Source organism: Triplophysa dalaica, chromosome 4 (assembly GCF_015846415.1).
Source record: "Triplophysa dalaica isolate WHDGS20190420 chromosome 4, ASM1584641v1, whole genome shotgun sequence".
Classification (NCBI taxonomy): domain Eukaryota; kingdom Metazoa; phylum Chordata; class Actinopteri; order Cypriniformes; family Nemacheilidae; genus Triplophysa; species Triplophysa dalaica.
Genome location: NC_079545.1, coordinates 7,313,405 through 7,457,583, shown reverse-complemented (window position 1 = coordinate 7,457,583; position 144,179 = coordinate 7,313,405). Strand labels below are relative to the sequence as shown.

At 37.5% G+C, this 144,179-nt stretch overlaps 6 protein-coding genes across 8 annotated transcripts; 1 reads left to right on the top strand and 5 right to left on the bottom strand.

Annotated features, from left to right (window-relative positions):
• Positions 1–9,382: 9,382 nt before the first annotated feature.
• On the bottom strand, positions 9,383–14,018 carry cdca5 (cell division cycle associated 5). The gene is made up of 6 exons (XM_056745364.1): positions 13,821–14,018; positions 13,618–13,724; positions 13,328–13,407; positions 12,815–12,877; positions 12,231–12,734; positions 9,383–9,685 (listed from the first exon to the last, which is right to left on the bottom strand). Exons 2-6 carry the CDS (start codon positions 13,670–13,672, stop codon positions 9,605–9,607), a joined length of 783 nt encoding a protein of 260 aa, XP_056601342.1. The 5' UTR covers positions 13,673–13,724; positions 13,821–14,018; the 3' UTR covers positions 9,383–9,604.
• Positions 14,019–15,320: 1,302 nt separating this feature from the next.
• rwdd2b (RWD domain containing 2B) lies at positions 15,321–18,002 on the bottom strand. 2 transcript variants are annotated; one of them, XM_056745363.1, is made up of 5 exons: positions 17,713–18,002; positions 17,330–17,559; positions 17,185–17,252; positions 16,517–16,882; positions 15,321–16,287 (listed from the first exon to the last, which is right to left on the bottom strand). In XM_056745363.1, exons 2-5 carry the CDS (start codon positions 17,522–17,524, stop codon positions 16,047–16,049), a joined length of 870 nt encoding a protein of 289 aa, XP_056601341.1. In that variant the 5' UTR covers positions 17,525–17,559; positions 17,713–18,002; the 3' UTR covers positions 15,321–16,046. The 2 variants fall into 2 exon arrangements, with proteins under 2 accessions (XP_056601341.1, XP_056601340.1); XM_056745362.1 differs by having other exon boundaries at positions 17,717–18,002.
• A 234-nt stretch (positions 18,003–18,236) lies between these two features.
• zfpl1 (zinc finger protein-like 1) lies at positions 18,237–26,189 on the top strand. Its single transcript, XM_056745361.1, has 8 exons — positions 18,237–18,374; positions 18,717–18,833; positions 18,941–19,052; positions 19,157–19,350; positions 20,986–21,061; positions 23,017–23,187; positions 23,925–24,048; positions 24,161–26,189. The coding sequence occupies exons 2-8, from the start codon at positions 18,732–18,734 to the stop codon at positions 24,345–24,347; spliced, it is 966 nt and encodes a 321-aa protein (XP_056601339.1). The 5' UTR covers positions 18,237–18,374; positions 18,717–18,731; the 3' UTR covers positions 24,348–26,189.
• A 3,274-nt stretch (positions 26,190–29,463) lies between these two features.
• LOC130419019 (serine/threonine-protein kinase PAK 3) lies at positions 29,464–59,167 on the bottom strand. Of its 2 annotated transcripts, none has more exons than XM_056745358.1 (16): positions 58,979–59,167; positions 44,818–45,008; positions 42,363–42,463; positions 41,941–42,094; positions 41,515–41,552; positions 40,063–40,125; positions 37,925–38,071; positions 37,493–37,667; positions 36,776–36,839; positions 35,604–35,652; positions 34,297–34,409; positions 33,548–33,665; positions 33,354–33,453; positions 32,977–33,173; positions 32,684–32,821; positions 29,464–32,601 (listed from the first exon to the last, which is right to left on the bottom strand). In XM_056745358.1, the coding sequence occupies exons 2-16, from the start codon at positions 44,984–44,986 to the stop codon at positions 32,512–32,514; spliced, it is 1,716 nt and encodes a 571-aa protein (XP_056601336.1). In that variant the 5' UTR covers positions 44,987–45,008; positions 58,979–59,167; the 3' UTR covers positions 29,464–32,511. The 2 variants fall into 2 exon arrangements, with proteins under 2 accessions (XP_056601336.1, XP_056601337.1); XM_056745359.1 differs by having other exon boundaries at positions 37,925–38,068.
• A 16,612-nt stretch (positions 59,168–75,779) lies between these two features.
• LOC130419018 (calpain-5-like) lies at positions 75,780–85,443 on the bottom strand. Its single transcript, XM_056745357.1, has 13 exons — positions 85,331–85,443; positions 83,600–83,789; positions 82,902–83,033; positions 82,489–82,697; positions 81,676–81,868; positions 80,261–80,451; positions 79,990–80,067; positions 79,617–79,812; positions 79,265–79,387; positions 78,443–78,645; positions 78,027–78,148; positions 77,326–77,462; positions 75,780–77,055 (listed from the first exon to the last, which is right to left on the bottom strand). The coding sequence occupies exons 2-13, from the start codon at positions 83,762–83,764 to the stop codon at positions 76,873–76,875; spliced, it is 1,932 nt and encodes a 643-aa protein (XP_056601335.1). The 5' UTR covers positions 83,765–83,789; positions 85,331–85,443; the 3' UTR covers positions 75,780–76,872.
• A 1,043-nt stretch (positions 85,444–86,486) lies between these two features.
• On the bottom strand, positions 86,487–124,810 carry LOC130419020 (neuronal migration protein doublecortin-like). Its single transcript, XM_056745360.1, has 7 exons — positions 124,679–124,810; positions 116,069–116,497; positions 113,186–113,520; positions 95,125–95,227; positions 93,485–93,574; positions 91,330–91,427; positions 86,487–90,139 (listed from the first exon to the last, which is right to left on the bottom strand). The coding sequence occupies exons 2-7, from the start codon at positions 116,457–116,459 to the stop codon at positions 90,083–90,085; spliced, it is 1,074 nt and encodes a 357-aa protein (XP_056601338.1). The 5' UTR covers positions 116,460–116,497; positions 124,679–124,810; the 3' UTR covers positions 86,487–90,082.
• Positions 124,811–144,179: the final 19,369 nt, after the last annotated feature.

The following is a 144,179-nucleotide window of genomic DNA, read 5'->3' as shown; positions in this document are numbered from 1 at the left end:
CGGGGCCTCGGACAGGGAGTACCAAAGAGGGAAATGGGTGGTGTCCAGGGTGGCGAACAGGTCTACCTGAGCCCGCCTGAACTGAACCCAATGAGCTGGACTGCACGAGGGTGGAGTCGCCACTCTCCGCGAGGTGTCGACTGATGAGAGAGCACATCGGCTGTCTGGTTCAGGTCGACTGGGATATGGGCAGCTTGCAGGGAGTGGACTCCACCTGCTGACTCCACAGGAGGAGGCGTCGGGCGAGTCGTGTTTACACCCCTGAGCAAATGTCACCCTGGTGTTGATATACGGTACCGGCACTTGTGCCGTCCAACGGGAACAGCACATGCTTGTCCTGCATGAGAGGTTGTAGCATCTTCAGTGCAAGTAGTACAGCCAACAACTCTAGGCAATTGATATGCCAGCACAGGCGGGGGCCGTCTATCGTCCCGACACTGCCCGCCCCAACCCTGCAGGGAGGCGCCTAGTGACTTGCTCCGTCATTGAAGACCAAGGGGTTAGGGTGTGTCGGCAAAGAGGCGTAATGCCTGCTGCCAGTGTGCGACGCTCTCCAGGGAACTCGACTCTGCGGTGCATTGCAACCGAATTCTCACGGTGGGCCGGGAAAGCATGACTGACATTTCGACATCCGCTTCTTCCTGAGCTCGACCCCCAGAGGAGCTGCAAGAAATCATTGGAGTCAGATGCCAGTAAGTCACCCTCCGATGCTGCAAGGGACATCTCATCATCATCACGCAGTGTTTTCGAATACGTAGCTGAGGAACAAGACGATGGGACTGTCTCTTGGGGAATGGTCAGACGAGCGAGACAAGGTGTGAACGGTCCGCGAGCCAGTGACTGACGGATTTAACACTCACAGTAATCCTCATATCACCCTTGCTGCTTGCCATAGCGGGTGGATGGGCAGCTGTCACAGAAAAGGAAGCAGACGAGGTGGTGGCTGATTCCCGCGGGAACACAGCCACCCATAATGCAACGTCTGAATCGTGAAACGCCCGCAGTGACGGCAGAACGTATCCACAATGGCTGCCCCAGCATGCTGGAAACCCAACACTTGAGGTAGCCATCGTATCCGTCCCCCTCCTCGATGAGAGTATTGCGCTTGAGAAATTTGCTCTTTTAGAGAAAAAAACTCTTCTGGTACTGCCGAACGCCCAGGGCAAGTCGCCGCAGGAAGGGACATACCGCTGCACCATGTCGTAAGATTCCAGCAGTAATTCGGCATAGAGTTTGAAGTCTGGAAGTCGATCATGTGTGAAGGCTCCGAAGAACAGAAGGTGAATGAATGCAGCACGCCGTCTCCCTTTTTTACCCGGATATCTGGGGGAGTCCAGCATGTAAATTTAATTTGCCAATTTCATTGGACTTTTCTAAACTAGTCGAAGTTAATAGGTTCTCATGGGCAAACCCATCAGTTGGTCTGACACAATGTCAAGAGACCGACAGAAAGGGAACCTCTGAATAACTCCCCTTTCAGACAGCCAGAGACTTGGCTGTGTGTCGCCAATCTCTAGGTATAAGATCCTTTCAAGGCGTAACTAGCTTTGGTTGTCCTCTTAAAGTTTGAACGTACCCTCCAGTAACTGACTAGACATGGATGACTTGAGCTCCACTGCTTTACCACTATTGCAAAAGTCGCTCATCATTTGCATAAAGTTGAATAATTCTCAACTTTTGTTGCTGGAACGCCCAGTTTCTGTCGCCAACGGTCACTGTCGCCAGAGCTCGGCAGTTCTCCTTTGAAATGAATGAGATCGCGTCGCTCTGCTGCTGCTTGTTTCTGGCGGTCTGAACAGTGTGTAACATGGAAAAGACACTTTTTATTGCATGTTGCGGCGTCCCATCGCGTTTAGTTAAGAGGGCACAGTGTAATAGTAACAGGCATATGTTACTTTTGAAAAAAAGGCCCATTCTCCCCTGTCTGTTAAAATGTTTAAATTACATATCTCATACATTAGCATTAAACTTATTATGACCACACCATACCTGTGTTCCTCATGTTCCTCTGGTTGCTGTGTGGTGTGACAGTGATGATGATGACCATAAGATGGGTGCCGAACATGACAATGAGAATGATGCTGAGCCATTGGTTCTGGTTTCTTCTTAAAAATATATTTTAATGTCCCTTAAATTCCTTTCGTAGTCCTGAAATGATCCAGATGGGTGGTACTGTGTAAATTAAAGTGTTAGTGCATTTCTCTGTCACAAAGCTTGCTTTATACATATTGTACGGTTCAGCTGACTTTTATAAACATTTAAATACACATTGAAAATTTTCCCTAACGTGTCAAATATGTTTACCAACATTACCAACTGTAGTGCAATAAATCAAGCACTAAAGATAAAGAAAGCTTAGTCAAAATAAAATGGTATCAATTCCATAACTACGTCAGCTAGCACGGACTAACAAAGATTAATAAATGCTGTATAATTCAAGATCAAATAATTTTTTTAATAATTGAAAAGATATAAATGCACAATATAACATGTACAAACAACCAGTATTGGTATGAACTAATATTTTAAAATATAATTATTAAAAATGTATTGTTCATTTTTAGTCTATGCCAGCTAATTCCAACTAATTACCAACGGTTAATAAAGGGTTAGCAATACCATCAAACTACTTTAACTGTTATTAATACAAAAATTGTAATATACTTGTTTAACATTTAATTACTTATCTACCAATATATTATGACCAAATATGTTGCAATATCTTACCCTTATCATCAAAACAGCCAAAAAAGAAAGAAAATAAAGCGAGTCTTATTTAAGAACTTTAAAATAAATTGCTCTTCTGTGTAATATCAATTCAAAGTGCAATTTCAATTTAAAATCAGACACTAATGCACTAATAACTCCATATGCAATATCAAACGAATGCTGAACGGTGGACGGGTTCAAGAGAAATGAGGAGAGCTCTGGTATGATCAACTTTTCTATCCATTTTTGTCCTGCCCCTTTATCTGACATAGCTGATTTTCCGACACACATCACCAGAGTTAGCACAAAATGTCAATAAATGTAATTGTCTAAAGGGCCCAAGGCATTTTGCTAAACTATGGCCACATCTATCAGCTGAAAGAACAAAGAGAAACTTTATTTTCCACTGGTGTCTGCCATTTTTGCAATAATTTATTTATGTTATATTATTAATTTAAATTTGTAGGTGCTTATGAATCTTATATAAAAGCATTTGGTATTATCACTAAATGACAGTACTGAGTAACAAACCATCTGGATTCTCCATCCTTTGATTTGACCTCATACGTCGTTATTTTGTCTTTGTCAAATATGTGAAGACATTAATTTGACATAAACTCTTAACCAGATGGTGGTGAAAGGTTTCCTCTGCTTAAGAGGTCGAGTTCTGTCATCACTATTGAAGTGTCATGTGTTATGTTTATGTAACGGGGATGTTAATTCACTCTGAGAATGGAATTATTGAGAATCAATTTGAATTTACAAGTGCAGCATAATCCATGTTCAGAGGCACATGTTTGCCCTTACCATCACCATGTCACTATTCATCAATATTAATCATCTTTATTTCTGGTGCACTGGTTTCATAAACTTTATAAATGTCAATCAAGCCTCACGAAACAATATATTTGTAATATGGCTTTTGTAGTATGGCTTGAGAATATTATTTATAGAAGAGTTTTATTACAATCAAACGATCTGAAACCTTTGAGCCATGTAATTAAACATATGAATGTCTTATATTAAATGAACAATATTTGCAAAGTAAGTCCAAATATCAATATGTAAGATGTGGCAACAATCCCACGTAAAACTGTCTGCTATGTTTGCATGTTTCAATGAGTTCCTTCCATTCTAAAAAATCATTGTAAATTATGTAACACTCTTGAAGCAACAACTATAATCAATGTTAAATCAATCTAAATTTAACCTCCAGAAAAGAACACATGGACACAGTCCCAACCACAAGTTGGGTCCTACACACAAGGACATCCATTTCCTGTCAACTTCCTGTCATTATATAAAACTAAAATGCATGCAAGGACATTTGTTGAATTCATTGCCAATATGTCTTCCAAAGAAACCCCCCCTCATTGATAAGTTTTGTTCTGCTGCACTCTGCAGTCATATTAAAACGTAGTTATATGGATGGATTTTTACCCTTTCCTGTAGAAGTAATTCCATATAATGTTAAGATAAAGTGATTTCTTTGTCCAAAAAAGTGTATTTTAGTACACTGTTGGACTTTTGAATGTTAATCTTTTTTTATCTTTTTTTATCTGATTTATCACTATTTATAACATACAGCGTTAGATGATGTTCTCAGGAATTTAGCACAAGAGGTTTGTTCGAACCCAACACATTAGACTAAGAGTTCTAAGAGTTAGAATAGCTTTAGAAAGCAATAGTTCAATGTATATAAAGGCACTGTATATCATGTGTAAGCCCCAAAGATTCAAGAACATTCAACAATTCAACATTGTTTAAAAGTCAGATCACAGAACTCTAAAGGGAGGTTCTATTTTAAGCAACCATTTTTCATTTTAAACATGTGGCGTTAATGTTTCTGGAACCTAATAAAACTGTTCAAATAAATTCAAATAAAGATTTATAAAGAAAACTCTTGCCATATTGAAATAAAGATCAATAATCAATAAAAAGATAATCGTGGCTGACAGTAATGATCTTTTTAAAAGCACATTGTAAAGAAATGTTTCTAAAACGTTTGTTCCAAGGCCGATTGCTGGGGCCCGTTTCAATAAGGAGGTTAAAGGGGTCATATGGCGCGAATATATGTTTTTCCGTGTCTTTGGTGTTTTATAAATTGCCCATTCATGTATTAGACATGTAAAATTGCAACAATTAAAGATGCAATCTATCTAAAAGTAAATGGTCACCCTGACCTGCCTGAAACGCCTCGTGTAACTGCACCCCCACAAATCTACGTCAGTTCGTGGTATGATTTGACTAAGACCGCCTAAATGTATACGCAAGTGAGGTGGGCGTAATTGTCAGTACAATTGCTTTGGAACCTGAAGTTCCAAATATGTAAGAGACATTACATTCCGTCACACACTTGCAGTATTCGACCAATCACTACGCACTGGTTAACTGGACAATCATAGCACACCTCGCTTTTCAAAGCGATGAAGTTTGTAAAAAATCTGCACAATTCAGAGAGGCGGGCAAAAAGGAGATACAAACATGCAGGGTGTGTGGAAAAAACCATAAATCGAATACACATTGCATTACAACTCAAACAAACGATAATATTAGTTTTAGCCGTGTCATATGAGCCCTTTAAAATGTGAACTCTTGGGTTGATTTACACAGATTTTTTGGTTTCAGAACAGCTGATTTGAGTTAGTTCAATCAACATTATGTGTCTAATCAATATTGTTTAAGCTTGTATTTATTATTTGACTGAGGGAGCTTTGATTATTTAAAACGCTACTGTTATGCAATATAAAATATACTTTAAATTTGGTCAACTACAGTGTTGGGTGTAACTACTAACTAAGTAATTAGTCACTGTAATTTAATTTTCCCTTGAAAAAGTAAAGTAAGGGATTACTCTTTGTAATTTAATTACAGTTACTTCTGATGTAATTTAAGTAAATACTTTGTGTAATATATGTGTGTGCAATAGTGGAATTGACATCAAAACTGTGATTTAATGTATAATTCTCACAATTGTAATACTTTTAATAATAAAGTTAATAATACTACTTTATGTAGCTTTATTTTATTTATTTGAATTAATTAAGAGTCGTTTCATGGCTATCCTCTCTGCTGGTTCAAATCCTAAGTCTATGGCAGATCCTTCAGGGTGTGATTGGGGTGCTCGCTGTCTACTGCTTACCACATGATCACTGGGGTCCCTCAGGTATCGGGGCTTGGACCACTGATTTTTTCCATCTTCACGACATCCTTGGGACCCATCATACTGGCACATGGGTTCACTGTTATGCTGACGACACCCAGTTCTACATCTCGTTTCACCCAGACGATACCACTATAGCAGCTCGCATTACAGCCTGCCTAGTGGACATCTCAGCTTGGATGAAAGAGCATCACCTCCAGCTAAACCCAGCAAAGACAGAACTACTCGTGTTTCTGGCACAACCCACGGTGCAACACAATCTCACCATCCAACTTGGCAATATCTCAATCAATACTTCCAAAACAGCCAGGAACCTCTGAGTCATATTTGATGAACAGCTGTCCTTCAATGATCACATTGCAAAGACAACGCGGTCATGCCGATATGCCTTATTCAACATTAGAAAGGTTAGACCCTATCTCACTGAGCATGCGGCACAACTCCTTGTCCAGGCCCTGGTAATCTCAAGGTTGGACTACTGCAATGCTCTCCTTGCTGGTCTTCCTGCAAAGGCTATCAAACCGCCCCAGCTGGTTCAGAACGTAGCAGCACTCCTAATCTTCCAACAGGCCAAAAGGGCTCATGTGATACCGCTTTTCATCTCTCTCCACTTGCTGCCGGTTGAAGCCCGTATCAGATTCAAGTCACTAATGCTTGCCTACAGGACTATCACTTGAACTGCACCGGCATACTTTCACACCCTCCTACACCCCATCAAGATCCCTGCGTTCAGCAAACGAGTGGCGTCTTGTACTGCCTTCCCTTAAGGGCAGTAAATCGCTTTCCCGTTCATTCACAACTTTCCTGGTGGAACATTCTTCCTAACTCGGCCACCACTATGTAGTGAAATTATAAACATTGCTGAGTAAAATAACATAACATAATGAAAAAGAACTGGGGTCCGTTTCAATAAGGAGGTTCCAACAATACAGAGTAAAAATGTGAGCTCTGAGTTTTATTTACACAGAGATGCGAAACTTTGAGTTTTTGGATTCAGAACTGCTTATTTTAGTTAGTTCTATCAACTCTGGGAAGGCTTACCTTGCGCTTGCACCACAACTACAACCAGCCATGATTAAGGGAGCTCCGATTTTATACAAATTGCCGGTTCATGCCCTGCTTGGAGTAGTGTGGGAAGGAATGGCTTCCCATAAAAACACTTTATTAAATAATTTCTTATCCAACACAGAAAACTTATATTTGTGAGAAAACATAAGGGAAAGAATATGCTCTGATGTAATACACTGCCTACGGGGGCTGATGTTATTGATGTAAGGATGGATGAGATATATTTTGATATATCTAATTCACTGTAAAGAACAATGGTACAGCTTTGATAAAAAAGCACAAGGAAATGAAAAAAATTCCCTGGGGTCCTAAATTGCTCTCCTGAAATCAAAGTAAATACATATGAATTAATCCAGCCTTTCCACATACAGGATCCTCTATAAAAACTCGTGGCATTTTAGTAACTGTGATGATCTCCACACAGTTTGTTGATGACGCCACACAGGTGGAGAAGTAACGACGTGTACTAATAAATACGTTCAGGTTGAATTAATGTCAAATTCTTGCTGTAAAAACATACATTGCATTTAAGGACTACTTTTGTTATCCTATTTTTGTTATCTGTTGTTTTATTTAATGATATTTAATTCAATTGTGAGTCATTCTACGTCATTCCGCCAAGGGATTCCCCAGGGTCCTAGCGCACGCAGGGTATGGGCACTTTTATAAAACTGCGCTTCAATTTCCTTGACAAACTAAAAGATGTCCAATTAAATTTGTATATATTTCCAGTGATGGATATGGAATGCACTGCATGTTGCTTGCTTACTTTGATAAAAAGCTTGATGCATGTTAGTCCAGATGTCATAAAAATAAGGAATGATGCTTCTAGCCACAACTCTAGACCATCAGTTCCAACCACGCAACTTTACGATGCTGCTTGCGATTGATCGCTGGAACGATATGGTTTTGGGAAACACTTAAATCGTTAAACAATGCTGGAACGACGGAACTTGCGACCATAGTTGGCTAACGATGCTTTTGGGAAACGTACCCCAGGTTAGGTTCACAGAGTAAATTGCCATGGTTACTGACTCAGAGTATGAATTACCGCTCTTTTAGAAATGGGCTTGATTTACCCCGCTTTCTCGGGTTTGACATACCTTTCATTCTGAAATGGAGAACCCCATAGTTCACCTCTTTTCAGGGTTAATATAATAAAAGCTTCCACTAAACCTCCATTCTGAAACAGGCCCCTGGTCATATTGGGATTGTTATGATGTGGTCTTAGTGAATTTGTAATCATATGGACTACCTCTTACAGATTTAGGAGAATTTTATTGCCGAACAATTAGGAGTCTTAAATAACTCTTTATTCAGACATCTCTGTTTTCTGGTTTCGATCGTGTAGCGGGACCGGGTTGGACCTGCACGGTTTTCGGTGAGGGGGCTTTCTGGGTTGTGGATGGTGGGCTCTTCCTCTTCCTCGTGGATATTAGCTGGGTGGCTTTTGGTCGGGATCACTGAGTGCAGCTATGACACGTCAGAGGGGATCTGGCCCTCCCAGCTGAGACTGGTTTCTCCCGAGGATTTTTTTCTCTATTAATCAATCATTGGACTTTGGGTTCCTCGCCCCAGCAGGGCAGTGTTGGCATTTATTTATTAATTAGATATCATTTATTAGAATGATCTTCCTTGTTCTATAAACACCATGCACTGTGCTGTGTTTTACCTTTTCTATTTTTCCTGTTTGCCCCTGTAAAGCTGCTTTGGAACAATGCATATTGTGAAAAGCGCTATATAAATAAACTTGAATTGAATCATTGATTAAGGGCTCACTCTAGTGGTTGGATTTGGTAAAACCAGTTTTGGTAAAAACTCCTGCACAAAACCCCAACACAATGCTGTATTTCAGTAGTATAGTGAAACCCATAATAATCCAAATGCATTTGTTATATATCTGGTGAATCACAAATTAAATATAAAAGTGGTTATACATAAAATGTCACAGATTTAAGCAGATTGAATTAATGTAAGTGAATAATGTACCAACTAATAATTAATTTAATAATTTAGTCATTTGGCAGACGCTTTTATCCCCCCTGGAGCAACGTGGAGTAAAGTGACTTGCTCAAGGACACACTGGTGGTGGCTGCTGGGATCGAACCAGCAACCTTTGATTTACCAGTTCAGTGGTTTAACCCACTAGACCACCATCCCCATAACTAATTTGCTTCATAATGCACTTTCAAACTAGTTCACAGACTGTGAAATATCCATTTATTAAATGAATTCGTCTCTACAGATATTTGGCAGTAGAGGAAAAACATATTGAGGAAATATAGGAAAAAGATGAAACAAACATCAAAGAACAGCAGAAGGATTTTGTAAAAAGTCCCGCTAAAGTTGTGGGCAAAGAAGACCTAGTCATCTATTAAAAAATATACCATGCAAAACCACCTTCAATGTTGTTTTTGTTTGTTTCTGAAAATGAATGAACAATTCCGTTATATTTTATTTCTGGTTGTAGCATTGAAAAATGACCTTATATAGTACAAGAACAACAAATATAGATCTGTTTGATCTCACAAAACGTTCTCATTATACTGGTTTTTGATTATTTAATCAAGACAGGGAGAATCAGGAGTACTGAACAATAATTAAGCAATATATGTTCTCAAGTAAGATGTTAAAAAGTCCTGAATGAATGTAGCTTCTCACTTGTTATTCCACAACAAGTTCAAAATTCTCAGCCTCGTCAAACTCAGCATTCATCTTTGCAGCAAGATGATCCAACTCTGACATCTGATGAAAAAGAAAGAATAAGTGTAAATATCCTTAAAAAACAATATGTAAACAATTAATGTTAGAACAGTATAACAGTATACAAGGAATAATGTGCTGTGTTAGGGGCCATTGACACAGAACGTGTTTTTCCATTCAAATTGCGCTACTTTTCCTTTGTTTTTCTACGCAAACACGCGATTGACGGACGTTTGTGAATGCTCCATGCTCGTGTCTTTTGCAGCACATCGCACAGGAGCGCCACGTTTTAAAGCAGCCGTGTCAAGGTAAAATAATTTAAATTTTAACACACAGCGCTGCTCGACTATTTTACATGTACCCTCATAATGCTATTATAATAGGATTTTGGCAATACTGCAATTACACTTTACCTCAGGTAAAGGCAATCATTTGATCTAAATAATGTGATTTAGCTCATGGACTCAGTCAGCATAATTGAAGTAACATATGTGGCATATATGCTGCTAAATGCATTTATGCTGCTCTGACCAAAGTGTGCGCATGTGCTTCCTTAACGTACCTTAGCGCAAATTCATGGCAAACATCACAGTCTGAATTTGCACCGTTAACACTACATGTACTTAGCAGTCTCTGCTCCTTATCTTCATACAGAAACAGCTTGAATGCAGTGACAACGTACAAAAACGCTCCAGAGTCATTTTCATCATATTTCTGTATTTAATTCAGCGCAGAATAACGAAGCACATCCGGAGGAAGGCGATTAGCATTTGACGCAAATATACTTAATTTGTTGTTTGTACCAATCATGTTTACAAGTCTCGGAGGTCCAAGCCAAGTCTCAAGTCTCGTCAAAGTCAAATCTTAAGTCTCTGAGGTGGAATCCAAGTCACATCTCCAGTCTCTGTTCGATTTATAGCAATAGTTCTCTCAGAGAGTTATTGTAGCTCACAGTGTTAAAACAAATTAACTCTACAGAATGTCTTGTCAATTTATTTAAAACGGTCTAATAAAGCACAAAAAACTTTTACTGAAATCATTCATTTAGTGCACGTTTACACGATGAAAATGGAAAAGTTTCTTTTGCGTTTTTGAAAAGTTTCACGTACACACGACAACGTTATCAAAACAATCCCATTTACACAGATCCGCAAAAATGACTAAAACGCTGCCACGCCAGTGGTTGGCCACATTTCTTTGTAAAGAAAAATTGTCTTTTTTTGTCAAAGTTGTCCCACCATCTACTCGTCCTCCCGGGTCTGATCCAAAAGTGTTGTTTAAAAACCCTTCGTCACCGTGAATGAGTGTTAAGAGTAAATCTTTAGTAAATCTACACTTTGCTGGAGAAGCGTTAACAAACTATTGCGCAGCACAAAAAAACCCATGTAATCCGCCATTGTTGTATTTGTTTCTTCTTCTTTGTTGTGTTTGGGTATACACGCGCATACCACAACCCCACACCTAATACGCATGCGCACGATGTCGCTTTCTCATTCTTGCGTACTGCATTCTTGCATTCATTTACACGGAAAAGAGAACGCCGTAGTTTTCAAAAACGGTGTTTAAAAGTTTGCATTTTCGGTCCCCAAAAACGCTGTTCCTGTGTTAGGGGACAGACAAATCACATAAATTGTTTTGCGCTTTCACTTGAAAACAGTCTCGTGTAAACGGCCCCTTAATTTGATACAGAATCATTCAAACTATTACAATAGATCCAAAACATAACCCTTTAAATAAAAGAAAACATTTATCGAAAATTCAGGACATAACATTTTTGTCATTTAGCTCCATCGTTATAGCATAGATCTGAATTAATCAATTTATACTAAAATATTAATATTAAATATTAATGAGAAATAAAGTATGCAAGGAGTATTTTCATTTAAAATTGTGAAAATTCAATTCATATTATGTAGTATTTCTGTGCTCAATACACGCCCCAGCAATGGTACAGGTTTCTGAACGTTTTTATTGAATATATAAAACTGTTACGTAAAAAAAATTCTTAGTCCCTTATTGGACAATTCTCCCGTAAAAGCCCACGCGGCAGCTAGGAGAGCAGGAGAAAGAGCATGTGCAGACGTCACTTTCACTTGAGCATGAGAGAGAGAGAGCATACGTTCGCGAAGTTCAGGTGTTTGTTTGTTCACTGCATTTGGGTGATGACGTTTCGAGACCCTCACATTCTATGCTGAACTTTTTTAAAAAACATTCCTGAGCGCTGCGTCTCAAATTTTTAGAAGCAAAGACGCCTTTTGTGTGAATGGCCCCTTATGCTGTCGTTGCAGTATGTTAAGGTTTTTCAAATTTACATAAATGGATTAATATGCAACAAATGTAAATAAGCTATAAGAACAGTAAAATGGAATAAGCTGATTTGATTCACATAGTTTATTAATTTAGCTAATAATGTAGTTTACATTCCAGCCTATAGGAATTTGCAAGTAAACAAAGTGATCCAAACTGAATCAAAAAGGAAAACAGAAAAAAATCAATTATCTTTTGTGATACTAGCAGCACAAAATATTTTTTGTTTAAATAGCTTTTGAGTTTTAGATTACCACCTCATTTGCTCATTGGCACTCACCTTTATCTGTTGGACTCGCTTTCGCCTCGTCTTCTTCACCAGACAGACACCAGGGATGTTTAGGTCTACTTCAGAAGGGTTGGTAGCGCTATCATCAGCCGCAGAGATGTTAAAAGAACCCACAATTAATGACATGGAGCCCTGAAGTGCTGATCTAGACCCTTCTGTTTTACGAATAACCTCTGGCGTCTGAAGCCTTTCGAATCCAAACATGGTCTGCCGGCTGTTGGGAGAGGAGGATGAGGCAGGCTGGGATTTGGGGCTTTCAAATGACTTGTCCCCCACACTCAGGCGAGTGTACGAACGGCGAACCTTCTTGGACCAAACAAGGTCCTCCGCGGATTCTCTAGGCTGGGATGATGGAGATGAAGGGGGCAGTACAGGAGAGAGGATTGCTGTCTTGGGTGCAGCTGATGTATTTGGGGATGATGTAAATGTTTTGGACGTCTTCGTTAAAACTTCTGACAACCTTTCCACATTTTCCTTGTTACTGTCAGATGGTGCCTAGAGGAACATTTCCAAATAAGCAAAGGAAGGCTGTGGTACATGATCAATATTCTGTATTTTTAATTTGTCAGATATACCTGTGTTTTTCTGGGTGCAATTTTCCTAACAGTGATTGACCGTTTAACAGCCACTGGTGGGGCCTTAAAAATTAAGAGACATCGTATTAGATATCCAGCACAATGTTTATTTTTCATTGATTCTTTAGATGCAGGACAATACAATAACCACTATTTTTTTACAGAATTTTACAAAAATCTTAAGACACGTTTAACCTTTAAAACACTTAAATGTACATATGATTTAAGCTTAGAATAAAACCGAAATATACCTGTATTTTTTAAGTATTCACAGCAGTATTAGTGCTTTGGGTTTTATGTCCATTTCACATTCTCAGACACAACCTCGGGAAGTCAAAGTCACCCAGACACAACAGCAACAAATGCCTCATATCACTCTAAATTTAATTTATTCAATTAATTGGATATGGATAACAACAAAATGTTCACAAAAGGTCACTAGAAACTATTTCAAGTTTTTTTTTTTTTGATTTCTGTCTGTTAGATTCACTTTCTAGGTAACGTTAAACTTACCAAAACTTTTGAGGGGAGGTTTTCGTCATTTGCTGACAACCTGGAAGACCGTCTTCTAGGGGGACTCCCTCCGTTGGACTCTATGAAAAATAAACAAACAACAGACGTTGCGTTTGTGCAAAGAAAACATGCAACCAAATAAAAAACATAAGAAATGTATAAGAAATCTTTGAATTTTACAATGATAACCCTAGCTAATCATGCCTTCCCATCGATCGTTTACTCTCTAACAAGGAGCAAACTGTACATAACGTTAATAAACTCTAATGAATCAGTTTATTAACACTCACTTCTGATAGGATCGCTGCTTTTTCGGGACGTTAATCGTGGGGTTTTGTTGCTCATTTTGCAACAAGTTACAGTTCCAGAGAGTACCAGATTCCTGCTAGCCAGTGAGCTAAGACAACGAATAAAAAACAATCACATACACAACAATCACAGCGAAAACAACACTGCACGGAATCCGTCAAAAGTACATTTTTGTTTTACTTACATTTCACAGTATTAAATAGGATAATGTCAAAAGTAAGACAAATTATTCCGTCTTATTGAAACACACGAATCTGCGCTGCTTTCAAATTCGCCCGCCTTTCCATGTAGAAAGCGCAGAAAACATGACTGGCGTGGCGTGCGTAAGGGGTGGAGCCATACCAGCCACAACGGTACAAGACTTTTATATCAGAGATTTAAATATCATATGCGTAAAGATTTGCTATTTACGTACGAATGAAAGCCGATTCAAACAATCGACGAAAAAAAAATTAAGAAACGTATTAAACATAATTATCGATTGCAGAGAAAATCACGTGACATTGAGCTTCCGCCTATCTTCCTTTCCCCACGTGTTTGCGCCTCCTAATGGTCACACGAGGACGCTGACGAGCTCATTAATTCTTTCGAAGCTCTCACTTACCTCAAGGGTAAATCTTCACATTTAAACAGTAATAACACATTATAATGTTTGTGTGTTTTACTTTGTTTTACAAATAACTTTCACGTCACTTGACTAATGTCTCATAGTCTCAAATTATATGCCGTTTTTTATACTAATGTAAGTAAAAGGATTTGAATGTAATGACATGTATTAATGATGCCTGTCCATTTCTTGAGCAGATTTTAATTTGATGTATTTTTATGTAGTAAAATGTATGTGACATCTTGATGGGCAAGATTGGCCAAGCAGGACTGGGAAGTTTCCAGAAAGTCCATGTTTAGGGAAAGACGTAAACTGAGGAGAGAGCCCTGCCAACCTGAGCCCCAGCACCTGAAAGTCCTCATTTAATATGTCTGTCATGTCCTCTCTAGTCAAAAAATGTCCATCTCAAAATATTAGGCATGCACAGTTCTGACCCAGGAGTGAGACCCCAAGACCCCAACAATCTCTCAGGCCTCGGTCAAGTGGGTTTAGCAGTAACCCAGAAGTGAAAAGCCACCAGGAGTATGACAAGCTGCTAAGAAATCCTAACAATCGCTGTGGATTAAATAGAGTAACCTGTCACAATTCAAGGTCTGATCAGCCCTGGCTGGGTCACACAGGCGAGGGTATGTTTGCAACACCCCAAGATCACGATTACAATACTGATGATGTTTTGAAAGATGTATCTTTAACCAAGTGTAGTACACACATAAGCACATCCAAACTTTGTTGTGATTTTTCTTTTAAAAATGTGATAATAAACTACCTCTCCCTCCACACCCGTAAAATACACTGAGGTGATCCATGCTAATATGATTCTGTTTCTTTAAAAAAGGTTTGTCTGATCAACAACACAGCCAAAAAAAGTTTTCCCCCCAAATAAAAATGCGTCTATTATTCTTTTAGATTAAAGGTTACAAAAAATATAACATTTCACCAAAAATACACAAAACAGCACATTTTAATCCTGAAAAATGTTAAGAAACATTCAATTACATTGATTATTAAATTTCTTACAGTATCAAAATACCATGCTTCACAAATGGCACAAACAATGAGGCACATTTATTTAATGTGTTCGTTGGCTAAAAAAGCAAAATTTTAATGGAGAAGTCCACCTTGATTGCCTAAATATAGAACAATAGAACAACATACAGTGTGCTTGTCTCTAATTAAAACAATAATTGTAGTGCTGAAGTTCTCCTGAACCCCCCCAAAAATCATAAATTAATGTAATAACTTTATTGGCATGGATGTCAGTGCGGCATACCATTTTGTTCCCCTTTCTGGAGAAAAACAGCCAACAACGAAAGCAACAAGCAAACAACCTTTGGTTTGAAAAGTAAGTCACTTGTTTTGTTGGCTCACATATAAAAGTATTTTATCACTTGCAACAGCATGCTGTCATTCAATATTCAGGGCCGGGATTATTTGCATAGTATTGTTAGATGTCAGCATTCATTTAATCAATCCTTAGTTTAAAGAAGCATTAAAATAGTTACCATGAAATGGCACTATGTGAGAAATGTAGTCCTGAAGTTAGAACATGTACGCAAGTCAGACTCATATTTTGTTGACTAAAAATGATGGTATTAGAATGATTCTTGACTAAACACACAATTATTTCTCCCATTATAATTTGTGTAATTTATAGGCTAAACATTTTTATAAAGGTAATTAAACATTAATTGTTGAGCCCAAAAATGAAGGCTACAATAATGTTCCCCATATTCTAGAAAGTCATGAGAAACCTTTTAATTTACTGCACGTCCTTTCAGAATGTCCACGCACATACATAAACTGTTATCTTCCTTCGATCCCAAAATACATTTGAAAGATATCAGCACACCCTTTGTCATTGAGAAACTGAAAAAGCTGTCCAAGGTCCATGTGATTTCCTCTGTTTCCATGAGGGTCAAAAATCGCTTCATTAAAGCTAGTAAACTTGCGGAAGGAGTCGATTCTGTCCTCTGTCCAAGTGTCATCCAGAGGGAAATCTTCTCTGTGACGAATCATAATTCTTTTCCATGTTAACACTTTCAACCTAGTGAAAAAAAAGGTTAATGTTTAAAAATGAAAATGCATGCATATAACAATGACTGCAGATGAAGGCCTGATGTCAAAAGCAATTGGTACTTGCCATGGTTGCAAGCTAAGTCATACAGTATGAAAAGATGGTCATGAAATAATAAAATGTTAAATGATGTTTCACCCTTATTTCATGACATCAAATGTTTGATAGGTTCTCATAAATTTTCGATGTCAATCTATACCTGGACCAAAACTCTTCGCAGGCAGACTGCAGGCCTTCCACACACACAATTCCAGGCTTTCCAGGCATACTGAACCCAGAGAGGTTTAGTTCCTTTGACCATTCCAAAATGTTCTTCCTCTTGGTCTTGTTGTAAATGTGATGACTGTAGATCCAGAGTCTGGAAAAGGACTCTTTTGACAGTGTCAAGACACTTTCTTTCTTGGACTCACTCAGAGGGATACCTCTAGTGACGTATTTTTGTGCATTGTCTTTTATCCACTGTACAGCAGACAGAACACAAACATCCCCACAGCAGTTTTCAGACAGGTAAGCGCTGAGATCACAGTGAAGCTGTGTTTGCTGCGCTCTAGTGAGCTCATGACATCTGGAAGGGGGAAAAATTACATTAACATTCATTCATTTAGAAGTCTCTTCTATCCAAAGCAACTCACAAGCAAGAAAGCATTTGTGACATATTCAAGTATCTGTAAAATTGCAGGTCACAACCAGTCTACATACATAAATAGAACAGAGTATTGAATATATAATCACAGTACTAACAGTGCATAATAGGATTATACCAGTCGAATAAATGCCCTTGTATTCCATAAAGGAAGGTTTCTTTCAAGTATTTCGACAATGCACAGTATGAGAGTGCTTTCAGCGCAATATAAAATAAGTACATACCTGACAGTAATTTCTGGCAACACTCGTGGGTAATCAGTTGGGTAAGTGCAGGACAATGTAATGTTCACCTGACAAAGACAACAAATGAGCTTAGATAGGCAAACTATTATTGAACATTAATGTAAAATGTATTTCTTATACTTACTTCAGGGTTCTCCACCTTTAACATAACAGAAAATTGGGGTCTTGTGCTTGGAGGGGTGTAAGCTGAGCCCTCAACGAAAGCGCCGAGCTCTGCGTGAGAGAGTTTGTCCACTTGAAACTCTTCTTCACTTGGAAACATACTTAATAGTAGTTCTATTTCTGCGAACTGAGCCTCGGCGTCCTCTGAGCAAGCCATACTTCTAGCTTTCTTCTTCCAAACTCCACACCAGACTGTCAAACCATAGAAACAGAGATAGTGAATAGGTATTAAAGTTTTTAATACTGTTTTGGGCCAGATACAATGCTTGTAACACTACTTTTCCAATTTTTGCTTTTCAAGTACATTCACACGTTTCTCATGAATAGAAGTAAACCATTACATACGTACAAATGTCAACCAAAAGGGAAAACTACATCCAAATTCGTAAGATGACGTTGATTTAAAGATTTGGCTTTCTGATCCAACAGTACAACAGCTCTCCTTTAATAAGTGGGAACTAGTGGAAAACTTCTTGATAGCACACCCACATCGCGGGGACGTCCGTAAACCTCTTGTCCAATGTTCATACAAAGCTGCTCTCTAATACTTGTGGCTTTATTACTGGAATATTATATTGATATGAGTTAAGCTTGTCAAAAACAAAATCCCACATTCAACAAGCTTCTCTGTCAAGAACAGCATGAAGACAAAACGGAAACATGAGTTTCAAAATAAAAGCCTTGATGTCGAAATCATTTTTAAAGTTACATTTTCACATATATATGAAAGAATGTACATATACAAATACATTTATTTGATCTATATAGGATTTGTATATATGCGTTTAATACATTTAAAATAATATATTTATTTTGATTTAGAATTGCTGCTGGTGTGGCGTATAGTGAGTGATGTCATTGCCATGCGACGGTAGCGGAAGGGACGTGGCAAAAATAGTAAATTCCAAAGCAACGCTAACAAAATATAGAGAAAAAGATCCGTTTTGACTTGATGTTCACATTTACATCTTTGTGTGGTCATCCAGTATTTCTAGCGTTCGTGTCAGGTAAATACAGTATTGGTTCGCAAATGTGTTGAGTGAATACAGGAAGTGTGTTTTGTACATTTAAATCTATTGAACAGCTGACGTTAATCCGCGTAGACTGTCACTGTCAGTTTAAAAAGTCTGCTTTATTTGTACGTTTACTTTGACTTCAAAAATGTGCCTGTTGTTTAAGTCAGTTAGCCGAATAGGGAGTTGATGTTAAAGGGGGTCAGCTAGCAAGTTCAGTGTAAAGCAGGTGTAACGTTACTGTAAGATTAGCATGTGTTTTACACTATTACAAGTAGATTTAGGCTACATGAGTTTATATATGAGTTCCTTATGTGAAAATGCATGAATGTTTAGTTTGACAGCAGGACGATGGGTTTGTGCAAGTGTCCCAAAAGGAAGGTGACGAACCTGTTCTGCTTTGAACATAGAGTCAACGTGTGTGAACATTGCCTTGTGTCCAATCATAATAAGGTAAGTGTCTACATTTTTTATTTATTAACTAATAGGCACAAGGTTTTGTGTTTATTGACAATTGGCTAAATCTTTTTTGTGTGTGTTTGTCACTTGTGTTTGTACAGTGTATTGTCCAGTCATACCTACAGTGGCTACAGGACAGTGATTACAATCCCAACTGCAGTCTGTGCAGTCAGCCCCTAGATTCTCAGGATACTGTACGGCTGGTTTGTTATGGTAAGGAGCTACAGAAATTATGCCTTACAGTGAACTTCAGGAGTTAAGAAAAAACAAATATGTTTGAAATATTACTCACAAATTCATTTCCTTTAACATTTTAGATTTGTTTCACTGGTCATGTCTAAATGAGCTGGCATCCCGCCAGCCCCTTTACACAGCGCCTGCTGGGTACCAGTGCCCGACATGCCAGGGTCCTGTTTTTCCACCCCCGAACCTGGCTAGTCCTGTAGCCGACACTTTAAGGGAACAGCTGTCCTCTGTCAACTGGGCAAGAGCAGGACTGGGCCTTCCAATGGTGAGGGCAGTAGCTCCTCACTGCAGATCTCTATTGCATTGTGATTTGTCGACACTTGAACCAGTCTTTTTGATTGGTAGACAGATTTCTGCAGCATTTTGCATCGTGTTGTTGCTGTACCATTTCCGCATTGAGACTAAAGTTATTCTTTCGGCGGAAAAAAGAACTTGCTGAAGAAGACAAACTTTATTTACTAATGTTTTTTTAACAACATGTTTTATTAGATATAGGGTACTTTTTATAATGTTTTATTACATTTAGGTTTAGGGAAGGTTTAACATAACTGTGATCATTACTTACAGGCGTACACTTAATTATGATTAAAATGATAAGAGCAAACGTTGGCCCCCACGGGTTGTAACCATAGACCGTATAAAACATGGACGTAGTGTCTGTGACATCACCCGTAGGTTTCTGAGGAGCTGTTTTGAAGCTTTAAGTGGGCGGAGCCGGCTGTCACCATCTTAGCAGGAGCTGAGGCGCCTGGTTGCTGAAACCACCTGTCAATCAAGGCCACGCGCAGAATTTGCACAATTTCAAGGCTTAATATAAGTTAAACGGATGCAAAAATCCCCCTCCTCACAGTTGTCATGAAGTGTAAAAATGCCTATATAGTCCAAAATATTTTTTGTATAAGTCTGTAAACATGTTTTTTCGGCTGTAAAGTTGCCCATTTTAACATGGGATTCAAAGAGATTCGGCTCTCTTTTGAAAGCCAGTCTCTAGCGGCCAGTTGGTGAATTGCAGTTTAAGGCACTTCCGTGTTGGCTACACGAGAGAGATCGGAAGATTGCCCCTTGGATGTAGCTTAACTCTCCAAATTGCAGTCAAGTATATAAAGTGGGAGGAGTTGGATCTGGATCCAACCTTGCCCCTGGATCTTGTACTCTGCCATCAGGGGCATCTTGGTGAGGGTGGAACCTTTGATGGTACAGATATCTAGAACTTGATAATATTAATGAATTTTAAAACTTGCTTACCCATGATTTAAAGATGTGTTTTGAACTCAGTGGTTGGTTGATGTGGGCTTCAACCATATCTCTTCTGGCACTAGTCGGGAGGGACGCTATATGCATTTTTTCACAAAGTTTTTTAAAGGATGAGCTTTCATGACTTGATTATGATTGGCCAATCGTGACATTCCAAGATATTATATTCCCAGATAACAACCGCTCTTTACTATTAACATGGTAACCCAGATTCAGTGAATATTTTTGACATGCTCAGTTTACACAAAAAATAATATAAATATGTTTTAATAACCTACATGACATGATATTTCAAATGATTATACCTAGTTGCCTGTTCCTGGCATTTGAACATTGTGTCTTGCCTTAAAAAGAAATTAAACAGTTTTTTCTTGCAGAAGCTCTGCATTTGTAAGAAATATGGTAATAAAGTATATCAAATCAATATTTTATTTTCAATAACATACTTAGGAGGTAATAAGTGGTATAATGCACAGACGGCTGGCTGTTATCGCAAAATAAATCCCTTTGGTGGTTATCCTAATCACAATGTCTGGGTTTATTCTTGCGATAACAACCGGCTGCCTGTAAATCATTCCCATTTTTGTAAGATGGATGTTGTCACAGATTTTAACAAGAGTTTGTGATATTCATTATTTCTTTCTAGATTGAGGATCCTCCAGAACGAGAAGAGCCCACAATAGATGATGTTTCACGTTATTCTGAATGGTCATCTTTTGAGAGTAAGCCTGTTAATATTCTACAATATCAGTGATTATTTTTAATAATATCAAACATCGTTTGCACTGTAAACTAAAAACTAGGTAAAACGAATGTCTACAGCATTGTATGTACACTGCCCGTCCAAAAAAAAGTCACAAACTCTAATATTTCGCTGGACCACCTTTAGCTTTGACTACGCCATGCATTCGCTGTGGCATCGTATCGATAAGCTTCTTCAATGTCCTGAACTTACCTATGTCCAGAGTTGCAATCCAATCCAAGATCTTGTACTGATGATGGGGGAGTCTGACCGCTGCGCAAAGTCTTCTCAAGCACATCACTAGATTCTCAATAGGGTTAAGGTGTGGACTCTGTGGTGGCCAATCCATGTGTGAAAATGATGTATCATGCTCCTGAACCACTCTTTTCACTGAGCCCAATGAATCCTGGCATCTTGGAACATGCCTGTGCAATAAGGGAAGAAAAAAATTCATTAATGGAATAACCTGGTCATTCAGTAAATTCAGGTAGTCAGGTGACCTCATTCATTGGTCACATAATGTTGCGAACCTAGACCTCCAATCCAATGTGAGGCTCTTACCTATTTGCTTTGTTAAATCCAGGTGGTGACTTTTTTGGACGGGCAGTGTAAAATACCTTAAAAACATGTACTCAAAATAAGATGTAGTCTGTACCCATGTCAGTGGCATGTGTTCTCAATAGTTTTTATTAGCTGAACCCCTGTGACCTTAAAGTACTTTATAAATAAAAATATTTATTTTTAATGAATAGGAATACAATTAAAGAAATTGGTAATGGTACAAGTATTGTACCATGTTTTAATCAACATTGCTTATACTGTAGTAACAAAGCTTACCATGTTGGAAGAGGTGGGCCGTGGGGGGCTAACTATATACATATTTTTTACCCAAAGAGCCGTTTTTCCAGATTTGGTTAATTCATTTTATTAAAAGAGCCATTGCAAAACTATCATTTTATATATATATATAACATCTTTCAATGACTTAAATACTAATAACTTGATTTATGTCCACAGACCATAAATCAGTCTCAATTATGGTTCCTTAGGGAATCAATTGTTCTTTTACTATGATAAGATAACATGTCCACAGACAACGCAAAAACAGTGAAACACATTAAGTGCATGCATACATCTGGGACTCCAAAAAATTATTCCATTACTTATAAACAACTTATGCTAAACGTTTACATTGTGCATCCATTCAATTAAACTTTATTATAAATAACATACAACGATTAAAAAATTCCACGTTCCTATAGTACTGATACTCACAAAATACTGCATAGGTTATGTATCTTCTGACTTTGCATTAGATATGTTCGACTTCTTGAAATGTTGCAGACTGATCGGCGAATGTCTGACATTAGAAAGCGGTCGCTGTATGACATCAAAGTGTCGGGAGAGCAGAGCTTTTTGATGTCACTTTGATGTCAATCGCGACCGGTTTGCGCAACCTGCGCAATGCATCATGAAAGAGACATAACTAGTGTCTTGCTAATAGCTTTGTAGTTTGGTTCGTACGGGGTCAAGAAGACACTTAGATACCGGCATTGGAACTCCTCTGTTAACCTTGACAGCTGTATGTATGAACTTCATATGGTTCCTATGCAAGAAAGACGGCTTACATGTATATGAGGAGCTAAACACAGCGCATCCATTCATCCATTGTGGAGCCAGGCCGAAGTGGGTTTATTACTTTCCCCCCATTTAATACATCTGATTGGCAAATAATAGTAAGCAAATTATTAGTATAAATGAAACGTGGGTAATAAATACGTTTGAAAAGTATATGTCGTGTGTCATCAATAACCCAAAAATTGACCATGGCAATAAGTGTCAGTAAATCATAAAACAAAACATTGATAGGTGCACTCTTAACTTGCAGATACTTTGTATGTAATAAATATTTAAATATTTCTGTCTATGCTTCAGCCCCTGCAGTGGATATGGCAATCTCAGACCCCTCCTCCACCAGTCTACCACCCCATCAGGATAAAGAGCTCATCCACAACATTCACAATAATGGAGAACTGTGTGCACAGAGCCACTCTGTCATTAATATGAGTACCACATCCACTACTGACACAATCTCCATTAACACAGGTATACACTAACACTGACATATCATTTTGTTATGTAATTATTGAAATAATCAAAGTTCTTAATATCATGCTATTTAATAAATTCAGGATAACTATAGGATGATAGTGGTTTAAATTCACATATACATTGGCTGTGTTTAGAAAGAATTATTAGTTTGTTGCCTCTTTGTGTACTAGTGTATACTGTATAGTTTCGAAATAGCATGCAAAACTGCAGTATGTAGTTGGGCATCAATATTCAGACACACAACAATGTAGTATACTATTGGCTGAGACACTGCGACACTTTTTAGATGCACATAAGATGCCAAATAAACCTGTGTGACATTTTTGTAAAAAGGTTTTAACTTTGGCAGTACAATCAAATATGGACCAATAACAAAATGTTAAAATTTTCAGAAGACTTCTGGTTCACTTTTAACTGGAAATTAAAAGTCACCCTTGGTGTGTTCTGGTTCCGCACTGTACATTTTGTCTTATGTACGTCATCCCGTTGCATACAGAAAATTGGCATGCTCTGCGTAGTTTACATGATGCAATTATAGAAGAAGTAGTATTTATCTCATTTTTCTTATGTAACAGAATGTGTTAGCCTCAGCCTTGAATGTGATTTGGTTTACTTTGAGTTAATGCTAACAAAGTGCTAGTTTACTTTGTGACTCAATGTAATCAAGAATTCAACCGAATTCCTTTCTTTGAACTCTCTAATCATTGATTTCTTGCTATTTGTCATCTTAGCTACATCCCCAAGGAAGGTATATGACACACGCGACTCAGGCCACGCTTCAGTGATGCAGATTGACTTTGATGATGATAAGTACCGCAGACGACCTGCCCTTAGCTGGTTTGCACAGGTCCTAAAGTGAGTAATCCCTGTTGCCTGTTTGAGTTGAACAGATCATTATATACCATTGTACTGGTTAATAGTAAAATTTTTGTTAGGCATGTTTACTGATACGCCTTTGTTCTTATAGAAATCGTACAGGCCCTAAGAGAAAGGCACTTACGCTGAAACAGCGAATCTTCATGCTGTTGTTAGTTGGAGTGATTGGATTCTTTACCCTCATCATCATCATGGCAAAATTGGGCCGGGCCTCTGCTGAGTCTGACCCAAACCTGAATCCCATGTTAAATCCCAACATCCGGGTAGGCAACATGTGATGGAACACCTCTCTGCTTGGACTCAATTTGTAATTGACTCAGCCTGTATTTTGGCACTGTTGAAAAAATGACCTGAAAGTGCTGGAGAATGAACGCACCTCAGGATGCTGGGACCAGCAGGAAGATGCCTCTGTGGAATAATGTGACTTTTAGAGATGGTCAGAAAGCTGGAGCAAATGCCGTTGCACAACAAATTGACCATGTGGGATGATACAGGCTTTATAAGACTTGCAGTGTGCTTCGTTCAGTTCGGGCATCGTTCCTTTTAAATTTGTGTCCCCTTTTTGAAACTGGGAAAAAGAATTTGAAGTGGGTGTGTGTGGCTGTTTCTGCAATCTGTCCTTAAATTATTTATAATAATATGCATATGGTTTCTTTGGGATAACTCCGAGTGAATCAGTATAGGCAGTGTTATTCCATGTGAGGCTTTGGTTATTTGGTTGCTTGAGTTTATAGTATGATTGCTGATTCAGTTACTAAATCCCCACTACTTGTAAAAAGTACTCTGCATATTTATATTTGTGGGCAACTGACTATGTTCAGATTGTAAAACTTACTGAAGCATTAAGATTTGGTTACTCTCTTAAAAAATTGTAAATCTGACTACTAGAAAAATGTTGACGTATGCCTAATGCTTTGGCCCTTTTACACAGGTTCCATATATAGGTCATACTGAAAATATATATTTTTTGCACTGTGACGTTCAATAATTATTGTATTATTACTGTCAAACGTTATTTAACGTTTTGGTCAAAAATAAATGTCTAGAATTAAAATATGCATATTTTTTGGGCAGTGCAACAAATAATACTTTGATGTAAACTGAAATACCAGTAGTGTACAGTTTAAAAAAAATGACCTCATCATATTTACACAGGCTATTGAAAATTATGCTAGCTTATGCTTGTTTAACATGAAAACGTCACGATGCAAAAAATACTAAAGACCTTTTTTCTGATGGCATCGTTCATTAATTATAAAATACAGTTTTTGTCGGATTTCTTGACAGATGACACCGAAGAATATATTATATTGATGGATTTGTTTATTTAAATGACATTCTAAAATATCCAAACCTGCCTTTCCTAACTAAAGAGTGCTCATATAAGATTTTTCCTACATGGTTTTAATCTGTTTCAGAGAAAGTGATCAACTAACTTTACTGCGATCCATTTGCGTTCTACATTACTAAAATTATCTCCAGTTGTTAAACACTTTTAACTTTGTCACTTCTTTGTAATATACACAATAACATATATCTAATTCCTACATGTTTTGGTTTCACAATAACAATTCTTTCCAGGGGTAATAGGGTTGTTATCCAATAGAATTTACTGAGCTGGCAACAACAAGTGAAGACAGGGAGCGATATGTCAGTGGGTGAATAGTAGGAGAAAATCTGCCATGGGCATATGGAGGAGGTAATATGCCATGTGAAGATCATGCCAGGGGAATGTTCCTTCACAGGCATCTCCATAACAGGGAGAAATAGGAACACATAGATTCTGTGTTATGGACATTAGCAATATGATGCAACCATTTCAACATGTTTTACTGGAGGGTATCTTTAGGTATGGCCATGTGGTGACAGTAAAAATCTGTGGACCTGATTAATATATTTAAATATAATGTGATTATAACTGCACATTGTATTAAATAAAATGTCAATTATAGAACCGCTCTCTGAAACATAATTTGAAGTGTCATTTTATTTCTTTACATAAACGAATCTAATCCTAAATCATGCTTCCTTTTGGTCCTACTGTGTCATTTTTTCTGATGTTAGCTGTGATACCAAAGCTCCAATGCTTGTGTAAAAAAAATAAAGCGATTTTGAGTGAAGCTTCGGATCATCTCATAATACTAACCTATGAATAGTTTGGTTCCAAAATGAGATAACTAAATTAATTAAAATCAATTTAATTAATTAAAAAATTCTAAATCATGTTTTCATTGTGATTTTGATTATTATTATGGCTTAAATCACAGCAAACCAACTGCAGTTTGGTTGATATTAATTTGAATGACCAATACATTTTTTTTTTAAATGGAGTTATCTCATATTGGAACCAAGCTCTTTATATATAATATAAAAATAATGCAAAAAAAAAAATTTGCAACACAGGCCCCGTCCTCTTTGGTCGTTATTACAGCTACAGATTTACTATACTTGTAAGAAAAGTCCATGTGTTGTTGTGCATGCACCTGCATTTATTTACTTCCTCTATTCATGAGTTTGACTGGTTTACAAACAGGAAAAATGTCCACATCCACAATACAAGATGTTATGTTTATTGTTTTGAGTTAGGAGTATGCGAAACAGAATGTTGTCATTAACATACGGATTTATTAATTTGCTAATCTACCCATGCATTCATTAATTATTGATTCTCAAATTAATGTGTTGGTTCATTGTGAAAGATTTAGCAACAAAAGTCTTTCCCATACTTTCACCAGCAAAGTTCATCGATCTCTGATTCAAAAAGCTTTGAGTAATGAGCCTTTTTATTATTGTGGAATTTTGTTGAAAGCTTCAGTTGTTCAGAAAGCTCCCCTTCACAAACATTTTTTTAATTTACATAAGGTGAAAATGGTTGGATATATGATAATAAGTCAACTGTGCCAATGCATGACTTGAGATGCTGACATGGTGCTGCTTTTGACATTATCATCCTAATCTAATAGATAAACTTGAAAAGATCCAAAAATGCTAAAGAGAAATGCAGCCAAGAGCAGGTCATTTTTAATACTGCATTTTAGGATGGGACATAATCCTGATTTTTAGAGGTAGTATTTAAATAAAATGAATTCAGTGGCAAATTGGGAGTTACAGTATATATAGGTTCTTCGACTACATGGAGGAAGTGTCAGGTTTTGAATGGCCGCATACTTTCAGTGATCACTATAACACACAAACAGCTGAACAATGACCCTTTTTAGATAAAATGCAAGTATTTATCCCAATTGTCAAGCTTATAGCTTTAGTTCTGGCAGGTCACGATCTCAACATTCTCCATTTTGTGTTACACTTAAAATGTCATTAAGAACCAATGACATCTGTCTGTTATCGCTGTGCTTTTATTCATGTCGGCTGCATGGATGGGCAGGAAATATTTGTCCAGAAAATAACCGTACCACCAATCTAATCTGTACGCTAACTGTCAATCATTTTTTGACAATAATGATCCTCCTGACAGAAATACTCTTCTTGCCACTTCTCCTGAAACATCCATTTTGTCTCAAAGTGCACACCAGTAATTTTTTATAAAAGCTACCTCAATTTCCTAATTTAGCGAAGGCTAATCCTTGCATAATCTAACCCCAGTCTGTGAATTAAAGACCAAAATATTTAACCACACAGAGAAACCATTTTAAAACAATAAAACATTCATATGCACTGTGCAAGATAAGCAGGTGCAAAAAACGCCACCGCCGTTTGAAAACACCAAAACCTGTAAAACTTTGCATTGAAGCCCATTCATGCCAGTGTCTTCCAAATGCATTGCTGTACACTTGGTCAAATAACTGCATGTTTTTACATTTTAACAAAATGATATGTTAAAATTAAACACAATCTTATATTCACATTACTACAAGACTAAATGCTGCTATAAATGTAGTCAACATAGTAATTGTTGTCCACAATGTTATAATATTTAGCAAAACGTATGCAAATACTATTTTAGTAGGTTGAAAGCATGGATTTGATTGGATCTACCGAGCGCTCCATGAACCACCTGACCACATGGTGGAGAGATCAAGGGGCGTAACTTTCATATTCAACAACAGTTCCTGTAGTGTGTCAACCTGGAATAGCTACAGCAGGGCTTCTTTTATGAATTTAAAGCTAAAAAATGTTTTATGTGTTTTATGGCCAGAAATATGTCTGCCCACGCTGCCATCCTAAAAGCTCACCAGTGCCATCTTGCACAACTAAACATTTTCACGTTTAGGATTTTTACATTCATTTTTGTATTGTTGTACGTATATTGGTGGATTATATACATGGGTGGTAGACCCCGACGTCATATACTTCCTTGTGTCAGGAGCTGCTCAGGGGGGGCTCTGTAATGAACTTCCCTTGGTCACCAAAGGTCTCGCACATCAGTGTTTTTTTTTTAACTCTGTTTCCCACTATGCCCTTCACCATATTTGATAGCAGTCGTCAGCATGGTAAATCTCGCAAAGTTTATTTTATGTATGTACATTTTTAATATTTTAATTAGTCTTATATTACCTTTGCATCAAATTACAAAAAAAAGTTAACGCTAGTTATACAGTGTCTATGGAAGTCACAGTAAATTTGACATGATTCTCTCTTTTGAGTGCTGCTATCAGACTCTCTCTTTTTTTATTTTGTTGAAAGTAGTGAAAATACTGTCATTGAGATTTTCTTTTGAGATTTTAGTAAATAAGAGTGCAAAAGGTTTATTTGTGGTAGTCTTCCATTCACCGCTATAGAAGGTTACCCAACTAAAATGGCTGCTGACAAACGTGAAAATGGTCCATTGTTTGCCCTGAATGCATTTCTGAACTGTATTTATTTTTGCCTGTTGATTGTTTTCTGCTTGCCTTGTACCTTGTTTTCCTGGATGTTACTCTGTGAATGTACGCCTTCTGCCCTGACCCTTGCCTGTCTCTTTCACTACGTTTGTCGGATTACCTATGTTTGTCCGCCCTGTTGACACGCTTATTGTTTGACTGCTTGTTGATCCAAATTTAAAACACACCTGAGGGTGTTTTACACTTAATGTATACCTTTATAAACTAAAAGTGGGTCAATTAGTCCCAAATTAATACTACTAGTACATTAATATTAATATGCTTCTATTCTATACTTGCATTTTTTTTAAGTACTTATAAAAATGAAATTGAAACATACTTATTTTCATGTAAGGAAGGGTAACATCCAGGGTAAAAAAGTCTAGTACTTTTAAATTGTTTTGTTTGTCATCTAAAAATCTTGCTAACATTACAAATGGAACTGAGAGAACAATAAACATTTTAAAATTAAGAATATGTGTTAGTCAACAATAAGTGGTGTGCAAATGCAATGAACTGGCATTGCAGACAGTAATGTGATTTTGACCATTGGATCTAAACAAACAGCATCGTGTCCTGTTTTTTCTTTGTTTTTATTATATTTTTTATATTTCAGTCCAGTTCCCAAACTGTAGCTTTTTCTTTGATTTTACACTCAAGACACAGCCATGCACAACTTAGAATTCAAAAAGTCTATTGCTTCAACCACAATTTAAAATATCTTATCCAAAACAATAGTTCTCCACCTCTCTGGAACATTTTTTCATACTCTTCTAATCCTTTCGTTTTTCTTTCAAAGAGCGACGATAGGACTGGCTAAGATGTGCACAGGTCCACATCAGCAGTTTTCAAATGTCATAAGAATAATAATTTAAAAAGAAACCGTTTGTAAGCATTTACAGTCTTTGTTCCATTCTCAAATTAGACACCAATAGAGGGATTTCATCACAGCACGTGTACAGGTTTCACACATTCAGAAGAAAAGGGAATTTACAAGAGACGAGAGGAATCCTGGAGTGAGTCATTGCGCTTTCCACATCCGTTACGTTTTACATGTGCTCATAGTTCACTTCGGGTCCAAGACCTGACTGAATACGAAGGGTCTTTCGATGAGAAAGTCCATGGGCTATAAATAAATTTGCATTGTGTACAAGAATGTGTTCCTCCTTGCATCTGCTCCAGTATTTCAGGGTAGGTTGCAGTAGTCGCTCAGTAATGGGTGCATTAGCCTGGCAATGGTGATGTCTCTGTTACAGTCATGAGATCTGTGAGATATGCATCACCATCTCCATCATACTTCTGATTTGTTGTATTACTTGGGACAAGGGTGCACAATATTTACAAATATATATCAAAGAGCAGCCTGAATATTACTGTTGTAAGGTTTTCATTAAAAAAGAACAAAAAACATAACAATGTACATTAAATATCATCTTCAAATGTTTGTAATGCTAACTTATCAAAGGTAACCAGAGCTGGAGGAAAGTAATTCAGTTATGTCATGCATGAAACTGGTTTCGCCTATAAAACAACACTCCCATTTGCCTGCTTTGATACTAGCCGTAGGTTGGGTTGTGAAATCCATTGTGGTATACACGCCGGCAGTAGCTCTATTTAGATATTGCTGTCCATGCCTTTAGATGCCTACGGTTGTCTGCTAAACTACTGTTCTACATCTACTTGTGTACATGTCTGTTTATGTTGGTGCAGTCTAATGTAATATCCTGAATTTTCACAGTGATTTGAAAAACAGACTAAAAGCAGGCCAAGGTTATCGTAACTACGCACAAACATAGCACAACTTCCACACCAAACACTCATTTATAAAGAAATATACAAAGTTGACATACGGTAATCTATCAGACACCTACATCCTCTATGAGGGCATACACAAAGACTCCTGTATTGTATGAATCCCTATTCGTAAACCATGAGAGATTTTAAGGATGACCTCAGCAAAAATCAAACATTTTTAAATTGTGAACAATGTTTAAAAGGCATTAGAAATAGCACCCCATCAATGTGTGTTGCACCCCATGAGGTGCTCAAATGGTAGGGTTGGATTTACAGACCGTTCTCTTAAGGGCAATTCACACAGGACAAATGGTTGCAATAAAAAAATAACGTCTAATAAGAGCGTAATACAAAGTTGAATACAATGGTTGGCCATTGCATTGCTAGTTCATTCCCCATTTTACGTACTGTGCTGATAAATGTGTGACAACAAGTTCAACTATCTCTCAGCAAGAGTTGTTTCGTTCTCGGGCATGTAGCTGACTTTAGAGAAAACGAATCACAGAAACCAGTTTTTTTAACAATGCCCTCTTAAGTACACAGCAAATGTGCCGTGTTGCATTAGAAATGTTTTCTGCCATATTTTAGTACCCAACTAGAGGGCCTTTAAAATGAGAAAATACAGATGCAGTGACGAGACCAACAACAAAGCTGTAACCTATGTGAACAGTTTTTTACCATGCAAAAATTGTCAACCAGTCACTGGTCTCTGAATGATTGTAAAGATTCGCACAATGTGTGGTTAACAAATGATGAAAAACCAGCAAGGATTTCCTACTCTATAATGCCCTAGAGATAACACAAAAGCCAACTCTACTTTTGGCTCTTCATGGGTTGGTTTCGGCATTTTGCATTGGGTCTTAAAATGCATAGTATAACATAGATGCTGTGTCCTATGGCAAAGGCATTGCACAAGAAAACAGTCTGTCAACCCATTGTGATAGAGAGAGAGAAAGAGAGAAAGGGTGGATTTGAGCAAATATGTCATCCTTCAAATTATTACATCTGTGTTAAAACAGTAACAAACTGAAAATCCATTTCTATGTGTATGAAACTCACAGAATCTACCGAATGTCACATTTACGCCCCCCAAAAGAAAAAATATATATGTTGCCTATTGCAAACGTTAATGGGCCTAAAAGAAAGAATAAATAAATAAATAAATATCTTTTGGTGTTGGGGTGAAACGTGACCATGTTTTCGCGAGATTTACACTTGCAGTGATTTTGCTCTCCATCTTTCTCTCTCTGATTTGCACTCACACACAGTGTATGAAGGAAAAGTTTGCTGTGAACAGCTGCAGTAGACAGTCATGCGGATGTTTTAAGGAGATCCAGAGATTTGCAGGTGCCCATCTTTGGACATTTATTACAGGGAAACCCTGCTAAACCCGAAGATGGTCATTCGTAATCCAAGTCAGTTCAGAATAGTTAAATAAGAGAATAGGTTGGTTGATTTTAGAGGTCTACTGTAATCCACATCTTTTATTCCAGAGAGAAGGACCAAAGGTGTGGTTTCCAATTTGTCGGTCTCCTCTCCAGGTGCACTGAGGTGTGGTTGCATGCTGATGCGACAGTTCCAAACATCTGAGGGTCCAGGCAGCAGGGACAACTCCATGCCAGAGACCTTGAAGAGCTCCCCTTAGAAGGGCAGGTGCATGTGTAAGCATGTGCTTCTGTTCGTGTCCAAATTCAGATATTGTGTTTTTGTGCCATCACACATATACACACATCAGCTCTGGCGCCTTAAGCAGCGTGTGTGCGTGTGTCTTTGTGATTGCGTATGTTTGCATGTGTTGGAACGTCCTAGGTGGTGTTGATGGAACATCCTAACGGCTGCTGTTCTTGATGGCTTCTTTAGCGGCTACAATCAGTGGACTCAAGCTGGAGAGAGGCTTGGCAAGCTTCAGGAACGAGTGCTGGAAAGAGAAACGATGTTTAATAGCCACTTATAATCTCTATAATCTTTCACACTTTTAAAATTACCCAGATGTTTGTTACCTGTAGCAATTCTTTAGCCGACCCTCTTCGATCCACATCCATCTCAAGACAGCGGTTAAGAAAGTCTCTGAACACTGATGATAGCCGCTCAGGATTTTGCAGTTCTGGAGTGCCGTTAGTTGCGATTAAATACAGGGCCTACCATAAAACGAAATGTTTAATGCAGTGTTACTATCACGTAAAGAATCTTAACAGTGGACATGTATTTAAAAAGCCAATGTTGGGCGTTTAAAGGCATAAATTCACTACAGTTTTAGAAATGTGATATCTTAAGCAGTTCTAAGGGTTCCTACCCTGAGTGGGTTCTCATTCAGGTATGGTGGTTCTCCTTCTACCATTTCAATGGCCATGATGCCCAAGGACCAAATGTCCACTTTGGGACCGTAGGCTTTCCGGGTCACGACCTCCGGAGCCATCCAATAGGGTGTGCCTACCATGGTGCTACGTTTGTTTTGCTCTGGAGTGATCTGAGCACAGAACCCAAAATCCGCTATAGACAGAAAGAGCGATAGAAAGAGTGATAGAAAAGAGGGTTATGATGTTGGACTATGTTCAATAGATAGTATTGCTGGGCATTTGAGTGGTGGTTGCCTGCATGCGCAAAATATTTATAACATAAACTTAAAAAAAAAAAATTAGACTAATAAAATAAATCACTTTTGTAACTCACTTAGTTTCACTGATCCGTCCATGCCCAGCAAGATGTTGTCACTCTTAATATCTCTGTGAATCACTTGATTAGAATGAAGGAAGTCTAGAGCCTGTAGACACTATTAAAGAATACATATACAAAAGAGTAAGGTAAACATGTGTATTGTGTGTGTATTTACGTCACGCAATTTGTGCACGTCTGCTTGTATGTACCTCTCTGCACACTGCGGCAATCTGTCCTTCGTCCATGCAGGTCTCAGTTACCACATCAGTAAGTGAACCACCAGCCAAGTATTCCATCACCACCCACAGCTCATCTCCTACCAGATAACTTTAAATAAAAATATGAAGATGATTTCACATATGTCGGTTCTTATTTAGTGCTCTGATATTGCAACCCAAGCTCACTGGAAATACATACCACTGCCTACATTTCTGCATAACCTGAAATACGTAGCTCAAGGTACAAAGGTACGTATGGAGTGGCTCAGAGATGGCATATTTTTATAGGCTGAACTTGGTTGTCGCTTTTAGCAACTTGTCAGCGCCCGTCATTTTAAAGACACAATAAAGCTTAAAAAAATGACATAGATTAAAACATGAAAATATTTTGAGGTTTTGTTAGCCACAGACCTTTTTTCAGGCGATTTTCCAAAAACCCATTAAAAAGACCCACAGTCTTATAATGCTATCTTGCTTCTGGGGTTTGCATAGAAAAATTTGTCATCTCTGCGGTATACCGTTTGCAATGAGCCTTGGTTTGCTTTATTTTATTGGTAGTTTTAATGATTTGAATATTTGAATGGCTTTTCAATTTTAATTTACGGATGTTTATCTATTGCACAGCTTTAAAGCGTTTTAACTATTAAATGTTCTAAACAAATATAGTATATCAAATTGAACCATATTATATATATTCAACATAAGGGGAAGAAATTTCACACTTCAGCTGAAGGTTGTACCTGTCCAGGTAGTTCACTATGTTGGGGTTTTTGTTTTCCCTCATCACAAGAATCTCATTAATAATGAGTTCTTTCTTTGGCTGCTGCTGCAGGTTCATCTGTTTGATGGCCACCTGAACACAGAAAGGAGGATGGTTGGTCAACAAAATGCATGATCAGTTCTCCCCAAATGTATTTAATCTGCAGTGCACAAACCATTGATTGTAATGCATGCATACCAACACTTTATTTTTGTGTACGGTTGAACCATTTGACATCTTAATCAATAAATAAAAATTTGATAGGCATGAATGGACATCTATGTATGCACATACAACCTTGATGGGAATATTTCAATTATTTTTTTAAGTTAATAGTAATTTTTTTAAAATGGTGAATTATTAATGTATTCCTGGGGTCATAGCATTTGACATATACCTGATACCTAAGAATGAAACATGTCAAATTATCTCACTTATTAAAGGGATAGTTTTTTAATTTTAAAGAACAATTCTATCAATAATTACTCAATCTCTAGTTGTTACAATATATAATATTAATATTTGGACAAATGCAAACAGTTCTTGGACCCAAGTGACTACCATAGGAAAAATGACAATGGTAATCAAAAGCGCCCCAGAACGGTTTGCAATCCTACATTTTTCAAAATATCTTCTTTTGTGTTTAACAGTTAATTATGTTTTTAATATTTTTTGGTAGTCAATGGGGTCCAAGAAATGTTTGGTTATTTTATAAATATTATACATTTGGTAAGCATTTTTCAAATATCGTTCTCTGTGTCCATTCGAACAAAGAAATTTATACAGATTTAGAGCAACTGGAAGGGCAGTAAATGATCACAATTTTTTAATTTTGGGGTAAACTATTCCTTTAAAGAGAAACTTCTGTGTGATTTCATCTCCTGTCACGTCTTCTTGCACAATTTGAACAAAATGACTCCTTAAATGGTGGTTGCACCAAACACATTTATCTCGACTCACATGACTCCCCAAATTATTTATAATATTCAGAACAATGCTGTTCCATTTTTTTTCATTTACTAATAAATAGATCTAATCTAAGATTGTGTCAAACTACGTAGTTATTATATTGAGATTTTCACATTTTCAAATCAAGTTATTACGGTTTCAACACAATGAATTTTTTGCAATTATCCAAAAATTCTCTCAAAATGATTTCAGACTTCCTCCTCAGAAAAGAGAATGTATGCAAGTGATTTTACAATGTATTTTGAAATTTTAACCCTTTTAAATTGAATTAAACAATAGGGACACAAAAATGATTAACCCATATGTAAACATGCTTACCTCTTGTCCTGTGGCAATGTCTATAGCGGTGTATACTGTCCCAGATGCCCTGAAAATACACATCAGAGAAGCTGGTAAAAACTTGATTAAAATCCCTCGAACATGTACATTATGCAAATGCATAAGGTCAAAGTTCAGCAATAAGAAATGACATATATAGGGGGCTATCTACTTGTCTCTTATCTTGTCAGGGCACCAGTCCACAGATCAGGGTGCATGAATAATAGAGCAAGAGCAAGGGTTTAACTGGATCAGGTTATAGCTAAATGAAAACAATCTTGGACTGATTCTAACACAGTTTTACTTTATACAGTAACCATCAGAAGCAAGTAAGCAGAAATCTGTCCTTCGTCCATGTTCGTCCAATACTGTAACTACACATTTGTCAAATTGTTATGACCAAACTGAGGTCTTTTAGACCAGTGGCTTTCAAACTGTGGAAAGCGTACCACTAGTGGTACTTGAAGAGACCCCTAGTGGTACGTGACACAACTCAAATGTTTAATACATATTAGATAAATACAGAATACATATCACCCTATGTGGAATTTCAATATAGTTATATGAATTATTGTTAATTTATCATTGGTCGGTGAATCTCAGGCACATGACAGGGAGCTCAAAGACAGAGCGGGAGCAGACAGACGCTTGTGAGTCTCTCCCTATCTCATCCGATGAGCTGAGTTTAAATTAAGATTCTCATGTATTTCTGCAATTATACATTTTAATCATAATTGACTTATTGCCTCACATTCTAATAATTCAAGTGATATTTCAGGCAAAATTCAAAATCTCCCCATGTTTTACTCAAGTTCAAGGCATCCTAAGTGAATATGACTTTCTTCTGGAAGAACAATGCAGTCGTTGTTATAATCCCGAGTATCATTTTACTTCCAAGCGGTAAAATGGGAGTGGATGGTTATTGACTTTTCAATGGTAATTCGCTTCTTTGACATTTCTTTCTTTCGTCCTCGCCTTTTCTCCTATCAAATCTTTCTCTCCATCTGTTTTATCCTACTATTATTGCTATCGCCTCTTGTAAATCGCTTTGGAATAAAGCGTCTGCTAAATGCCTAAATGTAATCAAAATGTTATTTTCTTGTTTCCTTTTCGACTTTGTAAGGTGCATCAAGGTGTGTGTGTGCATAGAGGAAGACCATGGATATACATACCCTTGCCCTATTTTCTCAAAACGTGTATATTTCTTCTTGGGATCTCCAACACTAACAATGCTTCCTAGAAGAAAACAGAGAGCCCTGTTATACTATATGCACGAACGAGCGAACAGATTCATACAGGTGACCGCAGAATAATGAGAGATGCTTAGATTTTGGCTCACAGTCTAAATAACTGTTAATCCTTGTGAATGACACAGACATGGATCTGCACATGTCAGTCGTGACTCCTGAGAATGACTGGCAATGCAGGAACAGTAATCTCTGGCATTTGTAAGAACTGTAATCTCTGTTTTGGTACTTAGTGCTGTCTCTAATCTCCATCACATGTGTGGAGTCAAATGGAAAAAAGACTGAGATGATTCACAGAGTACACTCAGAAAATAACAGAGCTACATTCACAGTAAAAGAAAACCAAAGCAAAAAAAAGGTGAAAAGGAATGTGTACAGGAATCCTGTCCATTTTTGTTTGTGTAAAAAAAAAAAATTGATGTACACAAATACTTAAGACGCTGTTATCATATCTAACATATTGTAGTGTATTAAGTGTACAATACACGATAAAGATAATACGATAAAGTACTTTCTGGGAGGGGGTCCCGAGGACTGAATTTGGGGGCCGCTGATTTGGGGGATTGTAATCCCTTCTACACAATGTACTTGTGTATAATTGATAAAATCCTAAAGCTAAATACAAAATGCATGTCCACATACTTAATTTTTCCAGTATTTCTTCATCGGTCATCTTGGATTTTTTCCTTTGTCGGTCAGTGTTACGATACAGTGTGCTGGACGTGTTCTCTGGCTGGACCTGGGACTCTGGAGGGGTTGTTACCTCTTTGACAGGAGCAAGAGGTGCAGCCGGCTCAATAACAGAACGTGTAAAGATCTAGAAGCACATAGATATAAGGAAAATAGTAAGAGATTCATTGACCATGTCTGTTGTAGAAGAACAACAAAGCAAAACATATAACTTCAAAAGATTTAAAGTTAAAACATGACTCTTTCAAGCATACAAAACAGAAATCCCCCAACTGTAAAAAAACTTAATAAGTAAACAAATAAAACAGAAAATAAATATATAGAATGGAAAAGATATGATGATGTAATGTGCCTCAGCGATCTACAAAATCAAATCATACTAACAGATTTGGTGTGTTCTGGTCGTGGAGCAATGATAGGTGGAACCTCATCTTCTTCCTCATCATCTTCCTCCTCGTCTTCCTCTTCCTCGTCTTCCTCTTCAGACACCGGTGGTGCAATAGGAGGTTCAGATGCTGTCTTAGCACTCTGCTGCACACACACATGCAAAGAATGCAAAGAGGGCTCTTCAACATCACACATGTCTAAAAGGCAACGTTTTCCACTTATTATGTCCGTTCAGTCTGTTTTTATTCAAAAAATGTTTTATAATGTTTACATGGAGATGACGAATAAATCGAACATGTGTCCTCTGGTATGACAGCAAAATGTATAAAACAAGCATTGTTTTATATTATTATATGTACAATATAATTTGGCATAAGAGAGATTTATGTTCTTTGTTATTTTTTTACCCAAATTTTACACAATTCAAGTTGCCATGTGCGTGTATTGTTTTATTCCAGCTGCAAACATTTAAACCTCTAGAGGGCAGTACAATATTTTAAGAATATCTGTATGGTTTGGATTGTTATTCTTACTGACAGATGTAACATTACTAAAACATAATAGCTAATGGAAAACATCCTTATATTTTATGACCAAAAGAAAAAGCGAGTGTGATGTAATAAAAGCATTGGGCATTTAAATCTCAAAGGTTACATTGACATTTACAAACATCCAACCACTCACCGATTCTGATACGTAAATAAGACTTTTTGTTTTCATACAAACAAAAAATAGTTCTGCAATCCTTCTATTTACAGAATTGTTCACTTAATTCTAAATGACTAAAAGTCATTTTTAAGATCTTATAACGCTGCTTCCATGTAATTGGAATCTTCCCACGATGGAACCGATTCTGATTTAGATTTGGTTGTCATTGTGGCAGTTTAGTTCCTACAAAGATATCAAATCTTGTTTTGGATCAATGGCCACCTTTAAACAAATGTATTTATGTAGCACGCATTCCCAGTGTGCTAAAAATACAGGGCTAAATCTTGTACAAAATCAGCAGCCTTATTTGTGTAAAGGTCACACTCACAAGATTAAGCATCACATGCATTTTGATATTTGTCTTTGCCAGTTAGAAACCGGCAATGAGCCCACAAAGTAATCTACACCTAAAATATAAGAGATTGGGTTTTTGGAGGTGTATAGCACCTGGAGTGGCACTGTTCATATGGCTGTCTACTTCATGTTTTAATGGTGAACTTCAGTACAGGAAGAATCTGATAAGGAAAGCAAGTCCAGCAAGAAAATCTCAACAGACATGACTAACACCTTGAAATATGGGTGGGATGACTGTCAATTAAAACCTATGTTGCCATTCAAATTTCCCTCTCTTAAAGACCCCAAGAATTTAATGTTATGTCTCTTGGCTTTGAGACCAAAAATCACAGTACATCTATATTGTAGTGGACAGCAAGTGTACACCGTTTGTGGGGTCAACTGGTTGCAAATGTCAAGTCATAGTTTTGTTAGATCTTCCATGGGATCTTTAAACATAACATGTTGATGTATTCTGAACTACTTCAAGAACTACTTTATGATTAAAAATCATTAGGATATTACGTAAATATCATGTTCCATGAAGATATTTTATACATTTCCTACTGTAAATATATAAAAACTTTCTTTTTGTGAGTGGATGGCCTGCCACAGTGCCTCAGATTAACAACTTCCAAGGCGACTTTCTCAATATTTTGCTTTTTTTGCACCCTCCGATTCCAACATTGTTAACAGTTGTTGTTCTGCCAGATAGTGTCATATCCTAACAAACCATATATCAATAGAAAGCTTATTTCTCCAGCTTTCAGATGATGCAAAAATCACAACTGTGTTGAGGCTCATTCAAGCCAAACGTGTGTAAAATCAAGATTTTATCAATTCCTGTTTGGAAAATCCAAGAAGAGATTTTTGAGAAAATTGTTTACTATGTGATCTGCAGCAATGCAGAACTATAAGTTTTAGTTTCATTGTTGCTATAGTATATATATATATATATATATATATATATATATATATACACTGAATTGTTTATGTAAAAAACTAGAGTCTTGCGGGAACATTTAAGGAAGTAGCCTTGCCAAATAATATGATGCTTCTTCAGTGCAGTATAGTTAAAAAGTGTAAAGTTTTACCTTGTCAAATAACGCGCTGCAGGTTCTAAGGCTGACAGGTGGCCCGGAAGACAGGAGGCGATTCTGAATAATGATAAGGTTGAGAATGGGAGAATATTTTACTTGACACAATAAAACACTATTTAAAGACTACAAATGGATTGCAGAGAGCAATGGTTTGCATGAAAAGGTGTGAGGAAGGAAAACAGAGGTAAAAGGTGGTTCTGAGTATGGATCTATATGTGAGAAAAATCAATAAGGAGAAATATGTAACTGTTTGGAGGGATATTAGCTGTTTATATATCATATTCATAAACTTGGATCATCTGTTCAAACAGTCTGTCAAGTTTGTCTGTTAAGTGCCATGTAAAGAACAAGCTTTTCCTCTGAAAATACCTAAACAACAACATGCATTTATATATGAAGCAATGTTGCATAGGATTTTGAGTAACCTGAATGTCTTTTGTCTTGTTCTGTTGAGAGATTCATTTATTTTAAACCAAAACTTCAGAAAATTAAGCTTAATCTTCGCAGCTTCCAGTGTCATTCAGCCATGTTACAGTAGACAACCTTTTAACCTATGGCATGACTTTTAGTTCATGGAAACTCAACATCCAGAGAACTCCAGAGAACCTAAGTCAGCTGCTGAGTAAAATGGAAAAAGGGATCTCTTTACGTTTGCACTATAAACAATATGCCTGAACATAACAATATCCACCTTCATTTATTGCAAGAAGCATGTCAATCATTTCTTTGTGATCTTTGATGACGACATGCGGTTTCTAAACACTACAACACCAGCAAGTGGTTGTCAGCCGGTTAAACAATCTAGCTAAGACTAAATGGTGTAGTAGATGGTTCATACTGTTTTTAAACCCCACGTTTCATCATCCACATTACAACGTGAAAACAGCTTTTAGAAAAGCTCCATTTTCATTAACAAAACGTCATCTCAGTGTGGACGAAAAAAGATGCGCTTCAGTGTGGATAGGTTTGTTTACAAGCATTCATACAAATATCTTTCTCTGTGTTCATCAGGACAAACATTGTGTACAGATTTGGAACTCCAGAGTGTGTAAATGAGGACAGAATTTTTATTTTTGGGTGAACTGTACCTTTAAGACCTTTTTACAGTTTTTCTTTTAGCAGTTGTGTTTACTGTTACTTGAACTTTAAACAAAATCATTGACTAAATGAATGGCCAAAGAAAATATAATTTAAAGGATCGTTAATACTATAAATTAACTGATCTCTGTTGTTGAAAGTCACCACTGTAAAACTTATGAAAATGGGTCCTTTTATTGATAGACAAACATGATCAGATGGGCTTTGAAATTTTTATAGCATGTCTGGTATCTTATTCATGGGGATATGGAAATACTGAAAGGTGCTTTGAATCTTGATTCATTTTATTCATGAAGGTGAACTGCACATTTTTGTTAAATCGGAAAGAATAAGAAAAAACAAACTCACCAGAGTATTTGTTGCAATGTAGCCATGAGCAGATTTATCTGAAAGCATGAAATAGCAATTCTGTTAGAGCATAAATAGAATAAAAATGTTGACTTTTTATTCTTTAAGAAAAATGTAGTTAAAGGAATTGGTTAAAAGCAATGTCCTTTTCTCTTCAATTCATTCTTTATTTTTTTAGGGTCAAGTAAAATTTTCTTGACTAAGGAACTTTTATGCATTTATAAACAATTTATTATTACAAACATTGTATGAGTAAGTAAGAGACACAAATAAAATGGCTTCAAACCCAAGACTAAAAAAAGATAAAAATCATCAATTAGACACAATTTAAAATAAGAACAATTCACCCATCAAACTTATTTATGATATTTAAGATGAAAAAATTTGGCCTAAATTGAAATGCATGTGTACGTGGGCGTGTATCACCTCCTGATGTAAAGCTCATGTATTTCTGGTTGTTGACGGTCTCTTTGGAGTCATAGAACTTGAGAACATCTATAACAGCCTGGGGATTTTTCTTCTGTTCAAGCTTAGTAATATTAGACGTTTGCAATAACCTGGCCCACTGTTCTGGAATACCCTGTGTTCGTAAAAACACAAAAAGTACAGATACAGTAAGTATATCAAAATATTTTGCCGCAAACAAATTAGTAATATCAAATGCATACAATGTTCTAGTATTGGCCAATGTTCAGCACATTATCCATATGGTCTCAAATACACATGACTAATATCTAATGTCCAAGCAAGCACAACAGGCACACCAACTGTCATAAAAACACACAATAATAGATATCCATTCCAAACACACACATTCTCAACCCCGTGAGATGTTTGGGTGAACTCACAGTGAACTCTCCAGTAACTGCGTCAAAGCCGACGTGGATGGTGTGCTCGAAATCAGAAGGTAGGGATATCTCAGGACGCTCTTTCTCCTTCTTCTTATTGGCTGTGAAGTAAAGAAACGCACATACTTTTGATGGTCTGATGGAAACCCTTGCCGTGCTTTCAGATACATGTAATGATCTTGAAAACATTACTGGGGTGCGCCAGTGTAACAGAAACCTGATTATGACAGTAAGGGAGTCTAGCTTCTCATTCTAGCTTTTTTAAATGCAAAAAGGCACCTTTGTAAATGCCTTGATATGAAAACAATGAATATTTATTGGGTCGTATAGCAGATGTGGTCTGGAAACCTCATGGGAAAGTCCAGTCAAGTAAATTTGAAATTCATGAGCCAGGTTGTTAATTCACCAGCTGATTATTACACAGCTATCAGCGTCTGCCTTTTAGACCTCCGAAATGCATATAAAGTATGCTAATTCATATTATGTACTATTAAATTTGCTTCAAACAGCGTGTGCAAGACACATCACAAAAAATATTGAAGCGCAGAATACCCATTTTGACTCATTTTTGGACCTGACTGTAGTTTTTGGACCTGCAGTGATGAATCTAAACTTTACTGTGAATTAAGACTGTACTGAAACTGTAGAAGCATCATTCATGTATAAGAGAATACTTCCATGTTTCTAAAGCAAACAGTGACATCAGTGGTGTAGTCAGGGCCATACAGACGTATGCGCCTTATGCTTACTTTATCCACAGCGCTGTTTCTGTATAACAACTTCTAAATATTTACATTATAATAGGAGCATATTGGATTTTTATTATTAAAGGAGCGTATTCCTAGTAGCATTGTTAACCACCACACAAACCATGCAAATGCATATGGCCCTGCAAGCTTGGGGGTCCCCAAGTGGCTACGAGCGGTGAAATCATTTGATGCTTGATTGAGACACTCAGATATACGCAATGAAGCGCACATATTAAAGCATCGCTCAAAAACGAAAGAAAGCAAATGAAAATAAATCTAATACTCATTTTACGAATATAGCAAAACTATGCTATGAAAAGAATAATTAAAATAAGAATTTTGCACCGTTGGCTTTCTTATACTGTAGCTATAAGCATTCTGTATTATCTATATAAAACAAAGGACACATTTTCATCCCAAAACCCAGAAGGTATATTCTTATAACAAACTGCATAGAATTGTATGCTGTTATGTGGTTCAACTTAAAATAAATCCAATTTATATTTGTATGTATATATGTGTCATTAATTCCATGTACTCAATAATGCTGTGGAATTCAAACAAAAAATGTTTGGCAATGTTTGGGGGGCCTCAGGTCTTGACTTTGCTTGGGCCCCCAAAATTGTAAACACGCCCTTGCGAACCCTTGCGTACCCTCCATATATCCACTTACTTTCCCTTTAACTGTATCACCCTTTTCTTTATTTTGTTTTTAAACTCACGATTCTTTCATACAATGAGTGAATTTCTTAAAATATACACAATATTACCTGCGGCCCCGTCTGCTCTAGTACACCACTCTTTTGTTACTACATGGTACACCACTGAGTGGCACACAGCTTGAAAACACACAATTAGGTGTATAAGCAGTTATTTACTATATTATTACTTATTGTCATGTTCAAAGCCATTGAACCATGATATGTGGATGCAAGCAACAGATTATGTAGGCCAGGGGTGCAGTTCTGGAGGCCCCCTCACTGTTGTGTTTGGCTTCAACACCCCTTGAGGTTAAAAGACAAAGATATAACTACAAACACTGAAAACATGGAAGATTTCTTTAATACAAAAACAAGTGATCATAATATTTCGAGGAATGCCTTTACGTTTTTGTAAGGGGGGCAGTTGAGAAGAGAATCTATGATGATGTGTTTTGCTCCATGCACCCTCAGGGCTGAGCGGCGGAAAGAATAACCACAGCTCATGTTACAGTACATGACCCTGAGAATCAAGGATGGGTTCTTATATTGTTGATACTGGTGTGCATGCGCGTGTACGCATCTAATGGATTCTTTTGTGTTGTAGTGATAAGTAGATGATGTCTTTGACTTTGAATAAAACATGGACAGTTTTGTATCAGTCTACCAGTCCAACATACAGTAGCTCTTGGCCCAACAAAATTACTTGGACTCTCTTTGTTAACCCGTACTTTAATCTTGTGTGGATGTTTTTCTGTTGGATTCTGTTTTACCCGTTCAACCCTGTGGATAATCATTTGGGATTTTTGCTCTACTCCTTGGATGTTTTGTCTCGTTTACCCGGATTCGTTAAATTATATCATTGACATTTCAGTTTTCTTTGTGGCATCCTTATTCGTTTGATGGAAGTGTAACATGTGTAAAATATTCATGGACCTTGTGACTACAAATAGATATAAGATAGCACTGGATCATGTAATGCTTAAGTCACATTGAAGGGATACTTACTTTTGTCTCCCCCTGGGAAAATGGACCTGAGACGGGCTTTTTTGTTTTTCTCTTCTGGAGCCATTGGAAGTGGTTTAGAACTGTGCACTGAAGAAGGGTCACGGGAACTACTGTTCATTCTCAAGGGGGGGGCAGGTGGTTTCTCTTCAATATCGACACTATCGGACATCTTTAGCTGCACTCACTATGACCTGCAAAGAGAGAGAGAATCAATGTAAGGTGACGGTCTTACAAGGTCTATGAAATGATTTACAAAAGTCTTGTGTGGAGCCACATTCACCTGTGCAAAGCCCAGACCCGAATCCCATTGAACATCTCTGTGATGATTAGACTGAACTTCTTGAACTCTGCCACATACATGAACTCATGCATGGAAGCAAAACTTGTGGTGTTTTTCTAATATAGTACTGGATTTTCAAATATAGAATGAAACATTTAGTTGGTTACAGGTCTTAGGTATTTTTCTGATACAATGTGGACTTTGGGCCTCATGTATGAGTTTGAGTACTTGAACACCTGCAAGCACACCACATATTTTATCAGGAACTGCACATACACCACACATACTTTTGTAGACGTGTCTAATTTATTGCACAAATTCATGGACACTGGGTTGCTCATTATTACACTAAACCATGAGCTCATTATTACATTTAGTCGTGTGCCAGAGTAAAACTAAAACTTATGGTAAATCGTGTGTCGTCCGAAAGCCCCGGAAAGATGTTCGGAAAAGTGTAGGTTAAAGCGCACATCATGATATATTTGTTTTTCTTTTGAAAATTCTAAGAGGCGCTCGACACAATTCAATTCTTATAAAGTATACCGGAAACATAACTCAGGCCGTTGTTAAAACCTTATAAGGTGAGCCAATAACATAACTGTGGAGAGGCTAGGTGGGCCTGATTGAAATATAATAGTGGCAAAGAAGAAGGGGACAGCCTCACAAAAAGATGATTTCATGTGAAACAGGACTAGTGAACAATGTGAAATACAACTTGAGATTTCTGTATAAAGTATGGAGTCAGATGTGTGTTTGTTAGATCACTTCAGATGAACTCTGAATATCTCACTTTGTTGGCTCGAGCAAATCAAATTTGAGCTTTAAAGAAGTTAAAGAAGTTTGGCATCTGGAACTCTTTTCTGTTCGATTTCTTGTTTGAACTCTGCACCCATGCTCAGACATCAAGTCATCACTCTTATGTTATTCTATATGATAAATATAAATAATATAAAACATTGTAATATTAACAGTTTGTTTTCTAAATTTTGCTATGTCACACCATAGGACACATACAATTTTTTTGTCAACTACCCACATACATTTTTTTTTTCATTTCTCATATCTGAAACATTTATCCATTTAAAAATAGCAGCTAGTATAATGTATGCACTGGAGAGTCAAACAGTGTATTCAGAACAAAGCCAGAATGTTTACAATGAGGCTTTTTAACACATTTGCTCTTCCTGTGAATTTGTTATGCATAAACCCAAGCACACACACAGACACACACACACTCCCTCTGTGCATCAGGAAACAGTAGATTCGTGTCACTTTATGATACTGCCCATAACCTCATGTAAATAAGGCACTGCTTCTCAGTTTCTGTGTTGCGAAAAATGTTGTGACACATAATATTCTTATTTTTCTTTTCAATAATCGCATCAAACTAACAAAAAGTTGTCCTGCCCTGCCACAGAGTCACAGACAGTATTCGTCATGTTGGTTAGAGGGTATTATTTTAACACTAAAAAAACCTTAAGATCTACCGATTAAACAAGGAACTTTGCATATGGTTAGAAACTACTGAACATAACATTCATCAGAAGGAAACACAAATACACACAACCCACACAAATAAACACAGACGCCATGTCACCTTTCTGGTGCAATCAATTGTAATTAGACTGTGACCCTCTAGCATGGATTTTTGCCATTATGCAACCATTATGTACCATGCATGACATCCAAAATCCTGTCATTGCGTCTTCTTACAGTATTACGGCTAGTACCAAACATGTGGCACACACATACATACACTCTTCCATGTAAACAAATGTTCTATTTGCCCACTGCTTTTCAATATTTTGATCTTGTCTTCTAGTAGAGAAACTGAAGAATTCAACAATAGTAATGTGCAAATGGATGGTAATGTAATGTCAACATGACAGCGCCCATGTGGGGATTATCCATTTCCTAGTGGAATAAAAATGATGTTCCTATAAACTCACATTTTATACACACAAAATTACAATTCACATAATTTAGTAAAAACTGTTATTTATTTCCTTATGTATAAAAGTTTTGGTAACACTTTAGGATAGGGATTCTCACTATTAAAGTTCCTTATTAGATGTCTATTTGTAGCATATTGGCTGTTTATTAGTACTTATAAAGCACATATTCAACATGACCATATTCTACTTCCCTAATCCTACATAATACATAAACCTAACAACTACCTTACTTACTATTAATAAGCTACAAATTAGTAGTTTACAGAGGCAAAAGTCATAGTTAATGGTTTATTTATACCGAGACTTGGACCTTAAAATAAAGTGTGACCAAAGTTTGAATTATCTTAAAATGAATGCACCGTTCAGCATGGATCTAAAACAACTTTTCCAATGGGGTATTATTTTTGGAAAAAAGTTATTTCCTTGTAAACAAAACAAGATATGAAAATAGTTTTTGCATTGCAGTGGTTTAGCTAACAAGCAAATTCAGGACAAAGCCTACAATCATTTTGGTTCATGTTTAGGCATGGTGTCTAAGTAATACCATGTTTATATTGTCAGTAATGCTTTTTAGGGTTATTAAAGTGTTGCCTGACTCCTGTCACCAATGGCTGCTTGGAATAGAGCCAGTAGATAGTGTCTTGTTAACCATATATGCATAAATGTCACCTTTAACATATACCAATACACTAGTGTATTTCAGTTTGGAGAGGAAAGATGTGTTTATATAAAGGGTTCTTTTCTCTCCAAACTTAAATAAATACACAAGTGCTACTTACAGAAATTGTGTATGTATTTATTTGATATTGGCTTGATTTTTTTATTTTGGTTGGTGCCGCTGAAAAGCTCTAAACTAGCGTCTCAAAATAACAACATTATTCATCTGTTTGCGGTTAATTCTGTCTGCTGTGAGAATCTAGGTGTGGCACGGACTCTTCAACTGTCGTTTTTCTGGCCCAACCGGAACTCCAAAAGAACGAGACAGAGAGAGCAATAAACCACCTCTAACACCTCTAATTTTCTCCTAGACATTTCAGCAACTGCTTAAGCCATTGCTGCTAGTTATAATGTGCTATGTCTATGTAACACGGCATGGACACATCTTTCAGAATGGCAATGGCAGATTCAGAATCCAAAGACTTTCAGCAGCACCAACATAAATGTATTGAGGCCCAAATAGAACTTCCGTTGGACCTGCAAAAGAATAAGTAGTAGAGTAGTTTTATGTGATTTAATACTTTTAATTTAAATCAAATATTAATAAATTATATTATAACAAACACAGATCGAAAGTTAACTTCGGGCCAGGCGCATAAGTCCAATAAAACCATCTAAAAGTGATATCACACTCCCAATACTGTTATGGCTGGTCATCAGCACACTGTGTCTATTGGTTGTGAGAAATTAATTAATTAATTAATATTTATTTTGGTTGAATAAGAGTTTATTATATTATGAAAACATGCAGGCTTCAAAGCTCAAAACGCCGGTATCAAAATCAGCTTCTATTTTTAAGAGTGCATAGTTTTTAGGATGAGCATCAAGTTCAAATAAGTTCGACTTTTCAGAAAGATTTTGAGACCTCTGCATTCTGCACAGTCCTCTGCACTTCATCGAAATATTGTGGGAAAAGCAGAGGCTTACTTTGGCACATACTAATCCTCACATCCTCTGAGAAGTGAAGGCTTTATAAAATATCTCTCAGTATGGTCAGAATAGATGTTTTTAGATCAGCTATGTGTCTGCTTACATGTCTTTTCTCTTGACTAAGAATTAACTAATTTGAACAAACTTTCTTTGTTATGTGTGAATCATGTTATGTTTTACCATTTAAAAATGCATGACATTAAGATGTTAAATATAACTGCTCGGGGGGAACCGACCCAGGCTTTCCTGAGGCAAACACTTAATAAATTATTGAGGTACGCTTCAAAGACTAAATTAAATGTCAACCATACAGATGCTAGTAAGAGTTTAGGTAAACCAGTAGTTTACAATTACCTGTAACTAACTATTACAATTTACAGGTTTGTTACAATACACAAAAAACTGCCATCAATAGTGCTGCCAGTAAAATACTTTTTTCTTGTCACTCAGCAGGACTTTTATTGTGAAACCAACACGACTTTCAAAACAAAGACCGCGTGTCTATGTACATTCATATATTTATGACCTGATATCAAAACAAGTCGTAAATATTTTACCAACACCTTACCTCACCCCAAACCTTAAATCACAGCCGCAAAGACTGATTTTGCTAAAAACCCAAGTTTCATGATTTGGCAAAGCAAGGATAAAAGGCGGCCTAAACCTGTCCCTAAACCTAACGTCACAGGGGAAAAATCAAATAGGAAATAGGAATTCACATAAATGAGCCACCTTGTTAAATAGTGACAAATTCCCCTTCTGCTTGCGTTGATATATTTATACATATTTAAGATATTGCATATTAAAATACTTTGGATTGAAAGTCATGCTGGGTGACACAGAATTTTTTTTTGATAACTGACACGGAAAAAACTTTGACACAAATTAATAGATTACAGTTTGTGACAATGTCTTAATTCCCTTGAGACTCTGCTATCTCTAAAGTACCTTCGATCACCATGTACATTGATGGTTTTGAGCCCTATTTCTAAAGGACATGGTTCGGAACTATTGAATATAAACACTATTGAATACCATTCAACATTATATAGCTACCATCAAACTTCCATGATATTTTTATCTGAAACCAGGAGGTGCATAATGGTACTACAGAACAATGAATGTTTTTTATAAATTTTTATTTAGATTCTAAATTTATTTAAGGAAAGCGTATAAACTCAAATTTGAGCCTTATCTGTTAACAAATAGTATTTTGTAGCTGATGAACTCTTTCTCCCAACTCTTATCATCAGTAATAGAGAGTCATTACGCAGATTTAGACGACTAGCCTACATTGACGTGCAAATGAAGCAGCATTGGTCTTTCTCGTTCCAAGAGTGGGGAGACTTAAAGATGGCTGCTGTAGTTTTTCCTTATCCTCCACTGTAGCATTTAAAACTCTGACCTATTTAAAGAGTGCAGTAAAGAGATATGAGTGAAAATCCCTGGATCTCCCATTACATTCCTCCCCTGTTCATCTCTCTTTGAGAGCAAAATATGCAATAAACACGGCATACTTCCCCCTCATTGTTTTGGCTGTTGTTTACATTAAAATGATTGTGCCCCATATATAATCTTCTTGTAGTAGAAATAGCTGCTGAGATTATGAATTGTTATGGATATATTAATAATTTTATAATACTTTATAACTACAATGTTTAAATAATTGGAAAATAAATTTATATTTGATTGTGTTGCAGTGACCAAGGAAGAATTTTTATAACATTTTTTCTTTAATTTTTGTGGTTTTAGTATGTGTAATTAAAAGATCATATAAAAACTATTTTAAAAAGTAGCAATAAAAAAGGCGATTTTAGGTTTCGGTTGTCGGCCAAGTGCACCCTGAATTTTCAGTATCGGTTTCGGCCCAGAATTTTAATGTCGGTGCATCACTGGTATATTCAATATTCTTTATTCTTTCAGAGCTTGTTACAATGTATTTTCATATTATCTTTCCTGTAAATGACACATTCAGAACTGCTTTAGACTTTGGGCATAAATATATCTGTTTAAAAGCAGCTATTGCGAACCCCTTGGCTATTTGGGAAACGTTTAAAGTAAGAGTGTACCTAAGCCCTTTAAATGCTTTCTGTGTTGGTAGCCTACTAGGCTTCAGAACAAAGATTTTAATAAATAGCAGAACACAACACAACACAACATAACACATCTGTATCACAAAATACCAGGCGTCATTAAGAGTGTCAGAGTAAGAAAGATGAATTTGATAAACACAGCTATTACATGGCAGGAATGTACTGTATTTTATCATGAAAGGTATAACGTGTCACTTGGCACAACTTTTTTTCTTGTCACTCCTTAAGACCAACCAAACCCTAAAATCACAACTAATTAAACTCATTTTGCCAAAACGCACACATTTTATGGCCCTAACCCAGCCCCTAAACCAAATGTCACAGGGTCAAAGACAAATCATCAATACATTTATACATTTTCTGCCACCTATCCAGAATCGGGCTTGGATGGCAGCAGACTGGTAGAGTAGAGTAGTCCATATGACATATAAGAGCAGTGTCAAACACCTGTTCATGCAATAGCATGCCAGAGCTCAATCTGTGGAGTCTTTTACATGCCATCACATTTATTGTCATCTCAGATTTTGAGCTTTAACATTTCGATTTGACAAGAAATTAAAATCACTGTATCTATAAAGATACATCACATAGCATCCCAAACAGACTCTCATTTTGATTACCATTTATCTAAAGGTCAGCTAGGAATTATGAAAATCACCCAGTTTCTTTCCTCCTTAACTAGGAAAAAATTGAAAAATCATCTTAATAGAAAGATCAGAAATATCAGTAGGTGCAATGGTTGAAGTGCATACGGCACTTAACAAATATGAAAAGACACAATAATACACAAAATTCATGAGATAAGATCTAAACTTGACCCATACATTGCTTACACCAAAATAGGCTTTGTTATATTCTGTGTTACAGGTGTATATATGGTCTTGTGAATATAGTCATGGTTAAAAGGCCATATTAGATACAACATGAGTTCTATGGGCCAATAGCATGCCCTTGACCACTTGCTTTTATAAAAGGCCTACAACACGATAATGTTTAGGACACCCATATAGCCTTTCTAGACAATAGTCCCTGGAAAGCAGACCTACCTATAGTTGAGGTGAATAATTGGCCTCTATTCATAGAACAAAGTCCCCCTGTGTGCAGGTGTGTTGTTCATATTTTGATTTTATTTAATTTTTTAGCAAAGCTGGGGGATGATCACTTCACAATCACATCATGGACAAAAGTTATATGTTCATAATCTTTGCTAATAACAGTACAGGGAAGTCCACAAGTATTCCTGCAGGTACTTAGTTCATGTATTGCTCAAAGAGAATTTATGCTTTCTTTATTTACTCATCTTCATGTTATTTTAAACGTATGTCTCCCATAGAACACAAAAAAGCTGTTAGTTTAAGTAGTAAACCTCAATTTCATTAGATAGACTAACTATTGGTTGGACCTGAAATTGCCTCATCAAGCTTAATACTCAGACATCAGAGTATTTTAAAATAGAAAATCAGCATTCAGGGATGCAAACTTTTCAGTGTTTATTCGATGGATATGTTTAAGCATTAAGACTTTTCCACTTGTATTTAAATCTATTCACACTGATCAACCCCATTACACATAATGGTTATCCTAAAAAGTCGTTCAAATAAAACTGTGGGAAACTTGTACTGTTTTACCAATGCGATGTGACAAAAAGCCACTATTAGCAGTCCAGTGAAGTCATTAATATTACAAAGAATGAAATCAAAAAGAAGTAATAAATACATTCTGTGTTGCCACAATTGGAATAAAAATCCGAGGCACTTTGAGCCATGCTATTACTGTCCCAATTTAACCTCATATTAATGAATTTTAGTTTTGCCAGAACCTCTTCCCATACAATGGCTATATGTTCCTTAACTGACACAAAGGCAGTGATTTTTTAAAACTTCTATGTCATGATAAATTAAAAACAACTATTTTGGTGACGAGAACAACAAGTAAATATAAGATATCTGGGCCACAATGGAGATTATGAAAAAAACAAAATCTGTGGTCTGTGGATTTTTCTTCACCAAAATGAGGTAGCAGGGATTAACACCTCCATACAGGTAAAACACTTTTTAAGTGTGGTGACCATAGTGTTGATATTAACCCATAATGGATACTGTTATTAGAGTTGAACTTAAACAAACCATCAAGCATTAACTGAATAATTCAACCAGCACTGCTTGTGCTACAGGCATGAATGAATTCTGAATAACGCTTCTTCATCAAAAAGAAAAGTGACTTACAATTTTTCACCTCTTTTTAAATTCACCTTTTACTTCAAAGATTTTAAGTAGAGTTTTATAGTATAACCAATAACTATAGCAACTATGGCAATATTATACTTAATATTCAAATCAGAGGTCCAGAACCAACTAAAAAATAATAAATGTTCAGTTAAAGCGAAATTGTTCAAAAAATGAATGCCAAGTGGTAAATGTTTCAAAGGTGAAATACGGACATAAAAATTAAATGTAGCCTGGCAGACAGTATTGATGGCTGAGGTCAGTTTTGTGTGTGCATATGATTCCCTGCTGATATGGCTGTAATACCGACCAACACTACACCCACAAATGAGTCTGCTGATGCATCAGCCTTAGGCTAATGAAAGCCTTCCTCTTCAAACATGCTGTTATTGTTATCTACCACACACTCACTCTGATGGACCAAAAATGAAGCATATCAAAAAAATTGGCATACATATAAACTCTTGCACACACAAAGTAACAGATGGAACATGATCCTTCATTAACCCCATACTGGCCATACTTAAGCTAACATTTCTCGTCTCACTGATCTCGATGTGAACCCAACAGATTACACATAACAGACACACACATGCCTGTATCTCCCACTTTGAAGTTTGAGTTTAATGTTTTATGTCTTTAAATACGCAAGTGTTTTAAGAGAGTACTAAAAGTTCAAAAGGCCAAATGTTTCAGCTGAGGAAACATGGTGTGTGCTTATGTTGTGTGACTAAGCATGTCGGAGTGTCATAGGCCTAATATTTTTCAGTCAAACATACATACAGCCACACAATCATACATGGTTAAGGTTAGAACTGACTATAAGGGGAATAAATCAATGAAAAGCTCTAGGGTACTTTATGATAAACAGGTAGAGTATGTTGGGGTGTCTGAAAGTAAGACACACACACAAACACTGCAGGCAATTGCCAGATGGCACTCAATCATCTATGCTAATCCAGAATAGGGACCGGGGCTCTACTTGCACCTTACAATGGCACACAGACACACATGTCCTAAATGTGTCAATATGACTGTAGAAAAAGGGGGAGAGAGGATAACTGTTTTTTTTGCTTGTGTGTGTGTTTTTCTGTTCGCATGTGTGTGTGTGTGTGTGTGTGTGTGTAATCATGCAAGTCATTATTTTGTCGCCTTAGAATAAGGTTCTATCTGAAATTTTGGTCAAAATTGAGTTACTCACATATCCTTGACAATTTATTTAAATTATGGCATGTTTGTTTTTTATAATGTGTACTTTTAGGGATTTTTTAAGAAAACAAAAAGGTTCTATAAGGTTCTATCAGGAATCAGGAAGCAGCAACCTTCCGATCTCTCTTGCGAAGCCAACATGGAAGCGACTTAAACAGCAATTAATCGACTGGCCGCTAGAGACTGGCTCCAAAAGAGAGCAGAATCTCATTGAGTACCATGTTAAAACTTTACAGCATAAAAAAAATTTTTACAGCCTGGTACAAAATAACGATTTGAGTCTATATAGCTAATTTTACCCTTCATGACAACTGTGAGGTCGGTGAATCATTTTTATATCTCACCCATTTAACATATATTAACCCTTAAAATTCTGCAACTGAATTTGGCCACTTGAGTGACAAGTGGTTTCAGCAACCAGGCTCCAGCCACGTCCCACTTCTTTGTCTATTTTTGATTATCTGGGAGTGATGCACTGCTAAGATGGCGATGATCGGCTCCGCCCACTTTAAGCTTCAAAACAGCGCATTAGAAACCTAAGAGTGACTTTGTCCCTATTTCATATTTATATATTTATATTTGAAGAAATCTCAAGGAAGAGCAGCTCAAAGAACAGTATTTTTTCATTTTCATTTTGTTTTAGGTTTTGTTGAGGGGATTTTTTTTTTTTATAGACACAACTCAGTAACGCTATTTTACTAATTCCTTTGTTAAAATACACTCTCATAATGCGATTAATGCCTCTTATTTTAATTTTACAATATTATGCCAAATAGTCGAGAATGTCAAAAGTCTTCATTACAACAATTAACATTATCATGTTATTTCAGCCAAAGTCATCTCTTGAAAGTAATTTTACCTGTCCCACCTTCTGTAGATTAAACATTTAGAAACAACAATAAGCACCGCCTTTTATGCTTAACTTGAACAAGAAAAAAAGCATCCTAAAATATGAAATAAGTGTCATAAATACATATAAATATAAATGTATTTTTTTTACACATTATTACAACACTAATTGAAAGCATTATAACAAAAATATATTTTTTAAGTAAATTGTTTGTGTCGCTTAAAAATAGATTGGTTGAATAAATGTTTTGCAGATAGAACCTTATACTGTAGTTTTAAGGGATTTTTCAGAATTAGAATGTTCTATCTGCTTTTGACTTGTTCCAAAAATCCCCATTTACAAATTTCAGAAAATGTTGATATTGTACATTTAGAATACATTAAGGGTCTCCTTTCACAAATGAAAGAGATTTGTTCCTCATGTAATTTTTGCTACATGACGTACAAAAACGTTGAAGCTCAATATCGCAAAACTACTCGGAACGCAGATAAAACCTTAGAATTCCAAGGCAACGATTTGCATAGATGATTTCGGGTGTGAATCGTTACCCTATTATTGATTTTGCATTTGTATGTACAAGCATATGGACTCCTCGTAACCTAAATGTGCCTGCATCCTTACTAGAATGTAGAGATCTCTTTTTCTCTTACAGTCTCAAACTCAATCCGTAGATCTTATTAACATCACTGTACCATAGAAAAAGCGATGAGAGGAATTTGAGCCAGTGTGTTCCATAATTACATTTACACTTGGCACTTTGGCTGTTTAAATCATGCCGAAGGACTTAGACATCATTCTAAACTTCCTAATAAGAATATTTTCTATTACCTTCAATCCTTTCCGTAGAAGAAAATAGACAGAAAACAAAAAAGAGAAGATCATAAGGCAACACAGAACATCTGAAAATGCTATGGATTGCAATGATTCCTATATACTATAACAATGACAAAAGTACAGAGGACCAGGGATGCCGCCAGAAATTCTGGGCCCAATGGAAACCAAAATTTCTGGGCCCCTACAAATAGGAAAATAAAAAGGGGGTCTGCTCTTCTGGGCCCTAAATCAGCCTGGGCCCTTAGAATCGTCCTAACCTTCTACCCCTTTACGGCGCCCATGCAGAGGACTGATAGAACATTGTAATGTAGACATGTAACTTCATGTGAAAAAGTATCAAATGAGCACAGCCTTTACCGGGGTACCCTGATTATCTATCATATAATATTATATTATATAATCATGTAACTACGTCTCCTTGCCTGACTGATTACAAAGTAAACTTCACCATAAAATTTAATGAAATTTATTTTTTACTTGGAAACTGTCTGCAAAAGAACTGAAAAGAGCCTAGAACAGAGCCTTGATGAACACCCACACCTAGTTACCTTTGTGATAAAATCGCAATCTTTGTGTTCATTTTTGCAGCAGTTTAAACCTAATCTGTGAAGTTAAGGCTAGAGACACTTTGCATGCACATAAACCCATACAGGCTTGTAAAGAGACAGAAGCAAAAAATTCTATAACCAGTTCGTAACAGTTGCCACCCCCTACCACTCTCAACTGAACCACACATCAGACATATATGCAAATACGCTCATGCCCCAGCTGCTGAAGCACTCCAGAGTCATACTATGAAGTTTTACCAAGATACATCCTTCTGTTTGGAAAACAGTCACACTTAACCCACAAGTCTCAAATCACTCACGCTACATAATCTGCATCTATCATAAGATTCTAACAATCCAAAAATGAAAGCTTTGCAAACGAAAGACACTTACAGACACATCAAGATGTGGACAAACAATTATGCCTTTATCCTAGACAAATCAACAATTATCATGAAAAATGACAATAAAACATGCTTTGTTTTGATCTAAACCAATGATATACAAGAGGTAGCATTATGTCAAGTATTGTTCATAAAAAATCAGTATTTTACACATTCATGTGGAGCCTAAAATTGCTCAATCATTCACTGTCCACTTTATAGCAACTAGAACATAATTATTTTAATTTGAAACTGCTCATGTTTTATAATATGACCTACATGTTACGTCTGAAAAACCACTAAATCGGATCAGATTTTGTCCGAGATACATTTCCAAAAATCGAACTTCAGTTTGAACTATCATTTAATTGAAATAACTGATTTACTGTGACTTTGCTTGTCCTATGTAAAACAAACTGCAGTTCAGTCATATACATCAATTTATATTCAGTACACAATTATTTTGAGCACAATTTACATGAGTGGTTATATTATTGTGTATTTGCATAATTTTATGGATGTATGTGTAACATTGACACTGTAATTTAAAATGCTGATGCTTGACATACAGTATACGTTTATATATATACAATAAATTCACATAAAAAAATAGGACCGAAAATCAGGGATTGTGATGCAGTGCTCTGGCAGTCAATGTAAGATTATGACTCAGGTCAACAGGGCCATTGTCTCTGGTTGTCACAGTGTTATTACTGCTAAGTATGTTAAACAATAATTGTCACAAAATATAAATATTGTTATTTTATATCTAAAAACCAATAAGAATATTTGTCATATATTAGTTGAGAAATGTAAAGTTGTAATTACAATATGTGAAGCTAAAATGGTATGTTTTCATTATTGTCAAAACTTTTGTGGTTTAAATGGGCGGATAGAGAAACAAGAGAAACAAGAGAAAAAGAAGGTAGAAGAATACTCAGATCAGTAGCAAACACACATGTGTAGTGTAAACAGATGGAACCCACATACATAAACCCATGTATTGTTCTCCCTCCCTTAATGACTGTTTCCTTGAAGAGGTGTGTTGAGGCATGCTAGGGATACATACAGTAAATAATATGTCAATAGTATCAGTCAATAAAGGCTTCTAGATTAAGCATAACAGTGTATGTATACAAAATTACCACATCTTCATGCCATAACCAAGAAATAAATACCAGGGATAACCAAAATTAGATGTATCCCAGCTCTTTACCCTGTACGTTTAGCTGTCAGGATTTCATTGTGTACAAGCCCCCAAACGTCATTATATACTCCACCCCTCACAGACTCCACGTACACCCCATCCCACAGGACACATATGCAAATGAATTAAATCCCACCTTTCTTCTTGTCAAAAACATCAGTTGTTCTTTGTTCATGCCACTCTATATCTAATAACAGTTCTATAAAAAGATGGGTGTTAGCTATAGCTCAGACTCCTAAAGTGTATGTGTCTGCATGGCCTGTTATTCGTCTGCAAAAGCTTGGTAGAGTTAAAAATCAATCATTCAGAAGCGTTCCCTATAAAAGGCCCAAAACAGACATGTGCAGTCAAACAAAAGATTGTATCCCAACACCAGTGCCATAAATCTGCCCTTCTAATCAGGCTTCCGTCCATCCATTCATCCATTCATCCTCCATCTCTGCATCTATCCAGCTGTAGCACCGATGAAACAAGGACCAAGATTCATCCGTCAAAATGGACACAGACACAAATGCAGCTTTGAATCTCGGTGCCCCGATATAGCAGTGCTTTTTGTTACAGATTGCTCTGCAGCTGCACTTATTCTACCACCACAGACCCACAACAAACATTTTTTTGTGATATCAATAGAGTTGTTTTTGTGGATGTGCCGCTTTAATGGGGCAGAGGCAGCTGACAGCGGCAGCATCCCCCAGAATGCAACAGCATCTCCTCCATATGACACAATGCTTCAACAAAGCTGCTCTTTCATTTCCTCCTTAATTTCTCTGCGTTCTGTTATTCTACTCTTCTCTATTCCTTAGTAGGGCTGCATACTGAAAGCTGAGGTAAAAAGCATCCCCCCGCCCTCCATCCACCCCTCCCCCTTCTCTTCTTCATCCATATTCGAGTCATCGCAGATGGAAAAAGAGCCATTGAGAAAGAGCTCACCTGAAACATGTCTTGACATTCCCTGGCTGGATCTGTGAGAGTCTTAGCGTGTTTAACTGGTACATCCTCCACAGCACATATTCCTGAAAGCTAGTGTCCTCACAGGCTCTCCATTCTTTGGTCAGACCGGTTCCTGACCCCAAAACCTGGACTCACTGCCTGTAGTCGGCAGCCTGCCTGCCTGCTTCACTGCCTGCCTACTGTTCCCTAGCCAGTGATGTCATAAAGCCCTTGCAACCCTATTGGCTATGGGGCTGCATGTTAAGGCAGCTGCTAGGAGAGAGGGGGAGGGAAGCAGCCAGACAGACTGGATCTGCTGTTTCACATATTGGTGGATGCGAGGTAGGTTTCTAATTTCATCCAGTTTCAACATACAGCAGGTACAAACTGTTATTTATTTTCATTTTAGAAGTATCTTTTTTGGGTCTTTTACTATTTAGAAGACTTTTATGATATATTTATCTATTTGATTTATTTTTAGTGTGCTGCTATGATAGCAACACCTGCTTTAAATGGATTCCTTTGTAAATAACATTTAATTTCATAATTTTGATCGAAATATTGTCATATTATGTCAATATTATGACAAATCATTAAACATTATTTTCTGGCATGTTTCTGTGTAATTTGAAGAAAACAGATCACACATGAACAAAGTACTGGTTTATAGACTACATATTATTTTAAGGGCTAATTTATAGATAATAGTAGCTTATTCAATTTTAGCTTTTGAAATGTGCTTGTGGAGGTAACTATCTCTTTTATCTCAATTTACCATAATTCTGCTGTGAGCAGCAACACCAAACAAAGTCCTGTTGCAACTTGCCCTAATTTGCCTATGATGTCATCTTTTTTCCTCTTGCTCAACCGTGATTGGCTAATGACTGCAGCAGCTGCTGTTTTGAGGCGGAGTCTCGTTTTAGCTGTTTAGAATCAGAATCACATTGGTTGTCGTGACAACCTCACAGTCCTGGGGGAAAACAGGCCTGATATATGTGATGCTGATTTTTAGGGAATGAGCAATGTCAGACACTGATGATTTCCCCCACATGTTTGAGAAATTTGAGAAACCTTAATCTTTCCCAACAGTAGGATACATTACCAAGATTGAACAAAACAAAAATGTGCTTGTTATTTTCATTAATCGAAAAATTCAAACTAGACTGAAATTTACTTAATATTTTAATTAATAGAAAATTTACGACTTTTAAGACTGTACAATTTAGTTCCATTTGTAAAGCATTAATAAAGTCGTTTATTAATGAGTAAATTTATTTACAAATGCATTATAAGCCACTGATAAGCAGTTATAAATGGATACATCAAAAGGGTGACTCTCATGAAATTGTTATAATATAACCATTTATGGTAACACTTTCCTTGAAGCATGTTTGTATAGTGCATTATAAAGAGTAAAATGCATTATAATTCTTCATAATGCATGTTGTAATGCCTTAATTGTAGTTGTTAAGAATTATAACCAATTTTAAATGTGAATTGCTAAGTGTTATAATGTATTCACTGTAATGACAATTATTAAAAAGACATCACAATGTATTAAAAGGTGCATTACAATGCTTTAAAACTACGTTTATAATGCACACATACATGATTCAAGGAAAGTTTTACCCAATTTATTTTATATTCAATTTAAATCTATATTACTTAAAAAATATATTTTATTGTATATTAATTGGATTAAATTGTTTCTCACATATTGTTGGTTGAGCATGAGCAGTTTACAGTCAGAGTGGAAGCAGCGCATGAACATCTTAATTTCAGACTGGCAGAGTTAATAGCATGCATCTTAACCTTGGTTGTCTGTGTAAAGCCATTACAACAATCGCAAACTGACATTGATTTAAATAAATTTAGGGACAACACCTCTTCAGAACTGTAACTTCATCTATAATTGATGTCCTCTGGGACCACACTCTAAAAAAATGCTGGATTATTTTCAACCCAGCATTGAGTCAAAAAGGGACGAACCAAACCTGTGCTCGGTTGTTGAAAAATCAGGTACAAGACCTAGGCCATTGACAAAGAGAGCTGGCTTGCTGGATTTATCTCAGGGCGGCACAGTGGCTCCGTGGTTACTGTTGCCTCACAGTAAGAAGGTCCCCTGTATAAGCCTTTCTGTGTGAAGTTTGCATGGTCTGCCTGTGACAGCGTGGGTGTACTCGGGAGATCCTGTTTCCTCCCAAAGACATGTTAGGTTGATTGAGGATTTTAAATTGCCCCCCAACCTTTGTATGGATTGACTTGTGTATAGAACAGATTTGTGGATGGATTGACTGATTCTTGCCATGAATAGCGCGAGATGCGGGAATGGCTTTAAGAATGAATTAAACAAACATCACAGGTCCGAAATTTCTGTTATGAATGAGGCAAAAGGGAAAAAAACATGTACAAGTCAGATGTTAAATTTTAACAGTGTTTCATACATTCTGACTTCTTTACTATGTTAAATGTGCTGGCTTCTCATCCTTGGCATGGTACATTTGTTCTCGATACACTCCCCCAGTGTTCGTAAAGGTTTTGGAAAGTTTTTTTTGAACATGAAATTCCGTTTTGCTACAACTTTTCTTGGTCCCCTGTTGGATTATTCTCCCTGAAAAGCACACCCACGTGTCAACCCGCACGAGTGAGATGAAAGAGCATGCCCACGTGCCAACCAATGAGATTGGGAGAAAGAGCACGCCCATCATTGTGCTCCTTCATTAGCGAAGTTCAGCTTTGTTAGTTTGTTCACTGCATTTCAGTGAGGAATTTATATGAACGGATATTGCGATGGATTTGCAGATCATTTGAAACTGATAGATGAAGTAGACCCAGCACTAAAAGATAGCGTTCATGAACCGCATTTAATGCAAGTAAAACTGAGTCAAATGTCTGTTTTGTTGGCCATCTGCACGTTGGTGAAAAAAGGTGCACCACATTAACTTATAGTGAATCAACAGTTATGCAGGGATAATGCAATGATGTATAGAGATAGAGCGTGACATTTTATAATCTTAAAAGGACATGACCACTGGGGGCGAAACAATCCAACCCTTCATTGATTGGGGGAAGCTTCCTACAGAAAACAGAACAATGTTCAAAAACTGCTATGTGACAAGGTGTACAGAAAACAAACTAAAAAACACAGAACTAAGTATTTATAAGCTGTCAACGGCAAAAAACGAGCGAAACACAACGTGTCATATTGTAATTTTTAAACTAAAACGATGGTGGGACAAGCTGTTCGAAAGCTATTAGCTATATTAGCAATCGCAAACATAACGTTACTGCATAATTTCTGCTTTGTCCACATCTTAACAAGTTACATACTGTCAAAATGCCACATGCTATGCATTTTATGTACCAGCCCTGTTGAAAAAAACAGCATCTGCTGGTTTACTATGTTTTGATGCTGGTTTGCTGGTTTGTGCTGGTTTAAGCTTGTCATGTGCTGGTCCTTAGCTGGTCATGTGCTGGTCCATAGCTGGTTTAAGGTGGTCAAACCAGCATCAGAACATACCTAACCCATGTTGTTTTTTTCATTTTATTTCAACAGGGAGTGACAAAATGTTTACTGCACACGTATCGTTAGGCATACTGAGTGTGTCAGGATCCCGCTATTGACCCATTCTAACTACTGGCGCTTCTCGTGTTTATGCCTGTGACCTCTTTTTTCTCCTTAAAGTCTGTCTTTTACGGTTTGGTAGCTTATAAAAACTTAGTTCTGATTTTTTTGCTTGTTTACTGTGCACCTAGTCACATATCAGGTTTTCAACATTTGCTTCTGATTGTCAGAAATGACAAGGAGGCAGCTTCCCAAAATGGGGTTTATGCATACGGGCATATACCCCCCCCCCCCGGTGTTGGCGTGGCCTAAATGTGCTCTGTCTCTATTGTGTGCTCGTGCTTTAGTTTCGCCACAACCTCGCCCCCAAACCCCCCAACCGGCACGCTTTCAGGAGATCACCTGTTTTCAGAAATAATCGAAGTATGCAATACTACTCTTTAGGTACTCAAGATTAATATGAGATTGGCATAAACTGCGCATTACATGCGGTTTAAAACAACACATTTTGTGTTCAGTTAAGTACTACTTATTAATTTAAATTAACACATCCATTTGAGGAGTGTGGAAGATATCCTAAATCTGAGTTGTCTCTAACACAACATTAACGTGGATTAGGTTTCTAAATTCCTAAAATGTTCCATTAAGAAAAGAACGTCCACAGGACCTTTCTGTTTCACAGAAGATTCTGTTTTTCGCACTTTTATCAATTACATACTTGAAACATTTAGAATGTGACTGTAAAATAATTTACTAATCTAATATCATATCTATTCAAATATATGGTCAATCTCTCATTCCAAATGAATTAATATCAAAAATATTTTAACAAACATTCTTGATGTGATATTACAGATGTATTCAGTGAACCAAACAATAAGGCACACAGAGAAACACATCCAAATGCAGGCACACAGTCAATACCGGTCACGCCTTTTTTCGACAGCTTTATAGCACCTTAGATGTGCTAAGCATCTTGGGACACAGGCCAGTGTGATACACTGATTGGAGTAGGCCCGTCTATCTCACTCCCTCCCCCCTCCTTTGCAGACTCTTTTTTTTTTCACGGATGCGTTGTGCTGCAGTACAGCAATGAATCAGTGTTTGTCGTCATGGCAACCCATCCGCTTTTGCTTCCGCCCACCTAGCGGCCATGTTAGCCGAAGATGTATAGGCTCAATCATAAAATGATGGGGAGACAGAGTAAGAAAGCTCTGACGAAAGTAACAGTAAGTATATTCTAAAACAATACAATCGTCAACAAAATTAAATGGTACTGACATTCCTTCCTTCTACATGTATTATTTATTTATTATGTATACGTGAAGTTGCTCATTTATTTATTTCTGTATGTATGTATAGGTAAGTTTAACTTTGCACACCATTAACATAGAGATCTCCACAGACCTACATGTAGGCAATATGTTATACAGCTGTTTCATGTCAAACCCACCAGACCCTAATACCCTGCAGTACCCTCTGAATGCCAATCCGTGTGTCAATTTACTGTCCGTTTCTCTTGGTTCCTAGAATTTCACAGAATATAATAGATTATAGTATATGTGAAAGTTGCAGGATGTGTGTGAGAAAGAGAGGTAAACAGAGAGTGAAATTTTGCTTGTATGATTATCTATGTATGCTTTGACTATTTCGCAGAGAAAATCAAGAACTTCTTAGTAAAATGTTATGGTTGCTATGGCAGAGTAAAACAAACCAGTAAAGCACACAGTGTTTTTTTGTGTTCTTAAACACGGGTTTATAAGATGTGTTTAAGCCATATCAAATCGTGTGACAGTGGGCTGAATGGATAAAGTCCAAATATCTTTCACGAGTAGCTTCGCGCCACATTTGTGCAATTGTCACATACTCTCCACCAGTTGTAAGCTACAAATGATGGTATTCTTTGGAATCCATTCATATAAGATGTGTCAAATGGAGCTGAGAATAATACACTCTGAAGCTCGCCATAAAATTGGCCAAGATGCACAGAAATATATCTTTGTATTTAACACAGTCAAATTCTGTGGAGGATTCTGTAACATTCCACAGGCACAGATCTTGTGTAAACTGGTGACTAGGACTAGATCAAAGACAAATGACTGTTTGTCACAATATTAAAGATAGTCACATTAACATTGAGTCAATACATTCAACCTACTGGCTTCTTAAACTGTGTATGAGCTTGTTTGTCTGTGTGTGTTTCTGTTTGAGCATCTCTGTCACGAGGTTTGGCCATGATATCATGCCAGTAATCTACAGCTCATCTATATAGACAGAACAGGGACTCTTTCATCACACATGCCTTTAGCTTCCCACATTTTGACTATGAGCTCTTTCAATTTAGCCTTAGTTTATACAGAGAACAAGTAAGAGCCCTGGGCAAAGCCAGAATGTGCAGTGCTCATTAAGACTAATCATTTGCATGCTCACAAGGGAAAGGTGCACTGGGGGTGGGGAGGAAAAAGACAGGTATTCATACTAGCTGCGTTCCATTTTCACACTAAGTGAACGGGAAAGTGGACTTCACAGGATATTCCGTATCCGATGGTGTCAGATTCTGACTGGGAGCTGAGAAAATATTATTGGCCTAGAATGAATGGTTTGCAAATCACACTCGTAACATAACATCGGGAGGTAAGTGAGAACGTTAAAGGACTCATGAAATGAGCACTTTAATCAATTTGATATGCTTTATTAGGGTCTTCATGAAATGTCTGGAAAATGTTTTGCTTAAAAACACTGTGTAAACAAAACCCTTTTTGCCTCGTCAAAAACTGCTATGCTCACAGCCACCTGCTTTGGTGCATATCTCTTTAAATGATTATGAGTTACAGAACACCCTTCCTCCCTACCGTATGGCGTGTCAACACAACACATGTGTAGTACTGCCATGGCAATGGTTTAGCTAAATTATGTTTCCTGAACTCCTCTGCGGTTAGTTTCGTTTTAAACGTCTCAAATCATTTGTCCGGAGACTAAAAATCCGTCACAGCAAACAGTGCTCACGTTGTGTGTGTATGCTTGCCTAAAATCAGCGGAATTTACGTGGATTTTAGAGCTTGTCGTTGACAAGTTATAACGTTACATACACAATGTGAGAGCATAACTTGCATGCTGTGACAGATTTTTCAGGAATGATTTGAGACGTTTGAAACAAAACTGACCGCAGTGTTCTCCCCTGTTCATTAAAAAAAAGGATGTGTTAACATACATTAAATGTGTTAACATACAGCTAAACTCCAAGTGTTCTCCAATCCACTTGAGGAACAACTTTGAAGCTAATCCTGCTTGTACTGGCCAGGTTGATAAAGCACTGCAATTTGAAGTGATTTGCAGTAGCAGGTTTTTTACTTATGGTTTCTGAAGGATTTCCACTAAAATAAAATAAATCCACTCCTGTCTCTTCCGAGGTTAGGACCTCTTGCAGCGACTACATTGCATGTTGTCAACAAACATTAGCCAAGGCATCACAGTCGCATAAAAAGATAATTTTGACCTATACAATGTATTTTTGTCTTCACTAAATTGTTCCCATGCTACTTAAGACTGGATTTTTTATCCAGGGTCACAAATGTGCAGTTATTTAATAATAGAGATTGCTTGTGTAACATAACAATGATCAACTGGACCAGACATTATAAACATTGCTTTTACAAGTGTTGTCTATTAATATTTTGCCAGCAAAGTTTTTTCGCAAAGGAGTTATTTAGATAATTAAAAATAACACAGATCCACAAGAAACATGTATTAAATGGTTAAATGTCACGGTTCTGCCTATCATTGTTGGCTAATTCTTGGTCTTGAGGCAGAACCAAAACAGAATTCCCTGTTTTATGTGGGGAGAGACTTTTTTGGCCTTGTCTCGTCTGTTCCTGCCCTTTCCTTCTCGTTAGCTTTCCCTTAGTGTTTGATCTGTGTCACCTGGTCCCTACCAATTATCCTGTGTTTGTTCCCCTTGAAATAGTTCTCATGTTTCATTGTCCTGTGCTTGTTCGTTGTGTGCATTTTGTACCGCGTTCCCAGTCTTGTCTTGTCTTGCCTTGCCTTTCCTCTATACGGTGTTTGCCTTGTCTACCTTATTGTGACGTTGTCTCAAGTTTTGATTTAGTTTAGGTTGTGCCCTCTCATGGGAAGTCTTTTGTTTTAGTTGTTTATTATATTATTTAGCCCTGTTCTTGTTTCCCGCTTGTGGGTGTTTGTTTTGACCTTTTTGTCATTAAATAGACTTGTTTAACCCTTCATCCGTACTTGCCTGCATTTGGGTTCTTCTACCCTTTGTGGGGTGCAAGACATAAGACAACCACGGAAATATGTAAACAAAAGCCCCGGAGGGTGATTTATTGAATACAAATGAAAAATATGATGCTTCAACAAAGCTCTGCTTCGGGCTGTATCCTCCCTTCACGGCTAGAATATATAGTACTGCCATAGATATGTAGGTGGATCAATGGTTATTTCCTGCTTGGATGTCTCTCTGTTAATACTGCTGCTTGGAAGCTCTTGGAAGAGAGATATGGAAATCAATTTACAATCGCAAAATCATACAGAGATAAACTCCAATCATGGCCTAAAAGCTGACCCAAAGACAGTTTTCAGTTAAGAGAGTTTGATGATTTCCTCTCTGTCTGTGAAGCTGCTATGGTTCATATTAAATAATTGGCAGTTTTAAATTATTGTAATGACAACAGGAAAATTCTTTCAAAGCTACCTGACTGGATAGTGGTGATATGGAACCGAAAGGTTGTTGAATTGGAAGAGGGGAGTGATCAACTCCCTTCATCTGTTTGAGGACGAGTTGATACCAAGCCAAAATGCACAGAAGTCTATGACAAGACCAAGACCATTAAAATAGGGTCTCGAGACAATGTTCAAGACAGAGTGACATATGTGACATTGAAAGAATGTTCCACCAGTTTCATGTGAAAAAAGAAGATCAAGATTTACAGAGGTTTACAGAATGAAAGTTCAAGAAAAGCAACTTCAACTCCTGGTTGCTCTAACTTTGGCTAAATGTATCTTTCAGCACAAGGACATGGTCAGTATAGTGAAGAGACTATATGGTTCATTCAAAGAAAAGGTTAGGGTGTTGATGCTGGCCTAATAAGCGTACAAACTGAGAAGGAAGCTTCTCAACGAGTTAAGGTTCTAGATGACTTTGCCGTCCTGGGGGTTTAAGACTTCATAAGTTTGTTTCCAACAGTGAAAATGTGATTGCAACCATCTACTACAGCAATGCGCTACTGGCTGGACATCCAGCTTGCACAACCAAAACTCAACAGATGATCCAGAATGCAGTGGCAAGAGTGGTCATCAATGAACCGAAGAGAGCTCACATCACACCTCGCTTCGTTAAGTTACATTGGCGTTTCCTATAGGGGCTCGAAACAAATTCAAGACTATGCTCCTGGCCTACAAGACCACCACTGGTTTTGCACCCACTTATCTTCAAAGGCTAATGCCTTTGAAGGTACGTATGTACCCGCCAGATCCTTATGCTCTGCAAATGCAAACGAACGACGTCTCATGGTGCCATCCCTAAAGATAAAAAATCTCATTCACGTACCTACTCTTGATCGGTTCCACTTATATGGAATGATCTGTCCGCTGCTACAAGATCTGCAGATTCTGTAGCCATCTTTAAGAATCATCTGAAAATGCATCTCTTCCGTCAACACCTGACCGATTAGTAATGACTTTTGTTTCTTTTCTTCTATTTCTATACTTAAAAAAAGTTAAATCGTTAGCTTTGTATACGGATGTAGGCTATTATGAGACCATTTTTCGCTTTGTTGTCCTTATGTAATTCCAATTGCTTCTATTGTTTACCTCATTTTAAGTAAAACATACAAACATATTACCTGTCCCACATTTGGTTTGTTGGGTTGTGGTCACCATAAGGCAGATGGACTCCATCACAGTGTTTATTTGAGTGTTTATTATTAATTAATTTAGATTAAATAAGTTCTATTTTTGTTTTTCTGAAAATGTATATGATAAAAACTGCCATATGTGCAAATCAGTGCTTTTATTTGAGTGTTGATTAAATTATGTTTTATTAACAAAGTTCAGGAGGAGCACGTGCAGATAACCCAGCTGCCTTGGTATGACCAATCTCACCATTCAGATAGTGCATTTAAGCTCCAGGGGCCCGCGCTTCCGCCTCTCTCTGCTGCAACAGACTTTCCTCCTGAAGCCTGTATCGCCGCAGCGTCTGTCCCCCAGGGGGCCCATCCTTTCACCTCTGACGCAGCAGACACCTCTACTCTCTGTCACAGCAGACACCAATACTCCAGAAGCCAGTATCACCGAAGCTAACGTCCCCCCCAGGGGCCCGTACTTGCATCTCTCTCCACCGCAACAAGACATCTCTACCCTCTGCCGCCGCAGACACCACTACTCTCTGCCGCAGCAAACACCACTATTCCAGAAGCCTTTATCGCCACAGTGACTGCCCCCCGGGGCCCGTGCTTCCACCTCTGATTCAGCAGACACCACTACTCCAGAAGCCTGTATCGTCGCAGCAACCATCCCCCAGGGGCCCGTGCTTGCATCTCTCTCGAACGCAACAAGATGCCTCTACCCTCTGCCACAGCAGACATCACCACTCTCGAAAGCCAGTATCGCCGCAGTGACCGCCCTCCAGGGGCCTGTGCTTCATTCTCTCTCTCTAATGCATGGGACACAACTCTCGAAGCCAGCATCCCAGGAAAGCTTTCTATCTTCCTTCTTTACTGCCGCAGGAGGAATGCTTCAGTGGAACCCAGTCCTCTCATCCGAGGAAGCTGCATCTTCCCTTACCTTCGCTCCCCCAGGAGCCCCATTATTTATTCAGCACTGCTGCAGCAGTGTCGCTCCCGCAGGAGCCTTTTCTTTATTCTACACTGCCACAGTAGTGCAGCTCCTAGACGAGCCTTCTATCTTCCTTCATCACTGCTGCAGCAGCGCTCCCTCCCAGTCCTCTTCCCTGAGGCAGCTGCAGCTTCTCCTTCCTTCGCTACCTCAGGAGCCTTCCTATTCATTTCCCACTGCAGCTGTACTACCTGCTCCCCCAGTAGCTTAACCCTATCTCTCACATTCACTCACAGGGAGCCCTATTCGCACTAAGCTCTAATGCAGTAGTGTCACTCCTGCAGGAGCCTTTTCTAGACTCTGTATGGCCGCAGTAGTGCCTCGCTCCACGTCTTCCTTCCTCACTGCCACAGCAGTGCTTATTTACGCCTCATAGACTAGAAAGGGCCATCAACCTCAAGGCAGCCTCTTTTGGGGATCACGTTGTTCCAGCTGCTGTCCCACGGCAATTGCATTTTTTGGGGGGAACGTCCTGAGTCCGGGGCCCTCTCCCTGGACAAGGGACGGGAGCTCCGAGTTCGACAGAACCACCGAGCCTGGAGCCCTCTGCCCGGGACAGCACGCCGAATATGCATACTATCCATCCCCTATCTGTAGTTATTATACAGTTGAAAGAAAAAGTATGTGAACCTTTTGGGCTTACTTGGATTTCTTCATAAATTGGTCATAAAATGTGTTCTGATCTTCATCTAAGTCACAACAATAGAGAAACACAGTCTGCTTAAACTAATACCGCACAAACATTATGCGTTTTCATGTTTTTATTGAACACAACATGTAAACATTCATAGTGCAGGGTGGAAAAAGTATGTGAACCTTTGGGTTTAATAACTGGTTGACCCTCCTTTGGCAGCAATAACCTCAACCAAACGTTTCCTATAGTTGCAGATCAGACCTGCACAACGGTGAGGAGAAATTTTGGACCATTCCTCTTTTCAGTTCAGCAATATTCTTGGGATGTCTGGTTTGAATCGCTCTCTTGAGGTCATGCCACAGCATCTCAATCGGGTTGAGGTCAGGACTCTGACTGGGCCACTCCAGAAGGCGTATTTTCTTCTGTTTTGTTCTTCTGTTCTTATGCTTTGGGTCATTGTCCTGTTGCATCGTCCACCCTCTGTTAAGCTTCAGTTGGCGGACAGATGGTCTTAAGTTTTCCTGCAAAATGTCTTGATAAACTTTGGAATTCATTTTTCCATCGATGACAGTAATCCGTCCAGGGTCCGAGGCAGCAAAGCAGCCCCTAACCACGATGCCCCCTCCACCATATTTCACAGTTGGGATGAGGTTTTGATGTTGGTGTGCTGTGTCTTTTATTCTCCACACATAGCGTTGTGTGTTCTTTCCAAACAACTCAATTTTGGTTTCATCTGTCCAGAGAATGTTTTGCCAGTAGTGCTGTGGAACATCCAGGTGCTCTTTTGCAAACTTCAAACGTGCTGCAATGTTTTTTTTGGACAGCAGTGGCTTCCTCCTTGGTGTCCTCCCATGAAGTCCATTCTTGTTTAATGTTTTCCTTATTGTAGATTTGTCAACAAAAATGTTAGCATGTGCCAGAGATTTCTGTAAGTGTTTAGCTGACACTCTAGGATTCTTCTTCACCTCATTGAGCCTTCTGCGCTTTGCTCTTGCAGTCATCTTTACAGGACGACCATGCCTAGGGAGTATAGCAACAGTGCTGAACGTTCTCCATTTGTAGAAAATCTGTCTTACCGTGGACACATGGACATCAAGGCTTTTAGATATACTAAATTCTTGATCGTAGGTCTTCTGAGAGCTCTTTTGTGCGAGGCATGGTTCACATCAGACAACGCTTCTTCAGAACAGCAAACTCAAAACTGGTGTGTGTTTTATATTGGACAGGCCAGCTTTAATCATCACATCCAATCTCATCACATTGATTGGACCCCAGGTTGGCTGACTCCTGGCTCCAATTAGCTCTTGAAGAAGTCATTAGCCTAGGGTTTCACATACTTTTTCCACCCTGCACTATGAATGTTTACATGTTGTGTTCAATAAAAACATGAAAGCGTATAATGTTTGTGCGGTATTAGTTTAAGCAGACTGTGTTTCTCTATTGTTGTGACTTAGATGAAGATCAGAACACATTTTATGACCAATTTATGAAGAACTCCAAGTAAGCCCAAAGGGTTCACATACTTTTTCTTTCAATTGTATGCTAGTCGAACTTGCGAAATTATGTTTTATTAACAAAGTTCGGTAGGAGCACGTGCAGATAACTAACCCGGCTGATTGGCTTTGACCAATCTCACCAATAATTTTTTAGCCCAGGAGAAAAAGCCCTACAAATAGACAAAATGCCTCCCCGTCATTCTCTCTACATTTTTGCAGTGTAGTACTCCACCCTAACTCCTCACCATCAGCCTAATTTTTGTGCAGAATAACAGGGGGACACACCAGACCCCGGTATGTGTGTGTAATAAGTAGCTAGTTGACATTAATGGAAGATTGAGTCTGTTTCATAACCTTCATCTCGAAATCCCCCAATTCAATCCATACATGAAATGCTGCTCTTTGGTAGAAAACAAAATAATGCTTTACAGAGACAATAATAAACAGAACGAAAGAGAATGAGGAATTGTATGATAATTTGGGGGATTTTAAAGGGATAGCTCACCATACCTTTACAAAGTTTGTTATTAAACAGAATGTCCATACTCCTCATCCATACAATAGGATGAGGTGATGTCACTGGGCACAACATGGCTGTGTCATCATTCTTAGTGTCAAAGGGCGTGGTGGTCACTTTTATTTAACATGCAGTGTTACATAAAAAAAGCAAAATGTGGCAATGTTTCAAAGATTTTTGAAGACACCTGCAAAGCTACTGTGAAGAATCTCTTTCTCAATGTAATAATAGATGGACTCGATGATGGTGTGACCAGATCTCTGTGTGGATCTTGAGAAATGATGTCAGACTTCCTGTGCATACAAAAATCTCACTGGATTATTACGATTAATCGCAAATTAAATGTTTGGAAATGTAAATTTATATTTTTCAAAACCCTATACATATTATTTTCTCTCATGTTTTATGTATTGTGATATCAAATTTCAGCAAAACTGAAAAAACTTTTCTGATTTCTTCTTTCTGATTCTGAAAAGTATGATTAGAACTGCTATTATTTCTAAGGTGTCAAACCCATGTAGTGTCATATAGTTTAGCAATATCACGCATGGCTAGAGCTATAGCACAGTATTACATTATTATCATTAGTCAAACTGATACAGTATTTGCAAAATCATTTAACAGAAACGCAAGTGCAGTTTAAAACCCACAAATATTTAAAAACAAAAACCTTAAACAATCATTTGAGAACAAAACTACACTCTGTTTTGTCACATCTTTCTTTCAGAGTGCTGTGCTATTCTTTAAATGAAGATTCTGCTATAAAAAAAGCATATAATTCGCAAGGGTTTCCCAACCCAATACTTAAAAGTGTTTAGCTGTACCCCACACCTTTCTCCAAATCCACCCTGAATCTTTCTAGTTACTCTCACTTCTGTGTCGTTATTAATCACTGCTTCATGTTACTGCTCACACAGATGCGCATACATTTATTCTGAGAGCCAATCAGGTTTTAGTCCAGCTAAAAAGACCAATCAAAAGAAGGCTCTACTCTGCCTCTTACACCCAACCCCCTGACAGCTGTCCCTATTGTATGGCAAGACCAGTTATGTGACATGTGGTGCGTCTTTGATGTTGGCCTGTTCAATAACTAATCAGGATGCAAACAGTCACATCACACCCTGACACACTGAAACACGCACACACCGAGAAGAGGATGGATGACAACAGGAGTTCAGTTTGTGTGTTTTGAAAAGGGTGTGTTCTGCTTTCCACCGGCAAAACAGCTGCCATCCTTTAACTGTCCCTTCCCTCTTTTTCTTTTTCTATCAGCAAGGTAACTCATTAGTGAAACAGATGGAATCCTTGAAAATAACACTGGAAGAAGCTTTTTCAAACAAACCTTTCTGTAACAAGCCAATGGGAGTGTTCTGGTTGAGCTGGTCTGTGGCGTGAACAGAGACTGTCTACAGAGCAAAAGCAAGGTCATTCCTGTTATGCAGTTCATTCTCATGTCCATTTGTGTCTTCATATACTCGATTAAATATTAAACTAACATTTTTTTTTTTTTTAAATCATCATACAACATAATCTCTCCTAGAAAAAAAGTTATTGCACAGAGGTTGCTCTTTCATAGCTCATGAGAGTTGATATAGTGATCTGTTGTGTTTCGTTTAGGTCTCAACTTTGTCTGAAATGTTTCTTCTAAAATTGCTTAGGAGAAATATGAACAGAAAAACAAATACATGAAGAGTATGGAGATGCAAAGTCAACATAGATGAAGACTTCTTTTTAAGTAATAAACTACTTTGCGACAAGCATTGGCATAGCATAAAAAAACACTTTTTTACACCTTAATGCAATCTTGATAACCATACTAGTGTTTTTTAAAATGTCCTCTCACACTCACGATAAGAGGCTCCAGAATAGATACTTTCTAGAACAATAAAAACGGAAAACAACCGCAGATCAGGGTCTCTGTTAGCGCCCTAACACAGGCTGCCCACGGAGGGCATTATGTTGATATGACCTCCATTTTTTCCCTCCTAATTCATTCCCTCTCCCAGTTTCATCCATCACATGAGCAGCAATTTTCTATGGCTTGGAGCTCATATGGCTAATTGTTGCGAACGTGCAGGGGTCTTTGGGTAAGGGATTGGTGTCCTTGTGTTCTGCTTGGGCACACACTGACAAAGCAAGGGAGCGTATGGCCTGCTCAGTAACCCACATAAGCTACCGCTGGCCCTTAGGGCCAACAGATGGTGGCTAGGGGCTGTGGTGGGCCAACATTAGCACAAGAATTGAAGTACAAGTAAAGATTAAAAAGGGGGGAGTGGGTTCATATTTATTTCAAAATATGAGGGCTCATTGAATTAGATGTCATACGATCTAGCGATTAGTCAATACAAATAATGACCTTATATACCCGATATAACTTTTCACAGACTTGACTTGTTATTGCAAATTATAACACAACATGAGAATCTAAATCACTACATGAGTGCTGCAGTGTGTCACTCTTTTTTCCCTGAAAGTCATGTCACTGCCATTTTCAACTTTAAGAAATGCACCGCCTATGCAGTAGATGGCTAATAGACAAGGACTGAAAACTTGGACTTAAAAGTTCGATTTTTTTGGCTGTAAGGTTCAATCCACAATGAAGCAGTTTGCACCATCTAGTGCCCAAAGGTGAAATCATCAGAGAGTGGAAGTGTAAATGTGTTTGTGTATGTTTCAGATGAACAAGCAGTGGGATTTTACATCACAATTTTAAACCAACAAAATATCAACACCAGGTGTCAGCATTCTATGTCAAAAGAATGTTAGAAGTTGTCATGACATTACGTTTTGGTCTCCCGACGTCACAACCGATTTATTCAAGTCAATATAAACACTTTCTGATGCTGATAGTTGGTAGAAAATGACTCGTGCTGTAACTGTGAAATATTTCTGAAGTGAAAGAATTTGATGTGAAATACAGAAGAAGAGAAATGTGACTTTCAAACAACGCATAGCTATTAGATAGCTATAGGAAGCAGCATGACAGTACAACTAAGTGACATTGTAAGCGGTTTCCCCACAAAAGCAGTACACCACTAAAAGTGGATTGTAAACGTATTCATGGGATGGCTCCCTAGTCGAGAGTATGCATGATAGATTCAGACACAATTTACAGTGTGAAATGAACGGATGCTGTTAGGGGAGAGAGACACCGGCAAAGTAAGCAACAAAGCTTCCTTTTTAGGAGCACTGTGGGAATTTTTAGAAAGAAAGTTCTTCAGTGTGCTGAACCGTTAAACATTGGAAAAGGTCCAATCCCCGACTCCATGGTTAGTGTACCTTCCGTTGAACTATAAAGAGCTGACTGAGATGTTCTCAAAGTGCTGTAGTGAATGCTAAAATATAACTTTTGTGACAACTACTGTATGTATTAACTCCAAGTCAGTGCTCTTTACATTGAATGCACACACATAACACATAAAACAGGAATAACTTCTCTGTCCACAATTTTGTCACTCTTCTCTTAAGGGTTTGAAGAACTTGACGGACCAGTGAGCACTTACTAAACAAAGAAACGGAAAGAGAAATGCAATGACCAGCCAAAAAAAAACACTGAAATAAAAATCCAGATGCATAAAACATTATAGATAATGTAAATGTGTTATCAGTGTAACAACATATGTGAATTTTATAATGAAAATTAGACACCCAACTATTCAATTCATTTTTAAATTGTAAAAGAGTTAGAGAACAAAAATATGCTAATTCATTTTCATTGTTTATTCATTTCACTGCAACATTTTTGACTGTAGTGCAACATGTTTACATTTTGTGATTTTACAGTGGAATAACAAAAATTAATAATATTTACATAAATGTCTTCTTAAAAGCTCCCTATTGTCGCTCGCATCAAATTCAAGACTCTGCTCCTGGCCTACAAGACCACCACTGGTTTGGCACGCCCTTATCTTCATTCACTAATGCGGACGTATATATCCGCCAGATCCTTACGCTCTGCAAACGAACGACGACTTGTGGTGCCATCCCAAAAAGGTATAAACTTTCTCACGAACCTTCTCTGGATCGGTTTCACATTTGTGGAATGATCTGGCTGATGCTACAAGATCAGCAGATTCTTTGGCAATCTTTAAGAATCGGCTGAAAAGACAACTCTTCCGTCAGCACCCGTCTGATCATTTCTGAATTCTATATCTTTTCTAACAAATTGCACTGTACACTGTAGTAGGATTTGTGAGACATTTTTTCATTGCACTTATGCTTTTTGTTGTCCTAATGTTGACATAAATTTCTTCCATTGTAAGTTGTTTTGGATAATAGTAAAGTAAATGTAAATGTAAAAAATGTAGCTGCAATGTTTGCACAAAAAGAAAATGTTCACAGTATACACTTCACTATTAGATATCTGTTGTAAACTATAGGCCTACTGGTCATATTTAATAGCTCAACTTTAACTGCACTTATAAATGGTCACCATTTTTATTATTTTACAGTGATGATATGTAATTATAATATTTTTCCACTATAATTTGATAGTCTGGATATGGTTTGCCTAAACAATCACTTTTAAGGGAAACTTGTCAGCCCATCAGGTGGCAGCTTGTTGATAGTTTTGGTTATATCTGAGTATTAAATAAGGTACTTTCACACTATACACAGATATCACAAAATGCTGGAGGTTGCCAAGTTACTGTACTTTTGGTTGCTATAAGAACTTTCACATTTCAATATCCGTCTGTATCATGAGAGCTCCACACTCTGCACTTAAATTTCCATCACTGTACATTTGCTCATGTTCCTAAGTTAAAATGACAAATTAAGTTGTGATGTTTCCTCATTTTTAGGGTAAATGTAAACTGTCAGTCACTAATGAAATCACATAGATATAAGCTCTCTCGATGTGATGATTCTGAGGTTTATGGTACCAGGCATCTCATCAGCCATTGCCCTGCCTCGTTTCCTTAGCTGTAGTTTCTGGGGGTTCGATGAGTCCTCTGGAGAGGCTGTGAGCACCACCTGACCCATGAACTCATCCTTCACAGCATCACTGTTCCACACCTATAAGTGGACCAGCAGATGGCAATATAAAGATTTTTACAGCAATTCTTACCAATTAACAAACATAACCAATTATAAACCAAGTGCATACAAAAGGTTATCGTATTATTTAAAATAGCCAGAGGAAGAGGTGCATTTAATAAAACAAGTTGTGGGCCCATTGTGAGAAGTTATGCTCATTTATTTGATGTCATTAACTTTCCTAAATAAGAATTTTACACAATGTTTGAAAAAAGATTTGTGAGATGCATAAATAAACAATAACTGAACCTGAACCGTGATTGGTTTGCTTGGTTTTTTCCTATAGAAGATGGCCCTGGTGTCAAACGAAGGGTTCAGTGTGTCTTTTTTTACTGCGCATCGGACTGTGGAGCGTTCACAGGATATTAGTATGTAGGGGTCAGCACCTGAACCAAAGACAAGAAGGATGATTTCATTATTCATGTATTATAAATTATTTAATCATCAAAAATGACCTTTTTATTTAGTCTTTTTCTTGTTTTCCTATAAAAATGTCTAGAAATTCTTGAATTAAGATGCATTTTCTTTATTAACAAAATTACCTAAGAAAATAAGTCTTGTTTTTAATAAAAAATATGAAATTTCAGTGAAATTGTGCAGATTTTTGTGCTTTTTTAAACTCAAATTCACAGAAATGTCTTATTTTCTTACTTATTTTCTTAGCTCAGTTTGCTCATCTAGAAAATGCATCTTGATTCAAGAATGTTAAGACATTTTTACTGGAAAAAAAGAGAAGCAGACTAAGTAAGAAAGTACTTTTTTGCAGTGTTGTTAATACAGTTTGAATGGACTGCTAAATGTTTTTATATTTATATTTATGGATTTTTTTTATAATGCATTGAATGGAAATGAACAAAACTATATATTCTGTGGTCCACAAAATAATACAGGTCTATTATGGCATGCAAATATACATTTTTAGATTTTTGATGCTTGGATCACACTTTTACCTCCGTTGCTGTCTTGACTTTGGAGCCCATCTGCACTGTGCACATAAATTTGAGTGACTGTCTGGGGATAACCCAAAAAAGATGACCAGCATTGTACACGGGGTTTATCAAGGACGAGTTCCCTGAAAAACGAATATGAAATAGACAAACATATGTTCAATGGTACATTTTACTATTTATAATGATAGATAGGATATGTTATATAATATTATATGAGATGTTGTGTTCATGGGGCAATCATGTAAGCAACTGTATATTTCTAAATATAATATTCTAAATATTTCTAAACTGGAAGAATTCTAAATAAAAGCATTGTGTGGTTTCACACTTTTTTTACAGTTAACACATGATGTCAGTTTTAAGACACTGCATAGTTCTTGTAGATAAAAACATGAAAAGTGTTATTAGACCTGTACCTGCAGTCAGAATTCACATCTGTGAAGACTCTGATCATGAAATCACCCAGGACTTCTGGCCTAAACGTGGAAGGAATGATGACGTATCGACCCTCTTTTAGCACATTCCTCATAAACACAGTCCGCGCATTAATATAAGTTGACGTGGCAACATTCTGCTGGGTAAGGATGTCATGCATGCGGTATTTTCTGTTCGACTCAACCTGCGTGCAAAACAAGTTTATCATGTGACATTTTTAAATACTTAAGGGTTATACTGTAGGGATGGTAAATATATGAATATTAACACAAGCATGATACAAAAATCATCATTTTTTGTGTGTGATGCACAAAAAGAGTGAAGGGAAGATTCTATTTCATCCTCATAAAGGAAATTATATTCACCCCATTCATTATAAATTGACATAAACATTGTGTTAATATCAGGTCTGCACATCACAATCTCTCAACATACATGTCCTTGTCATATTTCGACTCAAACAATCTATTACTTGAAAAGAAAGAAAATTACAGAGAAGAATATAACAACTTTAAACAATCTTAAACATCAGGATACATTATCGTAATCAAAATTTGCAACAAAAAAAATGGTGAAAAATAATGAGACTATTAATTATAACTTGAACATGGTAAAGGTTGTAATTGTTTAATTAAATAATTATCTAGGACAATAAAAACACGATGGAAAACATACACACAATGAAAACGTTTGACAACTTTAGTCAGACTGAATATAATCGGGCTGATTTATTATCATAATATTAAAATGACTGTAGTGTCCATTCATTCACCTTTGTCATATAGCACATTTCCTGTGTATACCTTGAAAACAGTGAACCCGATGATCAGATTCTCTCCCGCTCCACGAGGTTTGTGGATCTGCATGTCTTTCTGCTGCAGAGATATCAGCACCTCATCTTCCTCTTTAGTCACATCAAACAAGTACTGGAGGGGTACATAATAACTGTTAGTGTTTCTCTGCATTTTACGGGAACTAAATGCTGTTTCCCGTCTCCTGGAATCTTTGTTTTGACTGACCCAAAATGTGTTTTTGGACAAGGTTTTTCTTTACTAGATTGAGCTCCATATGAAGATTCCATCACAGTACATCTTATGTGCGTGGATCGGAAATTGGTCCGAAAATGAAACACACATGAAGTTGTATGTACAGTACCTGTGGGTTCTGAAGGAAGGTCTGTTTGTGGTTCATGCAGCCTCCACAGCGGTTTTGCAGTGGATCTGCATGCTTTGACCAGGTTCCGAAATGCACCACCTCATCCCAAGTCTTCTGGACACTCAAAACTGATGTATTGATCAGCCGACACACATCAGAATCTGTGAAATTCTTACACCAATCCTCAAATGACATCCTGCAAAGAGAATGATACGAATCAACGTCATTAAAGAAGTTCACCCAAAAATGTGGTGCTATTGTAACTTCCGACAGGACACAGTTTTACCCCCAATAAACATATATTTCAAAAGAGAATGTTGTCTCTTTGTGTGTATTAACTGCTTCTTTGAAAGAATATCCAATCATCACTCACCAAAATTCTCCATCGTCCATTACAGTGATGCCTAGATTTTTCCTCTCCTTATCACCAACCTTCTTCCATTCTTCAGAGCTGTAGAGAAGCGAGTAGAAGTCAAATTTTGCCACTTTTACAAAAGCATATAGTTGCTTAACAACCTTTGAGCTTATGGTAGGGCTGGCTTGAAAGGTATATTAGCAACAATCTCCAATGAGATGTTTATTTACAATACCTTCAGAGACAATACCTGTGCTTCCTTGTTGCCGGAAATAAACATCACACTCACTTGTCGCTCCAAGCTCCATTCCACTCATGTTTGCCCCACGGGTTTCTCATACAGATCAGAGGGAGGGTTTCATTCTTGAAGTAGGCTGCAAGACCATGTCCCAGACGTACTCTCTTAACGGCTGTGACAGAGTAGGCATGACCCTTGACCAGACCATTCGCTAAGCGCAGCTCTCGCTCATGAGATGATGCCTGTCGAACACAGAAATTAAGGTAGAAGAAAATATTCTAAAATGAAAATTTGGGACATTGACATCTTTGCTTTGTGCAAAAATAATGCACATTTATTTATAAAGTACATTTTTTGTTTGTCAAGGTAAAGAAGGGCAAGTCTTTGTATATGCTTGATGTTATTGTTTGTTAATATACTGCACTAGGGTTACCTCAACACATAGTCATATTCTTTCCTTGACAAAACCAAATTGCTTAGACAGAGCTCAATTTTGATTCCAGATTTTCAAATTTGTCAAATGTCAAGACTTGTCGGCATTCACAATAATTGTGACTTTACATTTAACGAAAATACAAAATACTGGTTGTAATGTTCTGGATCACCACTACACTACAAAAAGCACTTGGTAGGATGTGTTGAAGTGAGCAGCAACATAATCGCACGGCCATCAACTATTTTACGATGTAGCTAATTTGGCCTATTCGTATGAACTTGTACAATCTCATTTGTGTACATTTTCGTCCGATTTGTAGCATATCCTAAAGCTGCATTTGCCATTGATGGCTAAGGACGTAATGTAAGCTTAGCTTAGTTCAGTTAAAAAACTTGAAATAAGTCAATTTACACTACAGTCTGTTGAATATCTAATTTGTGACTTGATATTGTACTGAACCATTAACAGACTACTTGAAAGATTTTGTACTTCTAGTAATCGCGCAGTGAAGCAAATGTGAAATTCACTCCTTACCTCTAATATTTTTTTGTGTATTAACAATTTTGAGCAGCTATTGCCGAGAGCAACTCCCATAAACTTAAAAGTGAGAAAATGAACTGTGTTGCTCTGGGACAGATGAGTCACTCAGATTCAGTTTCAAAAACGCAAGTTCTGAATTATGCAAGCTGTATTTCTATTTAAAGGGCAAATACTGTCCAGACAACCCATTTGGCATCCCCCACTACATGATTGATCAAAATTTGCAACATGCAACAAGTGCTTACTAGCTTAACTCCTTTTTTACAATCCAATGCACTGCATTTGTGTAATGCTTCTTAATACACTTACGGTAAGCTTTTAAAACATGACTTTAAAGTTGTGTGTTAAAGTATGTAGTAAAACTGACCTAGACATTTCTTATGCATTTAAACCTCTCCAAATCATTTGGACTGAGAGAACGCACATTTCATTTAAATGAAAAGTAGTGCAGAGCAGCATTTTATTTAGTTTTCACTAGCATAGTGCTTACCCGTATTGAACAGCTGATTATGCCCCCTCTGTCATTCACTTTCAACAGATCTGAGAACAGTTTGTTTTGGGCAGCAGGATTAGTGCAATAATCACCCACTTGCAGATCAATCGATTCTGCCACTGCACCACTAAAATCCACCACTGCATCTCCGGTGTTCCCTCCATTCAGAGACTCATAACAACCAGACAGTCTGTGGACACAAAGTTGAAAGCTTAATAAGTATACGACAATTAGTTCAAAAACACGAATCTTTGTCAACCGTCTGATTAATTTAGTAATATGTTTGAATATTATTAAAAGTGTAGTACGTAATTTGTCTGATGTTGATATTCGTTGATATTAGGTTGTGCAAAGGCAACAAGTACGCCAAGTGATCAAGAGTTGCGTATTTGGCTTTTGATTTCAGCTATCATCATTTGAAGAGTCCCAATTGCTACAACACTTCACTGACTTGTCTCTTTAAAATGCTTAAAAATGTTCAGTATCACCGAATACCAGGGCTAGTTCACAAATTCTAGGGCTCCTTTCAAAGGTTAGAAGTTTACACCACAAAAAAACACAAATCAGTTGGCTGGGATCCCACTTTGCTCACATCAGTTTCACAGGGTGTTCCAATGCACTAAGTTGCAAAGCAACACAAACATTGATCTTAAGAGCATTGTTGCAATGTTATTTCTGGAAAAACTAACCAGTTACCTTAGACTCTGTTTGGTGCCACTATTTGCAGACAAATTACATACTTCACTTTTAAAAAGGATGACTATGGAAGTTTCATATTTAGTCAAATGTGTGTGCTAAAAGAGAGCTAACTTTGCGTATGCCTTCTCAAGTAGAGGACTCCAAAACTCATTGCTGACTTTTGAGTGGCAGTATATGAGTTTCCCATTGAGTGTGGGCAGACGATCATCTACTACCACATCGGTCCATTTTCCGAAAATCCAGAATCGAAAGTGAAAAATTCCGGCATAGTTCTCTGGATGTTTGGAATTCCACTCCTGCTCTTTCCAATTTGGAATCACCTTAAATGATATGGAAGGAATTGATTATATTATTTAAGTTCGGTATATGGTTCATATATTTTGAATTTTACACAATCTTACGCACTAACACTAGTAGACAACTAAATATAGCTACACAGGGAGAACAAAGGCATTATTGTGGAAATAATATACAATCACAAACAATTAATCAGATACAAGAGGAGACATAATAAACCCACTAACCTTCTGCCAGAGATCTGGTTTGAGTGCCAAACAGGAGCAGGCTGCTACAAACCAGCAGTTTCCCACCTCTCCTTGATTCAGATCATGCGAACTGATCCCATCTACAAATAAACATGGGTTTTCACTTATTTCCTGTAGAGAGAATGAAGAGACACTTTCAGGGATACATCCTGTTATCATTTACTCGCCCTTAGGATGGTCCAAACCTGTAAAAGTGTCATTGTTCTGATGTACACAAAGGGAGATATTTGGAAGAATGTCAGTAAGCAAACAGATCTAATCCCCCATTTACTGCCATAGTAGGGAAATGAAATACTATGTGAGACAATGGGGGATTAGATCTGTTTGGTTACTGACATTTTTTAAAGCAGTCATGTGTGGATGTATAAACATCCAAACTGGTATATATGTGGATAAACATTTTCCTGTACTTTAAGCATTGTATAGGCCAAACTATACTAAAAATAAAGTGTTTGGTCAAAATTTGCAAAACATTCACTCTAATAAGTGCTCAATTGTTTTTGACCCATGCTGGGTAAATATTGGACTGAACACACGGCTGGGTTAAGATGGCTAAATGTTGGGTTATTTTGAACCCAACTGCTGGTTTGTCTTAACCCAACCAGCAGCTGTGACGAACAAACTAACATTAAAAACAAGACACCTTTGTCTTTAAAAATTCTTGAGTGGTCACTTACACTTGGTCGCTTCCATTCAACTCTTCCAGACGGATGTGTTTTGTAGACGAGGGATGCATTAGTGCAGGGAAACTCTGGGTCTTCGAATAACTTCTTACTCTCCAAACATTCCTTCTTCAGTGCATCATAGTGCTGGTTCTTGTGAGGTATCACGGCAGAGGACATAATTCTGCCTTTCCTTTGTTGCAAACTGAGAATAACATAAAACAAATGAGTAAAAATTGGAATATACTTGACTAATGAGTACCTGTTGGTTAATTGACAATCACCAATGGCCATAATGATGTATTATGGCCAATACACGTATTTACATTTATTCATGTAGCTGATGCTTTTATCCAAAGTGACACAAATAATGGAGCATTTAGCATTCCGACCAATATGTGTACACATGTTTAAAGGCAGAAATAGTAGTGATCCTGTAGCTTATATTACACATACAGCTGCGATCATAAATTTACATACCACTTTCAGAATCTATAACATATTGATAGGATTTTGTTTTCGTTTTTTAAATGCTCATCAGATATGTTCATATCATCAGATTGATTAAAAAATCACTTAGCTCATTAAAAATTAATTTCCCTATGGAGATTATACATAGGATTTATTTATTTATACAATACTGTGCTTTATTCCACGCCAAGCTCACAGTTCTCCAAGAAATTAATACCTACAATGTTTCTAATTGACAATGAAGAACTGGGCATTCATCTACAGTTTCTGATTTGGAACTGATAAAAGAACTATTCTATTCTTTTATTCTGACCACTCTTTAAATGACCTAAAGATGGAAGTCCAGAAACCTTAATTTATGTTTCATCCACATTTAGCATTTAAGAATATTAATAATTTAGCATATTTTTTATGTGATAACCTAGATTTTTGTCACAGTTTTCATGTGTCTTGTCATGCTGTCAGTCTTTCACATTGCTGTTGGATGTCTTTGTCCGAGGTGAGATTTTGTTGAAATTCAACAGACACTGGACTGAAATAGCCATTCAGAATTCTGACTGAATGAAAAAAAACATCGTTGTACGGTTTTTATATTAGTACAACTCCACGTTCAGAATGCTGATTCATTTGACACTGCCGTTTTGTTGCTTTGTCTACCGTGTAAAAGATTGCATATGATGTCATGCAATGATAGGAATGTGTCTGAACTCTTATGTGTTCATACTGTGTGTTATCATACTCTAGTAAAAACTTGCATGTGTGTTCCTTTAAGGAACAGAAGACCCTGCCAGTTCTAGACAGATCTTCAAATCTTATTAAGAGTCATAAACTAATTTATGAAAAAACATCTAGAATATTTTTGCAGTCCTGTGCATGATTTGGTGTATAAATAAAAGTACATTTTAAGCCAATTTTATATACACCACACATTGAATTCATGTGTAGAGATCGACCCTGCTGAAAAACCTTAAACCTCAACTGGTTTGAAAACAGTATTTGACACATCCACATTTATCTCATCTTCATTTGTGTGATCCACACGCAAGCAGCTGCAAAACATCTATGATAAAGTAACATTTCCTTGACTATGTCTCTCTCTCAGAGCAGAAAAATGTTGTTTGATTTGTGTACCGGTACATCAAAAACATGCTTAATCAAAACAGTTTTAAAAACGTAGAGGATTTACAGTGATCATTCCTTTCATATCTCATACATCAAAACAAAGTCACACACACTGTACATACTTCAACAGAACAAAACACTGGCATCTCTTACCTGAATAAAAAAATCCAAGACTTGTTGTGTTGAATTCATAGGACTTATATGTACGTGAATGTATGTGTATTCAATCCCATCTCTATTTCACATATAACAAGAGGAAAAACCCCGTAACAGTCCCACGCCCACAGTGGAGGCGGGTGGTTTCAAGAGACTTGCGAATCTGCATTTTTTCTTGCATGTCAAGATCAGATCTCCTACAGTCCTGAGGCAATGAAACCTGTTGAGCCTTGTTTAAAATGCAGGTTACGTAAACACACATGTTTACCAAACACAGCATTGTTTCGCAACAATAGAGACAATTGGTGGAAGCATAGACTTCTACTTTGAAATGTTTGTAATGCATTCAATGGTTAAATGAAAGGTTAAAATTTTCTTAAAAGTAGTCATTCAAATTATTGTGATGTAATGACATGACAAGAACATGCCATTTATTTATTGATGTTTTAGACCCATGCAGAGTGGCATGAGGCGTGTGTGTGTGGTGGGGGGGGGGGTGTGACTAATTTACTTTGGAATAGAAGTTATTTTTTGTTATTTTATACTGACAGCTTTCAATAAATTTACATCTTCAAAAGAGGACCGAAGGTTGTCAACAACTATTATGAACTCTCTGTTGGAAAAATAGTATCAGTCCCCATTGTGTGACTCCTTAAAAGTTCTTGTTCTCATCAGCTGACAAGAGCGCCTGTGCTATTAATACAGTATGTTTATCAGTAGGGACTTAAAGAGCCTCAGGGAATGAATGAAGTCGTGAAATGGCTGAATCCTTATAAGTACATTTCAAAATATTGGCACAATGTTCAGACATACATAAGCTGCAGAATTGACCCACACTCCCCAATTTCAGGACTAAATATTTATCCTCAAGCACTAGGGGGCGCCAAAAACCTACAAAAGTTCACCGGCAACACTGGAAGCAGCCAGCAGGTGTCAATACAGACCTTTAACCTCACTGCTGTCTTTGGGGTCAAATTAGGTCTTTCACAGAAAAAGGTTTAAAAAAAAGTATGTATCGTTATCAGTGTCATGATGTATAGTGTTGAAACACTATTTTTGCTCACACATTTTGTTTAAAGTTTGTATAGCACAAAATGCTCAAAGTTCAAATAGCAGAAATTGCAAATAATGAGATAAACAGACATACAAGTGGTTGATTTAAAACAAATTTGTTTTTTATTTAACACAGACGGAAACATAGTAGCAAAACAACTTTGATATTTTGCAGAATCAAAGGGTCAACAGCTATTAACCAAGCTATCAAGAGCATGCAATGAAACCACAGGAAGAGCATTGGGACCTATGTTACAGTGAGTGTGCTTTTATTAAAGTACAGCAGAAAGAAAACTTAGTATAAAAAGTTCTAGATATAGACTAATGGTTTTCCTATTCTAATCAGCAGTATTACAGTACTACAACTTTAATAAAATGGGATTTAAAACAGAATGACAGAATTACTTTATAGTTCCCCTGTTTTATTGAAGATACAGGGCAGATGAGCAATATTGAATGCCACTCAATTGAACATTGCTTTATAATATAATTTGCTAAACCCTTGAAACATATCATATTTACTGTTTGACTATGAGTGAATCTTTCTGAAAGCTGTTCTGAGCTGCTGCAACACGTCTTCAAACATTTAAAATATTTTAGAAAGATGTACACTATAAGTGTTATCAACGATTGATATCTGTTATTAATGTCAAAGAGAACTTCTTTAAAATTGTTCTTTACTTTCTGCTCTGTATGGTTTCTGGAAGTGTTGTTTTACATTACTGTACATACATTATTTTCCCCAACACACTAATGTACTTAGGACACAAAAGAAGATGGCTTTTCGAGGAGCACCAACTGGGTGCACCATTATTATATGAAAACCCAAAATTAAGCACCATGGTTGAGACCAGTTAAAACTCCTCAGCAAGTTATGATTTGTAAGGATATTGTAAAGCATTGAAGAATTAATAATTATATGGTTAATTTTCAATTCATTTTTTGACTGGTTGTGTAGACCAATGGTAACAGGAGACAACAGTGTTGCCACAGCAACCAAAAGCAAGTAGCAGGACTGACCAATTCTGCTCATACATAGTATCTCACTAATCACCTATTTAATTCACTGGTTGCTTTTCCACTCAACACAGACTCCATCCTCTCCAGCTTTCTTATTTTAAATGTGTTCACTCTGATAGGAGTTGAGGCAGATTCCAGGTGCGAACCAATTAGGGGGATTATTGAGGTGCCATAGCAACCAAATATAAAAACCACAAGGTTGTTGCTGTGGTAACATTTATTTTTACTCTGGACAGAAGAGAATTCCTTCTAATGGTGCTGGCTGCTCCATAAAATATAGCTGGCAGCAATAGACCTTAAGATTTTTTTTAGGATGCTTTAAAACACCTTCAATTTTCATTAGGGCTGGGGAGTATTGGTAATGTGTGAATTAAAAGCGCAGTTATATGGATCTATATTTTAATAGAATGTTTCGGTTCAAGGTCTAACAACAGTATCTGTGTGACATGCTTACCACAGAAAATAATTGTGATTGTACAATTGCTTGTATAGTATACTATACTTTTAGACAGAAACAAATTACTTAGTGTGGTAACTAAGAGAACACACAGATAGACATTGACCTGTAACACCAAGCATTCCTTTAAAATAGATGTTGTAAATATTAAATGCAGGCCATGAATGCCATGCATGTAAAAAAAAGTGTGGTGGTCACTGAGAAGATAAAATGTTAAACAAACCGACAAAAATTCAAATAAAAAAGAGCATTGCGGTAAAACAGGGTGTGGAATAGCATCTCATTTTAATAGTAAAGTGAGAAGTTTAATACACAGAATGATATCACTAAAACATGTCACAATGAAACATCAGAAATGCATGATAAGCAGAAAGTCTGATTTATGTCCCAAAAATCTGAGCACATTAGCAAGTGTGTTAACAGCACTATAGGAGAAAAGAGAGCATTTTCACCATGTCTTAAGAATTACCCTGATAAACTACTAAAACAGTGTTCAAAACTAGCAGTAACAGATTACAGAATGTGTAGTTATAGTAATAGTTATAGTGTTTGATCCCCACTTCAAATCAAACAATGCAAAAGATTACAAAACAGTACAAAACTGACAGATGATTGTTTGTATATCTCAATGGATGACTTTAAAAAAGGCACAATGGAAGGTACAAAATCGACCGGAGACATTAATGGTTGTAGAATATACACTGAAATAAAGGGAATAAATGGGAATTCTATAAAACTCAAAAGATGAGTTTTTGCAGTTTTGTTATGCTAGTGTTCATATTAAAGAGATGATCTACAGATACCACAATACCATCACAGTGCTCTGTGAAATTGCTAAGTCAGAAATGACTGCATTTTGCTACCACACGTTGAATTCCATCACCTTCCTGTTGTACATAAAACTTCCTAAAATGTAAATGTTCAGGTCTGATATTCTGTTTGTTTTAAAATCAGAGATTAAATGAGACATTCCGTTAACACTTTACAATAGATTTCCATTTATAAACATTGGTTAATGCATTAGCTAACATGAACTAACAACGAACAATATATTTTCCAGCCTTTATTAATGCAATTAAAGATAATGCATTTGTTAAATTAAAGTTAACAAATAGACCCCCACTGTAAAGTGTTATCCAACAATATGTTCGCCATCACGGAAGGAAATATAGATTTTTAGACTTCCTCTATGCAACATACCTTTGGCTTTCTGAAAATGACACTGTGCCTTACATTTTCAAACGTATTCATGCAACCAAAACCCTCAGAAAATAATTCTTATTCTGGTTATGTCCTAAGATTTTTATCAAACCGTGATTGCTTTTGAAACAAAACCTTATATGGCTTTTGCCCCCCCCTCTCAGTTGCAAAGGTACCTTCAGAGCCACGAACAATAAACAGCAGTTTTTTTTACATCGTTAGAATGCAAAGACACAGATGAGATTTTGTTTTGGAGTAGGCTGTACTGTACATGGTATATTTACAGTGGTATGGAGTGAGTTTAATGGGTTCTGTCCCAACAGTTTGGGGCTTTAAAACATAATGAACCATTGCACGATGAGAGAGAGAGAGTGAGAGAGTGAGAGAGAGAAAGCATGGGTAAAAAAGGATTAATAAAGAGCATTGATGGTGCAACAAGTTTTTTTCTTCATTTTTTTCTTTTGCTTTTTTTAAATTGGATTTTTCACAAGTCAGACTATCACCCTTGTAAAAACAACTATTTGCTGCTTCGAATTCCCCAGACCAAGCATCTTAAAAAGTCAGTATGAAAAATTGTAAATTATTGTTTTAAAAAAAGGATGGTTCAATGTCTAAATGTTTGATCTGACCTGCTGTGTGATAACATTTTAGTTTGTTTCAAGTTCTTCATATAAAAAAATGAATTTCAACAGCAGACCACATACAAATTTGAGTGTTCGTCATCATAATACACGTGTAAACTGCAGTATATGCCCTGCACATACTTGACATTTTCATTAGTCACTACAAATAGGTTATCAAAAAATAGGAAGAAAACACAGAAAACGAATGAAACAAATTCTCAAGCAGCAAATAGTGCACAGACCATTGCAGCAAAACCCGACGGTCAAGGGCAGCCATGGTGATGTTTTCAATCACCCTGCACACTAGGGTGGCGATGTTGATGTTTCCAAGACAATAGAGCACCAGAGATACCTCTGTGACTGGCCAATCATGTTGATTGACAGAAGGAGGAGAGTCTACATCGACTCCCCCTGTGAATCTTCATCTTCCAGTGACAGGGGCAAGTAGAGATCCTAGAGATCAAAGGTTCAGTGTAAAACAGAGTGAAAAAGTTACCAAGATATATATATATATAACGTTCAAGATTTTAAAGGGTTTACAATCAGCTACACTGTAAAAAACTTCATTTTACACAACTGTAATTTTACTAAATGTTTGTGTTTTTCACATATTTTTGAGACACAATAAAAACCCGTCAAATTAGAGAGAAGAACGCAAATTTACAAGAAAACTGAGAAAACATGTAATTTTACAGGGAAAATGATATATTACGATACATTACGGTATAATTCTACCACCCAGAACTCTGAAAATTGCATTTTTTGAATATTGTGGATTTTTTTTAATTATGCTCTAAAGCCAACAAATAACAGAAAAAGACTGCAAATTGAGAACAGAAAACAGAAAACAGAGAAAACCCACATGATTTTACTGGGAAACATATTATACGGAATATTTCTGGCAACCAAGCTGCAAGAAAATGTCCATTTTCTAAAGGATTTTTTTTACAATATAGCCATTATTGCTTAATTTCAAATAGAGCGATCGTCGTTGAAATCACCACTTCGGTTTGTTTTGCAATAAAAGTCAGCTGAGTGTACATCATTCCATTTAATACATGGCAGCTTACCAAATATTTTGAAAAAATATATTTTAAACAATAGTTTGGCTGTACAGCATGTTCAGAGAATATTGCAAAACTTGCACATGAACATATAGAAAACACAAGTACATAAATCCGATTGCTCAATTAGTTTAAAAGCACATACTGTATGTGCCAGAAGCTGACAGTACAATAATTAGCCATAGTGCACTGCAAAATGAGCAGCCAATAAACACATTTTTGCAGTTACTTGTTGTCAAATAAATTCAAAATAACAAAACTATACTTTTTATTGGCAGTTTTTATCAGACGGCTACAGTGTACTTTAAGGGTTGCATCGGTTTTATTTATTTGTATTGGTTTTATTAAATTAATTTCACTCAACTATGTTACAACTGTGTTGACTGAACACTTGGTAAATGAATCTGACAAGACACATATAAAGCAACTGAGGTATACAGAGTTTACAAAGTTGAAACATGCATTTCTGAGGAATGAAAAGGTTTAAAGAAAACTACTGATGTATTTTTGAGTAAACAAATTGATAGTGCAGTAAAAAAGTTGGAATGGTTCTGGTGCTGTGGAGTGGTACAATGTTACCTTCTGTTTGCGGGTGTTCCCAGGGCTGGTCGGGGTCGAGATAGGAGACTGCTTAGAGATGGGGGTAGAAAGCTGACTACTGGAGCCGGTTCCATTGGCTACAGAACAAGACAGAGGGAAAAAGGAATAGCAATAAAGTGCAAATGTAAAACGCAGGGATAGAACGAGAGCCACAAATAAGACAGATGGAAATAAAAGACAAATTGTGGGGTTAGATAGTGCATTAAACTAGTGTCCCCTCCTCTCGTGTGTAAATGAAAGGCTAATGCTTGTGTATAATCATGCTGTCAACTGTCGTCTAGCCAGCTGCGACCGAGTGTGTTTCATCTCTCCATGAATAGGCGTGGTTGCTACGATACACTTGAGCTGTGTTTACATGTGAGAGTTGTGTGATGCAGCATCATGGCCAGAGGGCACGGTCGGTACTAAAGGCTGTTTCGAGAAACTTTAAGGCCATACAAAAAAACCTATGGACAAGACGCCAGGACTTTAAACTGACCTAGGTAATGAATAGAAAAAAAAGAGAGCCGAAGCTCAGAAGAGAAGCCAAATGCTTGGACAAGCTATAGAGAGTTTGGATCAGGGGCTACAGATATAAAACTTGTCAAAAGGTTCTGATCTCAGTCTTTTCTAATTAAATGCAAGCTTGTCCAGATTATAGCTGTGTTTTTGCTCAGTCCTAAAAGCAAGGTTCCGTTTAAAACCAAAACGTTTTTTCCTCATCTGCTTATTAAAGGGAAATCCATTAAATGAACGTGTTACTGTAAATGCATGAAGGTTAATAATCAATTTAATCACACCCTGGTGTCACAAATAGTTTGACTTATTATGTGAGGTTATACTTTTGAAACATAATTTTAAATGTGACAGTTAGCCCAGTGCAATGTTTTGCAAAGTAAAACTTTACAATAGCATTCTGTTTGTTAACATTAGCAAATGGATTAGCTTACAAACTAACTTTGAGCAATATAATTTCACAGCATTTATTAAGCATAAGCAACAACATTTAGACGGAATGGAAAAAGCAAAAAACAGAAAACAAAAGAGGAGTGAACATTAAACAAAACAAGAGCCAAATTTGAAATGCACGGAAATGTTAATTTTCATTTATTTTAAAAGAAAGGCTAAGCAATAATCCTATAATTTACAAGCAGGACTTTAAAACAATAGGAAAAGATAAAATAAATAAAACAGATAAAAACACATTGAAAATATGAATCCAACCACCAGTGAGTGCACAGTGATACAGTAAACTGTAATAATTTAATACATACAAGAAATGTTAACATCTACAAATGATCTATTTCTTATAAAAAAAACGTATTTATGAAACAAACCCTTAGTTTTGATATGAGAGCCCATAAAATTTAAAATCAACGGTGTGTTAAGTCCATATTTATTGTATTTGTATGAAAAAACTGACAAAATAAAGCCATTTGATATGTCATTTAAGTTCCTGTTTCACTAGGAAATTTTTCCATGGAGAAAAGAAAATTGTGTTTGTTACGGGTTTTCAACTAAATCATTTAGGAAATTGGAAGTGCACCACAAGATGGCAGTCATAACATGATACCATTTGCTGTGGCGAGGTCAATGAGGACATATTATTGTTTTATTTCTATCACTGAAAATCTCATCACCACCCCAGCCACAGTCTCTCTGTCTCTTTCTCAGAAATAGATTTTTTTTCCTGTAATTTGTATGATAAATGTGTGAACGACCGTTTTGTGTATCATTCAATTAAACAATGAAACAGGTCTAATAGGATTGGATAATCAAGCAGAAATCTGCTTATGTTATTGTTTTATATTATTGCGCAGGCTGATGCAAAAACACACACAAACACTGGTGATTATGAGATTATGACAGAATAACACATTACAAATAAAAATGACAGGGTGTTAAAAAAAAACCTAAAAGAACAGAACATTGATAATCATGGATTTAACTGCATAAGCAAATATAAATGGATAACTGTGGACAAATCATTGTGCCAACACAATTTATTAATGGACAAAGTGGTTCAATGATACCGGCAAACAATCAGAGCACGCAAGGTTCAGTTTTGATATGGAATTGATGTGTAGTTAGTAAAGATTCATTATGGAGTTAAAGGTGTGTTAAGTTGGCATGAGTCACATAATTATTGGCTCACTGGAATCAGCTGGAGACTTGCAGCGTCGCACAGGGCCGGGGCTCTTAGTCGAGCCTCTGTGTCCTTTGGGGGTCTTCATCACCCGACATTCTACAGAAAGAGTAATACATAGAGAATAGTACAGTAAAAGATAGCCAGACATATGCAGTATGAAATGATTACGTAATAATTAAAATGTTTAGAATTTAGAACATTTCAATGACTATCAGTTTAAAGAAAAATCTAAGATAGTTTAAAGAATACGGTCCAGAACCATTAGCTTAAATCCCCCAGGAGAGGAAATGGCACAATCTACAATAGCTGAACATCATCTCTCATTAGACTTTTGGAATGGACAGTGGCAGCCTAACACGTGGATATTAAGTGCTGTCTGCAGTACATTTAACAAAGAGACATTACTGATGCTCAAAATATAAATCTCCTAATAGACACTAATTGAGTATTTAACATGAATTAGCAATCAAGACCTAATCCGTTATTCAGTAAATGCTTTGAATGCAGTTTTGATCACTTCAAATAGTCAGGGGAAATAATGGGCATCATTTAAATGTGTTATGTATTATTTATTGCCAAGTGTACTGTATTTTATCTGAGGACGGCCAATTATGCAGGTCATTTTTTCAATCACTTTAACGACTTCAATGAATCACATGCAGGCTACAATTCAAATGCAATTTCTAATCAATTATATATAATAGTGTTAGTTTTAGTTTGATGCTAATGCTGAACCAGGTTTTCACCAGGCGGACTTTTCTTTGTGTTTTTTGAAGACACACAAATACTGTACGTTGCTCCTAAGTGTGCCCCTAAACCTTGATTCACATAAGCTATTAACATGTAAATCATAAATTAAATAATGCCTTAATTGCATTTGAAAACCTCATAGTGAGATGTTAAATGAATAGCACCCTGTGGAATGCAACTTCCTCTTGCTCTCACTGTCAGAAAGACACATACAGAATGTTTGAGTCTTACTGAAAAAATACTGAATGGATTAAACTTAACTGCTTCATCAATCAGCATAGTAAATGCATGCACACAATAATGATTTATAATACATATTTATATGCCAGTTATATTAGATGTTGCATTACATTATATTAGAAATAACAGGTTATCACAAGATGGGTGACGCATGCTGCTTTTTCTGAATGTTCTAAACTCATTTAACTTGGTCATTTTCAAAGCACATTTAAAGAGAATTGCAATGGTCATAAGTCTACTTATTACTGTTTTTGCATGAAAATACATCACTTTGATGTCTTTCGAATAACAGAATTATATAAAGTAGTTATAAAGTCTCAATACACCTGTTTGCACCAACATGTGCTTTTTCTGTACAACAGTTAGAATCTCTAAAAATATTTTTTTAGAAGATTATTAACTGAATGATCACAAAAGTATTTCTAAAATTGCACATTTAAATGAAAAGTTTAAAATGAAACAGAAGGAGCTAAAGACAGTTTTACTTTTTATGTCCTCCGTAGCAATGTTGGATTTTGGGTAGGAAAGTACAGTCGTATTCTTTTTTTTAAACATGCAGATTTTAAACACATGAGATATTATTCGAAAATAATTTTCAATGAAAATAGTATGAATGTAATCATATTTTTATTTATAATTTTATTCGTTAAGCCTACCATTTTCATCCAGAGAGAAGTCATCCTGCGCGTAGCGAAATTTTTCTGGTCCACAGGCAATAAAAACATCATCGTCGCCAAAGAAATCTTGCAAGCAGGTCACCTACCAATTAAAAAAAGACATGATGAGGAAGACTTAAACAGAAGCATACAAAAATATAATCAATAATGATTAAATAGATGGATTTAAAGCAACAACATAAACAAACGTTACTGCACAATGTGTGCGTTCGTGGATTCCCCTTAACGTCCGGTACACATTCGCAAATAATAGAGTCTGTGGATTATTATCTCTATAACAAGCAAAAGAAACTGAGAAGAACGGTTACTTGGCTAAACTTGTCTCTCAAATATTTTTAATTTGGACTGCGATACCAAACTCAACAGCTAGATATCAATGTCCCATATGTTTTGTTTACCGTAAATGACAGAACTAATTGTTTATTTAATAAAGTTAACATACAACAAAATTCAACAAATATTTTATTTAATACAATTTTTATACGATAATAGATTTATATAAATGAATAATAACATAAATGAGATAAAATATAAATAGTTAAACACTGGACAGACTGATAAACAAACACAGACTTGAAGTCAACTGCAGACAGTCCAGGTGCGCATGTCCGATGAAACAGTCTTTAATAAATATTTCTTAAGTCAAGATTGCTGTTACTGTACTAAAATACTTTTATTTGATATCTTTAAAACATTTCTACGAGATGAAACAAAATATTTTGTGATGAAATCACAACTGCAAAAGGGGTCTACAGCATTATTAGCATGTAGGCATTTGAAGTGATATTCTAGGATTGCCGCTATGATAATCCTTTATAATAATACTGAGGATAATACTTAATAGTCTTTGCCAACAGCAGGTATTTTGTTTGCTATTTAATTCAACAGAAACACTTGTTTGACATAATTTAGCTGTATCTAAGTGATGCTCACTCACAGGCACATACAGTACACACAACAGGCATTCATACACAGAGAATGTATTACAGATCCTACAGCTGTTCATAAGCTTGAGACTTGAAAGTATTTTAAATGTTTTTAGAGTCTGCCATTCTGCATTCTCTGCTAAAATTGGGTCATCAAAAGCCAATAAGAGAGTCCCACCCCAGCCTATCATTTAACACGCACCCAGACACACACAGACAGTGATATATGACAAAGCAAATCTATACCGCCCTTGCTATAAACAGCTGGCCAGGGAGGTTGGGGGGATGTCTGCATAGTGGTTTGTGTGTGAGTGTGTCTGTGAAACATTGCTAAAAATGGAGAAGTGGGCCATTAACAACGACGACGGCCAGCTGTGTCCATCCACCCATTATTCTGACACCCAAAGTAGAACTGGGGCTGGTGGGGCTGACATGTTGATGCATCACCCTTTACTCATTCAATATCAAAACAAACCATAAAAAACCCTCACTAGGCTTTACAGCTACAGACCCCTAGTATCGCAAATACACATGCTTTATGACAATAAAGCATCGATGAGCTAAATGAGATGAAGCTTTACAATATATTCTTTGGTGTACAACATGTGGTATAACCTAATAATGGCGAAGCTTATATTCATAAATGATTTTTTTATATATATGTTACTATGTGTAATATGTAGTCATTCAAAACATATGCTTTGATGAAGGCTTATCTAGCTAAAATCTAGTATAACAAAAAGTCAGACTCTGTTTGTCAAAGAAAAATGCTGCAACATCTTGCTGTCCCTCCTACCATCCTTAATAGTAGTGATATTTACTTCACACTACTGGCTTTGACAATTATCCAAGCTGACATTCAAAGCGGTCAATCGGCCTGTCAATCATGTGTCAGTCCTGCCTTGTGCACCTGCTGCCCCCGTCCCCCTTTCTGTGTTGTGCTAAATAGATGGAAATTGGGATATCTCAAGAGGCAGGGCGACTAGAGTCACCCAAGACGCAGGGTGTGTGTGTGTGTGTGCGTGCATGTCTACACGTGTGCATAAAACTGATTAAAAAGTGGGCCATTAAAAATATCTCATGGGACAAATAACCTGTAAACTATACCCAGACACACCCAGTCCAACCGAAAATAGAAATCTGAAAACAAATCTCATTCCCAAATCTATTTGAAAAATCAATATTTCCTTGAGTCTCTAAAAACAGAGAATAACCTTAGGGTCATAAAAAGGCCAAAGGTCAACAATAGGAGTAGTCTGAAGAGCGTGACAAAACCAAGGAAACAATACTAGGGCACCGATTCTGACAGTTTCTCAGTATATCCAATCCTAGCCAGAATAAATCTAGAAGTGAATCCACAAAAGCATTCTGGGATTGCCTAATTTATGAGTAAAGTATCTATATACTTACTTATGAGTATAGTATCTATACAGCAATAATAAAGAGTACTGCCACCTGCTGGGAGAGTTACATTCTCTCACGCAAGCACGGTGCATACATGCTAGTAAGCTGTCGACTCTAGTCTTTCCTGTGTGTTCTTTGGTGTCCCCAGCCCAAAAAATATCTGAGAAAGATAAATAATATGGTCTTGGGAACAGGCAAGACTGCATCTTTTATGTCTTTATTGTTTTTGCATGCAGGTTTTGTATTTTTTGTGTCTAAATGCATCAATGCTGTAAGCAGCTCTGTGTAAACTGAGATTCAGGGTGTGAATGTGAGTGTGTACTGTATGTCTGCACGTCTGCCCTCATCTGTCACCTCATATCACCCTCATCGAGATGTTCCTGTAAACCAGTGTGACAGATCAATCTCTAAAGTCTACAGCGAAAAAGAGAGAACATGAAGCACTTGTGACTGTGTGCGTGTCTGTCTAAAAAGCCTGAAGTGGGAATTACTAAACATGAATAAGCAGTGAGTCTCTAACCATAAAGCGTTATATTGGCAGAAAGAACTGATGTCATTAAAGGAATAGTTAACACACAAAAAAATTATCCACAGTTTACTAACCCTCATGCCATCCTGGCGTTATACGATTTTCTTTCATCAGCCGGATAAAATTTCAATCATTTTGAAAAGTATACTGACTCTTTCTAGCTTTGTAAAAGAATGAAATTGTGACCACAAAGCACATAAACCCTTCTTAATGAACGATACATTTGGGAGTAAAAATTATAAATATTGTGATCATATTTAGCCAAGATTAGACACACTTTAAACATGTACTAATGAAAAAAACTACATGTGTAATCTATGCTGACTCTATTTATCTCAAAAGCGATTCCCATTGGTTCACGCATGTCTCCAATATTAAAATTCACTTTTGGGTGAAATGTTCCTTTAAAAACGGGTTTTTGCAGAGAAGTGACCTTAAATGCTTTGGCAATATGAATATACAAATTTGTTATGCCAAAGAAAGCACATGAAAACTGAAAGAAAAAGCAACAACTTAAAAGACATTCACATAAAACATTCTATTGTGCTCAATCATAATTAAACAGATGAATGAGAGAATAAAGCCACATTGTGTTCACATCACTTTGATGAGGTCAGTGACAAACCAATGTTGACTATCACATTCGGCCACATTCACATGTGGCTGTTTGTCGAGACAGTGGCTTAGTTCAAAGACATAGAAAACAAAAAAATGAACTTTTGCATGTTGCTTATTTTCTTGTTATTGAACCAGCGTTGCTTTTTGTTTTAAGAGGGACTTCATCATTTTATGCATCTAGGTAAATGGTAAAAAATGAAGGTTCGGTCATGTCACTTATACTAACTGGCTAATAGTTTTACAGTCAGCTGACAGACAGAAACAAATACTTGGGCCTTTTTAGTAATACATCATGCATAATAAATCATGTTTGCAATCTGATAAAAAAACACTTAATGCATATTGATATTAATGAATCAAGATTAGCTTTGCTTAGTTCTTTGCCTTTTGGGAGATTGTGCATGCAGATACAGTATGAGTGTGCATTCATAACCAACATAAACGGCATGTATTTCAAAATCAAGCTTAAAAAACAGCCATAATAAACAAGGTAAATACACAGTAATGTACAGTAGATAGGCTACTATGAATACTGAACATAAAAATAGCTAGAACTGTATCATTAAGACAAGATGTAATCTGATAGGCTGATGCAGTGTACGTATGTATGTAGTCCAGCAGAAACATGTTGGTGTAGTGTCGATAATCTATATAAATAAACCTTAGAGATTGGGGAAATATAATAAAATAATAATTATTAAAAATATTTAATATTTTCCCATAGGATCAGAAGCTTTTAGTGTAGTGCTTATGTGATTCTTGTCTGTGACAAGTATATCATTATTTTATACAAGAATCTCTTATATGTCCCTGAAGAGGATATTTTCAATTAGTTTTTATAGCTAAGTAGCCAAGCATATACACAAAATGAAACACTCTACACAACCATCCCTGCTTTGCCAGCTGCCATGACCACGTGACTCCTATTGTCAAATAACCCCTCCCAAACGCACCCGCAAAGGTCATACAGGTCACACAGGAGTCCATATATATGACGACTCACACACACCTCCAACACGCTGCCAATCTGCAACATGTCAATTATTAAAGTTTCCTTACTCATTGCTAGAAAGAACAGGCAGTGTTTATGGACACTACCTTAAGTCTGGTTAGCCTAAAAGGTGTGGGGTTACAAACAGCCTGAATATGACCATGCTCACGCATGAGTGGTCACACGGTGTGTGTGTGTTTGTGTGTGTGTGTGTGTGTGTGAGTGTGTGTGAAACCAGTTACAGCATTAACCAGAATTAATCAGAATCGATCATTTAACAATCCAGACATTCCTATGTGTTTATTCATTTTCTATAACTGTGCATTAACGCAGCAGTTCAAGGTTTGTTGATCACATTAGTTCAAAGTCATCAAGTTTAGAGATACTAAAAATAACATTTACTGTATTGTAGTACGAATGGTAATTTAATATCCATTGCGACGCTCTACTATTACAGATCCTTAGATACTCCAGTTAGCTAAAGACATCTAGAATATGTGTCTCAAAATATGTTATTGCTCCTTTTCTAGTCAATCTACTGCAAAGGCATTTAATTACGCAACCATCAATCTGATACCCAAGGAGGTTTTAATTTTCTTCATAAACAAAAAACAACAGAAGAAAAACTGGTATAGCACATATTTTAAATACACCCTACAGTAGATTGTTATAGTTCTGGAATTATGTTGATACCAAAGCTCTGCAATCTTTCTTATACTGTAGCATGAGCATTCACATTTCATGTCTTTTCATTCTTTTTCTCAGATCAATTTGTGGAGAGGTGGGGAGGATCAATTGGGTATGATTATGGTTGATTTAATCTTATTGATTTGTAAACAACTTTAATGCCAACTCTACAGCTACCAATGAAGTTTCCACAGGAATAGGAAATTCAGTTGCTGGAGTGTTAAAGAGATACTTCACCCAAACAGAAAACTCATCATTTACATCATTTACTCATCCTTAAGTTGTTCCAAAGCTGTATGCATTACTTTGCTCTAATGAATACAAAGACAGATATTTGGAAAAAAGTCAGCAACTGACATTTCTGGGACATTTTGACTACCATAAAATGAAAAATTAAATCTCTTTTTTTAAATTTTGAAGAATTGAGGAAAGCAAACAGTTCTAGGGCACCTTTGATTATACCATTTGCATTTTCCCTATTATGGTATTCAGTGAGTCCCAGAAATGTAAATTGCTAACATTTTCCAAATATTTATAGGATATTACATGTTTGGAACAACTTGAGGATTCATATTTTAATTTTTGGGTGAACTATGCCTTTAAGGTTTACTACTAGGACTACTAAATTGGTTGTGATATCATTGTTTAATTAAGATCTGGCTGTTAAAAAGTTACAAAGGTTGAATATTTTGAGGAAAGGTTTCTTAAATACCTTGTCAAATACCGAAGACATGTGTTGTGAAGCTAAGACAAAAGAACAGAATAATAATTTGTTCAGTAAATGGGTGGCGTGTCTCTGTGCATGCATTTAAACTGCTGTTCATTTTGTGAAAAAAAGGAGCGACAAAAGATAATTTCCCCCTTTCTTACTCTAAAATGTGGTTTCGCCTCCAGGAATCATGCTAATTAATGTCTGCCCTCTCATAAAAGGGAACAATTTAGGTGAAACTGTGGAAGCAGCCAGCCCAGTAACCCAGTAGCTGATTGTTTGTGTGTGTGTGTGTGTGTGTGTGTCTGTGTGTGTGTGTGTGTGTGTGTGTGTGCGCACGCACTTGTGTGTGTGTGTTCCAGTGTGTGTTTGTATGCCCGCTTTTATGCAAAGTACATGCCAAAAAAAAAATCAGACAGGAAAGGTGATAGACACACAGATAAGGGGAGGGTGAGAAAGACAAAAGACCTTACAGAAGACAAAGAGAACAAATGCATGAACTAGTTTATACAGAAGCATACAAGGAGGGAAATAGACAGTCCTCTCAAGTGGTTTAAGTGTGAGCGTAGGTCAAAGGATTTACATTTTCGGAAGAAAATGTGAGGGGTGCTGGACTATGCATAACAGCTCACCCTAATATGTGGTTACCAGGGTGTTGCAATTTGGTTGCTAAGGTTTTCTTGCTATATGTGGATGCAAGGTAGTAGTTACAGCATGTGGTTGTAAAACACACTTGTTTGCTAAAGTTATTTTGAACATACATGTACAGGAAATTGTATTTACTGTGGTATACTAAAGTATACACTCAATTATACTACAGTACTTTTCATGAGGGTGTAGTTTGATATAGGGAAACATAAGACCTACAGTACACACCACACACAATGCAGTGTAGACATCAACATGGCTGAAAATGGATTCCATCTGTTGTTGTCGCATTGCTCATGTGACGCCTATAGTGTAAACAAAGTGTAAAGGGGACGAGTAAATAGTGTTCTTAATTACTTTACTGCAGCTGTGATTGAGCAAATTGGCTCGATCTGGTTTCAGAATTCTGTTTACTATTCACAAAAACACCTGAAACTTGGCCGGTTTATCTTAACTTCATAGTCTAGTCGTACCGGGGGTAATGAATCCTCCGATCACATCACCAGTCACTGCACAAGGTTATATGTGCTACATATTATGACAAGGTTACATATGATGACGAAATCCTCATAGGTTATAGGTAGGGCTGTAAATAACCAGTCAGACTGCTTCTGATGAAAACCATTATGCAAGCACAAAACAGAGAAACACTCACACATACATCATTTTGAATTACTCAAAAATAAATAAAGACATTTTGTCTAAATACATCTGAAAGTACATGTCCTTTTCCTTTTGTGTTCCAGTTCAATCATTTCTGACAAACATGAAATGACAATGATAGAAATATGTTTAAGTAATGATGGGATTTGCCATTATATTAATTAAATGACAGATAGAGGAGTGTGCTGCTAACCACAATATAGTAAAGTTACAATATCGGGTGAAAGGTAAAGCCACCAAAAGAACCTATCAAAGGACATAGAGTATACAGAAAATGAATGTATCAGTCTGTACTCACTAATGACCTGCTAAATGATGTCTTTTGTTTGTTGGGTTTCTGGGGAGTGATGCCTGTTTAAGGTGATGCCAACATTATGACCTGTGACACTGTCCAGAGCTTCCTTTGACCAGTACCTCACAAACAATACATGAATGACACAGCATTTTTACACAACAGTACATTTTATGATCTGGTCGAAAGGATTTTACTTTAATTTTGTGCCATAATAACACCTTACCTAAAGCTTTTTGTGTGGCCAATAACTAGACAATCATTTAGGGGTATAGAGAAACTATTATGAAATATGGGAACTCCTAAAAAATATATATCTTGCCAAAACACACACTCCAACATCCTTGCCTATACATTTTAAGGAGCAATGTGGAGATTTTAGCGGCTTCTAGTGGTGAGGTTGAGAATTGCAACCAATGGCTCACTCCACCCCTCCCTTTCAAAGCATTATGACAAAGATGTCATTGAGTTCTTGTTTCTTTGCACATGTACATAATGCATTTACAAAACGTGCACTGTAAAGCAATTTGACTGTTTAGGTATACAAATTCCATGTGAGGGGATCCACAGTGTATGTAGATAGAAATAGCTCATTCAAAGGTAATAAAAACATAACGCTTCAGTATGTAAGGTCTTTATAGACCTCTGAAGTCATAATCATGTATTTTATCTTGCATTTTTTTAAGTAGATCCTATTAAATATTACACACAGCACCTTTAAGTAAAAGGTAGGATAGAAGGGGATAGAAGCTCCCCTTTTATCGGGGATCGAACCAACTATGCTCATGCTGCTAATTCAAGGCTCTACAAACTGAACTACCCGAATGCCCGAATGAACCCTACAACATAAAGGCGGGAGTTTCTGTTAAATCGCTTACTGCTTCTACAAGCCGTATTTAAGGAAGTGACAAAGCGTTTGTATGGGTTGGAGCATAGGTTGTTAACTTTCTATGCAACTGGTAGTCACCATTTCCATTTGTGAAGACACGATTGCATAGAGTCGAATATACCTGCTGCAAATGCCTAGTGCTAAAATAAGATATAGTAATAATGTAATGATAACCACACACAGAGCAGTGTAGGATAGAGCAATTGAAAGAGATGGAGAAAGAGAGAGATAGGATGAGATCATTATATAAACAAGGCGGTCTTGACCTCTTTCTCTCCATGTCTCTCTGCCTTAATAAAATGAAATGAAACACAGTGCTGGGCTACAAAATAAACATACCATTAGAGAAATAAAAAATAAAAGGCTTGACAAATCAGGCTTGTTTCGACAAAGAATCATCATCTTTTCACTGGAAATGGTGCACAGCTGTCCATTTAGAAATCCTATAGAAAACAATAAAAACTATAAACTAAATAGTTGTTTTGTGTAATAAATGATATTGCCCTGAACACTATTTGTTTCTATCCTATTACTTCAAGCAATTTCTTGTTTAACATACTGTATAAAGACAGTTTGGTTATGTAAAAGTATTTTTAAAGGTTAAACCAGTGACATGTTTAATGCTATATTGCAATATTTTGAAACAGTGTAATGTTTGTATTTTTTATATTTTTATGATTTATTTATTCACTTTTATTACAGCATTGTAAACTGTGCCAAACTGTGGGATGAGTTTAAGTGATTTTCTGTGGTAATAAAACCATAATTGTCATTGTGATTTCAAGCCAATCGAGAAGAATCAAGATAAATAAAAGATAACAAAATATATTTAACTTAACTCAAGAGAGAAGTTGTCTGACAAAGCCAGTTTGTATTCGGTTATTTAATTCTAGATAGCTGTCTGAACTTATCAAATCAACAAAAAATTCATAATGAAAATGAATAAAGTAATTCCCCATGCATCTCTTTGTTGTTCTCACAGAGTTATGTTGTCTTCCTACTATCCTATAATCGTCCTTTTCAGATCTTTGTGAGGTCAGACTCAAAATGATGTCATAAACTGTCCAGTCTTATGTGACGCTGCTGGCATGACAACTGTCTGGCCAGATGGTCCAAGCAGCTGACTGATGTTAACAGGATTCACATAGCATTAGTCACACTGTAGCCTTTCCATAAAACTGTTGGAGAACTGTTTTTTGATGAAACTTCACCTACTTAATCAAACATCATCATCTGCTTTAATTTATGACAATTCAAATGTTTAAACCTTTAAATAACTTTTCAATATATTAATTGATTATAGAGATATTTGCAAACCTAAGGAGAATGGGGGAGATGAATAACCAGTAGCAACATACTTTTATCACTTTCTATCAATTCTATCAAACAAAGACCATGCAGTTCCATCAACGTTATGTTGCTGACATTTGTGCCATTTGCAGTCGTAGTATACAGAAAGATTTATATATATATATATATATATATATATTTATGCAGTATAAGGGAGGTTGGGTGTAGTTTGGCTGAGGTACATGCTTCATTTGCTTTCTGCCGCAGTATGTACAGATTGAACACACTGCAGTTTGTTATCTGAGAGGACTGGGTGTACCGTACAGTGGATTTTGAGGAGTCCTTGCCCAACCAAATATCTGTCCTTGTCAAGCTGAACATAAAGCGTCCACTCAGCGTATTGTCACTGCTACGGCTTAGGTCCATCACTTGCTTGCAGATTCGTTGTCGCCATAGCAACAACCTCAGTGATTACTAGAAGTCTATTGCCCGCTCACTCAGCAAAACAGGGAGAGAGAAAGGAGAGAAAAAACTCCTCTCGAATGGCTAGATAAGGTGATGTGTGGGGAAATGACAGAACCTGATTGGCCGAGAGTGATATCATCCGCATATTAATGAGATTCTAGCGTAGTTTTGTTTCTACCAGCACAAAGACTGTACTGAATTTTAATACTGAATGTTTCGCATCCACATCGCTCTTAACCCTGCCCACAGCATTGATGGAGAGAGAGAGACTGTAGCTTTGTACTGCATACACTAGTTACGAAAATGATCAAATTAAATAAAAACCGAGCAGGGTAAGAGACAGATTCTCTCACATTAAAAAACGTCTCCATGTAGAATTTTAAGACAAATATAAAAGCAAACCAGAGCACCTGTTACATTTCACTCAATGTCACAGACCGTATATAATCCTAGTTTTTCTGCATCTATCCAAACCACCAGCATTCAAATTTCCAAGTCTCAATAGTAAATAATTTGAACTTTACCTCTAGTTGAATGAATAAATGAAAAGGTGTGATACACTACACATGTTTCAGCATTAAGGTGTGATATAGTAAGTCCGGTATTGTACTAGGGGCAGGAGATTTATGGTGTGGAGCACAACCACAAGACTGCAGAGAGGAAGCAAACAAAATGGCTTCTTGTCTTTGTCTCTGTCTCTTCCTCTTTCTATGACTTTATTATTCGAAAGAGAGGAACAGTAAAGGGTGCATGTTTATAATTACATTCCATGTTCATTTCTGCATAGGTATATAATTATATGTGCTGCATATACCACAAAAGCATCCTTATTACTATTTCCAATATTCAGGGTCCATTTATTTTTTTAGCTATTAATAACACCTGTGCACATTTGTTAAGGACCAATATGCTATTACTACCACATATTACCAGATAATAAAACAAACAGAAAATCTCACAGACTTAGATTAAGATAGAAAAGCAAGTCATATCCAGGGACCTGCATATCGTAGCCCTGGGCCAATAAAAAACACCTAGAATAACGCCAAAAAAACGAACAGCGACGCCCGCCCATAACACCTTAGCACCCATAACCTTTACATTTTTGTAAAGGTAAAAATCTTGTTACTTAAAAATATTAATATGCTGATGTTTATTAACACACACATGTTGCAGATTAAAGCTTTTTAGGTGTAACTAGTAGCATAAAAAAACCAACAAGGAGCTGCAGGCATAGTAGCTCATACATACTGTAAACTCAATAACCCCACACACACATTCCGAATCACACCTCCGGAAGGACGTGCCGACTGGCAGACTACCCCACCCCAGCTGGGATCCGTCTTTGTGCAGAGATGTGGTTGCCTGGCAACCAGCTATAGCAGCTGCTGATACGGAAAGAAGAGAGAGGAATAGATAACAAATAGGTACTAAACCTTTGAGATTCTGCTTTTGCATATCTAACACATTCCTTTACCCTAAAGCATCTTTCACATGACTCGAACCAGGGGTTTTATGAATCTCTCAACACAAGCTAAATAAACATGGGGTATAAAGATTTCCTTCTGTCTTTTTTGGTTGGAATAAAATAGAATATCAACATCTAGATATGCAGTTTCTATTCTATGTCATTTAGGTTTTTGTGCTGACAGGCTGTTTATGTAATGATGGATTTCTGCAATAAATTAGCAGGGACAGTGTTGCTATTCAGAAGTAAGTAAATTTCAGAATTTTATTCCAATGTGAATTGTGATAGCCAAAGGAATTCAGAATGTAATTTGAATTTCAATACAGGAAGTCAAATAAAAAATTCAAAGAAATGAAATACTCTCCTGTCAATTTATGTAGTCTGGGAGGTAAACTACAAATGCATATGCAACAAGGGCAGCCACAAAACAACCGTCTCAATGCCATGTGACATTTGTGCAAGCTGTTAGTAAATTTTTCCTAAACTGTTTTATCCATAATACTACCTATAGAAATATGTATTTAATTTTGTAGCATTTTTGTTACAAATTTAACACATAGCCTAAAGGAAAAATGACTGAAATTTTGTGAAAGGCCGATAATCTCAGCCTTGACTCTGATACTGCCCAGTCGTTCCTGGTTCTATCATCTATCATGCGCATTTCACTCCACTCCACTTTCATCCGTACATGATTCCAACACCTCAAATCAACGCAGTAATGGGTAATCCTGGGTCTGTCTTTGCGCAATGCTGTTGTATGGGGGCAGGAGGGCGTGGCCAGCTCTAAATGCATTTTCAAATCCACATTGACTTTTGCTATATTATGTAAATGAAAATACAATCCCAAATGTTCAACCTGTTCATGTTAATGAATTTTAGTGAAATTGTATTTTATCAAGTATAATCAGCCCAGGAATGCATTTGCATTTAAATTTTGCAACAGGCGTTAAAATATCTAATCAAAATACATAAAACTAACACTGTTAGAAAAAAAAGGTCGCCGGGGTGGGTCTTTTTGTACCTTTCCAATTATACAAAACATAATGTTGTACCTTTTGGTACCTATTGTGTATCTTTAAATGTACAGTACAGTAGGAGTACTGTAGCCTGTTAACTGTCACCCGTTCCGTATACGGGACACCTAAGTTTGCTTCAATGTTGTGCATGAAATTTCAAATAGAATCATGTCAAACTATATGTCATTGGAAAGGTCTAAGACTCTAGAATACAGATTTCTTTGATGTTTTTTAAATAATTTATGTAGGGAGAGTAATTGATTCTTTTTTATAAAGAGTGTGCTCAGATTTTTTGTTATCCTTTTGCGATCCTTATTTTTTTATGTATTTTTTAATCAAAGAAAAACATATTCTTTATTTATTTATTTTTTACAACAAACCGTTATTTTTTTGTGTGTGTATTTGTGATTTTTCTTGCAATAATCAGCTACTTTTCTTTTTCAAATGAGACCAACCGTAAGTCTGTATTCCAAAGAATTCATGAGTTACCACCATTTTAGTTCCAACATACGTTTTCAGTTGTAGGCTGAAAAAGGGCTCCGACAGTTAACAGGTTTTAAGGACCTTAGGCAATGTGTGTAGCATTTCGTTTCTAATACAATATGCTAATCAACCAATCATATGGCAGACACTCAATGCATTTAGGCATCTAGACGTGCTGAGGATGAATTACTGAAGTTCAAACTCAGCATCAAAATGGGGAAGATAGTGGATTTAAGTGACATTGAACGTGGCATGGTTGTTGGTGCCAGACAGGCTGATCTGAGTATTTCAAAAACTGGTGATCTACTTAGATTTTTACGCACAATAAAGGAATTTATAGAGAATGGTCTGAAAAAACTAAAATATCCAGTGAGTGACAGTTGTTTGGACTGTGGCTCAGGGGTTAGAGCATGGCAGTACCAATACCAAGGTCCTGAGTTCGATCCCAGGGGATTGCATTACGTCAGAAACAAATGTATAGTACAATTCAATGTAAGTCGCTTTGGCTAAAAGCGTTGCCCAAATGAATAAATGTACATTTTTATGACCATTTCTTCTGACTTCGAGCAGGATAATGTACCATTCCCCAAAACTCAAATCATATCAAACTGGTTTAAATCAAACCTATTTTGGAGCCAGTGTATTTTATACCTGCTGTAAGGGATGGGGTCCAAAGAGAGCTTGACCTTGAATGCCTCACCCGGAAGCTGAGATTTCACTGTTGTCAGCGCTTAAGTGTGTGAGACATGTGACTCCAGTGGGACCATAGTAAATGCAGCAATTACCCATATCAAAGAGTGGGTGGGATAGAAACAGCTTGATGTTAACTCTGCAGAACACACTAATCCTACAATCTCCATCTGTTAGCATGTGTGTGCACCACATTATTACAAAGACAGAGACTAGCAAATCCTCAGAGACACAAACCTTAGAGGAAAGCAAGAATTTTAAACGCTTATTCCCCACTGCAACTAGAGACTTAAAGAATACTAGTCTGCCTTTCTTTTCCCCCTCTCCGTTTTTGCTTTTTCTAAGGAGGTTCTGTCTTTTATAGGTCTAGTACATTAAATCAGGAAAAAGGCAATTCAAAGTTAAATTCTACATTTTCTATTTCTCTTTTCACACTACATTGTCATAAAGCAGCTTTTGCAACAGAAAGCTGTGTTTGAACTATAGGGTGACCAACCGTCCCACTTTGCATTGTACCGCACAGCATTTTTACCCCTTGTGCCGCATTTTCATAAGTCTGTTTGTTTTTAGTCGTCACATTAGGAAACACGTTCTTTAACCTTTGCAAATAGCTATAAAATGCAATATTTAACAATAATTCATTTAAAAGAGAAACTCTTTTTTATCTTTTGTTTGTTCTTTATTATATTTGTTTTTTCTTACATGATAACTCCGCGTCTGATCTGTGCTCAAAATTGAAAGAGACAGTTAACTTTAAATTGAAACTGCCATTACAATTTTTTATGTTATATAAAATTTTGTTTATGCCTTAATTGTGTTTTACTTAATGGACTAAATAACAAATTAACTTTACAAGATAAAAGGAAAATATATATACATAAGTGTTAATAAATATATATACAGTGGTGTCCAACCATAGACTGTATAAAATATGGACGTAGTGTTCGTGACGTCACCCGTAGATATGTGAAGAGTAAAAATGAAGCATAAAGTAGGCAGAGGCGCTCATCACAATCTGGGCAGCGCGTCACTCCCGGATAATCGAAAATGGACAAAAAGAAAGGACGTTGTTAGAACTGAGGCCCCTGGTTTGCTGGTAAACTGGTGAAAAAGTTCACCCTCCTCACGAAGGGTAAAATAAGCTATCTAGACCTAAGTATTTTTTGGTACCAGGCTTTTAACAGGTTTTTCACATGTCAAATGTAGACACCCTGTGGACAACATGAGTTGCCACAGATGCAGTTATATATATATATATATATTATATGTATCCAATATATAATAGTCAATAGTTCTGTTTATTTTTCATGAAAATAATTTGTTGTTGTAAAGATAAAATTAAACTTTGTTTCTTATAAAGAGTGGTCTACCAGCTCCTGCTACCTTGATCAAGATGACGTACAGTATCATCAGTGTTGCCAAGCACTTTTGTGTGTGTCTCACGGAGAAGATAAAGAAGTTTCTTTTGCATTTCTGTGAAAGGCACTCGAGCAAGGGATCTAAAAGACCGACTTGCACACAGACTACAAATAAATAGTAAACCATTGAAATAAGACAGTTATATGGCACTGAAAGTTTTTTTGGCAGTTGTTGTTAACATAAAAAAACGTGCTAGTTTTCTTTCACTTTGGGCAGGTTTTGATGGTTCATTGGGCCAGAAATACTTCTAGAAGGACCTGGCAACCCTTCTTATCAGACTGCCCTTGATCCTACCAGCTGGTGATCCAGTTGATCAACCGACTAGACTAGACTAGGACCACTTGCAAAAACTGTCCATCTTACATCTACATTTAGTAGCCGGTTTTATCCAAAGCGACTTACAGTGCACTTATTACAGGGACATTCCCCCTGGAGCAACGTGGAGTAAAGTGTCTTGCTCAAGGACACACTAGTGGGGGCTGCTGGGATCGAACCAGCAACCTTTTGATTACCAGTTCAGTGGTTTAACCCACTAGACCACCAACTCCATCTTATAAAACCTACTAAAGAAACTCAGTATAAGAAACTGTCAGATGTTTAAGTTGAATATTTTAGCTGTGTATCCAGACCTGACCTTGAATTTACTCTACATTCCAAGTGACCTGCTAGGTTTGTGATTTATAAAAGACATGCTTGATGATCATATTTAAAGAGAATCTTTCAAATGTATCGGTTGACTTAATACCACTAATGAAGGGAAAGCTCAGCCTTTCTTTAGTGACTTTTTTGCATTGACATAGAGTGACTTGGAAAAATAGCATAAATCGTCCATACTTAGTGAATAAGATTATATTTAACATAACTGTCAATCTGGTGCTGAACAAATACATCAATAAATAAGAGAACACCAATAAATAAGGCATTACGTTTTTTTCCCCGTGGCATATCAGATTTCAAACTAAATATGAATGTGGTCCAGTTTAGCTTAAAAAAATCTTGCATCTTGGTGTTTATGGGATTTTCAGACTAAATAAACTGGATTTCATGAATCTTTTCGCAACATGCATATATGTTTATGTTAAAAACATTCTTACTATTTAAGGGAAATTTTATGAAACTGCTTTTGTCACATTGCTGTTGTCTAGTCAGTAGATAAAATGTTGTTAACTCGGGTGGAAAAAACAGAGGGCATTGTCTGAATTTTGCAGGCCAGAATTCTACCATCCTCATCTCTTAGGATCTTATTAGAAGTCACGGATGAGAGAGCATGTACAAGCTTTACACTGGAAGGACAGAGCAAGACAATGGAAGGCAAGAAATGTATAAAGGTTAATAAAAAGATTGCAGAATACGGTTGATAAGCAAAGTTCAGAGTATGAAAAGAGGGTCTGAAGGTTAAATGCGAAGGGTTAGACCCCTCCTGCTCTCCAAATGCCCACTGCTGCTGTGATGACAATGATGTTATCAATGTATAACAGACACAAAGGATTAAAATCCAGTGATCCATATCAAAAAGTATGCATACAAAATAATATGCATACAGAACAGCAACTAATAGCTGATAACTGATCTTGGTTTTCACATATGCAACATCAGATCTAAAATGGAATCAGTCTAGCTAATAAATAAAGCTTAATCTTACTTTGCTAAAAGATCAATTATCCTTCCAAAAAGCTTTGTATAGAGGTAGCATAGATGACAAAGTGGCGACAGCAATATATTACGTACTAGTGGTATATTCTATACCCCAAGATAAAATTACTAGACAAACTAAACAATGCTTTTTAAAAAATAAAAAATGTGTTAAGTTGATAGAATATACTGTTTATAGAGTTTAAAAATATTAACGTCTATGAAAAGGTGCCATTAAACATGGAAACTCAACAGAGGTTGCATCAAAGAATAATGCACAAAGTGGTTTGTGCTTGTATGGATCGATATTATTTTACTAATGTAAGAGTTACAGTATTTTTTAAATAGTTTCAAATATTTTAAGTGAGACAACTAAAAAGATGGACTTTCAAGGAAGTAAAGATGTGTTGAAGGTTCTTCTTTCCATTTTATTATGAATTGAATAGTAGGAATAACACAGTAATACAGTAACAACAAAAAGCAGTGTTTCATTTTTTGTGTATGTTTTTTTAAATAGTCCAGTAAAAAAAGTTGTTTTAACAGGTCACCATTTCCCAAAAAGACATTTTAATCAGTATTTTATCATGTAAGTGTATGTTTGGCAGAAGGCTTTAAAATCCATTTAGAAGACTTACCATTGTAATTTACAGGAACATGAATGTTGCCATGATGTGTTGAATGTGTGGGCTGCGTTTGCTGTATTTACTTGTTTGGATATTAATGACAGTTCCTTTTTCAAATGTGTCATATTAAACAAAAGAGTCTTTTCACAAACACTGATATAGACAAATTTGCATGTGTGGGGTTGTGGTTTGTGTTTGGAATTTATGTTAGGAATGGCATACTACCACAGTACTCAAGCTATTTTTGTAGTACCTACCTGGAAATTCATACCTTCCCTTTCCAATGAAAGACGCAATATCAACTTTAATTTATATTATTCTTATAAATCCAGATTTGACTGAAGCAACCAAAATGATGCATTTTCAATACAAAAATGGATTAAAATGCAAAATAACTATCGGTTCAAGATATAATATGCTAACTAGGAGCCCCTCACTACATACTACTGCATGAAATGTTTATCGTTGCTTATAAGCCATTATATGAAGTTTCAGATATCATTTTATGCATCATACAGTTTGCTGAAAGCAGAATGCAAGTATCCATTGAGAACATACAGTGTACTATCAAGTGTACTTGTGTACTCTCCTCACATACCTGTTTACCGTCCAGCGTGTAAATCCTCTTCACCGCTCCGCTTTCGAGTTTGATGGCCTCTGTGATGTCAGTGAGCACCTGCTCGAAGGAGTGTGCGGTCTTCTTATTGAGCAGAATGCGGACGGCCTTGCGTGGCTTCACCCCGCTCCTCATCACCGTCACCAACTTGGGTCGCACAAAATCTTTGCCCTCCCTGGCCTCACTGGCTGCGCGGTTGGCCATCATGTTCTTCTGGCTGGCAGATGCTTTCACGTTCACAGACCAGTTCGGGTTCACATTTCTGGTGTAGTCGACTTTTTTGTAGAAGTTCTCAGAGGCACACACATAGCTCTCACCTGGAGGGGTGAAACAGCACAGGAGAAACAAAATGACTCAAGGTTTCTTTGCAAGAAGATGTTGATGTGCATCTTCCAGGAATTTCGAGTACTCTTCACATATTTCAGTGTGAAGACACTATTCACATAAAAATTCCAAATGCAATACACAACCCAACAAAACAGAATCATTTAGTATATGGATTAGGATGCACTTCTGTTTTTGTCTTATCATTCTAGTCAGGATTTCACAGCACACCTTATCCCTATTTTGACTCTTTCATCCATCACATGGAGTCTCTTTCCTGCAGATTCTCAACATACTGGAGGATATTACAAAATGCTATCAATCATGTCCAGGGCTTGCTTGCGATGGATGAAAAAGGCGTTTATCTTTAGGTTGGGTAGGGACCAAAAGCTGACACACATGCACAGACTCCCACACAAACATTAGCAGGCAGGAAGGACATCCATCACTTGAGGGCAGTGACTGCAACATTTGGAAGGAGATAATGAAGACTGGGATGCTATAAATAAAACATATTGGTTGCAGTTGGGCTGTATTGCTTACTACCACACCTACGCTAGGTGCATATATATTTTAGATACATTTTGAACCCATTCACATGTACAGTCCACTGGTTACATCTCTAAAGATTGGAACAAAGGAAGTACATTCAGCCTAACGTAAATTGCTCTAAACAGTAATTATCAGCTGGAGGGCAAATTAATAATCAAAACATTACATCTGCATAATCTTATTTTTGGCCATTCAGGAGCTTTTCTCAGCAAACATCTTTTATGAATGTGGACTATGTAATACCCTTCCACCTGACATCAGATATGCACCCTCAGTTGATGCTTTTAAATCACGCGTGAAAACATACTCGTTTTCCACGGCTTTTAATTGTTGAATTTTGGAAGATGAAATTGATTTAATTGTTTTTCCGTTATGTTGATCTTGTTTTTATTTTCTCATTTTTGTTGTGGCTGAACAGTCCTTTGGTCATCTTTGTAGTGAAAAGCGCTCTTTAAATAAAGTAGACTTGAGACTATAATTCATATGTGTGTGTGTGTGTACGTGTGCGTGTGTGTATTCATACAAGAAGCATATCCCCTAAGATATATCCACACACCAGCAGAACAAAAAAAGAATGGTTCAGTTCCAGACACACATACACACACAAACACATGCACACACATAGCAGTTAAATGAGTGTCTAACAGATTTTGAACATATTCCTCAGGGCTGCATTAACTCCTGTATGATTCATCTCTCACATTCAGCTTCTTGATTCGTCTCTTAACTCCAGAGTTTACTGCTAACACAGATCTGCTCTGTTATAAATCATGTCTTATATATGAGTTCTGTTCTTTCAGGGAAAAAACTGTCCATTTGCAATTAAAATAGCGGAATGAAATTTCGTAATACATAGATTATCCATCTTTACCATATATATTTAAAATTAGGCAAGCTAGACAAATATTAAAACTGACTCTACATTAGCTACTTACCAAATAAACTAAACACACACACATGCCTGTAGACTGATACATGTACATCTCCAAATTGGTTTCCCCCAAATGATCCGACCAAAAAGTACACTTGTTCAGTACTGACTATGTATCAATGTAAATGAATTTTTGTTATTTTATGGATTAAAGAAATTACATTGCAACACTGTATAAGTGCTACGCCTCCTAACTGTTGACATGTGACTCCATTGAGATGGTTGGAAAATCAGTTGTACACAAAATGGTTATTAAACGGGTTTTTCAAACTACATATGTAGCTGTAGCTCAGCGGTATGAGCATTGCGTTAACAACGCAAGATTGTGGGTTCTATCCCAGGGGATTGCACATACCTAAGTATAAATGTATAGGTTACTGCAATGTAAGTCGCATTGGATAAAAGCGTCTGCCAAATGCATATGCCATTCATGCTTAGTTTACATTACCATGTAGTATTAGTAGTAAACGTAAGAAGAGTTTTACACCTGCAATTTTTATGACCTACTCTGATAGAACATGTACAGTCCATTTTCCACAGTGTCTCTTCTATCATTAGTAGGTATGTATCGGATTAGAAGTTGGTTAATGAGATGATTACTGTTGGTATGGCAACCAGACAAATCTAGCAGCAGACTATGTCCAGGCTGTCCAATAGCCTCTCACAGCTTAGGACATGCAGGTGGCTCATGTGCATGTTATTAACAACTAGTTTGCTATCTTGTCCCAGACTAATTATTGTCACAACATGCCTATTATTTATGTTATAACTTCATCATTATGTCTTCATGTTATTATCAATAATAATTCAAAGGGATAGTTCACCCAAATAAAAAATCTTTCACAGTTTCCTCACTCTCATGTCATTCTAAACCTAGTTTCAGATGTTTTTTCATAAATCTCTAGCAGTAAGTTTTCAGTTGTGAATCTGAACTTGCAGTTATATATTTAGACATATCAGTTTTAAATCCAAAAAAATTTAGTTTGACCATTCTACCAGTTCATTCACAAAGATTCTAAACATTTTTGATACTAAAGGTTTTTGACACAAATATTTACCTTCCTCCAGTTCTTCCAGAGTGGAGATCTTTTGTGTCCCGTCGATGGTGAATAGGTATCTGACCCCTTGTGGCAGGTTGATGTGGTCAGACAGAGATCGCGTCAGGTCAGCCAGCAGTGCGTCAAATGTGCGGAAACGATCATTTGCCACTGCATACACAATGCCTTTGAAGTACCGGTCGCCATTGCGGTAGAATCGCACCTTCTTAGCTTTCTTCTCATTGGTCAGAGCCTGAAGGGTGCGTGTCCGATAGAAACTGCAGTGTGCGCTGTGGGTAGGGCTGGGGAGGCCGTTGGCCCGTCCACCCCGTGGAGTCCGAGATGTCTTGTCCCGCTCATCAAAATGGCCGAAGTCCAGCTCCATGGCAACAGTATCAGAGGGGGCGTCCATAGTGGTTGTGAGAAGTCTTGTACTAAGGTGTTATGGATCTGTGCAGAGTAAGAAACAAGACACAAATGAAAGACCGAATTCTTTTTTTACATTGTTCAGGAAGCTTTACAATCCACATTGCCGCTTTAAGTTCAAAACGTCACTAATTGTCACAGAAAAAGCATCTTGTAGAAGCATCTTTTTGAGTATATATTTAAAATAGCACATCCCACACTACACAGTAGATGTACATATGCTCATTGGGAAACACACATACACTCGTCACTGGCCTACATACAGCAGGCCCACACACATTTCAATGTCATTCATGAACTATTATTAAATATTCCTTGAGGAGACACGTGTTTCACAAAAGGCGTTCAAACAAAAGGAATATGGAGGTGTATATGGTCATTGAGACAGCTATCCGGTAGGTTATACTGAAGTGACACTTCAGATACATATAGAGGCACACAGGTTTACTAAATATACACAATAAAGCATTGATAAAACCATATTTCACATGTAAATGTCTGAACTGTTCCTCAGTAACTATAGTGTCCATGGCAACAGCTACACATGCTCATCATGACCCATAAAAAGAAGCATCCTCGAAGCATGAGATCTACTTCACAAGTCAGCAACAAATCACAAAATGGCACACAATTTCTCTTTATCTGATTCCAAACAGAACATTAATATTCTATTCATCACGTTTTTCTCTATAAATTGTAATGAAAGGGATAAACTAACTATATCTAGAAATAACCAGTTGTATTGGTTAGATTGGATTAAAAATTATTTTACATTACAATTACAATATCATGGGGAAGAGCAATAAGGAATTTGCCATAATCAGAAACAGATTACGTGTCGGTGGGTCCCGGACTGAAACGTATGCGAACCCCGTGCTAATTATTGACAAACATGACTTATCAAGTACGCAGGGGAAACATAAAGTTCTTATTGCCAGATAGACTACAAATATACACTATAATGAACCTTCAAAATAGTTGTTTTGAACTATAGATTTCATGATCTACAAAGTTGTGACTTTTTCCATTTTTTTTAGACAAGTTTTCTACCAAACACAATGTCATTAATCTTGCAATAGACAATAGCAACCGCATCATGAGAACAATAGGGACGAATATAGCAATAGACTGCAATTAAGCGCTTAATGTTTGGTACATGTATGCTTTGAATAGACATTACACAATAGACATTAGTTAGTGTGAACAGCCTCTGCTTACAAGGTGGGCTATTTGCACTGTATAGACACTCTGTATTTTTTATGTCTTCCAAAAAGTGGAGGGGACATGTCCCACCTGTCCCATCCGCAAATTACGCCTATGTACCGAGAACAAATGTTTTTTTGTAAAATTAAACAGAAATGCAAAAACAATTATTGTAACAAAATGTTAACCCAATACTCCTGCCTTCCGCCCCATCCTTAAGTCTTACAGTTTAAAAATAGCAGACAAATAACACCAAATGATTTGGTTATCATTTTCCTGTGAGCTAGGTCATGGCATATCCACAGAATATCCAAAGAATATATGTGTCATACATAAATAGATATATCGCTTATAAAATATTAAGAGGCTGCATAATCTGCTGCTTAATATGAGAGACCAATCCATTAGAAAGTATACCTATAATGATGTATGATGCCTATATATTATGTTGTACAGTATAGGTATACAAGTATTGTATATTTAAAATTTGGATTCAGGTCTAACTTTTTTTGTAAAATTAATAATTATTTATCATGGCCCAAACAATAACAAAAAAAAGAGATTAATCCTGCAGAATAAACCAAACAATACCAGATTGTTTGGAAATGGTACTGTAGCTGGTTAGTTCCAATGGTAATTGCTCTGGGGTGGTCCATTGCCAGTTAAATCAACAATTGTCTACCCGTTTTAAACTGTGACTCCGATCCATTAGTATGGGAGGTAAATCAGTTGTGCACAGCAAGAATGTGTCTAAAAATTCCACGATAAGAAGACTCTGACCAGGCAATCATCATAAATGACAAATTTCGAATAGCTAGACTCATGCAAAACCAGTTAAAACTGAATATCTGTCCCAATGTTCCTGTTCTCCCTATGATTAAAGTTCAGTGGAAAGCAGGCAGTTCCTGGGCACAGCATTCTCGTGGACCAGCGCCAGACCTTCTAAAACACAGCTGCTCTTTTTAAACAGAACTCTCTCTACTCCTTCACAAAAGGAAAGAGAAAGACTAGAAAGTGAAAGAAGCAGAGTGTAATAGGAGTGTAACTGTCTCTTCAGCCGTTCAAACTGTATCTTTTCCCATCAACCGTTTTTGAAGGACAAAGTGATCAAGCAAGTGAAAGGACATGAAACTCTTGGCTAACACACACAGTCTCTCCCATACACACACTGAAACAATACTGACAGAATTCTATAGGATACATTTAAATGTAGTAAAATTTGTTCACAATATGATTCACAATATTCACAGCAAATATGGAAGGCTTTGGGGATTTTGCCAGTAAATGGTATTTGAATATTTTAGAAAACATTTGTTACACAGATCCTGGATATAAGACTGATTTGAAATTTGTTGTAGCATCATTGACTTATCAGGTTGTGTCTCATATTTTTCAAACTTCACAACTGGAGCACAAATTTTGGGGACATCATTTTATGTTTTAAATCTTTTGACTATAAAATACTTATTGTGTCATAGGACTTCAAAAGACTTCAGAACAAGAATTCAAGTTGTATTTACAATTTTTGGACTAGTTTTGTTGGTTTTATAAATAGGATTAATAGTCACTATTCACAACTTTAATCTACTTTTAATGTACAGAAAACACTCTATATCTACTGAATTACTTATCTTTAGTTGTGTTACAACACATTAAGAAAAATTAGGGTTAATGATAATAGTGTGTAGACTCTTATGCTGTGTTCGCACCAAACAGGACTGCATTCTTCGCTCTTTATTGCTTGTGGGAATAGTTATTTTCATGCGAAAAAATTGCACGGACGGACAGGTCAAACAGTGTTTGACTCTCTCCAGTTGAAATTTTCTCGCTCAAATGATGTGAGAATTCGCATCAAAAGCGCCGCCCAGTTCGGGTCATTCGCATTGCCCGGTGCAAATTGCTTAATTCACGTTTGGTGTGAACACAGAATTAGACTGGGCTCTACATAAATGTTACCATGGGTTAGATTTAATGTATTATTTATAAGTAAGCAGTAAGGTACGAGAAGCTGTGCTTTATTTCATATCGTGCTTTTATAAAACAATAAAAATATTATAGCCCAAAACTTTCGTCAACGTTAATGATGTAAAATCACATAAAGCCTTCCTCCCACAGCAAAAAATATCAACTGTGAACGGCAACACAATGTTTTTTAAAATGTTCAAAATGTTGAATTGCTAGGTGCAGTGTATTATCGTGAATAAAGCACATCTGTTGCCAAGTAATAATCATTTTAACATATATTTTTGTATGAACCAATAGAACTTATAACTAATACTGAGACGTTTCTATTAAAACAGTGAGTGTGCCTGTTTGCATGTGTGTGTGTCTTTTTATGACCAATCTATGTCCCGTTCCACTTCATAAACACTGGTCATCTGGCATCTCTTTGTCACTAAGGCCTCCCACCCCCGACAAGACTTTTACAAGTCACACATGCCCCTCCTACCCACCTTCTGCTGCCCTAGAATTAGTCAATATTCTCATTCTGTTACCCCATTCCCCATCTGAGCACACATTCCCTCATAATACTCCCCCATAACCCCCTAAACTTACACTGGATCTATAAAACACTGCTCACACAGTTCTGCCTCATATTACACACGGTTCTATTCAAAGGCAAATCAATATCCACTCATCAATGTCGTGATATGTTTTAAACTGGTTTTGTCTCTGGAACGCTCTGATAGTCGATAGCACTTGTCCCTAGTCCCTGTCTGGTAAATAGCATGCCATGTCCTGGATTTGGGTGATTAAAGGCTCTGTTTTAAATTCTGCCTGGAAAGGGACAGTCATTTAACAATACAACCCCTGTGATGAGAGAGACTGACGGTTGAACTCAGCATCAGCCATGTGGGGTTTTCAACTGTTCTAATCTGTCCTAAACCTGGTAATTTCATGTCTTTATGTTTGTGTGTGTGTGTGTGTGTGTGTGTGTGTGTGTGTGTGGACTTGGTTTTTATATGTTAGTGGGGACCTAAACCTGAATGCACACCAACTCACGGGGACCCGTGTCACTGTGAGGACCAAAATTGAGGTCCCCACAGGCACAACACCTTATAAATTGTACAGAACGATCATTTTGGAAAATCTAAAAAAGCAGAATGTTTTCTACGATCTTTAGGTTTAGGGGTTGGATCAGGGGTAGGGGATAAAATATACAGTTTGGACAGTATACAACTCATAACCCCTATAAACTGTCCCCACGGAGATAATAAAACATTGTGCGTGTGTGCATATGACTCATCTGCTTATGTCTTAAGCGCCACTATTACTTTAAGGCCATAAGTGAAACTTAGTCACAAAACTTATTCAGTATTATTACTTGATTCAATGATAGTGGCTTTTAATATTGTGGTTTTTATTTTCTAAAGCATCTCAAGACTGAGAAACAGTCCAATTGTCCAACAATCTTTTCATCTTTTAGTGTTGATTGAAATGTGAGATGTTGAAAATCCCAAATATGCACAAACTGTCCAAGGTTTGAGTTACTGATAGTTAATGACAGAGAACTTTGGCGGTATGTTTACATTTAGTGATTAACCTACTTCATTTTCAACAGCAAAAAACTGACCTTGATCACAAATCAAAGTAATTGTACTCTTAGTAAGCACACACACATTTTTAAGACATCTGTGAAGGGGTTTACCATAAAAGTATTGAGATCTATTTTAAGCACCACATTTGTGCATGAACATCTGATAAACTCTTACTGACATTTGTTGCTGTTTGCTGGTATTCGTTTTGGCTATTTGAGTTTATTTCAAAATCTCTCAAAGTTGTAGAATTGGTGCAATCTTTTCCAATACTACAGAGCACACACATGTACTAAAACTAGATATATAAAATAAGGCTGTCAAATGAATCACATACAGATTAACGTTTGTGTTTACATAAAATTTGTCTTTGTACTGTGCGTAGTACTTTTGTAGTTACAGACACAAATAAATACATGCATATATTAAAAAATATATATAAAGGTGACATCAAAATCCACTAGGACTGGTCAAAATTTGTTTAAGGTTTCTATATTGATTTATTTCGAGGAATCCTATTAACACTTGTCAGTGCTACCTAGCCTGAAGACACCCAATTAGCTCTTTAATCAGCACCTAAAACCTGACCTCCTCTATCTTTAGCCTGTAATGATGGGATTTCTGAGGGTTAGATTGTTACTAGTCAGTGCTTATTTGACTTCCGTCCAAAATCAACAAACGCTGGACTAAAGACAGTGGAGGAAAAAGAGGTTTGTTTTTTATACTGTCTATTAACACAATGCTACTCTCAAACAAAGGACGATCACATGATCTTGCCTCAAAGTAAAAATGCAAAACAGATTTTTGCTTTTCTGAAAGAGGTACTTGATCTTGCGAGGATGAGTCAAAAAGCAAAAAAGGTTCATCCTTTTCATTATTTGCGATGTGAAATGATTCATGTGTTCATTCTTTTTAAAACATTGCATTCTTTAACAAGCTACAAGATTTGATAAACCATTTATTGAAAGTTGGGTTACGGGTTTGTTCAAATGCCAAAAATTTCTGAACAACAGTTCAAAAAATAGCTTGTAGCAAGCACCAGAATTATTAATGATTAAAATTGTATGTTAGATTTTAAAATGTTTTCAACATCAGCGATTTTTCATGGATAGAAGCTTTTATGCATTTGTTGTAAGCAGTGAGCACAATGATGCTCTGTGGTTGTCTTGCCAACAGGGCGATCTGTGGCTTTTAGACCTGGGCCTGTGTCCAGTGTGACTGCCAGAGGGGATCAGAGCAGCTTTTCCAATTATGGCCTGGCTACTACCTCTCATCGTCTCACCTTAGAACACACACAACACACACGCTTACAATAATTCTGAAAAAGCAGTAAACAAAGACATGGGGCACGGCAAACACATAAAGCTGTACGAATTTTAAAAGTGATGTACAATCAAACATTAAGGCAAATTTTTTAAAACGTATATTATGTGTTGAGGCAACGCCCCATTTGTGTGTGTGTGTTTGAGGTGGCCATCCCCGTTCTGCATCACTGCAGATTTATAGGTCTGTTAATGTCTAATCCTGCCACACATGTCTCTCTGTAATAGCAAAAAAAAGAGGGATTACATCTTAATTGTAGCCAGACTGCACACCTTGAGTGCTTTTTATTGCCATCAGTGATGCAGAGGGGAATTTGGTCTGCTCCACAGCTGACACAAAGGCTACACATGACGGGCAGAAATGAATCAAACATTCACACAACACAACTGAAGCCCACTGACTCAGCAAGACGTGTAGCATCATCTAGGCGTGTTTCTAGTTCATGACAGTTATTAGAGACACCAACCCTACTGCTATTAAATGCGTATAACCTTATGTTGTCATCATTTACTTATGTTGTTGCAAACCAGTAGGGCTTCATTTCGTCCATAGAACACAAAGTAGAATTTTGCTGAATATGTTACCTGCTATTTTCATTATAACAAAATTGCACAAGGACTGGTACTGTCAAGCTCAAATGCGACATAAAAAGGTGTATTTTGCTCCGTAAATGGTGTTGTATGGCTTCATCAAATTTAGAGTAGCACATATTAGGCGTAGTTCAACCAAAAATGAGAATTCTGTTATCATTTACTCACCCTCAAATTGTTCTAATATAAACAGTTCTGGGGCACCATTGACTAGCAAAGTAGTTTTTCTCCTACTATGGAAGTCAATGGTGCCCCAGAAATGTTTGGTTACAAACCTTTTTTTTTATATTTTTCTGTGTTCAGCAGAACAACACAATTTACACAGGTAAGGAACAACTTGAATGTGAATAAATTAAAACAGATTATTTTATTTTTAAGGTGTACTATCCCTTTTATTTTCTTGATTACTTTTTGTGGTGCTTTTTTATTGATACTTGTCATATTTGGAACTTGACATCTCCCAGTCCCCATCCACATTTCTTTACTCGAAAACAGAAGCTTAGACATTTTCAGTAAAAAAGCTAAAATAAAACGGCAAACTCTTACTTAAATGAATTTGTATTCTATTGTATAGCCATGATGTTATACCGTCCACAGTATTAATGTCAACGAACCAGAGTGTTGTTTTTTTAAGGGCGAACACCAAAAAAGTAAGCACAGATGACAAAAAGATGAACTATTGATGAGTTTTAGGGTGGTCGAAAATGATGATGTCACACACCTCCCTGAGCTGAATTGTGTGGAGTTCACTACCACATCCCACAGTAAATCACACACAATGAGTGGAATGAAATCAGTCATAGGAAACAGCAAATGGTCTCCAAGTGCAAGTCAGTATGCCCCTCTCTCCCTCATACAACGACCCATCCACCCAGAGTCAGCCTGTTCCATTGTGTCCCTTTGGCACATGCTGCACTACAGCAAATTCAGGATGAGTCTACTACTGCACACATACAGACCGCAACCCACTGAGTGTAAAGAAGTACTCTACCATTTTACCATTTACTATCTCAGTTTCAATAAGATATAGTGAGATAAAAGTATACTCCGATAAATAATTCTGAGCTACATAATTTGGAAAATTGTGGATCTTAAAACTTACAGTTTATCACATGTGATTTCCTTTAGGTAGTAGATTGGCATTATTCCAATACTATACCAATAGGGCTACAATAAAGGTTACAGTTACACAAATTATAATTTAAATGAATAGACATTCTAATAGGCAAGCATTCCTATGGATTTTTAGTATGACAAATTGTTTCATATAAATAACTTAAGAATAAAACTTTACATCTCATTTATTTAAAGAATAAATTAATTCAGTAACAAAATGCCTTTTCATACAACATTATTTGTATATGTCAGAGTTGTCTTCAACCACCTACGTTTATCTACCAACAACCAATCTAATACTACCAAGTCAAATACTTGTATGCATAAACTAATTCATTAAACGCCAGAATAATATCATCATAAACTAGAACAAATGTGTTTAGACCTTTACAACATGCTTGTCTTCTAAAATAAAAGTATACCGGTCTTTGACTTACCAGCGTAGCGGTGCTGTGTGTAGTGTGTGTGGGTGGGTGTGGATGCTGCAGGATCGAGCTGTGCTCCGTGTCTTTGTCTGCCGCTACAGCTGCTGTTCTGCCTGCGATGTTTCCCTACCGGCGTTCTGCGCGGTCCTAACGCCGCCCAATTCCACACCCACTGATTACAGTCAACGCCTAGTGCAGGTTGCATACAGAAAAATCTCCTTTTATGAGTTCATTTACTGGTAATGAGTCGTGAACGCACCCTATTTGAATGTACCGCAGTTAAAGACGCTATTGGCTTTGTATAAGATAAAAAGATGACTGCACAATGAGGTAGCCGAACTGCAGAATGCTTCGGCAATTCACCTCATTTATTATGGGACCCAAAGGTACACGCTTAATGTGTGCAGTTATAGGTTGCCAAAAAAAAAGGTCTACATTTGTTTTGATCATAATTCTCGCACCAGAGAGGAATCTGGATGTCTCGCGCCTTATGATTTGCATTCATTATTCATTAATTTAGCCTACTGGGTGCCCTTTCTCCTGGACAATTTACCTTCTTGACAACAAAGGCTAATAAAGATCGTTCAAAGGCAGGGATGTATGGGGAGAGAGTCAATAAAAGTGGAAAATTATCATTATATATCATAGATTACATATAAACAAAACATATGAAGTGTTTGGTGCCAAAATGATATAATCATGTTTTTTTATTGTGCATTCCAATTAATATCAATCAAACTGCCGCCATTATACCTAAAAACAGCTAACTCGCACAATAAAAACATGAGTTATCTCATTTTGGAACCAAACTCTTCATATTGAGCACAACTAAATTAACAGTATACAAATAGTGGAATATCAATATTAGCAGAAGTTTAAACTAAGCTGTCAGCACTTTATATGTATTTAGATATTTAAAACTTAACAGGCTAAAGCAAACTTAACGTTACCAGCCAGAGGATCGCAGATGCACGACTTGCCCCGTCATTACATTTTTCATATTCTAGCAGACGCTTTATCATAAGCACATGTAAAGGGATCATATGGCGAAAATACATTCTGTGTCTGTGGTGTGTTATAAGTAGCCCATGCATGTATTAGACACGTAGAATTGCAAAAAGTTAAGTGTGGAAACAAAAGATGCTTTCTATCTTAAAGAGAATGCGAACCCAGACCTGCCTGAAACGCCTCGTGTAACCACACCCCCACGCCTGTACGTCACTTTGTGGTATGATTTGACTAAGATCGCCCAAATGTATGCGCAAGTAAGGTGGGGTTTCAGAGAGGCGGAGCAAAGAGGAGATACAAACATGCACAGTATGTTGAAAATACAGCGCTTTTTAACCTTAATTCGTGTATACACATTGTATTACATCTAAAGTAAACAATAAAATTAGTTTTAGCTGAGTCAAATGACCCCTTTAAAAACGCTAGACAGTAACTTTACTGATAGTCAGATTACCATGTCATGTAACTAGGAGAATTAAATCTGAAGTAAGCAAGGGAGAGAATGAACAACATGAAATATTTCTTATTTAATAGATATGTAAACTGACAGTTATTGGTTAGTATGTTTTTAGAAAGTTGTGATGGATGCTGCAACTCGGTGGAGACCTGCGATACAAGAGCGACCAGCCGTCTCCATTCTTCATTATTAGTTGTAAGGATGAAGGAATGTTTGCTCCACTTTGACTGGGACATCTGCTTTAGAAAAGCGGATTCATGGTCTGTCGAGTACAAATTTTGACCGACGTAAAGTTATGTCTCTGTGATTTAATAACTTAGCTGCGCATCGAAGACCCATCATCAACTGACACCACTTCCATTGTCTTCCACCTGGCGGTGTCATGAGCAGTGTTGCCAGATTGGACTAAAGATTTCCAGCCCAACTACAGCTTAAAACCCGCCCATTTAAAAAAATACCAGCCCAAAATACATACTGTTTTTAAAACTGTTATAGAATAAAACACACCATTTTTTTTCTTAATAAACAACCAGACCAACAAATCGCACATTGGAGAGCACCAGGCTCGCCCCAAGTATATCCAGTGCATCTTTTTTTTTTATATATATAAATGATTATTTTAATAAAACACAAGGTCTACATCGGAAATCTCAGAAGGGGGACAACATTTTTTATTGTTCTTGTGCTACTATTGTCAGAACTACAGTTCTTTTCTAATAGGCCAATTCTCAAATCATTTCTTTATAATTTTCTTTTTGTATTAGTAGGCTACTTACAAATTTTTGCTTAATTACCAACTAATTATTTTTTTTATATTATCATTATTAAAATTATTATTATTATTTAACTTCTAGACCACTAGGCGAATCAACATGAATTCTCGTTTTTTCCTTCTTTTAATTTTAAATAAAATAATGACTGAATGATACACTGAATCGTCACTAGACACTATATCAGCTATTACGTTTCAGAAATGATCAAACATCAGAATTGTACATCTGATTGGACAGGATTCCCCTGAACCTTATTGGCTAACCTGAACCATACCTAATTTAAACATCATCCTACATTATATAATTTATTTTATAGTTAGTTTTCATTAAAAAAATAATAAAGAATACTGTTTATAGTCAAATATAAAAACCCGCCTGTTGCATCAAAAACCAGCCCAAATTTTAAAGACCCGCCCAATGCTTTTTTTTGCGGTCGGACGTGACCAAAAGGAGCCCAATTGGGCGGTAACCCGCCCAATCTGGCAACACTGGTCATGAGGTATCGAGTTCCCCCTCGAATTCGGTCCCCAATAGGACCCTGACTGGTAAAAAATTCACATTTTTGTGAATGTCCGGTAAGTGCTAGGGCTAGCTCTTTTTCTCAAGCCCTAGCTAACCACGTAGTATGCAAGTTGATATGTACGCTAACTAAAACAGTAAGAACAAGATTTGTTTGATTTCACTATAGCCTCATATACATACTAGCATAGCAAGCACTTAATGCAAGTATTGGAATCAGGCACTAGAAGAGTACCCAAATAGACGTTCTTTCAGCCAAATGAGCCAATAGACTCACTCTGTGTCCTAAAGGGGACCGAATTCGAGAGGGGACTCAATACCTCATAAAACCTTTTACTGAAACAGAAGTCTCAAGACAAAAAGGAAGTACGTCACATTGTTTATTTCCACATTCAAAAATAAGGTGAATAGGCCTTCTATAAAAAGCAAAGTAATCTTTTGAGTCTCATTGCCTCTTTGCATGAATGTTTACGTTTAACATTATGTTGTTTTGTACTTTTGATCTAATTATAATAAAAACGTTAGCTGAGAAAGAAATTAGAAAATGATGTATATAGGCCTAGATTTTAGTGGTAAATATTGATATTGCTTACGATTCCTTAATTGATGGAAATTAAACTGATAGTATGTTAGGCCTAATTGTGTACTGCACACTGCGGAAATGTAGAAGGTCACATCCTACTACAGACTTTGACACCGTTAACCACCACATCCTCCTGTTGAACCTCAAGGCTATGGGTGTCTCTGGAATGGTGCTGCAATGGTTCAGGTCTTCCCTCTCAGTTTTTTTAAGTATTCTGGAGAGGTGAGTCCCGACATCTCGACACAGGGGTGCCTCAGGGATCAGTGCTTGGTCTGTGCAATTTTCTGTAGACATGACATCCCTATGCTCCGTCATTCGGAAACATGGCTTTTCCTATTACTGCTATGCGGATGATACACAACTCCACCAGTCATTTCAGCCTGATGATCCGACTGTTTCTGCACGCATTTCAGCATGGCTAGCCGACATTTCGCTCTGTATGAAGGACCATCACCTGAAGCTGAACCCTGCAAAAACAGAACTGCTTGTAATCCCGGCCTACACGAAGATTCATCAGAACTTTTCCATTCAACTGGACTCATCAACCATAACATCTTACAGAACGGCCAGAAACCTGGGAGTGGTGGTTGATTACCAGCTTAACTTCACAGATCATGTGGCCAGCACCACTCGGTCCTGTAGATTCATCCTCTACAATATTTGGAAAATTAGATCTTTCCTATCCAAGCATGTTACACAAGTCCTTGTCCAGGCTCTTGTTCTGTCCATACTGGACTACAAGAATGCGCTACCGGCTGGACTTCCAACACAACCAAACCTCTACAGATGATCCAGAATGCAGTGGCAAGAGCGGTCTGCAATGAACTGAAGAGAGCTCACGTCACTCCTCTCTTCATTAAATTACATTGGCTCCCTATAGTCACACGCAACAAATTCAAGACTCGATTTCTTTTCTACAAAACCACCACTGATTTGGCACCCCCTTATCTTCACTCGCTAATGCAGACTAATGCACCCACCAGATCCCTACGCTCCGCAAACAAACGACGTCTTGTGGTGCCATCCAAAAAAGGCAAAAAACTCTCTCACATACCTTCTCTGGATCGGTTCCACATCTGTGGAATGATCTGTCCGCTGCTACAAGATAAGCAGATTCTGTAGCCATCTCTAAGAATCGCCTGAAAACACATCTCTTCCGTCAGCACCTGACCGTCAGTTCTGAATTCTATCTCTTTTCTGCTCTTTAAAAAAAACTTAGCTTTGTATACTGTGGTAGGCTATATGAGACTGTTGTTTTATTACACTTATGCTTTATGTTGTCCTTTTTTTCGAATTGCTTCCATTGTTTATCTCATCTGTAAGTCGCTTTGGATAACAGCGTCTGCTAAATTACTAAATGTTAATGTAAAGGTACAATATATTGCAGAATATGAAAAGTATAAAGGTACTGAATTTATACCCTAGCTTCAATTTTCCTTCTTTTCAATGCCAGAATGTACAAGGTCAGTCAGTGTTTTTGTATCCTTCATAAAGACACATTATATACATGAACATAATTAAAGTGTAAGCGTTTCAGTAATTAGATATTTATTTTTCATTATAAATCTAATCATGTTGGTTCTTGATGCCGATTAGCGGTACTTTATTCACAATATGGCAGAACTATGACCTTCTCTGTAAGCTGACCATTTTTTCAGAGCTAATTGTCAACTTTATTTAAGAAAATCTAAAATCTTTTTTTATAAAGAAATGCTTATTATGTCCCACCTGTTGTAAAAAAGCAATAAAGCACCAATGGTGAATTTATAGTAACATGTAATAGGGCTTACTTTGCCTTTAAATGTGCCATTCAAATGTGACTACAATGACACAATATGGAATGTCTTATCTTATTACAGCTAGTGTTTTGAAATGTTGTTACTTGTTAAATACTGTATATTCATTCCCCTTCCAAGTAAAGTTTCCCTTTCAATTTAGTAGATTCAATAACACAGCACTTCCGTATAACTAATCCATGTTGCCTTGTATGAGTTATGTTTGACAAATTCAGTTTATTATCACTTTCAGGTGACACTTTACAATAATAATAACTGTAAATTAAATTATGTTAACAATTGTTACACCCTTTGAAATTATAAATGAAAGAAAATAACAGAATGAAAATGTATTTGAAAATGCTTGAATTGAAATGAAATTAGAATAATTATAACCGCAGCAATATTATAGCTCATTGTTATAGTTCATATTAGCTAAGGCATTCATTAATGTTATGAAATACAACCTTATTGTAAATGTAAAGTTTTACCCACTTTTAGATTAGTATCAAAGTTCAATTCTTTTACAAGAATATCTGACTGTCCACCACATTAAACGAGCCATTTAAAGAATTTGACTCAGCAACATAGCATGAATTAATAACAAGAGGTTGGTGTGCAACAACAAAAGTTACCATGTTATTAAATTTATAACAATTGATTTTACAATTGACAATTCTTTCATATGCATTTTTAAATGCAAATTGCTGCCTATCCTTTTGTCTGGTTGAGTTTGAAAATTCATAGGTGATGAGAAATTGAATTACCCGTTAACAATTACTAGTAATATTTCAATAAAAAAGTCATTTGTAATTAGTAACCGATGACATTTTTTGACTACCAACTCAACCATGGCTGGGACAGACAAAACACATGGCAACACAAATGCACACAATGCAAACACATCTCTGTTCTTTAATTTTCCTTTGAAGATTGTGTTTAACTGTGAAAGCTACTATGGGTCAAGGGACACAAAGTCATTCATCGCGTGTTGTATAGATTCATGACCTCTGCAAAGAATCAAAGATTTGGACCATTGCATTGAGTAAACACAAGTCCTGTGATGTGAGACTGGTGTCAAACAGATAATGTAAAGGATTATCCATCTATATGTGATGTTACAACCTTTCTATATTACACAAACACTTTAGTGACAACTATAGTTTTTGAATTACATAAAACAATTGGGTTCCTGCCACAGCTGGCACAGTCACTAGGAATTCTATACTGTTGAAGCATGGTTACATTTCACAATAACACCTGATTAACATTAATGCCAGCATACTTCAACAACACAGAACCTGTGACATCACTGTGAGTCAATAGAATGCATAGTTTAATGGGAGGAGACTAATGTTATGTTGGTGAGATATATGACCTCAAAGCACCAAGGCCAGATTTGTGTCTGTCAAAGGCCTACTTGAGATAGAAGTGAACTGGTTTGTGACTTTTTTTAATGGGCTTTTTGCCTTTATTGTGTGGAGAGCTGACAGGAAAGTGCTTAGAAGAGATAGGGGAGCAGGATTGGCAAAGGACCACACGATACGTGAATCGTACTCGGGTCACCGTGAGCATACTAGGGCTATATGTCAGCGCACCAACCGCCGACTCAGTTCCTGACTCAATGATTCAGAATTGGGTCATGCACTTACACACCACAAGGACAAAAATATTCAAAAGAAAAGGGATTTGCCTTTGCTTGACACATGAAAGCACATTATCCCCATCCCTTCTAATGAGGCTCAATTATTTAATCTTTTCTTGTTTTGCCTGTAATGGTACAAAAGGAAAACAATAAGAACATAATGCATACATACTCTGGACATATTCAAGCCTTTATGCATGCAAATTGTTTTGTGACATCTCAATGTCTAAATAAATAATTGTTTAAGATTTGTCACTTTTTGTCATTGAGTCCCTATGGAAGGCTACTTTATACATTTACATTTAGTCATTTAGCAGACGCTTTTATCAAAAGCGACATACAGAGAGTTCAGGGAGCAATAAGCGATATGTCATACAGGAGCAATAACACAATAGGTGCTAATATAAAATTACCAGTTTCAGCAAAAGTTAGACCGATACGTGTTGAGAGAAAGAGAGAGGGTTAGTGTTTTTTTCTTCTAAATTGTTTCTCAATATTCACAGAAGAGATGTGTTTTAAGTAGTTTTTTGAATGTTGTCAGAGATGTGGCTGACCGGACTGAGTAAGGAAGAATGTTCCACCAGGAAGAAGTTGTGAAGCAGAATGAGCGGGAAAGCGATTTACTGCCCTTATGAGAAGGCAATACAAGACGCCGCTGGTTTGCTGAACGCAGGGTTCTTGATGGGATGTAGTAGGGTGTGAAAGTATGCCGGTACAGATCCAGTGGTAGTCCTTTAGGCAAGCATTAGTGACTTGAATCTGATACGGGCTTCAACGGGTAGTCAGTGGAGAGAGATGAAAAGGGGTGTCACATGAGCAATTTTAAACATGTTCAGGAGTCAAAATTACAATGTTCATTCAAGTGAGTTAAATGGAATTGTTTGGTTATTTCCTGATAACTTCATCTTTTAGTCCTTCATCACATGACAGTAGTTTGAAGTTATGGCTGCACTCAGTTACATTATTACTATTTTCCTGCTTATAACATTCCTTTTTTGTCTGAAATCAATTACAAAATAAGACAAAAATTATACCTAAACAGTTTCAATGAATACATTTCCTAAATCACAACTAATAAGCTCTCCCTATTTTTCATAAACATTTACTCAGTAACTGTTAATCAAAGTCACTGAGCACAGCTGTGACATGTCAGAGGGGACCTGGCCCTCCCGGCTGAGATTGGTTTCTGCGTAGGTTTTTTCTCCATTTATTTATCATTGGAGTTTGGGTTCCACTAACCCTTTCTTGTTCTATAAACACCATTCGCTGTGCTGTGTTTTACCTTTTCTGTGTTTTTCTGTTTTTCTCCTGTAAAGCTGCTTTGGAACTATGTACATTATGAAAAGCAATCATTTTTGATTGTCTTCTTCCATTCCTTACAAAACCAGAAAGCTTTTCAGCAAGAAAAATCAAGAGTTCTTGAATGGATCCAAAGGGTCTCTGTTGGTGCTTCCGGGTGGGGCAGCCTGTTTTTGAATGCCTCTCTCTCCCTCTTCAATCCTCAGCTGTCTTCACATTCTCTGCTGATATCACACATTACTCTGATTCAAACTGACCACAATCTCAATTACACTTCTACAGCTGTTGCCTTCTAAAAGAGAAAGAAGACTTTTATAGTTAAAACCAAGAGTCCACCCCAAGGTCTTATTTATATTCTTTTCTGTTCTCAAGATATGGCTTGAGTTCCCCAATAGGGGATAATAATGTCACATGCAGAAACCGGAAAACAAGTCTCATCTTTTAAATATGCGCTTCATTAAAGAGCCGTTTTACTCAAAATGTCTTTTAATTACCCACCAAAGATTATTAAAATTGATGCCCATCACATGACATCACATCACCCATGACATAAACAGGTTGATACTGTATCTAAACGTTTTTTTATTCTAACATACATGTACATTTGCATATTAAAATAATACAAAACGCAAAAAACCCATAGATATCCCAAATACTTAATACTGTTATTAGACTATTTCCTACAAGTGGTGAAATTTACCGGTTTAGTCACGTGACATTCGACATATACCCTATAAGAAAGATAAATACAGATTACTTACAAATCTCAATAATATCTCATCTGTTTCTCTTAGAAATAGAATTAAATGTAAAGCAAATGAAAACCTCAAGGTGTACCTTCTCTGGATCTGTTCCATGATTATGGAATGATCTGCCTGTTGCTTCAAGATCAGCATATTCTGTATACATCTTGAGGAATCGGCTAAAAACACATCTCTTCTGCCAACACCTGACCCTTCACCGTAATACAGACTTCTATTTCTTTTCTTCTTTTTCTTTCCTTAAAACATTTTGTGGGTACTTAGCTTCCTAAAATGCGATTACTGAGATCAGTTTGATTGCACTTATGCATTGCTGTCCTTGTGTTGTTTCTGATTGCTTTTGTTGTTCACCTCATTTGTAAGTCGATAAAAGCGTCTGATAAGTGTAATGTAAATGTAATGTGCATTTAGCAATGTTGATATTTGAAATCAAACTGGTAAAGGAATTTTTATAAACAGGTGATAAGAGGCAGTAGCAGATGTCTGGGGAAAGAAAGAGGAATAGAAGAAAGTTAGAGAGAATGGAAGACAAAGGGGGGGCAAACGGGAAATAGGAAGACATCCAATGTGACATGGCACTAACACAGACCAGCTGACCCAGACGCAGTGGCGCTCAGTCAGGTGTACACCACTCGCTGCAGGGCCTGTGGAACCCCCATATGGCAGACAGGACAAGTGATGCCACTTAAAATCAATTCAATATTCCATCTGCACATGGCATTATAAAAACCTCATATATAATGCATGTAACACATGTAGAGATTTCCATCATATTCGGTGAAAGATTTGATTACAGTAGTGGCAAGAAGTTACACCGACATTTCACAGTCCACGTGGTGGAATAGAAAGTGCCTCCTAATGTGAAGTGTTCATTGAAACAAATGCACAGTGTCATTTTTGGCAAGCAGAGGGGGGCTATGTCAGAATGTATTATAATTATTAATTTGCACAATACCCAATGCTGTTATTAAACGTTTAATGTTCAACTGAAATATTTATTAAATTACACCGTATTTGAAATTTAGCACGCGTTGATATGTAGGAATGTTATAAAATATTTAACCAAATATGAAACCAAGAAGTTTTGTGCACTTTTGAAACAAACCAATTTAGAAAAAAAAACAAGTTTGTTGTGTATGTTGCCTTAATATGCTAAAACAAAATATAAGAATATTCAAATAATATAGATAGCATTCAAAATTAAGTTAAACATGCCCGATTTGGACACCATTTGAGTGTCAAGGGTAAGTAGAAAATGTCTGTATTTAATGTTCTGAACACCTGTGATTTCTCTGCAAGGACACTTGTTTGTGCTTACATTAACATTTGCATTTAGTCATTTAGCTTTTTACCAGACGCTTTTATCCCAAGCAACTTTCAAATGAGGCAAACAATGTTCCCTAAGGAACTAACATCATATTAACATGATTAAATAGCCTATATGCCAGCTGCTTAACTATCATATTCTTGGTCCAAGTTACACTTTACCGCTTATACACATATGCTGGTGGACACGCTGTTAGATGAGTACAATGAGTCATTTTCCAAATGATAACCAGCTCATGCTGACAGGATAGATTCGAAAATACCATTTACAGTATATGTGTCCACCGTGTGTTATGACCAAAAGTCTCTTTACACATGATTATTTAAACTCTTTGTCTTAGCACTTTGTCGCAGTCCAGTTAATTTATATGTTGCTACTGTGGTCTAAGGGTTTTTATAATGTTGCTAAAGTTTGTAGGTGAATGCAAAGCTGGTTGAAAGTGTATTCTAGGAAATTCTGGGCATTCTGTCTACTCAATAGTATGAGATCTGGTCCTAAGATACCTTGTCTCTCCTTTAATGGCAGTCTACAGAATTATTTTTCCGGCACTGTATATAAGAACAGGAAAAGCACGTGTCTTCTCAACAAGGGGCATGAGGTATCACTCCAAGCCTAACCTATATGAGCAATAATTATAATAAACCATAGACATATCAACAGCTCTGTTCACTTATCATGCTGTGACGAGTCACCCCTGGTGCAATCAGCGTCGCCATGGAGACGGAAGGAATTAGAGCCTCACACCTGCCGGATATCAGAGGCTCTCAGACAAAGGGCTATAAAGAGCCCAAGCAGACGGAGTGAAGGTGAGCAACGTCTCCAATACGGACAACCTTCTAAACTGGTATCTTTCTTTTCCAGAATCCGAAGGAAACTAGAGAAACAGGATCGGCAAGTTCCCACATCGAGGGAGCTACCATCGACCCCTGCAGAACGCCACCTCACTCGGAAGAAAGATACCCGGAAAACCCTGGGAACCCGGAAGGCAAGCTTCCGCTGTTTGTTTTCTTCCGTCTCCCCCGGGGACTTTAAATAAATATACCCTCCGGGGCACATCTGAATAACCCCCTCGTGTATGTGTCATTGCTTCTCCCGTCACAACTGGTGGAGAATGCGGGCGCTGTGACAAGCTTTGATACATACCGAGGTTTTTTTTATTATTATTTTTTTTTTCCCTTCCTTCTTTTGGGTTTCAGATTTGCCGGTGGACCCTAACTCTCTCTCTCCCTCTGATAATGGAGGAAATTATTCGCCGGTTGGCCGAAGTTGCGACGCGTCAACAAAGATGCACAGAGCAGCTGACCCAACGGCAAGAGCACACGGACCAAGTCCTAGGCATGCTCAGAGAGGCCACGATGGCGAGGACACCGTTACCGGATGCCAAGGCCACAGCTCACCAACTTCTTACGAAGCTGACGGTCCAAGACGATATTGAGGCGTACCTCCATACCTTTGAGGTCGTAGCGACACGAGAGTTATGGGACAAGGCCGAGTGGGCAAAAATCCTAGCCCCGCTGTTGTCAGGTGAAGCCCAACGGGCCTACTATTCCTTACTACCCCCAGCTAACGATGACTACGAGGCCCTCAAAAGGGAAATACTGGCCCGAGTTGGATTGTCCCCCATCAGCGCGGCCCAGCAGTTTCACCAGTGGACCTACGAGGAACAGGTACCGGTGAGGGCACAGGCCGCCCAACTGACGCGACTGGGACACTTGTGGCTACTGTCCGAAGAACCATCAGCCACCCAGGTAGCCGAAAAAGTCGTTGTTGACAAGCTGCTAAGAGCCCTTCCCCGACGCTTCCGGACCATTGTCGGCATGCGCGGACCTACCAGTATCCGAGATGTAGTCGAGGCGGTGGAGTTGGCGGAGGCCGCAGCCGCTCGGGAGGTGAGGGAGAGAGCGGGGACACCCCCCCGGAGGTATACCCCGGCATGGCGACAATCGGAGGGCGCTTCGAGGCCAGTGAGCAGACCCGGAGTGGCAACACCTCTAGACGAACCAATGCCGACTGAACCCTCATCTCACGGACCCCCAGCGTGGTTGGCCGGTTGTGCAGTGCACCAGGCTGTTCCTTCAGGAGCACCACGCCGAACGGTGCGGGTCGACGGTCGTCCCATCACAGCGACGCTGGATTCAGGCAGCTCTGTAACGTTGGTTCGACCCGGGATCGTCCGGCCGCGTATCGGTGGGAAGGCCACCATCCCGATCACCTGTGTCCATGGAGACACCCGTAGTGTACCGGCGTGCCAGGTGACCGTGGCCGCAGGCCCGGGCTCATGGACGGTGGAGATCGGGATCGTGGACGACCTGCCAGTACCGATGTTGCTAGGCCGGGATTGGCCCGGGTTCGATCAGTTGCTAGCTGCCTCCGTACGACCGGCCAATCGAGGGGATCGCCAGAGGAAGTATCGTCCCCCCAAGGGTCGGAGTCAACGTCCTGTCCTGATGGCGACGGAGAGCGAGCGGGAGGGTGAGTGTCAGAACCTTAATCCTTTCTCTGACCTTTTCCAACAGATAACTGGAGGGGGTTCGTTTGGAAGGGAACAGCGGGAGGACACGCGACTACAAAACTGCTGGAAGCAAGTCCGGATGGTCGATGGAAAAGATCACCAACCCCCTCCCCACCCCCTTCCGCACTTCGTGGTCAAGCAGGGTCTGCTCTACTGTGCTGCACTGAGGCGGGGGGAGGAAAAGTTATTACTGGTAGTGCCAAAGACCAAGACAGAGACGATCTTGGAGCTGGCACACACTCATCCGATGGCAGGACACCTGGGAGCCGCGAACACCATCCAACGGATTCGAGACAGGTTCCACTGGCCCGGCCTAGAAGCAGAAGTCAAAAGGTTCTGCCAGGCCTGTCCAACTTGTCAACAGACATCTCCCCAACGCCCTCCCCCCAGCCCACTCATCCCTCTCCCAGTGATCGAAGTGCCCTTCGAGCGCATCGGGATGGACCTGGTAGGACCGCTCCCGAAGTCTGCCCGAGGACACGAACACATCCTGGTCATAGTAGACTACGCTACACGGTATCCGGAGGCCATACCGCTAAGGAAGGCAACGGCGAAGGCGATCGCAAAAGAGCTGTTCCTGTTCTTCAGTCGGGTGGGCATTGCCACGGAGATATTGACTGACCAGGGAACACCATTCATGTCCCGGCTACTGGCGGACCTCTGCAAACTACTCAAGGTGAAACAACTCCGGACATCCGTATACCATCCCCAAACGGACGGTCTGGTAGAAAGATTCAACCAGACCGTGAAGAGGATGCTCCGACGAGTAGTAGCAGAGGATGGGCGCGACTGGGACCTGCTACTACCCTATGTGCTCTTCGGGATCAGGGAGGTGCCCCAGGCATCCACAGGATTCACTCCCTTTGAACTCCTCTTCGGCCGACAGCCCAGGGGGCTTTTGGATGTGGCTAGAGACGCCTGGGAACATCAGCCGGCGCCACATCGAAGTTTAATAGAACAGGTCCAACAGATGCGGGCCCGTATTGATAGAGTAATGCCGATCGTGAAGGAACACCTCGTAGAGTCCCAGCGCGCCCAACAGCGGTGGTATGACCGGCCCGCTCAACCTAGGGAATTCCAGCCTGGAGATAGATGGCTACTATTAATGCCGACCTCCACTTCAAAATTCCTAGCGTCGTGGAAGGGCCCGTACACCGTCCTGGAAAGAGTGGGGCCGGTCAACTACCGGATCCGCCAGCCGGGACGACGACGGGAGGACCAGCTGTACCACGTAAATCTGTTGAAAAAGTGGATCGCCACCCCCACCCAGGTGGCAGCATTTGCAGCGTCCGAACCACCGGTGGTCCAGATGGGAGAACAGCTGTCCCCCGTCCAGAGAAACGACCTACAAGCCCTGGTCAGTCAATTCCAGGATGTGTTCTCAGAAAAGCCCGGGCAGACTCGGATAATTCAGCACGAGATCCGAACACCACCGGGAGTAGTGGTGAGACAGCGGCCCTATCGGGTCCCGGAGGCTCGTCGACTGGCTATAAAGGAGGAGATCAACAGGATGAGAGAGATGGGAGTAATAGAACCCTCTCGTAGTCCCTGGTCCAGTCCTATTGTGATGGTCCCAAAACCAGACGGCACTCTCCGGTTCTGCAACGACTTTCGGCGGCTAAACGAGACCTCCAGCTTCGACAGCTATCCGATGCCCCGGGTGGATGAGCTCTTGGACAGATTGGGAAAGGCTCGGTTTATCACAACACTGGACCTAACCAAAGGATATTGGCAGGTGCCCCTCTCACCGGAGTCCCGGGAGAAAACTGCGTTCAGCACGCCCTCAGGTCACTGGCAGTACACAGTGCTGCCATTCGGTCTTCATGGGGCACCTGCCACATTTCAGAGGATGATGGACATCTTACTACGCCCACATCAAGAGTATGCGGCTGCATATATAGATGATCTGGTCATCCACTCGGGGTCCTGGGACGAACATTTAGACAGATTACGGAGAGTGCTGAGGGACCTCCGGAAGGCAGGCTTGACGGCAAATCCAAAGAAGTGTCACCTTGGACTTGCCGAAGCCCAGTACCTGGGGTACAGGGTCGGGGGAGGACTCATCCAACCCCAGAGAAAGAAGGTTGAAGCAGTTCGGGATGCCCCCCGACCCAACAACAAAACCCAGGTACGTGCCTTCCTTGGACTGGCCGGGTATTACAGGTGTTTTATTCCCAACTTCTCTTCCATAGCCAGTCCCCTGACCGACCTGACCAGGAAGGGGCAGCCAGAGAAGGTAAAATGGACACCTGCCACGGAAGAAGCGTTCCAGACCCTGAAACGGACCCTGTCGTCCTCTCCAGTCCTGCGAGCACCGGACTTCAGCTGCCCCTTCACCCTCCAGACCGATGCGTCAGACACCGGACTAGGAGCCGTCCTTTCCCAAATCCAGGATGGGACAGAACACCCCATAGTTTACATCAGCCGAAAGCTCACTCCAGCCGAAAGCAGATACGCTACGGTGGAAAGGGAGGCCCTGGCCATAAAGTGGGCAGTCCTGGAGCTAAGATATTATCTGCTGGGACGAAGCTTTACCTTGGTCACAGACCATGCACCACTACAGTGGATGGCCAAGGCGAAGAACACCAACACCAGAGTTACAAGGTGGTTTCTGGCGCTCCAGGACTACCACTTTATTGTGAAACATCGGGCCGGGACCTCCCATGGCAACGCAGACGGTCTGTCGAGGTTATGGTCAGGATGGACATCTCGGTCAGGGAACCCCCCCCCAACATGTAAGTTCTTCCCGAAGTCTCCCCACAGGACAGCCCACCGGACGAGGTCGACGCTTTGGGGGGGGGAATGTGACGAGTCACCCCTGGTGCAATCAGCGTCGCCATGGAGACGGAAGGAATTAGAGCCTCACACCTGCCGGATATCAGAGGCTCTCAGACAAAGGGCTATAAAGAGCCCAAGCAGACGGAGTGAAGGTGAGCAACGTCTCCAATACGGACAACCTTCTAAACTGGTATCTTTCTTTTCCAGAATCCGAAGGAAACTAGAGAAACAGGATCGGCAAGTTCCCACATCGAGGGAGCTACCATCGACCCCTGCAGAACGCCACCTCACTCGGAAGAAAGATACCCGGAAAACCCTGGGAACCCGGAAGGCAAGCTTCCGCTGTTTGTTTTCTTCCGTCTCCCCCGGGGACTTTAAATAAATATACCCTCCGGGGCACATCTGAATAACCCCCTCGTGTATGTGTCATTGCTTCTCCCGTCACACATGCCTTATTGCATATTTTGTGACTGCATCATCTTGAGGCAGAGTTGCACCATGGGTAATATGGGTATGTCTCTTATTCTTCTGAACAATGTCATTCTGTTTGAATTTATAAAAGCAATAAATCACTCAAGGTCACGTGTTATAGTGTTCGTATACCCCTTCTCATCACGCCTTATACACACCTTTAACCACAGTAGATGATGGCTTCAAGTGCCTTTAAATAATGACCAGGGTAATTTGTCTTGTGTGGTATTACTCTACATTTGAAAAACTAGTCCTTTACAAACTTTTTTCATTTACTGAAGGGAGTCAATAGTATTAAACACTTTTCAATGAAATGTATAAAATACTCAGGGTTAAATGCGTTTCTTTGTGTGTGTTTTGCAGGCCGGGATGTTGATGATGACAAAAATGAAAAAGAAAGTGATGAAAAGCTTAACAAAAAGACATGACCTGGATTTCCTTTGATCTATTATTGCATTGTAATAGTGTATTTTGTTTGGATCGGAATGAAAAGGGCAATTGTTTCATTTCATTCAGTTTGTTTTATTTGTAAAGGGACAGATACCATAAACATAGACTGAACTGAAACAACAGCAATCCGATACATGTATCATAGAGCAATATTTTTGGAACTTGGTTTTACAGTACAATTGTACCACAATCCAAAAATCCTATGATGTCACAATTTTCCTTTCTAGTTCCAGGATACTTTTCAAAACTTTTATATTAGTATTGTAACGCATCTGAACCGCATCTTTTTCCAGACTCCTTGATGTGTTATAATTTGTGCTGGCATTGATGGGAACATTGCCCCATACCTACCATCTTCTGTGCCCATGCTGCGTGGCTGGCATTTTCGTTTGTGTGTGTGTGTGTGTGTGTGTTTGTGTATGTGCGTGCATGTGTGAGACGGGCCGACTGCATGTCAGGTCTGTCTAAGAGACTCTAATTTAGTCCAGAATAAAAGCTCCTCACTGAGATTAAAGGCAATTAGCATGGCAAAAGAAACCATCCCTCATTTAAACACTTGCTGCCATTGTTAACGCAGGTGTTTACCAGCTTCACTAGTCATGAATGGCTCTTAACTCTTGTTTTAGTTGATGATGAACATTTATGCATCACTTAGAAGAAATGTAAGCCGCCCCATAGTTATGGATAAAAATACCAGCGCTTTGTTGCCTGCATGTTAGGTGAACAAGGCAGTCAGTAGTTCCCAGGAAATCAAATTTTACTTTATTAATGCATGGTGAGCAATTCATCTGTACAAGTCAATTCAGAAAATATGAAGTTGAAACAAGTTTTATCTAAATCAGTTTCAAAGCAAAACATCCATTAACCCTTTCTTTTCCGGCTGTCCGTCTGTTTTCAAACCAATGAATTTGCAAGGGAAAAACAAGACACGCCTTTTATTTTTCTCATTCAATATTTATTTTTACTTGAAAATATATCATCATATGGAAGTTGATCACATCTGGATCACACAGACACGTATATCCAGTTTAGCTTAAGCCAGGACTATTCCTTTGTTGAATTTATGTCGCTTTTATAAAAAATGCCTTAGAAGAATACATTACCGGTGTGCATCTAGAGACAAATCAATGTCACTGATATGTTTTAAGATATTTCTGGGCAAGTAATATTCAGTTAAGACAGGGCAAACATTAATTTTAGTCTGGGACTATAGCCTTAAGCCTTGTCTGTGAAACCGGGCCTAAACCTAAAGAAAAGATATGCATCAAAAAGTCTCTTCTGATAAAAACTCAGACAATACAACTTTTGTATCATGTTTTGTGGAATGAGAATATCGTCTCCATTAGATTGTATTTATTCAGCAACTATGGGCTGTCAATTAAAAGATTTGAAAGAATTAAAAGATGATACAGGGTTGACTGGTTAACACTGGCCAGTAAGCCCCTGATGGTACATGCTGTAATTTCACCCGTCACCAACTGGAATGCCAACAGATTTTTCCAGCTATTATAGAACTTCCTGGCAAAAGCATGTAGCAAATCATTTGAGCTAAAAAGCAGTATGACTCACCATAACACATGTACACTCACAAACACACACACAGAAATAAACAGATCAAGAAAACTACAAGACAAGTGTAATTTAGATTAATTGTATTTTGTGGATTGTTAACGAACTGTAGGAACACACAATTTTGAAATATTTGGGGCAACACATCTCAACATCCACAGACATAAGAGCAATCATTAAGTTGAATACTTTGATTAGTCTGTGCGGGTTTTTCATGGAATGTACAGTATTATTTTTTTTTAAACCTCTGTTACCATGTTTGTCCCTCCAAAGAGGAATGTCCCTTCTTAAGAGGAAGCATCTTTGTAGACATAGACATTTCCTTTAAAAAAAACAGACACAAATACACAATCTGTACATGAAAGAACGCTTCCAAAACCTGTGCAGGTGAGTCTGTGCTTACGTCATCACAGAAATAAACCTCAGCAAACATGCTTTGTAACCAGTGAATTGAAACTTCAGAGACACCAAACCTGACAGGGTCCTACATTCACTTTAAACTTATATAAAAATTGACATAGATGGATTACAAAAGAATACAGCAAAGTGTTCGTGGTCCACTGGGATTGTTTAAACATCAGGATCAAACAGACCACAGAGAAATTGTGCTGGACTGCTCAGTAAAATGTACCTTTTGATGTGTTCAAACAAAAATCCTTTTTATGAAACACTGGCACCATAAATGCAATTTCAGCTGGGACCATTCAAATTTTTTGAACCAGGTAACTTTCTACATAGTACAGTCTAAATTTAAGCAGTTTGGTTACATGGTGGCTGAACATCCTAAAAAATGTAAACAGCACTGGAACTTCTACAATATCAGTGATATATCTTATATAATCTTTACCAGAACTCTTGAATTAGATTTTTTTTCCTTCTGAAAATCAGGATCTGGTCTTTGGGATAAAAGATATTAGATCAAGATTCTAGATCAAGATCAAGGTTTTTAACCTTTTAAAAAAAAACATAGAATTTAAGAACCGGTTTAAATTAGATAGTCATTTATTTGTTATTAAAACAATTAAATACACGTAATGCTCTCCACCTATGTCTGTCCTGTGACGAGTGAGAAAGATCACACTCTGCAATTGTTAATCAAACATGACCCCTTGTGGATAGCAGTGGTATTGACGTGAACTGTGAATCACATGGTGCTTTTATTCCAATTTTTGGTTCTTATATATGTACGTGTATTATTTCATATATTGCATTATGTTGTCTAGTTTGTTCCCACACTCTTAGAAGAGATTGAACCTTTAGAGTTAGAAAAATAACTTTAAAGTTCAAATACGAACTTTGTATAATCAAAAAGGTTCAAAGCTGATCTTTTAAGTTCTATAAGTAAACCTTTGTTGTTTGGTACACTGTGACAGAGACTTATGATTTCGAGAGCCAGTGGTACATTCAAGCAAATTCAGAATGCTTCTTTGCATATAAGTTACTACTTGGAAATAACATCGGAATCTGGCGTTAAGAATATTAACATGACAAGACTGAATATTTAAGTGAAATCAATATATTGATTTCTTCAAATGTTACTGTGGTATATTACTTTATAGCTTTTAATCATCAATGTGACTGTTTTT

Coding starts and splice junctions, on each gene's coding strand:
- cdca5 (XM_056745364.1), bottom strand. CDS start 13,672: ATGAGCAACAAAACCCCACGATTAACGTCCCGAAAAAGCAGCGATCCT. Junction 13,408..13,617: donor AAGCAGCGATCCTATCAGAA/GTGAGTGTTAAT, acceptor TATTTTTCATAG/AGTCCAACGGAGGGAGTCCC. Junction 9,686..12,230: donor AGCGAGTCCAACAGATAAAG/GTGAGTGCCAAT, acceptor CTTTTTCATCAG/ATGTCAGAGTTGGATCATCT.
- rwdd2b (XM_056745363.1), bottom strand. CDS start 17,524: ATGGCTTGCTCAGAGGACGCCGAGGCTCAGTTCGCAGAAATAGAACTA. Junction 17,253..17,329: donor TAAAGGTGGAGAACCCTGAA/GTAAGTATAAGA, acceptor TGTCTTTGTCAG/GTGAACATTACATTGTCCTG. Junction 16,288..16,516: donor TGCGAAGAGTTTTGGTCCAG/GTATAGATTGAC, acceptor TTTTTTCACTAG/GTTGAAAGTGTTAACATGGA.
- zfpl1 (XM_056745361.1), top strand. CDS start 18,732: ATGGGTTTGTGCAAGTGTCCCAAAAGGAAGGTGACGAACCTGTTCTGC. Junction 18,834..18,940: donor TTGTGTCCAATCATAATAAG/GTAAGTGTCTAC, acceptor GTGTTTGTACAG/TGTATTGTCCAGTCATACCT. Junction 19,351..20,985: donor CAGGACTGGGCCTTCCAATG/GTGAGGGCAGTA, acceptor ATTTCTTTCTAG/ATTGAGGATCCTCCAGAACG.
- LOC130419019 (XM_056745358.1), bottom strand. CDS start 44,986: ATGTCCGATAGTGTCGATATTGAAGAGAAACCACCTGCCCCCCCCTTG. Junction 40,126..41,514: donor ACATTGCAACAAATACTCTG/GTGAGTTTGTTT, acceptor ATCATTATTCAG/AATCGCCTCCTGTCTTCCGG. Junction 35,653..36,775: donor TTTGAGAAAATAGGGCAAGG/GTATGTATATCC, acceptor GTGTATTTTCAG/GGCATCTGGGACAGTATACA.
- LOC130419018 (XM_056745357.1), bottom strand. CDS start 83,764: ATGTCCTCTGCCGTGATACCTCACAAGAACCAGCACTATGATGCACTG. Junction 80,452..81,675: donor TAATCAGCTGTTCAATACGG/GTAAGCACTATG, acceptor TGTGTTCGACAG/GCATCATCTCATGAGCGAGA. Junction 77,056..77,325: donor GCAAACCAATCACGGTTCAG/GTTCAGTTATTG, acceptor GTCCACTTATAG/GTGTGGAACAGTGATGCTGT.
- LOC130419020 (XM_056745360.1), bottom strand. CDS start 116,459: ATGGACGCCCCCTCTGATACTGTTGCCATGGAGCTGGACTTCGGCCAT. Junction 113,521..116,068: donor TCTGGAAGAACTGGAGGAAG/GTAAATATTTGT, acceptor TCACCCCTCCAG/GTGAGAGCTATGTGTGTGCC. Junction 90,140..91,329: donor GGAACACCCGCAAACAGAAG/GTAACATTGTAC, acceptor TTTGATCTCTAG/GATCTCTACTTGCCCCTGTC.